A 114,866-nucleotide genomic window follows, 5' to 3' on the forward strand; every position below is an offset into this window, starting at 1 on the left:
GAGTATATGTAGGCTGCATTCAGTGGATGGCAAAACAAAGCTGACAGTAAAGTTAGAGGCACCTGTTGGGTAAATGCTGTGTGCAACACAGGTTGTTTCTGAGAGGACAGTGGAAAGAAAAAAAGGAGGACAAGAGCTGAAGATTATTATAATGCAAGTGAAATTCCTGCTCTTCAAACATACATAAGCTTTGTGTAGCAGGGACCATTGTTTCATTAGATGTCTGAGCAGTGCTTAGAATTTGGGGCTCCAGCTCCTGACTGAGACCTGTAGGTGCTAGAAATATATTATCTACATTGAGATTCTATACTGCAGCCCATCCCTGTACTATGTGAGCACCTTGCACATAAAATCAGTAGCAATAGCCACGTCTCTAGTGGATTCATGGAGTCCCTTGCTAGGGATTAAAAACTAACCTATGCATGAGGGGACAGTGGTTGTTGTTGATGGTTTGATCTACTTGTTTGTATTTATTGTTAGTTTTTAATTTTTACTTTAGTTTTTTTTTTAATTTTCTTGTTTTTAATTTAATTTAATTTAATTTTTTTGCGCAAAAGTGGGGGCCTGTGTAGGTAGATGGAATGTCAATGTTGGGGGTGTCATTCTTGTTACAGAGGAAAGATTCTTACGAAGAGGAAGATTTTGCAGCATTTTGTAAAGATGATCAGACACTGGGTTTGCCTAATCACCTGCAGAAGTTCATTTTATAGTCGGATCCCCTCCACTGAGAATGCTTTGTTCCCGGGAAGTAAATAATAATAGGAATGAATATGCAGGTTTTAAGAATAATGAACAGGATGGTTTAAAGAAGACTACACTGTACAGAAGAGTGTATTGAATGATTTGCCAGCCCCTTTTGAAGCAAAAGTTAAGTAAAAGTAGCTCCAAAGATGCTGTATATGGATGCTTTAACATAAGCCAAAGATAAATTCATTTGGATGAAAGTAAACAGTGAATACATACCAATTGTTTGTAGGCCATTGAGAAAGTAAACAGGGTCATCTTGTCTTATTCCCAGCACTTTCTTCGTCTGTGGCCGGTAGTCAGCTACTGATCAGCATGATAAGACAAAAACACATCAAGACCTGAAAATTATGTCTGGCCTCTGTCTGATACTGGAGATAGCTCAAATCAGTTAAGAAAGTAAAACTTTCAGGTGAGTACTGACTTGACTCCATTAAGCCGGGAGCCGCCCTTTCAACTGGACTTGCCAGCTTCCTGAATCCTACTTCATATTATGCTAGGTTCCTGGAGGAAAAAAACCCATGGCTTGGCATTTATAATAATAAACATCAGGCTAAATTGTCAGCTGATGTAACCCAACTGAAGTCAGTGAAACTTAATCATGTGATTAAAAGTGAAACATATATTTAAATGGGCTACAGAATAGGGATAGTCTTAAATATGTGTTTAAGATTATGCATAGGTTTAAGTACATAGGCTGAATTGGGCCTTATGGTCAAATCGTGAGATCTTTTCATGAGTGAGAGCTTTGTTTGAATAATGACGGCAAGATTTGGCCCACTTATTTAGTTTGGAAAATATATTGTAACATAAATGAGTGAAATAAAAGTTCTATTTTCAAATGGCTTTGGTGAACAGGGATTTAGAAATAATAATTTGTCAACAAATAATCAAAGCCACAGCCTGAAGATGCATTGTGTTTCTGTCTGATGGCTTCTTGGTAGGTTCTTTTTGATGGATCCTGCTATAAATATACCAAGACAATATTCTTTTTAAGTAAGTGGATTTACTTTTAAAAGTTCTACAGAGAAAAAGCTGTTACACAGATGAAATATTAGTCTTGACTTTTGAACTTTCTACTTGAATAGTAGTTTTGGATTCAGATCTTTTTCTAGACTTTCCAAACTTTTGCATTCAGATAAACACAAACAGGTAAATATACATGACCCTTTTGGCTAACTTTCTTATAAGAAATGCCTGTGTCTTAAATCCATCAACTGATACAACATTATAACTAAGCTTGTTTTTAGGAAACTTCATTCTGAGCGCATGAAAAAGAAAATATGTTTGCATTAGGTGTAAAACTATTAGGGCAGGGACTGTCTTTTATTGAGCATCATGTACATCCTAGTGATATATAAATGTGATAATTATTTGTTTCTGATCACTATAAAAACAATTCCCATTGGAATAGTTCTAGTCTATTCCCACTTCCCCCTCCCAGAGGGGCAATGGGCCTCTTCCAAATATCTGCAAAAGGCCTGACTATTCCCTACTTTTCATTTTCCTCCTCCCCATTTGAGACCCCTGTGTTACTGATACTCCCTTTCTGGAAAAGGATGACTGCATGAGACTCCCAGTAGTACAGTATCTGTTACTCTGCCAAAAGCTACTACTTCCCTTTGATCACAAAGAGGTTCAGTGAGAGGCTACAAGTCACATCATTAAGTGTCAGGCTGGGAATAGAACCCAGGAGTCCTGGTACCACATCTGTTGCTTAATTGCTACATCATATCCCTGATATATAAATCAGGGATTCTCAGTGTTTATAACATAAGTTCACAGTCAGACACCCTCATCTAATCCTCCAAAGCTGCACCACATCCACAAATACATTGCTCTAGCATTCCTACTAATTTACAGAGATTATGTTAGATATATTACCTGCTCTTATGAACAGCAGTACAGTTCCCGATTTAAATGTCAGGAGTGGCAATAGGTTTGCAGAACAAGATGCCATTTTTTAAAAGTATAATCAACTTTGATTTTTATCTCCGCAGGGTGTAGGAACTGGGCAATATCCCTTTAAAAAGTTGGAGAGTCTTCTAGTGGCACTCTCTGCGTTCTGTGTTTAGTAACGTACCCGATCAGCAGTGTGTCCATGTAGATTGGCCTCGTATGTTGTATATACTTAGACCTGGTCTACGCTACCAACTTATGTAAGTATAACTACGTCACACCCTAAGTGACGTAGTTATATTGTAGTTCTACCGACCTAACCCTTGGCATTGCTACCGCCTCTCGGGAAGGTGGAGCAGCTGTGCTGATGGGAGACGGTCTCCTGTTGGTGTAGGTAGCATCTTCACTAAACACTGCACTGGTGCAGCTGCAGTGCTGTATGTGTAGAAAAGCTCTTAGTAAACATGGTCACTTGGACCCCAGTGTGCTGCTGTGGTGCCTTCATATTACGTTTGTTGTGTAAAGAACAAAAGATGTAACAATTGCTCCCTGACATTGTTAGTCGGTGTTGTGATTAATATAACCATTTCTGGGGCACATTCTACGGTACAATCAGCCTTAGTTAACAGCGGTTGTTGTATTGCTCCACTTTGCATACCACCCGCAAACCACTCCCTTAATGCAGCATTTAAACACTGGCCAAACTGACAACACTCTGTGAACTTCCTTAATTCAGCCCCACATTCAGAAATTGTTTCATTTGCTTTGTGTTGTGTAAAGAGCAAAAGATACAACAATCTCCAGAGAAAGATGTGCAGGGAAGTAACATTTTTTTCTTCAGCCTCCATGATACCAGCGACACTATCTCAATTCAATAGGAGGTTTATACAACTGCAAAGGCAGGTTCCCTTTACATGGTGGGTTGTGAAACACACATGGCCTATATTGAGATCAAAGACGATTGCTTTCTATTATCATGTCTTGCTGAGAGGTGCACTGATAAAGATGTCTCCACCCTAATGCTTAAACCCTATTCAGACTAAAATAAACGTGTGGAACAAGCTCAGCCTCCAGGCTAGGATTAGAAGGCCATGACTCCAGCACCCATTTGCTAGTCTGGATACAGGACATATTTTGCCTTTGTGTGAAATGTAACATAGCTTGGCTTGCACAGTCATTGCTGTCTCTGGGCCACTTTTCTTCCAACTGTGCTAGCAGGGAACTAACTTACCAGCCTAAATAGCTGAATGACAACAGGAGTTGAACAAATAAATGGGGAAAAAATTACTAGGCAATAATTTATATACTGTTTAAACTTAAATGGTGCCTAAAATTATTTTTAAGAATGCAGTTTGCTTTGACTGGTCTTCTAAGGAGCAGGGAAGGAAAGCTGAGCATGGAATGCATGTAATAGACTGAATATTTATCTGGAGAGGGTGAGTTTAGCGAACAGCAGGGGTTTCATTCTCTAAATAACATTACCGGTTTCACACTGGGTTTTGTGGCCTAAGATTGATGACTGTAATGTTTGCATCACTTGATGCTCTCAAGAGGTAGTTTTCATTATTAAAATAATAGAGGAGTAAATAGATTAGAGGTGAGATTGTTTTAGCTGACAACATTGGAAGGCTTGACTCAGGAACATTAGGGGACAAAAGTAAGGACATCATTCATATATTGATGCAGGAGAGTTTTCCTGAGGCACAAAAAGGAAAAGTGATACTTTACTAAAATAAAGAAAAATAAGGGAGTGTGCTTCCTAAATGGGAATGGTTGGCAGGTCTGGGGCATTGCACTGAAAGTGTTCCACTTCTGAACACAGGAGGCAGTTACATTTTTATTGCCATTTGGCGCCAGACTCAGCCACCTTTACTCATGTTAAGTAGTAGTTGTCTCAGTAAGGTGTCCTACTGAAAGTGGAATGAAGCTACTCTCTGGCAGCCTGATCCTGCCCATTGAAGTTAATGGCAAAGCTTCCAGTGACTTAAATGGTGCAGAATCAAGCCCTGAAAGCCAGGTTCTGCCACCCTTATTCACACTGACTACCATCATATACCATGAACAGTCCTACTGATTTCAGTAGACCACTCATGGCATACAGCACTATTCAACATAGGTACAGGTGACAGCAGCTGGCTGTATATAAATAGACTACCCATACTACTCCTGTTTTTCAACTGACTTTCAGGTAGTTATGTAAGAATGCATATTTACAAAACAGGATGTTTAAAAAGATTTAAGCTGGGCGGGATGCCTCAGTCCAGTACTCTGCACTGGCACATGGGAGAATGGCTAAAATAATCCCCTCAATCCTGGTCTCTCAGAATCCCTGTGCCAGCAAAGGCTAGGAATGCTGCAGATGCACATGCCTAGCTGGAAGGGGAGAAAATGCCTTCTGCCACTTAAAATCCATACACATATCCTTGGGCTGAGCAGATTATTTACACAGAGATTCTGCCCCACCCAGGGATAAAGATACCGCAAGTGAAGAATTGAACTTGGTCCTCCACCTGCGTTTGCTTTATGCCACTAGCCTGACCATGATTTCTTCTGCTGACTGCATATGTAGTAATGTTGGTTTTTATTTGGTAAATGGATTTGGTAGATAACACTAAAGGCTGAAGCATGGGAGAGGGAGATACTTTCTCTGCCTTTTTGACTCCCTCCCACGCCCTAATTTTCCTACTGTTACTTTTTCTCACTTTAACATTTTATTGATTCCCGACTTTCTCTCACTTCTTTTGTGACCTTGCCCCCAGCTTTCTCCAGTAAAATCAGATCGATGTAGGTGTGGAGTGGGCCCTTTGTTAGAATCATCCTCTGTCTCTTTCACTCCATTTTCTGTCTGGAATGCATGCTTAAACTGTAACCTCCTCTTGGGAAGAGTGTGCGTTTTTGTGCCTTATTTAGTACTGAGCATCCTATCCTGCTGGCACTTAAATTATAAACAGATAATATTTCATCTTAATCTTGTATGAGAAATTGTACTTGCTAGGAAAAAAGATACCTCCTCTGTTCGCTTGTTAGGTCCCACAGGCAATTGCTTCTAAAAGCTTTGCAGATACGGTGTCTAAACTCTGGCTGGCAAGTGTAAATGCAATGTAATACTGCTGGCATCACCAGTCTTTTCCTTTCTAATGTGAACCGTTGAAGCTCATAATACACTTACACAACCCCTCTGAAATATGCTTGCACTTTGACATTTCTGTGAGCTTTAAAGCAACAACTTAATCCATGGCCGTTATTACCATTGTAATCCAACTTAATCCAATCAGAATCCACAGAAGGCTGTAGAAGCCACAGTAATTCCACATACCCTAATATTACAGCACAGGAAGGTAGAGTTAAAGTTCCATTTTTAAGACTTATGATGGTATTGCTAATCTATCCATTAATTATAATTTTAGAGAATTAATATTAACTGAGAAAGTCACACTGAGACGCTGAGAATTTCTAAACTCTTGTCTCTTTAAATTTCATTCTTTCACAGCTGTTCTCTAATTTGGCAACCTTAACTTGAAGTTTAACAGGGAGTTTTATTTTGGAATCCATAAGAGGAGTCATATTGAAAGCCTGTTGTGTGTAACCTGGGGTTTGAAGTTTGTTTATATAGTTGGTGCCTCTGTCCTCTCACCCTGCTGCTTGAAGAACTCTGTCTCTGTTTGCAATTTTTTCACTTCAGTGGTTTGACTTATCTGATGAGTGTGAAGGTTTAATTTCAGATGTAGAGAACTTCTTCACTTGTTTGCATTAGGTTTCCTTTCTGTCTAAACACTAATCTTTGTGATGTGGACGGGGAGTGGGGGCTGCACACATAAGCAAGCTAGTCACTGCTAGGGCAAATTACATATTCTCGTATTTTAAATTTTGTACTTGCTATGGGTCTGATCTAAAGCCTGTTGAAATCAGTTGAAAGATTCACATTCACTTCAGTAGGGTTTGGATCATGCCCTGTGACAGGAAAACTTCTAATAATGGTTCCTTCTATTTTTAAGAATTATGAATAAATGTTTTCAGCCATAATTTGATCATGGTGTTACACAGAATGCCTGGTCTAAGAACCAGCTTTGAAATTACTAGATGTTCTCAAACCAACAGGCTCAAATTTCAGCAGGGTTATCTCAACACTTCATCCTCCCAAGACAGATCACAAAATACTGTTATGAAATTTGTGGGTGTTTCACTTAAAAACAGAGGTTCTCTGATTAAAGATCTGATGGCACTTTTCATAAAAAAGTAAGGACAAGGGCTAGCGTCTTTGGCCAAGAGTTTCCTTTGACACCCTGGTATGTGCTGGATGCTTTTACACTTTATCCCAGGTAGCAGCTTTTCAATGATGCTGTATTTATGTAGTGTGTAAAGTTCTTTGAAATCCAATATGCAGGTTTAATGTTAACTGACTATTGAACATAAGCAATAGGACATAGTAGTTATACACACACACACACACAGAATTACATTCAAAGAACATTAGTAAGGTTGTATGCAGTGTTGTTGTAGCTGTGTCAATCTCAGGATAGCACAGCTATGCCATTGTAAGGTGCGCTGTGTGGCTGCTCTTTATCACCTCTCCCAGCGACAAAATAAAACCACCTTCCACTGAGGGGTGGTAGCTTCATCACCAGGAGCGCAGCTCCCCCCCAACAAAGCGGTGTCCACACAGGCGCTTTTCGTCACAAAAATTTTGTCATTCAGGGAGGTGTTTTTTTTCACACTCTGAGCGACAAAAGTTTTAGTGATGAAAGTGACAGTGTAGACATAGCCAAAGAGAGACAAGGTGGGTGAGGTAACATCTTTTATTGGACCAACTTCTGGGCATACACAGAGCTGTTCTTCAGGGCTGGGAAACTTACTAAGGCTATGGCTACACTACAGCTTAAGCTGATATAAGAGAAGGTTGCTCACCTTGCAGTAACTGAGGTTCTTCGAGATATAATGCGACCCAATATAACACAAATTTGGATATAATGTGGTAAAGCAGTGCTCTGTGGGGGGGAGCGGGGCTGCACACTCCAGTGGATCAAAGCAAGTTCGATATAACGTGGTTTCACCTAAAACGCGGTAAGATTTTTGGCTCCCGAGGACAGCGTTATATCGGGGAAGAGGTGTAGCTGCACCCTTCAATCTTTTGGTGGTGGAGACAAATAGCCGAGGGGATTTACAAAATGGTTTAGACCTGTCTAGGTAAAATGCAATTGCCTGTCTGATGTTGAGGGTATGTAATGCCGCTTCTTGTGAAGTCTTACGAGATTTGGAATAGAATGCAGGTAAGTGTATAGGTTAAGGTGGAAGGTAAACACCACCTTGGGGAGAAATTTAGGGTGGGGTGACGGGTCGCAAGGTAACCTTGTCTTTAGAGAAAGTTGTGTAGGGAGGGTAGGCCATCAGTGCACTTATTTCTCCTACTCTTCTTGCTGACGTTATGGCAACTAAGAAAGTTACTTTCATAAACATGTGGAGCAGGGATGAGGTAGCCAAGGGCTCAAAGGGAGGTTTCATAAGACTTTGGAGAACTAGGTTGAGATTCCAGGCAGCTGCTGGTGGATGAATCTCAGGGTAGACATTTTGCAGGCCCATGAGGAAGCATTTTATGGTGGGGTGGGCAAAAAGTGAATATCCGTCCAGCAAATCATTGAAGGTGATGAGGGCTCGAGGTGTACTCTGATGAAGCTGAGTGAGAGCCCATCCTGTTTTAGTTTCAAAAGGTAGTCTAGGATGTCAGGAAAGGTCACGGCATGGAGCGTCAAGTGTCTATGGGAGCAGCATACAGAGAAGCGTTTCCACTTTTGCAGGTAAGTCTTATGAGTGGAGTCTATTCTATTGTGCAGGAGGACATATTGGACCTGCTCAGAACAGGCTAGTTCGTGGGTTTGGAACCATGAAGGAACCATGCCGTCAGATGGTGTTTCTGGAGCTGTGGATGAAGAAGCCAGCTGTTGTTCTGAGAGAGCAGATCTGGTGTATTGGGTAGAGTCCTTGGAGGATGGATGGACATGCACAGCAGGTAAGGATACCATGTCTGTCTGGGCCAAGCCTGGGCAATAAGTATGACCCTGGCCTTGTCCTCTCTGATCTTGCATAGAACCCTGTGTATCAGTGGAATCAGTGGAAAAGCGTACATGAGGGAGTTGTTCCATGGGATGAGGAACACATCTCCTAGGGATGTGGTCCTGAGTCCTGCCCTGGAGCAAAATAGATGGTATTTGCAGTTCTGGGCTGTGGCAAAAAGGTCTATCGACGGGGTGCCCCTGTGGGAGAAGAGCTGTCGTAGTATCATGGGATGCAATTCCCATTCATGTTCCTCGGAGAAGTGTCTGCTGAGTGTGTCGGTGATAGTGTTGTGACAACTGGGCAGGTAGGAAGTGGTGATTTCTATGTGATATTGTATGCACCAGTTCCATAACCGGATGGCCTCCGTGTATAGGGACTGCGATCGTGCTCCCCTCTGCCTGTTGATGTAGAACATACATGCTATATTGTCCGTCAGAACCCGAATGGATTTGTTCTTTATGATGGGGGAAAGTGAAGGCAGGCATATCTGACTGTTCTGAGTGCTAGGAGATTTATATGCAGATGTATCTCTAACAGGGACCAGTGGCCCTGTGCCGTGTCCCCACCCCACATGCGCTCTCCAATTGATCAGGGAAGCGTCCGTGGTGAGCATGAGCACTGGGGAGCATTGATGGAAGGGAACGCCCATGCATAGGTTCTCTGGGTTTGTCCACCATTGTACGGAGGCTAATATGTTCATTGGAGGAGTTAGTGTCATGCAGAAGCTGTGTCTGCTGGGTTTGTAGTTGGAGTTGAGCCAACCCTGAAGACTCTCATGTGCAGCCTGGCGTACTTGACCATGAAGGTGGTGGCTGTCATGTGTAATAGTGATATCTATATCTGACCTATCAGTTCTCATCCTCAAAGGAAACCTGCACAACACTTTCAAACCAGGAGCCTGGGAGCTTAAATTCATACCTTTGCTAGGGACTAAAAATCATGACCTGAATAGAGACACTAGATGTATACCTTATTACTGTAATCCTTATGGAGGGGTGTTAATGGGCCACTTCACCTTGAATGGTCCCTTAAAATACTTATGCTAAACAATCTGTTCCACCTTGTATTTAGCTGTAACACTCTGAGTACTTTCCCAGACCTGAGCAACTCTGTGTAAGCTTGAAAGCTCTCACCGACAGAAGTTGGTCCAATAAAAGATATTACCTCACCTGCCTTGGCTCTCTATTAAGATTGCAAAGTCAAGCACTTAAAAGTAGGAAATACCAGAATTAAGGTTGCCTATGGAACCTTATTTGGTCCCCTTGTGCGTATGCATTATGATACAGTCTTTAGCTATATGATTACATACTATTTTTTCCACAGGACCCGTGCCTCATTCAGTCCACAGGATAGATGAAGCTATTCAATATTTTGTTTTCTCATTGTTCAATATGTGGCCCCATACTATTCAAACTGTGCTCTGAATACAGAATTATCAATTTCTTCATTAGAATGACCAGACAGCAAGTGTGAAAAATCATGACGGGGGGAGGAGGGGTAATAGGAACCTATATAAGAAAAAGACCCTATAAAATCAGGACATCTGGTCACCCTATTCCTCATGGACTTTTCAGTGCCATTTATCACAACAGTATTTGAGTGCTTCACAAACACCAATGAATTTATCTTCACAGTACCCCTGTGAAGTGAAGGGATGGTATTATCCCCATTTTATAGTTGGGGAACTGAAGCCTAGATACTAAGGCTATGTCTACACTACAGACGCTGCAGCTGCACCGCTATAAGATCTCCTGTGTAGACACTATGCCAGCGGGCAAGAACTCTCCCACCGGCATAATTAAACCACCTCTAATGCACGGTGGTAGTTATGTCGGCGGGAGACATATAATTATGTCGGCCTTGCCCCCATAGGCCTAGAGTAGAGGGAGAATGTGCAGTCTGGTCGGCATTACGAGCTGTGAAAAGCTTGAGCATGCTCAGTGAGAACAAAATGTGTATAGACATTTTAGCTGCTAAAATCTGTCTCTACTGAGCAGGTGTAAACTCAGACTTTTCAAGGGCTTATAACTTGGATAAATTTGAAGGGATTTTTCACAGGGATGGCAAAAGACATTGCCCTGACTTAAAGGCCATCCCTCCCCGCCCCCCTTGTTAAATTTCATACCCCTTCTCCAAAGTATGGGATGCTAGAGTTTTTGGGGAAAAAAAGTTACAAGAATTCTTTAATATCAGCAAAACAATGAATTTTCTCCTAGCCTCATTATCAGAAACAGCGGAACTGTTTTGTCTCGGGGAGAGGGGAAGTGGTAGGAAGAATTTCAGTCTCGATGATTACTTTTGCCAAAGACATAAGCAACTGAAAAGAGGGTATTATAATAATAATGGGAAGAAATGGGAAGAAATTTGACAGCATTTCGGCAGATGCTCGACCACTGCCATGGTCCTTTGTCTGGCGCCTGCCAGATGAAAAGGTTGGGGACCACTGATCTAACTGAATATGCCTAAGTGATTCCACTGTTGTTCTGGAGTCTTTTTATTTGAATGGTAGTTTCAGTGCCTTTAACATTGTTTCATGCTGCAATATATTCCAGATCTTAAGAATGCTTTTCAAGAAGCAAACTGCTTGGTTTTGTTTCAAAGTTTTTCTGTGCATACTTCTCCAAATCTCCCTCCTCCCCACCCAGTAACAACTCACTGCATTTAAAAATATCAGCTAAATAATTTAAATGAAAAACAAAAAAGTAGGGAGTTTCCTGAAAACTGTAAGTGGTTGGACACACACCAAATGACACAAAACTAACTGCACTGTCATGTGCACAGAAAGTGAGCCTTTGGGAAAGGGTACAGAAACTTAGTTGCTGCAGCCCCCTGGTGGCCACAGTTGTGATCTCAAAAGTATTACAGTTTGTATTGTATTTTCATTGTCCATTGAGATCAATGGGAGTTTTTCCATTGACTTCACTGGGCACTGCATTAGGCCCCAGTCACTGCCTTTGATTGTTATTTATATTCCAGTAGTGCTCAGAGGTGCCAGTTAGGATCAGAGCCCTACCAAGCTAGGCATTGTCCAAACGCAATAAGACATTCCCTGCCCTGAAAAGGCACACTATTGTTTACAGTACTTTCCACAGCAAAATAGAGAGGATTCTAAAACAGGATCTGAACAGTAATTTGTTTCATTTGATTTCATGCATAGCAGTCAATTTACATTTGCATTATTTCACTTACCCTTCACTTGTGATAAGAGCATTGCAGATACATCAATACAAGCAATGTAGAGCTTATATTGTGAGGGGATTCGTGCACTAGTCAAATCCAATTGGGAGAGTCTCCATATCCTTAAGTAAAACACAAGTGATTGAGGTAGCAGTGCTGAAGGAAACTATACTCCAGAAAGAACTTCAGCAGGACTAAAGCGGGTGTGTGTGTGTGTCTTGTACTGCAGTATTATGTAACACTGCATTCTGAAACCAATTTCTTTGTCCTCAGTTGCCTTCTTCCTGAGGGAGGCTACCACCAGCAGCATAACAAGCTACATACTTCCCATGTCTGAGAGAGGCAAGCGGTTGCTAGGTGGCAATGTAAGTTTTTAAAAAGTGGCACAACAATCACACCATGTGCAAATAGTCTTCTGAGCACTGAGATCACCTAGCAACAGCATGGGGCAGTTGCAAATGTGTGTGTATGGGTGGGGGGCGGGGGGCACATAAAAGAGATCCTTCTTTCCTAAACTACCAGCAACCCAAGGCTTGGTTCTCAAATTGTTTCGAAAAGTCTGCCTGGGGCGCTGGTGGCCCATGCACCGAACTGGACAGAATCACTGGCCATAGTAAGTCAAGTGCTACTTCCTATGTAGGAATGGATGGGGAATCAGGAGATGGAAGGTGGATTGGCAGGGAGAACATATTCAGGAAGGTTTCCAGACATGTCACTAACCCCTCTGTAGCTACAGATAAAACAGCCCCCAGTTCCCCACTGGACTTTCCCCTAAAAACAAATCTAAAGTTACCATCTTCATTCTTGTCCTCGCTAAACCTACAGCATATCTATGTTCTAGATTTGCTGCTCAGTGTTCAAATGGTTAGCATGGAAACTTAAATTTTTAATAGCCTGCTTTCTGGGCTGACCATAGTGCATGTGCCAAGTATGAGCCCTAAGGGAGTATTTTAATCCAAGTTATAATAAAAAAAAATCTCTGATATAAGATCTGACACAACCTTAGCTGGAGCAGGTAGAAAAGGCACTTGATACAGTATTTGAATTTTGCAGAAGGTAAGAGAGCAGAAAGCTCAAAAGAGCAGCTCATAAGCTTTTTTATTCTAAGCAACAGCTTTTTAGGGCAGTGGATAGTGAACATTAATTGAGCAATTGGTATTGTAAAATGGTCAGGATGCATTTAAGTTGTTAGACTTAGGGCCCATCACCACTTCCAGAACGCTGCTAGCTCAAAGTTCTCTTCTATGCTTACGAGGTGTTGACGTCATAACAGGTTTATCAATTGTCAGTGTGGACAAGACAGTGGTTCTTTAATCAGGTTAGGGAAAGGTTTTATGTGTAGGCCTTGAAATCCTGCCCTCCAGAACAAAGTCATGATGTTTCTGTAAAAACTGAGAATGTCTATGAAATAACCAGATGGCAACACTACACTCAGTCACGTTGTGTGGCTAATATACATTGCTGGACATTGGAGTGGGGGAGGCTAGAAACTATGGGCTTATTTCATTTGAAAATAAAGAAAGCCACCATCTCATATGGAAGTGGGATATAGCGATAATATCGGGTTTCATACAATTTCTTGACAGCAAAAATATTTTACCCAGACATCTTTCATCAACAATACAGCTGGGGGGGGGGGGGGGGGCGGTGTCAAGGAGTGGGAAAATGAGACCACTATTATTAAAAAAACAGTTTATTTTTCACAATACATGTTGAGTACATGCAGATCATATTTACATTTCTCCTTAAGGCAAACAGAAATTGGGTTCTTATTGACCTGAGTTGCTTAGCACCAGTAGAAATAGCAAATAAAAACCTATGAAACTTAGCCTCCCCCTTTGAATCAGCACAAAGTACACTTCCCTCCACATTCACATTCCTTTTATAAGCTATTCATACTAATGATCCCTATTGCTCTCCTCAGCAATTTTTCTTAGCGTAAGCTCTTTGAGGATTCAGAATTCTGTACATTTCATTAAGGTCTTCTTTTCAACATTGGTTTTTTTCCCCCAAGAAAGGGTTAAAAAAATAAGACAGTCTTATATTCACTGATGTTTTAGAAAAAATAAAATTCTTTTGCTTATGTCTCATTGTGCCTGTCCACCTCTACAGTTAGAAATCATGGTAAGTTGAGAGGCAAAAGTCCATCTCCAAGCCAATGCAGGAGATGTCGCATGATCCTAATAAGTACTGAGCAGCAGAATGGGTCAACGTTTTCCAAATCTCAATGAAAAAGAAAAAAACAGACAGGAAAAATAGAATTGACATTTTTCACAAAACAGTCATCCTGAGATTTGACCAACTGTAGTGCAGGAAGGAATTTTTAAAATTTCCAAAAGTTTGGTGAAATTTAGAGTTTTGAAATGTATTTTAAAAATATACAGCAACACAAACTTTGAAAAAAGTGTTTGTCTCATTCTTCCTGACTAGCTCTATCGAACAACATTAACTGCCATTACCTTCCATGAGAGTTGAAGGTATTTTGCTCTTAGCAACTTGCCGGATCAGTCTGAGACCGTCTGTATATGGAAACTCTGGGTCTGATCCGGCAAGTTGCTGACAGCAAAATATCTTCAACTCTCATCTATTAAAGGACCTGATCCTGTGCCCATTGAAGTAAATGACAAAGCACTTATTTACTTTTAATAACATAAGACCAAGCTCAAGGTGAGAGCAAATGGTAGTGGCAAAATGGAACATGACTCCCAACACGCGCATTTCTTAGTGTCTTATGTGCTAAAAGGTTTTCCTTTGGGATGCATTTACTGCCGCTTTTTATGCATGTTGTTTGTTTTTTTAAAGGTTTATTTATGCGTGCATAAAATTGCAGGATTTTAGCTACCATTTCCTCTCTCCATGTACCTCTTCTGGCTGCTCAGTGTTCATCACAAATACCTCTCTGCTAGATACTCGTATTTATAGAGCTTTATATTAAACAATCATTAAAAACCGAGTTGATGAAGCCTTTCAGTTTAAAATGTTTGAGTAAAAAAATAAGTCAACTGAGCCATCTCTGGGTTTCTTTCCAGTTATTAGCTGCTAAGATCAAATGTCTCTTTCCACAGATGTTCCACTTGGCACTGACGCAAAACAGCACGTTGTAGTGGGAGTAACCCTTATGCAAGTATTCAGTTTTTAAAGAGATGAGCTTTAATCATAAAAACATGTACAAAGGTTTGTCAATTTCCATTTCCTGCTCCTCTGAGATTATTATGAACTAAACAGCTAGGAAAGTGCAAGAGATGAACACAGCTGAAGAACTCATAGAAGCTTCTAACCAATATCCCAGAGTAACTCATCAGGTAGATGTCTCCTGTGGATATTGTACCTTCTGTCAAGGGATTATTTTTCACAAGAGAATGAGATAATGAGATTTAAAAATGATTAGTTCTGTACACCTAATACTGCCTGTAAAATAAGAACAAAACATCTAACTGCAGGTCAGAAGAAGAATATAAGTATTATTATCCCCATCCCTATTGTCATGAAGTGACACTTTGCATGTAGCTTTATTTCTAACTCATATCCACACACTGATCCCCCCCCCCGCCCCGATCACTATGTACATTTTCAATCACCACATCAAAACTATGAAGAAATTACAGAGCTTATAGAATGTTGTAAATCCTCACAATTTCCCCCTGGAAACCAGGACCCTCTACTCCACTATATAAAGTGAGAGCAAGTTATTCAGAAGAGGAAGAAAATACTGTATTATTTAAAATCAGGACCACTTGTGGCTCTACTCAGTCCCCTGCTAAAACTCTTACAGCCATGGGTGTCCCTGACTGCCACTGCTGCCTCTTGTGCACACCCCTCAGAGTAGGTTTGTTAAGCCTATCCGGCAACATTTTCATTCCCTCACAATCTGCAGATCATCCACAAATTGGCTTCTGCGGGAAGGAAAGAACCAAGAGGGAAGCCAGCACACTCCCCTTGATGCCTTCTGGGCTTGGCTCCAGGGGCTCATACTCCCCTCCATTCATGTAGGAAGTGGGAAACACTTGTCCATTTAGCCTCAGATTGCTTAAGGTGTTAACTATTACTCTATTACTCTGTGACCCAAGTTAGCAATACCTGGTCTAAAAGCACATTCATGAAAACCCTGGTGTTTTGAGGAGTACTTTGATTAAATGAACCTACAAATTTGCACAAAAAGATGAGAAAATTTGGATAGAGGTAAGTTTCCAGACAGTCTTGAAATGCTACTTCCAAAGGCACTAGCTTCCTGGTTAGAGTAAAAACACCACTATTCCTTACAATACACACATAACAGATTACATCCAGTTTGTTTATAAAAAGGTTTTTACAACTGAGTTATCACAAGCATTTACACCCTTCCTGCTGCTTTTGATTTTTGAAGAGATGGTTCATACGGTTACACTGCTGTTTCCTTTGACTCAGGCAGGGGAGATGGCTTGAAGTTTATTACCTCTTTATAGGTAATGCCTGAAAAACAACAGTAAGAGAAAGCATTGCTAGTATGTTTGTAAAAGGAGCCTCACAGACAGTAGGCGGGAGCCAATCCCAAAATGGCGGGACCGTTGTCTTTTTGGGGATGAGACACGGATGAGGGAAAGAAAACATACAAAGAGTTAGGGTTCAAGTTTTCAAAAGTGGATGCCTAAAATTAGGCACCTAAATAAGTGACCTGATTTTCAGCGTTGCATCTACAACTGGCATTATCTTCAATAGCTGCTGTCATGCACAGCAAATCTGAAAATCAGGCCCTCTCGCTTAGGGGCCTAAATGGGCACCAAAAGCTAAGTGTCAAAGTTTGAGAATCAGGACCAAAACTGAACCCCCAAATCTCATCAGAAAGAGATGGTCTCTCAGCCACTGTTAGCAATACGCAGCGTGAGTACCTTAAGACTACAGCTTGTTGTCAGTCACACACCAGGAGAACATGCTGTGAAAGGCTCCTAATAAAAGGGTAAACCAAAGAAGAATTCAGTCATGGACAGGCAGGCAGGAAGCTGTGAGGGAAAAAGGAGCTGAATCCCCACTTTTCTGACTGCTAGCCATCTGGGTGAAGGCAGCCTTAGATTTCCAGAATTGAGCCTGGTATGTGTACTAGCCACTGAGGTCTCTGTCTTGTTTTGTTATGAGACATTCACATACTAAGTATCCAGTTCCCCTGTGGAGAGACATCAGTTGCTTCCTTTGCTTGAAGTTTATTTTTAATTCATCATAGTCTGTAAATCAACTTCCTAGTACCAGTGAGCACAGAAATGCTGCAAGAACATCATCTCTGCTGTCTCTGATGACACTGTAGTATTTCTCATACTGGCCAACGCTAGAAAGTAAGGATGTGAGGAAACGAAAGAAAGGCATAAATCTCAGAAACAGCCTGGTTTGCACGATGGGGTGAGGACTAGTAACTTCCTTTTTAGTTTGTTTTTTACCGGAAAGTTAAATTAACTCAACATTTATATTTATTTACAAGTCAGCAGTCTCAGGTTTTGTAAATTGTAAAGGGTAACCCGGGTCATTTTAGGAAATTTAAGGGAATTTGGTTTTAATTTGAGTGACATCAAACAAAGCAGTTAGAAATGGAACATTAGAAAGAGGACAGCCAGGAGACCCAACAGCAGAGGGGAAAGAGTAGGTGGAAAAATCAGCAACATTAAAAAAATTATTCACAGTAAAAAAATTAAAATATATATATATATAAGTAACCAATAATTTGTACAATCTCTCCTGTGTATGGAGGAATATCACTCAAATGTATTAATTATGCAACCACATAACCTGCTTATATGAAGATGTATCCACTCATGGGACCCCTAAGCACTAGGTTTAGGAGACGTATTCTCCTGCTCCATTGACAGTAAGCAATAATACACAGTGTAAGAATTCAGAAATGCCTCCTTTCGGTACAGTTCAAGGTATCTTTCAGCAGAAAACCAGTAGCTCAAAGTACAAATTGCTGCTTCCTCTTCCCCTCTATTTTCAACATTTGTTATGCTAAGGTAATAACTATGACCTGCACTCAGTCACTGGAGCCAACAGCATGCTGAATACTAGTCTTATGTTCCCTTGCACAGGCTAATAACTGTGGTTTGCTGCCAACCTTTGGGAGGCACATGCAGATGGGAGGGTGTTGATAGCTTTGCTGAAGTCTGTCTTAGGAAAGGCAGATTTGTAACAATCCATCATCACTGCTCCCATCCCTGTTATGTACGAATCAGGGAAATGAAAAAAAGTAAACCCAGAACAAAAAGTGAACCCAAATCCTCAATAACTGACTCCTACTCTTCTTTTTTTCCCTCAGAAAAGAGGAAATAGTCATTTAAGTTTATTCTATACATAGCAATAAAACCTTGTAATAGTGTTCTACAAACAGTATAAATCTAATTATTTTCCACTTTCAAGACACCTCTGGACAGTGAGAATGTTTGATAAAAACCCAGAATAATTCATAAAGATCAGCGGCCACTCCACATCTACCAGCCAGCTTTGCATAATCTCACTGCTAAGCAAGACTGTCTCAAAAAGTAATTTTTATTTCCATTCATAATATAAATAGCTGCACTGTATAAAGAAAATCTCTGGTCCTCTAAAGGCATTTCCCATATGGGTCAGGGAAGGCTTGTTAGAACCTTAGCTAATCTTGGGGGGACCGAGCAGGGCCGACGCTTCCATTTAGGCGACCTAGGCAATTGCCTAGGGCGCCAGGATTATTGGTGGGCGGCATTTTGCAGGAGGGGGCGGCAGGCGGCTCCGGTGGACCTGCCACAGTGGTGCCTGCAGAGGGTCTGCTGGTCCGCGGCTCTGGTGGAGCTGCCGCAGTCGTGTCTGCGGATGGTCGGCTACTCGCGCGGCTCCAGTGGACCACCTGCAGGCACGACTGTGGCAGCTCCACCAGAGTTGCAGACCAGCAGACCCTCCGCAGGTACGATTGCGGCAGCTCCACCGGAGCCGCAGGACCAGTGCGCGGGGCGCTAAAACCCCTAGCGCCAGTCCTGGGACTGAGAAGGGTGAATTGAAAGAGCTCAGGAAGAGGAGATTTGGTGGAGAATGGGGAAGGGGAAGGAGGCAGGAACACAGATAAAGCATGGGGTGTTTGGGAGGAGCGGAGGAGGCAGAGCCGAGGGGGTGCCCTGGAGAGAGATGGAACTAGCAGAGGGGCAACCTTAGGAGGAGGTACAAAGAGAGATGGGGGCACTGACTCATTTTATGTTTCTAGACCTCACTGGTGCCTATTTTCTGCCAAGACCAAAGCAAGTCATTTTTAAGGAGATAAGTGTTTTTACTTCTCAGCTAGCCCTTCTTAATCCCTTTTAACCCCCACCCCATAATGGACTTACGCTTCCACTCATCCAGTAGCAAATCCATATTGTCAAATGTGTCATCATATTTCTCTGCCTCAGTTTCCTCTTCAGGATCGTGAATTGGTTCAAAATAAGGATGTGCTAAAGCTTCTACTGCCGTTATTCTCTTCTCTGCATCTAACACCAGCATCTTCTCCAAAAGGTTTACAGCTGTTCAACACAAGCCAAACAGGACATTCAAATATTGCCACTGAATCCAACTTGGATTTTAAAGCTGTTGTACCATTGTTGTTTTTTAGAATTACAGATGATTACAAAGATGAGTTATTTCATTTCATAGACATCTGCTGTTTGAAGAAGAAAATAAAAATACAAAGTGTTTTGCTGCTGTTAAGTCATATTATTGTGATATTCAATACAAAAACCACTTCAGTATGAGCCAATCCACATGTTCAGTACACTTTCAATCCACTAGTGCAGTCAGACAGCCATGTGTATATCTATAGCACCAATTTTCTCAACTATGCAACCACAGTGAAATCCATGGTAATCTTTACATGCATTTCAGTGGGATTTGGATCAGGCCCTGTGTGAGCATACTGAAAAATTCAAAATGTACTGTACTGTGCTTACGAAGTATGTTATCTTGAGAACTACCAAATCAAAACCAATTTTCTCTGGAATCTGAAATACTTCTCACTGAGTACTATTTTCATGACAAATTTCAGTTTTCAACCCCTATCTGTTTGTCTTGTACAGTCATTCAGAATAAGGCTTTAAGAATCATTTTTTTAAAATATGAAAATTATGTTATCTATGTTTGATTTCTTGCTACTCACAGACCCTGATCCAGCAAAACATTTAAGCATTGGCTGGATCAGGGCCAACAGCATAAATTACTTTTGCTTAAGGTTTTAAGTCCTGCTTATCCAAGGACTAGTCTTGGAAAGTTTCAGTCCTTAAGATGAAAGTTATGAGCCATGGAAAACAAGGGGCTAGAATCCAACCTTAATTACCATAATACAACCTTAATTATAGCAGCAGCTGCTGCACCTGCTGTAGCACACCACCACAAATGGTAGAAATCCAGACATATTTTCTTACCCAAAGGATTTGCATACTTCAAGATGGCTGCAAAATCTTTTTTCTGCACTTTTGGGAGGCTTTTGATATAATTTTTTGCCTTAAAAGAAATATGAACATTGGTTAGAAGAGTTCTTCCTCTTTATGTGATAAGATTTAGCAATATGCTTGCTAGGTGAATTTTCATGATTTTTGTGAGAGCATGCTATGCATATGGACACCATGTTTGCAAGTTTTAAGAAAAAGGAGAGAAACAATACCTAACGGTGATCCTTAGTACTGTTTTTACAGCCTGTATATTACTGTATTTAGTTTGGGAAATGTACATGCATCATTCAACAGAGTTACAATTATTTTTTCCCCACTGTGGGTTGATACAAGTTTTTAGAAAAGCAGGTCTTTCTCTTTAAGATATATTCAATGAGTATTTAAAATTTACAGGTATTTTAAGGAATGTTAATGTGCATTTAACAGAGTTTAAACTCTCTAGAGAAGTGTGCACATGGGACCAGGAAAGGCAATGTTAAAAACACAAGAACAAATGTCAGTCTTCTAAATACACTGTATGTATCATCAGTGTGCTCTCAATAAAAGTAGTAGCCATTCAGCTAGAGCTGTTGATGTGCCACATATGTAAGAAACTTTAAGCATGTAGGTGTACATATTTCCAAGTGACCATTATTTTTTAACACTTCAGTTTTGGGTGACCACCTTCAGATAGGACTCAATTTTCATACATGTTGAGCACCTGCAGCTCTCATTAACCTCAGTTGAAATTGTAGGTGCTCAAGACTTCTAAAAAAGAGAAAAATCAGGCTCCGGAATCTCAGGTTGGGTATTCATAATTAAATGAACACTTTTGAAATGTAGGCCATTAGCTTATTGCAATGTACTTAATTTAAAACTATTTGATAATTGTGTTTATCTAAATAAACTAAACTAATAAGGTTTCCAGAAAGTTCTTGAATATTTTTATGATGAGATTCAGAGAACAGCTTTCCATTAAGTTTTCTTGCATTTGAAACTAGGACAAGCAGAATATTAGCAGAATGCCAAACAGTATACTCACATCTTGACTCTGTAGTTTCTGAACAAAATCTTGAGTTGGTGTGCCTGTTATCTTCATTATTTCTGTGAGCTGGTCCAGATCTGAATACCAGATGTCAGGAATCAAGTCTTTGTACAGTGACAAAATTAAAAGCCCTACCAAAATTATGCAATTTCCTTGCCAATGGAGATCAAAGCAGAACACACAACATAAAGGTGAAATGAGAAACTTCACATTTGTGCAGCTCAAGGTTCTGTGTTTCTTTTGCAAAAGTTGAGGACACTAAAACACCTAAAGTCAAGTATATTCCAACTTTATGGGCCAGATAATGTCCTCTTCCTTGAGTAGTTGAGACTTGTGAAGTTTTTAATGGATCGTGTGATTGGAGCTGGGGTTTAGCCCCATTAGTCAGGGTATTTTGGAGTAAAAAGTATGGGGGGGATAGCTCAGTGGTTTGAGCATTGGCCTGCTAAACCCAGGGTTATGAGTTCAATCCTTGAGGGAGCCACTTAGGGATCTCTGGAAAAAATCAGTACTTGGTCCTGCTAGTGAAGGCAGGGGGCTGGACTCAATGGCTGGACTCAATGACCTTTCAAGGTCCCTTCCAGTTATAGGAGATAGGTATATCTCCTATTATTATCCTGTAGGCCTTCATGACTATGATAGCAGCCTGGAAAGCAAAGCTCACCACCATATTTTGTCTTACAGGGCAATCCCCTACTTTTCCTGTTTCCACCATGCCATGGGGAGGAGAGGTTGGAGTTCCAGGAGACATATACTCCAAAAATAAACCTGCAGTCAGCAAGTCCTTCAGTTGTCTCGGTTTACCTTGCCACTGGAAATGATCTTGTTGGCTAAAAGTGTGTACAAGTTGGTGCGCAACTACTCGTTCACTTTAAACAAATTCTCATGCATCCTTCAACAGTCTAACAAGTCCTGCGGTTATGGGAGAATGGGGAAAGTGACAAGTGATGGACATTGCTGGGACTCATAGTCATGAACCTGAATGCAGGCAGGTCAAGACTTTGGTCACTCTGCATTGACCGGAGGTGATACTGTAGTCTAGCAGCATCTTGATCGACTAGTCTGCTCTATTCAGGGACAGTACCACTGATCTCAATACTAGGAGGGGGACTCAAAAAGGTGCCCTAATAATTGCTCATCTTGAACAGCCCTGACCAGTTTACCACGGCTGGAGGGTGGCCCATCATGTGGTTGAAATTCAAATACGCTTTGAAAAGTTCCTTTTTGTCTCAATGTTTTGACATGGAATGTCTATACACTCCTTGACTGTCCAAACCAAACTGATCATCCTGTCAGGCAGACTGCTCAGGTTGCTCAACAGCCTAGAAGATACATATTGACATTGCAGCACTGGCAAGATGCAACTTGCTGATGAGGGTCAGTTGATTGAGGAGAGTGCTGGGTATACTTCCTTCTGCAAGGGATGCCCACAAAACAAGCCATACAATGCAGGAATAAGCTTTGCAACCAGAAAGGATCTTGTCTCTCGGCTGGAGAACATATCCACTGGTATAAATGATAGATTGATGAAGAGAGGCAGATATTATGCTTCACTGATTATTGCTGATGCACCAACAGTGACTAACTCTGAAGGAGGAATTTTATTTTGAACTAAATTACCTGATCCGATTGGCTCCCTGTGAAGAAAAGTTGATTGTTTTAGGCAACTTTAATGCTCGTGTTGGCCTCGATGACTCTATGTGGCATGGTGTACTTGGCAAACATGGCATCAACAAGATGAACAGCAATGGCCTACTTCTGCTAAGGACAGATGCTGAGCACCATCGAAATATTGAAAACACTATCTTCCGACTCTCCCAACAAATATAACACAATCTGGATGCACCTTTGCTCAAGTCATTGGCATTTGATTGAGCAGGTGTTGGTCCGACAATGGGACCTACAAGATGTGTGCATAACTTGGGTATTACATGGAGCTAATTGTTGTACTGACCACTGTCTTGTTCCATCAAAGCTTTCCCTCACTATTTGGCCAAAAATGTGTAAAAAACCATCAGTCAAGCTTATAAATATAGCTTGACTGAATGATCTATCAATTGCCGAACAATTTTCAACACAGCTAACTACTCTTTTAGAAACTCTTCCAATGATCAGTCATGACATAACTGCTGAATGGGTATCCTTGCGTGACACAATCGCTAACATTGTCGTGAATTGTGTTGGGCGTACGAAATGCCATTATGCGGACTGGTTTGATGAAAATGGTAATAAAATATTGAATCTCCTTGATGTCAGGTGACAAGTCCATGCTGTGCTCTTAGCTGACAAACTCTATGGGCTGAAATAGGCCAGATATAGGGCAGCCTGCAGTACACTCCAGTCCAAACTCTGCCACACGCAAAATATGTGGTTTGACCATAACGCAGAGGAATCACACACTCTTGCTGATAAACATGACTCCAAAGGTTTCTGTGAGGCAGTCAAATCTGTGTATGGCCTACCCTATCTATCTTGACACCACTACCAAGTGCTGATGCTGAATCTCCCACCACAGATCGCACTGCCTTCCACCAATGGTGGCACAAAGATTTTAGTGAACTACTTACTTGTTCATCTACTGTTTCTGATGAGTCACTAAATAATGTCTAGAAACAGCCCACATCTACTGCACTTGCCAAACCACACATGAGCTAAGGTGTTGAAGGCTGTTCAAGTAATGAAAAATAATAAATTCCCCAGCTCCAATGTCATTCCAGTTGAAGTTTTCAAACACAGAGAAAATCTTCTCATTGACAAGCTCTTCGAATTTTTCTTACCTGTCCGGCTTCAAGAAATTACACCATAACAACTGAAAGATGCCAACATTGTCACTATTTATAAGTGTAAAGACTCAAACAGCGACTGTGGTAACTACTGAGGTATCTCTTTGCTCTCTGTGGCCACCAAGATTCTTGCATGGATCCTCTTGAACCACTCCTGACCCAAATCATCGACAACATCCTAGCTGAGTCACAGTGCAGCTTTCGTGCTCAGTGGAGCACTACTGACATGATCTTCATCATGTGACTATTACAGGAAAAATGTCACAAACAGCATCAATCTTTATACATCTTACAAACTGCTTTGTTATGACAGCTTGTAACTTTGGCCTCACCATCAGCTGAATGAAAACCGAGATTATATATTAGCCAGCTCCTCAACAACGCTACCAAGATCCATCCATAAGGCTGGAAAGTTTTATGCTGCAAGCTGTCAAACAGTTTACATATCTTGGCAGCATATTGAACAACAAAGCTATAGTCAACCATGAAGTGAATGTAAGAATTAAGAAAGTCAGCACTACATATGATCGCCTCTATCACCAAATCTGAAAGCAACCTGGAATCTGTCTACAGAAAAAATCAAAGTCTATAATGCTGTTGTCCTCATGACATTGCTCTATGAGTGCGAAACATGGACCTCTGATCGACGACATATTAAAAAGCTTGACAATTTCCATTTGCAACATCTATGGTGATTGCTGCACATGACATGGCAGGACTGAGTTTCCAACACCGAAGTCCTAGTGAAAGCTGGTTCAGTTGGCATCAATGCTCATGTGATCCGCATCCAAATGAGATAGGCTGGCCATGTAATTCAAATGCCTGAGACCCATCTATCAAAACAAATCTTACATTCTGAATTAAGCTTCGGCAATTGTAAGCATGGAGGGCAGATGAAACTCTTCAAAGACACTGAAACAAAAACTGCAAAATGAACATTTCTTACTCGTCCTTTGAGCAACCGGCAATTGATCATACTGCATAGTGCCACATCATAAGGGTGGGTGGCCACGCCTTTGAGAAGAATCATGGGAGCAGCTGGAAGCACAGTGCCAGACACAGAAACAATGTGCAGCTCAATCAACACAATGAGGCAAATGGTTCTGTGGCCAGTGTGGTAAATGTTGTTCTTCCTGAACTGGAGTATGGAGTCACACAAAGACCCATTAGTACAAACTATGATCGTTGACATCATCCTCGAAGCTGAGGTGACCAGCTTATTATCATCATAGGTAGCTTCCTAACTACAGCTGTTTGAACTATTTTGAAAATTTGAAATTTTGACAAATATTCCACGAAATGTTATTGTAGCTTTTTCAAAGTCATTCCCCGCCCCACCCCCAATTCCAAACCCTGAGATTTCCTGAGACAACATGGGTGGGATAAGGCAAGTAGTCCCTGACCTTATGTCTCCTAAGGAAGTATAGCTTACTCAGCACAAGCATTATCTTTTCCAGGGATTCCAGCAGGTTCCCAGGGGCTGATGCCATAGAAAGCAGCTCTTGTCTGGTGTTGCACCTCTTTGCCTATTGATTTTACAGAGCTCCAAATACATGATCACACATTCAAATGCCTATAGAGTCAGAGGGAGATGATGGATGAAACTAAATAGCTTTTACAAATGATGTTAAAAAATGATTTGATATCAAATTTGCAACAGAATTTATTTATAGAACTAAAACAAAAGAACTAAAAATTATATTTCTTGCTTTGCTTACCTGAAAAGGACTAGAATGAGATTGTGTTCTCCTTGCAACAGCTAACATAGGTTCACAGATTTTAAAGTCAGAAGGGATCATTATGATTAACTAGTCTGACTTCCTGCATAACATAAGCTGTAGAACTTCACCCAATACCATCTGCAATATTCATCTCCTAAGATTATTAAAATACTGGTTTTCCCACTCCTGAATTTCTGGTGCAGCTTGAAATTGTGACTCACTTGTTTCCTTGTGTATGCATAAACGTTACATAAGTATCTTCAAGGCCGGCACAGCTCAAGTAATAATACTGGTTAGTTAACTGCTGCCCTTAGGCCAGCAGGAAAAGCTATTTTTGTATTTTGTTGTTAACAAGGGACGCATACTTGAACGTAATTAATTAAAAAAATTGTGTTAAAAATGGTTTCAGATACTGCAGCTGCACTAGTCCACTCATCTCATTTTTGTGGTTTTGCAATCTCCATTCTTCTATTTTGAAGTGTTTTTCTCACATAATAAAGGGAGAATAAGACACAAAGAAGCAAACTAGAAACATATTAAAGCCCCAAAATCTTGTGCTTAACTTTAAGCATGTATGGTAACTGCTGGCAGAACACGGGCCTTAATGAATACATATCCAAGGGAAAGAGTGAAACTGGTTATACATAACCCCTCTCAAATAAACAAAACAGAAAAAAATTAGACAATTTTCCCCTCTAATTCCTGTTCAGCGATATTAATTTTAAGAGTTACTTGTAACAACAGTAGGTCAAAAATGTCGATACTGAAGTGAGATTTTTAATTTTTTTAAGTTGATTTAAGTTTTAAGTTCTCAGTAATGAATGATATGACTCTACTTTAAATATGGAGAACCGTCCTAACCAGATCCTAAGAATTCTGGATAAAATCTTGAGAAATGTGCACCCCAAACCTGAGGCCCATATGTAAACTGGGCTCTGTATGTACCCATAAGGTTGAGTGTTGACACAACACCAGGTCTTGTGCACACTCCTGAACTGGAGTGCCTGTTATTGAAGATTTTGCATAGAACCTCCCACCTGAGAATCTGAGAGTGCTTTGTAACATTAATGATTCAATGCTTATATCTTTCTAATGAAGCAGCTCAGTAATATTAGTCTAATTTACAGATGGGTAAACTAAGGCACAAACATCCAGTAATTTGCCCATGATTTAAAAGAAAGTGAAATTTGGCAGGGGAGAGAATTAATTGACCATTGTTTTAAATCTATATCCATTACGAAACCACCTTATTGTGACACACAAATACCGACACGCTTTTCATATCTTTCTGCCAGGAATTCATCATGAAAGGATACGATCATTTCCTTTGAACAGTGGCCTTCCTGTTACCATTTCTGCCATAATACAGCCCACTGACCAAATGTCAACTGAAATAAAAAAAAAAATAAAAAAAAAATCAGTAACATTAAATTGGTGAATTATATTTTTAAATCCCCTCACAAATGTATGGTTAAAATACAGTTTCAGTTATACTTTTTTAAAGAAGCGTATTAATATAGTTGATCCTTTATACAGAAAATAAATGTCTACCAAAAGCAAGTTGCAATAATGTAACTGGTGTTCATGACCAGGCCACCAGGAGAGGGTAGCTGCTCAATACCAAGCTGATGCATACAGGAAGTAATTCTTCCAGTCATCTAGGAAGGGACTACAGCTACCTTCATGCTTCTTTAGTACCCCTTCTTTGCTGAATGGTTTGCCTTCCAGTTGGAGTTAGGGTACAATCTGCAACATCCTGCAGAAGGATTACAGCATGTAGCAAGGGTAGAGCTCGCTACCACCTATGTCCAAACCCAGACTGCCTTTTTCTCTCTCTACGCTGGAGTTTAATTTCTGAAAATTGACAACAAAGGATTACCCAAATTTTTTAACCGCAGGGAACTTGCTCTTAATTACATTACTGTTCTACATTTTCACTAGGGCTGTCAAGCGATTAAAAAAATTAATCATGATTAATCGCACTATTAAACAATAATAGATACAATTTGTTTAAATATTTTTGATGTCTTCTACATTTTCAAATATATTGATTTCAATTATAACACAAAATACAAAGTGTACAGTGCTCACTTTATATTTATTTTTTATTACACATATTTACACGGTAAAAAACAGAGTATTTTTCAATTCACCTAATACAATTACTGTAGTGCAATCTTTTTATCATGAAAGTTGAACTCAGAAATGTAGAATTATGTACAAAACCCCCTGTATTCAAAAATAAAACAATGTAAAACTTTAGAGCCTACAAGTCCAATCAGTCCTACTTCTTGTGCAGCCAATCATTCAGACAAATTTGTTTACATTTGCAGAAAATAATGCTGCCTGCTTCTTCTTTACAATGTCACCTGAAAGTGAGAACAGACATTTGCATGGTACTGTTGTAGTCGACCTTGCAAGATATTTACATTGCAGATGCGCTAAAGATTCATAATAGACGTTAAGGTCTCAGAATGAACCATTATGATCACTAGTCTGATCTCCTGCACAATGCAGGCCCAAGAATCTCACCCACACTCCTGTACACCAAACCCCGTACCTATGCTGATTACTGAAGGCTCAAATCATATGTCCCTTGATGCTTCATTACATCCATTCGTAGAGACATGTGTCCATGCTATGACTGTTCTGCTCAATAACTACAACAAAGCAGTGCGAGGCGACACATATTTATTTTTCATCTCTGAGTCTGATGCCACCAGCAGAAGGTTGATTTTCTTTTTGGTGTTTTGGTGCTGTAGTTCTGCATCAGAATGTTTGCTCTTTTAAGACTTCTAAAAGCATGCTCCACATCTAGCCTCTCGCAGATTTGGAAGGCATTTCAGATTCTTAAATCTTGGGGTTGAGTGCTGTAGTTATCTTTAGAAATTTCACACTGGTATCTTGTTTACATTTGACAAATTTGCAGTGAAAGTGTTCTTAAAACTAACAACATGTACCGAGTCATCACCCGAGACTGCTATATTACATGAAATAGTATAGCAGAATGCAGAGCAGGGAGACATACAATTCTCCTCAAGGAACACAGTCACAAATTTAATTAATGCATTATTTTTTGAACAAGCATATCATCAGCATGGAAGCATGTCCTCTCGAACAATGACCAAGCAGCTGAATAGGCATATGAAATCTTTAGCATATATGGCACACATAAATATCTTGGGATGCCTGCTACAACAGTGTTATGCGAATGCCTGTTCTCACTTTTAGGTGACACTGTAATTAAGAAGTGGGCAGCATTATCTCCCGTAAATGTAAACAAACTTGTTTCTCTTCGTGATTGGCTGAACAGGAAGTAGGACTGAGTGTGGACTTGTAGGTTCTAAAGTTTTACATTGGTTTGTTTTTGAGTGTAGTTACGTAACAAAAAACCCTACATTTGTAAGTTGCACTTTCATGATAAAGAGATTGCACTACAGTACTTGTATGAGGTGAATTGAAAAATATTGTTTCTTATATCATTTTTACAGTGCAAATATTTGTAATCAAAATAATATAAAGTTAGCACTATACACTTTGTGTTCTGTGTTGTAATAGAAATCGATATATTTGAAAACAGAAAAACATCCAAAAATATTTAATAAATTTCATTTGGTATTCTATTGTTTAACAGTGTGATTAATCACAATTAATTTTTAAAATCACGATTAATTTTTGAGTTAATCGTGTGAGTTAATTGCAATTAATCGACACCCCTAATTTTCACATATTCTCACCATCATTTTTCATTTTTCTCTGAGGAACAAAGATATGGTCATATATTACTTAATTCAGTGCATACGTGGGAACTGCTAAGACTATTCAAAGCAAGGATGTTGATCTTAGCACCCACACATACACATTACCTGTTTGAGTATAATGCATCCAATTAAGTATAACCTCCGGAGCTCTGTACCATCGAGTAACCACGTAGCCTGTCATTTCACTGTCTGTATGCCTTGCCAGCCCAAAATCCAGAATCTAGATTGGAAGAACAAAATGAATGCAGAGATATTCCAACTGGAGACAATAGAAAAAGTGAACATTTCATATAGATGTTTTCTTGCTGCAATGTAAAATTTTGAAAGAAACAGCATATAAGTTACGTTTCAGAATGCTTCTCTCCCACTTATGATACTTTAACAAAAATGGAGCTGCTGAGCTTTATAAATATACTGAAGGAAACAGTAAATTCTTTAATTAATTTTATTAAAATATTGGTCAAATATTTCATTCTACTAACAAAACTCCCTGTCCAAGGAATCACCATCAAACCTTTCCAGAGTTACCTAAGATAGATTACTTCCTTATACTTCTATCACCCTCATTCTTGTCGCAGCCGAGTGCCACACAATCTTTAATGTATTCATTCTAATAGCACCCCTATGAGGTAGGGAAGTACTGTTATCTCCATTCTACAGATGGGGAACAGAGGCAGAGAGACACTTATCCAAGGTCACAGATGAAGTCTGAGGCAAGCCAGGGTAGGGAACTGAACCTGAGTCTCAGGCTACTGCTTTAACCAACCTTCCTCTCTTTTCTTCTTCTGAAGGGCCTTTTAAAGAGTTCAAGGCCCACCGGTGATACATTCAGAATTATAAAGTTATATATGATTAAACTTACTTATTCATTAAACTATTATTGCAGCCTCTTGGATATTTATCTATACAGCTAGCCATTTCCAGTAGCAACCACTTGAAAATACAAGTACAAGCCTGGGTCAACTTCTACAAAATGCTCCAAATCAGAGGACTAGCTGCAGGACCAGTTAAAGCAAGAGGCCAACAGTGAACAGGCTCATAGCCAGTAGTGAGAAATTACTAACCAGAAAAGTGAGCCTCCTGGATGAAGTGAATTAACAGATTTATGGGAAAAATGTACCCATCCACTGGCTTGTTGAAAAATAGAACTGAATGGACAGTCTATGGGAGGGAAGATTTAAAAAACATAATACATGCTTGAATATGTAGATCTACTAATGAAATAACTGCTAAAATTTCCATGCTTACCAGACTGCATGGATGTCTTATGGACAGAGATTTATATTACTAACACTCACTGATGCTGCAAAAGGACACGGTATTTGTAGCACGTGGACTATAATTCAACCATTTAAAATACTTCACTATTCAATAAAATAGTATCATCACTCTCCTGGCACTAATGAAAAAGGAAAGTTATATTAGGTTGTTATTCATGGATGCAGGATGTAAAATGTAAATATTATGGCTTTATTCTCACTGCATCACATTAACATAATTTCCATATTTCATATCAGCTGAGCTGTCAACTGCATTTAAAACAGAAATGGGATGCAAAGTGGAAAGAGAGATCTGCTATGTTTACCAATAATTTCCACCTTGCTCAATGGCACTTAATTCCTATTTTATACTACATCACCCATAAACGTTCTCATTTAAATACTGGACACAAGGCAAATAAATATCTTCCAAAAAAGGATAGCAAGATATACTTTTAAATGAAGCATCCAGACATCTTATAACAATGTTCTCCACTAGGTCTTCACAAGACACCAAAGAAAAGAAATGCAACACTTCTATGGTCTGTATCATTTACATTAAACTTATTATTACTTTATATAGTTTTTTTGATTTGCCAGACTAAGATCTGTGGTTTCACTGAGCGCTAGAAACAATTTCAATATATTGCAAATCTTGGTGTATTTATTTAGTAAAGGTAGCTAACAATTACAAAAATAGTTAGTACATATGTTATGCATAGGGTTGGGCAAAATGTTTAAAAAATTTTTTTTTGAGGGGTAGGCAAAAAATGCAGATACAGTAACACAGAAATATTTCACAAATTTGTGTCAGTTTTGCCAAATTGTTCTGGTAAGAAAAAATAGCTTCCCTCCCCCCACAAAAAACAATTTTGTTTTGACATTTTTAAGTGGAATGTTTCAATTTTTCACTTTGAAAGAACTTTCTGTTTCAGCATTTTTGTTAATTTTATTAAAACATTATAAAAAATTAAAATGGTCAAAATCTAAAAAAACCCCAACCCATTTCGCTTAACCTGAAATATCCCCCTTCTGCTTTTCAATTCACTGAAAATGTTAAAAAAATTGGTTTTGGTTCAATCCAAAATGGAATTTAAAAAAGAAGTTTTGGAATGTCAGCAAACAAAAAAATCCATTATTTGCCCAGCTGTAGTCATGCAGCCTTTTTAGGATTTTCATTTTCTTTTGTACAGAGTAAATGTTTATTCATTCTTATGAACAGATTTCTAATTATAATGGTTAAGATTATCACAGTTAAGGTTGCACTACAATTTCCATATCAAGCTGCTATTTTCATACATTTTTGACCTAAACGTTTAACCTTTTGGCCTGGAATTTACCATAGTGGAAAGTAATAAACAACTTTGGGCACAATTGCTTTAGCTACTTTAAAGTTAAGAATAGGATGGTGGAAAACATATCTCCCCACTGCAAAAATAAATACATAAATAAATATATAAAACTCAGTGGTTTGAGCATTGGCCTGCTAAACCCAGGGTTGTGAGTTCAATCCTTGAGGGGACCATTTAGGGAACTGGGGCAAAAATCTGTCTGGGGATTAGTCCTGCCTTGAGCAGGGGGTTGGACTAGATGAGGTCCCTTCCAACTGTGATAGACAGTCTATAAACAGGCCTTAATGTCTAGTATGCATTTTGTTAAGTAAGTGTAGGGGGAAAAAAATAAATTTGATGACTTTGAAAATGCATGACCAAGCATGTGCTTTAGAAAGTTACGCTAAGCTCTTAGCTGGGGATTTAAAGATGGATGTGGTGCACAGTTAAGAGAACAGCTATACCCCACAGGCCCATTAGCTGTGGAGAAAGAGGCTTTCAAATTATGCTCATAAAAGCAGTGGAGTTTATTAATTCTGTATGTTAGTGAACAATGAACTTGTGCACCTTGCAAGCTCTGCAAAATGTTTCACTCCCAGAGAAGGTGGCAGAGGTTGTTAAGTTTTTAAAGCTGCAGGTATTTTAGTGATGAGATTACAGCCTGTTTGGAACCAAATTTCCCCAATTCTGGACAGAGGCATTATAACTCCACTGAAGTCAATGGAGTTACACTGGCATTAATGAGACAAGAATCAGGCCCTTCGCCTGCATTTCTTACACAGACTAGTCTACGATGCTCCCTGCTGTTTACAGGTACCAGGTGTCTTTTCACAACTGATGCCTGATAATTACCAGCCTTGCTTATTTCTTTCTCCATTTTTATAAAATAAACTTTAGAAATTACTGCAACATTAAGCAAAGTTAAGTACTTGAAAGTCAGGAAATGTCTTTATATGATCTTAATTTATCTCAGGGGTATCCAACCTATGGCACTCGTGCCAAAGGCGGCACGCGAGCTGATTTTCAGTGGCACTCACGCTGCCCAGGTCCTGGCCACTGGTCCGGGGGGGCTCTACATTTTAATTTAATTTTAAATGAAGCTTCTTAAACATTTTAAAAACCTTATTTACTTTACATACAACAATAGTTTAGTTATATATTATAGACTTATAGAAAGAGACCTTCTAAAAACATTACAATATATTTCTGGCATGCAAAACCTTAAATTAGAGTGAATAAATGAAGACTCAGCACAGCACTTCTGAAAGATTGCCGACCCCTGATTTATCTTAATACTCGTTTATCTAAGGTTATAATATCCCTTTAACAAGGGGAATCTGTAAGTGGCTGGATCCACCAGGTTAAATCTGCTTTATTAGCAGACTTAAGGCTCCAGAGAATTGGAGGGAGTCTATATTATATTGAGAGCTGGGCAGGAAATGGTTTCCCATCCTGCACACATTTTCAGTATTTCAAAATCTTTTCCATTTCACATTGGAAGAAAATCGAGATCTTTTGAATTTTTTGTTTTGTAATAAAATGACACCTACCCACGAGTATCCCTCTGGTTTCGGCATTCACCTGGCACGTGGGAGACAAAAGCTCCTACTCTAACTCTCTCCTACAGTTTCTTTGCCCTAACCACTGGGAATTTGCTACTTTAGGATGGGTCTCGCTCTCTCTCTCTCTCACTTTGAGCAGAAATTCTGTCCTGGACCTAAAAAACCTCCTCAATACAAGTTTTGACCCTTTCACATGAAAAAGTTTTGATTTTGCAGAATCAGCATTTTCCAACAAAAATGTTTTTTCGACAGATTCCCAACCAACTCTAATTACAGTGCCTTGGTGCAGGTATGGCGCGTTAAAGTTGTGCACTAAAACTTAACTTTTCAGTGTGCCAACTCTTCCAATTTTATCATGAATCTTGTACTGCTGAATGTTTTTCTTAAAGTCCCAGTCCAGAAGTCATGCAACTAGGGGAGAATTTGAACAACAACTTTTTGTCCCATGTGTAACCAAAAGGCTCAAAAACCGAGGGGGGGGGGAACCTCCCAAATCCCAAATTTATTATTGTTTAAAATTTTCATTATTTATAATCCAATCTCATAATTTTTTGAAGCCTTACTTATGATTTTTGAATGCTTGGTGTTGACAATACTGCTTTTGTACTTCCTGATTTTTGAATGATTGACTATGCACAGTTTTTGAGTTTAATTGTTGAATCACTTACTAGCCTTTTATGAAGGTGATGTTTATAACTTTGGCAACCCCTCCAATAAGATAGCTCCCATAGAAACAAGTTCCACAAAATAAATAAGACTGGAAACCTTGGGGAGAGAATACCTTTTAATTCATTAGAAAGACAAGGTATGTGAGGTAATATCTTTTATTTGACCAACTTCCACTGGTGAGAGAGACAAGCTTTTGAGCTATACAGAGTTCTTCTTTAGGTCTGGGAAACGTACTAAGAGTGTCACAGCCGAATACTAAATAAAAACAGACAGTTTAGCATAAATAGTTAGCACATATTCTAAGGGACCATTCCAGGTGAAGTGGCAGCTGGAAGCAGTCTGAATCTACTGACCTCCTATAAGGGATATAACCAGAAGTCTTATAATAAGCTGATGGAGACATGTATAAATCACATTTAATAAAGATTTCTTATTTGCTTTTTCATTACAAACTCTCCACTACAATTAAACAAATACATATTGTGTATTTTGCATAATTATTTCTGGCGAATAAATATTATGCTGTAACACACTGATGGACTGGAAGATTCCCAAGACGGAGAAGAAGCAGAGTGATAAAATCAGATTCAGTATTTCAGCTTAATGATCTAAAGCAAATCTTGCAGATGCCAGCGCCTACTTGCACAACAGTTCAACAGGAATCTGCTTAGGGCAGACTCATATGCAGGGACAATCGAACAGAAGAAACATCTCATACCTCTTTCCATGTATAAATGTCTTAGAAGCAGAAGTGCTGACTTCCTAATTTCCCTGGGGGTGCCTGACTCCGCTCTGCCCTAGCTCCTACCCCACTCCACCCTTTCCCCCAGACCCCATTCCCGCCCTTTCTTCCCCCTTCTCCACCCTTGCCCTTCTCTTTCTGCCCCTTTCCGCCTCCTCCCCGAGCATGCCCTGCCCTCACTCCTCCCCACCCCCCCACACCTCCTGCATGCCGCTGAACAGCTGATCTGTGGTGGGTAGGAGGCGCTGAGAGGGAGGGGGAGGAGCTGATTAGCAGGGCCCACCAGTGAGTGGGAGGTGCTGGGGGGGAGGGGAAGGAACTGATCAGTGGGGCCACTGGTGGGTGCTGAGCATCCACTATTTTTTTCCCCATGGGAGTTCCAGCCCGGGAGCTCCAGCCCTGGAGCACCCACAGAGCCGACATCTATGCTTAGAAGATCTTAAATACTTCCCCTAATTAACAAAAAAGTTACCAACTGTCCAATTAAAGGACACAAGCTATTCTGGAAACCAACTAGAGCCAGTACTGCTGTTAGGAAACTTTACAGCATGCATTTAACATTGTCACTGGCTCTCCTAGTTTCAGTGTCTTTTTAAAAGAAACAAGAGCCTCATTTCTGATGTGTAAATTTAGGGCCAGATTCTGATATCTCGCTCACGTTGAATAGCACTGTACTGAAGTGGGTGGGACTAGGTCTGGTGTAAAATGGTATTCAACATGAGAAAAGGTATCACAGCAACGCCCTTACACACTAGCTGCCTTTTGGCAACATGGACATTAACTTTTTTGGGAAAAGTCAGTTTTTTAGCTGAGTGACTACATGACAAAATAAGTAGATATTCATCACAGTTTATGTATTACACATACCTAGACCTGAAGTAGAGCTCTTTGTAAGCTCGAAAAGCTTGTCTTTCTCACCAACAGAAGTTGGTCCAATAAAAGATATTACCACACTCACCTTGTCTAATATGGCTACAACACTACTGCATACATACCTACACTGATTATTATAGTTTATACAATTATGAGGGAACATACACCCTTACAGCAATCCACTCTGCAAACCACAGGTCTGTGTATAAACAGTCGTCTTCTTATATCCACTCTAAAGCAGCCAATTTCAATTTTTACAGTAGGTTTTGCCACCCTTTCTCCAACGCTGTAGGGAATTCCTGGCAGTGTTGATCTCAGCAATAACTTGTGGTTGTGCTGTCATTATCATGGACCCATGCCATAGGCTTGCTCACCTAACAGTTATCCTCTGCACATCCAACTGTTATGTGAACTCATTACCAATACTTAGTATCATAGCTGAATTTCCTTATGCGCTGAAGCTTCTGAAGGAAGATGTTAAATAAGACTGCAACTAATATTGATTTTGACTGATATTGAATTTGATACTTTGCTATTTTGTCATGATTTTTTAGAAACAACAATCCTTTGGCCAATTTCAAACCACCTGACATAGCTCATATTCAAGCAAATGTGATGTAATTTAAAAAGCAGGATTTTATATGGCACTACTGAATGACTCACAAAAATCCATACAGATAACATCCACTGAATTCTATTTTTTTTTAAAAAAGCAGCAATTGAGTGTATTTGGCAAAGTTTTTCCTCTAGAAATAGTGCTACTTGCTTGGTTCCATAATCCTCTCAGAGGTCAATCATCCAATCAGCTGCTTGCAATCACTCAGAGTTGCGTAGATACACCCAATGAGATGATTAGGCTTTTGATGTTCAGGCCCGCCCCTCCCCCCAAATATAAGTTCCATTACTTTAGTATGGATTGAAGTCAGACATATGGGACAACAGTATTCAGAACCACTCTTCTTTTGGAAGATTGGTACCACATTTGGTTCCTCCTCCTGCTAACGTCCTGGGACAACATTTGGTCCTCCCTCACCTCATTTATCTGGTAATTCCCATATCTCCATGGCTCTTCAAAAGCCACAGGGTAAAATCCTAGCCCAACTGAAGCCAACAGGAGTTCTGTCATTGACTTGGTTTCACCCATGTTCTCCTATGCAGTGTGTTTGTAACAAATGCAACTGCATACTTCAAGAACTGTTTCCTACCTTCAATTCACAGTCTTCATTTACTGCTAAATTTCCAGGCTTTAGATCCTGTAAATATATCAAGTTTGAGATGGACTTTTACAACAAACAGAAAAATACACTTTATAAATAAAAACACTTGTGTTGTGTGAAGGAAATTGTGAAAGATAGGGCAATTTCTTGCAGTAGCATTGAAAAACCTTATTGAATGTTATGAGCTTCAAAAGTACTATTTTAAACAATGTGCCAGACAAGAAAGAACTTCTGAGACAAACAAAGGTAAGTGGGTTTCCTAGAAAATACCGGTGAGGAGATGAATGCAAATTCCCAACTCTGGCTCCACCCTTTTGAAGCTATATCCTGAGAAGAGAACCATTATCTGCTGATTACCTATTCCCAGAATCTGAAGATCAAAAGGCTCAAGCTATATAAAGGGGAAACAGACATTCCCGGAGTTGCTTGTTCTGAGTAAAAGCTGTTATGAACTTGTAACCATAGAAAAACCCTGGTGGGGTTTGAAAGATGGACCATCTACCAAAGTCTTTGCTGCAGTTGGGGGGATCTCTGGTAAGCTTATTAATAGGGCCCTACCAAATTCCCAGCTGTGAAAAACACCTCACGGACCGTGAAATCTGGTCTTTTGTGTACTTTTACCCTACTCCACAGATTTCATGGGGGAGACCAGCATTTCTCAAACTGGGGGTCCCGACCCAAAAGAGGGTCTCAGTGGGGGATCACAAGGTTATTGTAAGTGGGGGTTGCAGTATTGCCTTACTTCTGCACTGTGTTCAGAGCTGGGTGGCCAGAGAGCAGTGGCTCTGAAAGCAGCGCCCTGCCAGCAGCAGCGCAGAAGGGTGGCAATACCATACCATACCATGCTACCTGTACTTCCGCACTGCTGCCTTCAGAGCTGGGTAGCCAGAGAGTGGCGGCTGCTGGCTGTGGTCCCAGCTCTGAAGGCAGTAGCACAGAGTAAGGGTGGCCATACAATACCATGGCATCCTTACTTCTGTGCTGCAGCTGGTGGCGGCACAGAAGTAAGGGTGACAATACCACAATCCCCCTACAATAACCTTGAGACTCCACCCCCGCAAGTCCTCTTTTGGGTCAGGACCCCTACAGTTACAACACCATGAAATTTCAGATTTAAATGTCTGAAATCATGACATTTAATATTTTTTATATCCTATGACCGTGAAATTGACCAAAATGGACCGTGAATTTGGTAGGGCCCTACTTATTAGCATGCGTGTGGATTCTTTTGTTGTTTCTAATATGTTTTCTCTGTAATGCTTTCAGATAAGACTAAAAAAGCTTGCTAGGAAAAATTGTATAGTGACTTATAATGGTGGAAATTACAACTGTTCACAGCTTCTGAGGAGAAAGCAAAGAGCAGAAGCAGGCTTTTATAGGCAGTCTGGCTTGCTGGGGAACTCAGAGTAGACAGAGAACTGTGCAGCCTGAAAAATCCTGGTCAAGAGAGAGTGAGACGTGGTCTCTACCCAAGAGCGGCGATGAATGGGGAGCTGGAAGCTTAAGAATATGTGCCCTTGGTGGACCATGGAGTGGGAATATAGGTGCAGTTGTCCTGAACTATGACAGAAGTATTCTTTTGATATAATCACTCGAAACAGCAACAGATGTATTCTACATTATAATCAAGACCAGTGCACAAAATAGGGAGCACAACCATGACATTGTAAGAATCTGGAGATATGTGGGGTCTTTCTGCAATTTTTTCTTATGGAATGAAATTCTGTTCTAGTAACACAGTCTTGACGAAAAGTTTATTGCTACTGTTTGACTACAGAAAAAGAGAACTACCCTACATGCCTCATTAAAGTAATTAGTCTGGACATTAAAGCCTAATTGGGACTATTTAAAAACCAACATCGTTAAGTAAGGGATTCACATAAACTCAACTGAAATTAAATAGCTTTCCGTCAGTGCTGTTAAGCCACATATGTGTTCTTGGAAGAAGTCTTCAATGAAAAGGCCATTAATATTAATCGTGTTTATTACGGCAGTGCCCAAGGGCCAACCAAGAACAGAGCCCCATTGTGCTAGGCACTGTACAACCAGAGAAGAGTAGACGGTCTGAAGAAATTACAATCTAAATAGACAAGGTAGACCTAGGGTGAGGGAAGAGCTATAACACATAAGCAAATTGTTAATATATATCAGTATGCACCTAAGCAGATTGTTTACCCACCTGGAATGCTCTTGAGTATTAAAGGAAATAAACAAGATTTTATGATCACACCCTTCTTTAGCCAGAACATGCTCTCTCTCCTGTCTTAGGCAAAGTTTGGATAAAAAGGGATTTCCTGTTAATTTGACTTGCTTGAATGGAGGCTGTTACTTGTTACATTAAAATAATGCCAACAAGAAAGGGGCAGGTCTTGATCTCCCCACTGCCTCATAGCAACATCAGTATCCTTCTCCATTTAACTGCTGCTAGACTTTGAGACTATAGATAAGGGAGGATACTCAAACAATCTGAAAAACTCAGACCCTTAAATTTTATTATACAAGATTAATGATCTGTAGAGATTCCAGATTTAGGGAGAAAATCTGAGCAGAATATCCCCACAACTCTTGCAGATTTATGTCAACTACACCATAAAACAAGATGCTTGTAGAAAATTTCTGCACAACTTTCCAATTGTCCATCCCAAGAATGAATGAAGGAAAAGAAAAAGAGCAAGGGATGTGGACTGTTTACATCATAGGGGCCTTGGAGAGAGAGAAGGGAGACTTCGAGTTGCAGAGACTCTACAATGGAATTGAAAGATGATTAGTCAGCAGGGGAATTTTAGAAAAAGCTGTCTGTCAAGCTTAGACTATGACTACAACAGCTTTGGGAGCTAACATTCACACTTACTGAAGTGTTACATCATGTTGGGTTTGTGATGACTGATATAATTTCCAGCAGTCAAATTGAAGCCACATGGGTGAAGTAAATTTTTTAGGATGCTCCTGGTGTGGTACTATAAAGGACTCTCTTCTTCTCTTAGGCCCCATCTACACGACGCGTGAAAATCAATTTTAGATACGCAATTTCAGCTACGAGAATAGCGTAGCTGAAATCGAATATCTAAAATCGAGTTACTCACCCGTCTTCACCGCGCCGAATCGATGTGCGCGGCTCGCCATGTCGAATCCGGAACTCCGCTTGTTTTGGTGGAGTTCCGGAATCGATGTAAGCGCGCTCTGGGTTCGATATATCCCCGTCTAGACGAGACGCGATATATCGAACTCCGAGCTTTCGATTTTAACGCACCGAAATGGCGCGTCGTATAGATGTGGCCTTAGTTAAGGTACGACAGCCAAGTCTTTGTGGAGGAATGGTGAAGTTTGCAAGTTCAAGGGCAGGCAACCCAAAATGCTGTCATTTCAACATTCTCACACTGATTTTGTGAGTGCTTCGGTGGGATTTTCAAAAGGAATCAGAAAGACCAGTTTTATTTGAGTCCACAAAATTTTGATGAAAAATATTCTTGTCAAAATATTCAGTGGAAATTTCTGACTTTTTGCATTGAGGCTGAAAATTTTTCAGTTTTTATGTGCTGTTTTCCAATTAATTTTTTGAGAAAAACACCCTTTTCATGCAAATTTTTATTTAGTCTAAAACCCAATTTTTTTGAGGGAAAATTTTCAACCAGTTCCAGTTTAGTCACTGGCTGTTCTGAAATCCCCTCTGTGGGGGCTATATCAATTAAAAAAACATCCAGCCAAAATTAATCAAGTCAAGAATGGTGTGATAACTATATCTATGGACATACATGCACACAAACATTGTCTACAGAATACGAATAAAAAAACACAAGTATTTTTAATACTGTTTTCACTTACCCTGTGAATTATGCCTGCTGAATGGATATACTGTGAAAACAAAAAGATCTGTTAATTGACACTTGCTGAACTCTCAATAAATTATTATTTCAGTTCTGCTGAAAAAGTGGCCTTATATGGTGCTCAAGTGATTTGAAATTAATAATACACTTTTTAGAAAACAATGAGTCAATCAAATGTGTTGTCATATAAAAAAACTGAAATATCATTAGATGCCAAGTAGAAAAGTAAAGGGAGATCACAATGTTAGAGGCAGGTGATAATCAGGTTTACACACCCTTACATCAAATATTCAAAGAAAAAAATACAAGTGTATTCATTTTATGACACAATTGCAATTCATTCACTCTATGGATTTCCTGCCAGAGAGATTAGAGAATGATTTCAGAGAAGGTCACACTGGATTCCTAAAACTAAATTTAAGGTATAAGATTATTTTTACTTTCTAAAGGAAGTCTCAAGTATAAAGCTGCTGCTTTTTTCAACCTATAATCATTTCTGTAGCTCTATTTGAATATTGATATTGAATCAGGTCACCATGTTTCCTCACTTTTAATTTCCTCATAAATCATTTTTGTGTCCAGAAACTCTCCGATATTGTTAGAAAAATAAAATCATCTTGAAATTGAGTTGTGAAATATATGGATTAAAATAAATCCTATTCTTTACTTAAATTCCTGAGCTAGCTACAACAGAAACTTAAACTGCACAATCACAGATTAGGTTCAGATGCCTTTGGTAAACCTCAGCTTGAGGAAAGCATGTGCTGTACAACTCCAGTCATCAGATTTAAGCACAGGTTTAACTTTAGGAAAACAGATGCTCAGCTTTAAGCATGTGTGTAAGCACCCTTCCTGAATAGGTATCCTTTCCAGAATAAAGGCCTAAATGCAAACAAACCTGAAAGTAATCTTAAAAAAACATTTTACCTTGTTGGAATATTTTCATCCTCTTTCCAAGGCTCTGTGTGAGGATGCTCAAGTTTTCAAAACACACATAACTCAACATAATGGATGTCCAAGGACTAAGTTTTAGAGAAACTGATGTTTATACCAAACTGAGCAGCACTGGCTATGTTCTGATAGGGACATGCCAATGTGTACATTCCAGTTACTAGGACCTTCTGTAGTTCCATAGACAGTTTGGTAAATAAGAGAGAGAATATTGTTGTTACATTACTATTATATCTAATAACTTTGGTTCCTCAAAGGGGCAACCAGAAAGATGCAAAAGCCAGACCGAGATGTGTGTGATCTTTGCTTTTTTGTTATTAGTAGCCATTTGAATTAGACCAATTTTGACAGTCCACTTGGAATAGTGTGCTATCTGCTATTGTGTCAGAACATGATGATAGACTCTCTAAGATCACTATATAACCATTTGAGAGTTAAATGAAAATCTCTGTGTTGTTTGGATTTGTAGTCTTAGTTTAAATGCTCAGGAGCATAGCAGTTTTACTCAGATAAGGGACTTTTCTAGATTTGTAAACCACTTCAACTTCTAAACAAAACCACCAGAAGGCAAATACTTGCCCTCATCCTAACACTTTAGAAGAAGAATGGTTCTGCCTGGCTCCACCTCTGACTCTCCCAGCTGGGTTAATGGTTCCAACAGTCCACAAAGTCTCCACAGAGAGCAGAGCAGCTACTGATGAATATTCTGCTGGTATAAATTTTAAACACAAAATACCATTTTGTGCAGAGGTTCTGCAACAGACTTATAACGGGTGCATTAGTAGCAGTTATGTCCATATGCAGTGCTTTACGAACACTAAACAATCAATCACGGATGGATCATAATTGGAACCTAAGTGGCAGGAAGGGACAGTAAGGCCCACCTATCAGCTTGGTGTACTAGGAGTGAAGAAGAGCTTCTAACTTGGTACAGAGCTCAGGCAAATGAGCTCCTTGCCTTCTGGGCAGCCTCCACAAATCCTGCCTCTATCCACCCCCAAAAAGAACCATGAAGTTAAGCCATAAGCCCTATAGTTGCAAGAAGAAAGGAGAGTCACAGATGGGTGTTAGGGGTGCCAACCCTCCAGGGTTGTCCTGGAATCTCCAGGAATTAAATATTAATCTTTAATTAATGATTATATCATGTGATGAAACCTCCAGGAATAGGTCCAATCAAAACTGGCAACCCTAATTGGTGTCCTAGCCATCTTCCTCAGCAGACATATTGTGTATTTTAGTTTTAGATCTCTTTTTTTATAGGAAACAGACCAGCACAGGAACTAGTATTTCAAGGTGTACACTGCTTAAAAACTGGAATAATATGACAAGGATGAAATGCCTCCCATGCATGTATTGGTTTTGTGATCTTCTTTCCCTTTGTTGTATTTCAACGGATACATCAGAGCATTTAAGGATCTAGAAATTAAGATCATATAGTTGGCTACTATTATTGCATTTAGTGCAAGGGGAAACAAACCTTCACAGACAAAAAATTATTTATTTTTTCTTTTCCATGTATGAAATATAAGTGTCAGCACTGGAATCCAGTGACCTGTACCCCTACTTGAAGATCAGGCCCAGTGTAGTACAGCAAGAACACAAGTTTCCCATGCAGCTAGACATACAATTTTAAAGCAATGCTGTTCAGAGTCCATTTCATCTCTGCCCATTGCAAAGACTAACTAACTCCTCATCCTTCCACATTACACAGAGGTTCCCTCTCTCTCACCTGACATAACTTGTTTTGAAAGCCAGCCTGCTCTTGAACTGCTTACAGTAGTGAGTTTAAAACCCCCATCTTTGCATTCCTAGTGCTGCTTTCATGTTGGGACATATCTGTCTGCCTTTGGCTTTATGTTCTCCTATACCACCCTCAGCTGATGCGATTATAAAATAGTTTCTTGTTTTGACATAATATGAGCAGAGGGTGCAAGACAAGTCATAACAAGTGCCACAATAAGTGAGTAGGCCTGGGAGAGGGACCCATATACTGGACATTTTCAGCTGGAGGATCAGTTCCATTTGTGAATGGCCTGCAGACCAGACAGTTCCAGCATCATCACTAGGGAGTGAAAAACAACCTCCCATAATCCCTTCCAAAGCACTGACTATTGTAGAGAGAAGATGTTGGTGCCATGGAACATAGAAATAGTACTACAGGCTACCACTGACTGGAGGAGACTGGAAACTATAACGTGCTATTTATTTCATGGATGGAAGGGTGAAGTGTATCAGGATGAGAGAAGACTGCTTAAACAAGGGGAAGTCCTGTCACTTGGATAGAGAGTCTTGAGAGAATTCCTATGGAAAGTATTTGTTAGAAGCCAGACTCCCAGCAAAGACTGGTAACAAGGAAAGGGTAGACATTTCCCACCAATGGCCAGTTTTATTTTTGAGCAACAAGCATGTCACAATGACCAAACATTCCAAATTGTTTCTTAATGTCTTCTCACTGAATCCCCTAATACTTCAGATGCTAAGACAGAGTGCAAAACTGTACATAGTTGGGAAGTAAACAGTAGGCCTAGGGACTTTTGCACAAGAACGAAGGATCTAGAAACAGGAATTGTAAAAGAATTTCAGCCTCGGGAAATTTAGCAAAAATGGGCCTCAGCCACCTTCAGGGAAGAGAATAGTTTTCCTTAAACATCTTACTTTTGCTAATGGTCTCTCCCCCACCATACCTAGGAATGAGTGTTAGAAATGCAAAGGAGGAAAAAACAACTCATTTAAACACACTGGATATAATTTACATGTTTACTGAACACTCTTCTTAATAGAGAGATGGTGAGACCAAATTATTTAGCACTTCATTTCTGATGCCAGGTTTCTTTCATAAATGTTTGTTTTTCTGTAAATCAAGACATTTGAATCTACACTGCAGTGTACCCCAATATTGAGGAAACTACTCCAGCTTAGTTCAGAATATTTTCATTTTGATGGAGACTCTCTCTAAAATGGGATTTTGCACTCTCCTATTATGGATTTTTACCCATTCTCTCATAAAAGTATCTATTAGCAGTGAGATTTAGACCATATCAGTCATTTCCCTCACAACATTGTCACCATTTCATCTTAACAACTGGTCTTATTTCTCTGATTAGGATGAACAAATTGATTTGCAGTATAGGAAACTTGGGAATAGCTAAAATGCAAATTTTGGTACTCTATGCAAATTCAGTTCAATAAGTTCCTGCATCCTGTTGATAAACTCTTCATCATCAGTCACCTGATAATGAGTGTTCTTGGCTGCACATAAAATATAATATGAATCTTCCCATTGTCTTCAACGTTTTTTGGACCAACTCCTTTGAGCATTTTAGAGTATAACCAATACAGGAAGATATGGCAAGGGAGTTTGAAAAGTGAAGTCTAGTGAATATTTTTAAGGGGAAAAAAAGGGAATGACTGAGTTTAGTACTCATGAAAACAAGAGTCTAATAGCACTAAGCTGAGTCTAACGTAACAAGGGCTGGTGCTGTGAGAGCGTCACTCAGACAAACAGCACTGCAATGTTCCTGCTTTTAGTTAAGTTCCTTAGAGTCTTTTCCAGCTAGACACAGTGCTTGCTCAGAGTGAATTATTGCAGGAAAAAGATCCAAAGTATAGTGACATGGATGACAGGTGAAGTAGTAAAGATTATTGTTGAATGTCTGATTCACAATATGAAAGGACTAAAACATCAAAAATTAATGGATGAATAAAGCCGTACATTTTTGCTGATAATGCTGAGGTTATTAGAGATGCACTCCTCCATATGACCAGATGGAAAGCAGTTTTGCAAATAGTCAAGGGAATCATTTCTATTGAAAGATACAGTATGATTAGGGTATCGAGCTATACTGGTTTACTAGGATTATCTCAGCATCTCTGCAAGATTTGCTGGAACTGGAATGCCCCAGTTTCTCCAAACCATGGAATTTCGGGTCACCTACGGAGCTTCCTCCTATTTCCTCTTTACCCAGTGTACTGCTTTGAGTGCTTCATACATCAGCTCTTCACACCTGCTTTTCCAGCTTCCTGTGAATGTAGTGCTTCTGATTAGCAGAGACAGAGACATCCTTTGGGGCTCACAAAGCCTACTTCTGTGGGTGGCTCTATGATTGTAGGGGCCTAAATATGTCAGGGCTAATCTATGTATTTTTTTTCACAGTAGGTTTCTAGCCCTTTTCTTTGTGAAGATATCCTAAGAAGGTAAATCAAGCCCTACAGTTGGAAATTCAGAATTGATTTTTTTTCTCCTGAAGATCCCATCTACCCCACTACTGTCAACTCAGGCTGGTCTTTTAACATTCATGAAACCCTTGAGCACAAAACTTTTTACTTGGAGCCAGGGACAAATGAATAAATGAGGGACAAGATAAAAATATATACACTAAATCTGGAGACAGGAGAAACAATACAGACACAAAGGGGTAAATGTACGAAGTAGTGGAGCGAGGTCAGAGGGGAGGTGAAAAACAGCACTCCTAGGAACCAATCACCAGAGTATCCAGGCACAATGTGTCCTGTTCTTTTGGCTTCAAATGTTTGAAAAGTCCAATGTAAATTAGAAAGAAAAACTGGTTAAAATCTGATCAGGCATGATACGCCTGTCTCATTTAGGGTTTGATTCTGCAGTTTACAAAGCACAGGGGGATCCACTCCACCCATATTAACTTCAGTGAAACTCTGCATGAGTGCAAGGCTCTTCTTGTGTGTCGTAAATTGCAGGATCCAGACCTTAAAGAACAAACATTCACAGAGAAAGGAATCACCAAAAATATACATCTAATTCAAAATTCTGCTATTCCATGGCAAACTGCATAGAGTTTGTCTCCCAGGGTGAAGGGAATTCAATTCTACAGAAATGGCTGTCACTGTGGAAAAGACAAGTTTCAGCCTGCCAAAGTAGGTCAAGGCACTTTTAGCAATTAAATCTCAACTGTATGCTAAAATCGTTGTTGAAGCACAGCATGTTAATAAGGACAGAATACAGCATCTTTTATAAGGAAGCTCTCTCCTTTTGAATGCACAGCTTTCACTAGAAGGAAACAACAAAAAATAAACAACATACTTAAAAACCAAAACAACACAGACTGTAATTTAAAAGTTAGAGTCAACGTTTTCATTTGCATTCCTAATATAGAATGAGACAGATTTTAATCTTCCATTTATAGGAATCATTCAGAAACATGGGGGTTCAAAAATATTTTTCTGGGTTTTTTTTTTATATCATTCATGGTTCAAAAATAGAATGTTAATGATCATTGCCTATTTTGTGATAATAAGACAGAAAATATCATATTGCCTCTATATGAATCCATCGTATGCCCACATCTTGAATACTGCATGCAGATGTGGTCGCCACATCTCAAAAAAGATATATTGGAATTGGAAAAGGTTCAGAAAAGGGCAACAAAAATGATTAGGAGTATGGGACTGCTGCCATATGAGGAGAGATTAATAAGACTGAGACCTCTGGAAAAGAGATACTAAGGGGAATATGATAGAGGTCTATAAAATCATGACTAGTGTGGAGAAGGTAAATAAGGAAGTGTTATTTACTCCTTCTCATAACACAAGAACTAGGGGTCACTCAATGAAATTAATTGGTAGTAGGTTTAAAACAAACAAAAGGAAGTATTTTTTCACACAATGCCCAGTCAATTGTGGAACTCTTTGCCAGAGGATGTTGTGAAGGCCAAGACTATAACAGGGTTCAAAAAGGAACTAGATATCTTCACGGAGGATAGGTCCATCACTGGCTACTAGCCAGGATGGGCGAGAATGGTGTCCCTAGCCTCTGTTTGCCAGAAGCTGGAATGGGCGACAGGGGATGGATCACTTGTTCATTCCCTCTGGGGAACCTGGCATTGGTCACTGTTGGAAAACAGGATACTGGTCTAGATGGAACTTTAGTCTGACCCAGTATGGCCGTTCTTATGAAAGCCAGGTGAAACAAAACAGAGAACAATGAAGATGGAAATCTGTTTATTTAGCTGAAATGAGGGAAAGACAAACATACACACTGTACAGAAGTTTAGTATACAAGACTGGATACTTCAGAGGTGATCCACAGTCATTTATAAACAGTAACATTATTAAAAGACAGTACATATGAGAAGAATATTTCTGATAGCAGAAGGCTCTATAATCTGTCAAACAAAGGTATAACAAGATACAATGACTGGAAGCTGAAGTTAGATAAATTCAGGCTAGAAACAAGATGGAATTTTTTAAACAGTAAGAGTAATTAACCATTGGAACAACTTACCTAGGGATGTGGAGATTTCTTCAACACTTGAGGTCTTTAAATCAAAATTAGATGTCTCTTTTAAAAAAATGCTTTAGCTCAATGTTAAGATATGGGCTCAATATACGAAACAGTGAAATTCTGTATCCTGTATTATGCAGGAGGTCAGACTAGGTGATCACAATGGTCCTTTCTAGTCTTAAAATTTATGAATATGTCTATCATCAAATAAAAATATCAAACCCTGAGATAGTATCAAACTATGCTCCCAAAAATCATTGAAAAGTGATGCTGTTTCAATGGATACTTTTCCAGCATCTTTCATCCCCCATCATTTACAATTTTTTCTTTACAGATGGCTGACATCTTTTGTGTGGTGGAGGGATGAGAGAGGTTTTGAAGATGTTCTAGCTTCTCTCAGCCACACTACACACTAATTTGTCACTAAAAATCCACAGTGTATGTTAGCATGTTTTGTCTCTACACCAAGCCACCCCACCATCTCATGCTAGTAGACTTAAGAGATCCTTCAGATCTATTGGGAAAGGCTACATAAAACGTTACGAGATGGAAGTATATTTTAGAATTTCACAGGTAATGTTAGAACCCTGATTAGTCAAGGTAATTAAGCCAGTGAGCAATCCCATTGACATCAGTAGGATAAGTCATGTGCTTAAAGCAAGGCATGTGCTTTACTGCCTTGCTGAATTGGGGCACAATTCTATAAGATGCTGAGGAATCTCAATTCTCATTAACTCTAGCGGAAGTCAAGGAAGTTCAGCATCTCACAAAGGCAGATATTTACTCTGGGATGCCCATGCCTAAAGGTCTCTGTTCATCTTATCAAAAAGGGGTTAAAACAAATTTACAATAAGCACAGGTAATATGAGCATGAAAGGAAATCCCCAGAGATAGTTAATTAAAATAAACAGAACTAACATGAAAGCAAAAACTGGAAAGGCATCACATCTGATGTCACATCTCCAGTAGACAGAGCAGGGGGAAAGCACTGTTCTCTCAACCACAGCACTTTAAACTGACTTTGAAAAATCTGCAGATTAGCAAATAGGAGACTTGTAAAACTGATCATGTAACCTGGTGCTCTGCACTGTTGTATTTGAAATCCAAGTTTGATTCTTGGCTTGGGATCAAATCCTGGCTCCACTGAAATGAGTGCCATTGTCTTCCGCAGGGCTAGGATTTCAACCCTGGTTTCTAAGTACCTCAGCTAGAAGAGGCTAGGTGTGCCAAAGAAGCAGCACAATCAACTGCTGGAGGAGGATGGACTAAAATCACAGTAGTGACTTTTCTGGCTTGTTAAAATAAAAGTGTTGATGGCCTACAAGAGAGTCTTTGTGGATCAAATATATTTGCAACTAGAAAATCAGACCATCAGGACAAGGGACTCACACTCCAACGCCCACACGTGATTTTTGAAAAAATATAAGCAAATATTCACCATCAAGAAACACATCCATTGTGGGGAATTCCAGAGCTTACAATGTCTATAGAGAGATTAAATTTTGCTCAGCTTTCAAACATTGCAAAATGTATGCAGCTCTCTAAACCAATTTTCTGAGAAAAAAATTAACTTGTGAAAGTAAGAAAGTAATAAAAATGGCAAACCTTTAGGCCCTTTAACATCTGATAGACCAGGAACTGGATTCGATCTTCAGTTAGTTTCTCATGCTTCATTATCTTACTCAAGTCTGTTCCCATAAATGGCATGACTAGGTAGCTAAAGAAAATGGAGTACAAAATAACTCCATCAAGTTTGTCAAAGTGAAACATACCCGTACATTACATCTCAATGATAATTAGAAATTACAGTTCTTACCATTTAGTTAAGCTACTGGTTAATTTGATCTCCCATTTAATTAAATACCTCTAGGACCAAATAATTTCTATTAAAAATAATATAACTTCCATGCTTTATTTTTATCAATTATGATTGCTTGAAGCAGGTACTGAGTAACTCAATCACTGGTTATAGGGAGTTGTCAATTAATAGGAAATGACAAATTCTGAACAAGATAAAAGAGCCCAAGGAAGATCTTTCTGTGCTTAAAAGATAACTAGATAAAAAGCTCTATAATTTACACACTGTTTACCTTAAAAGAACTATCATGAGTTATGCAAACCAGTGGGTACTATCCATAACAAGGTCAACTACATACCTCAGTCAAAGTGACAGGAACAAGATCTGATCAAAGTCAGAAGAGGGTATTACTGTAAGGCATGATTTCTCAACCTGAAGGTCATGAAAAAGTATCAAGGGGTCATGACCACCCTGCACTTCCCAGATTTCTAAATGGGAAGGGAGTCCAAGTATGGAAAAGGCTGAGAACTATTGCTGTATGTCAAGTAGATATTTCAGGCCTAACCTTAAGAATGGGACAGCTTGGGACCTCACGTTTCTGAGGGCCTTCAGTAAGCTCACAATTCAGAATCTAGCCTAATGTCCAGGAGGACCAGCCTATAGCAACTAATATAGCCAAATACACTTCCAGCAGATTAAGGATCAAACCTTAAGGCTGCACCTGCATATAATGAAAACTAGACTCAATTATGATGTGTGGAAATAATTCACCAATTTGTCTTAAAGGGTTTTTCTTTGTTTAAAATCTATGGAGTTTCAATATTTTATGTTCAGTCGTATAATAACTGAGGTTTGCCACACAGCATCAATGTCCTTAAGAGAAAAATAGAAAAAATTATTCTCAAATTAAAGAAAGAGCAACAGACATCGAATGGTAAATCACAGAGAAAAGGGACAATAAGGTAGTTCCAAAGAACTTTGGCTGGAATTATCAAAAGAGCCTAAGAGAATGAGGCTCCCAAATCCCTTTCAATGGGATTAAGCACCTAACTCCCTCAGACTTCCTTTGGTGCAAAGTTTAAGTAATTTAATTCAAGTACAATGTGGAGAAACAGAAGATAAGTGGAGGAGCAGAGAATGAATCCTCTCTGCTCTCTATCAGTATATTTATGGCACGTGAAAAAACATGGCTCACTGATAAAGTGGATGACCTGGACAATAGATTTTAACCTCAAATATATTGGTGTTCCTGAACAACGAAAGCATAGATGGACAAATTATTTTTTCCATGATCTTATCAAAGTCAATTATCGAGAGGCCATGAATATTTGAAGTGAGCTAGAAAGAACTTAGTGAATATTCTATCAAAAATATAGGGTTTAAGGAAAAAATCTAGAGGATTTACCAATGACATTTTTGTTATTAATTACTAATTATTATTAGAGATATTCAAACATGCTGAAGGGATTCAGAAGCACTGATCCAGAGGTTCTCAAACTGGGGGTCGTGACCCCTCAGGGGTTTGCAATGTTATTATGTGAGGGGTCGCGAGCGTCAGCCTCCATCCTCAAGCTCTGTTTTATAAATAATTTTAAAAATATATAAAGAAGTTTTTAATTTATAAGGGTGGTTGCTGTGTGAAAGGGGTAGGGTTGCCAACTTTCTAATAGCACATGTCCCGCCCATGTCCCGCCCCTTCCAGAGGCCACGCCTATGCCCCATCTCTTCTCTGAGGCCTCATCCCCTACTTGTTCCATCCCCCCTCCCTCCGTCGCTCGCTCTCCCCCACTCTCACTCACTTTCACTGGGCTGGAGCAGGGGGTTGGGGTGGGGGGGAGGTGTGAGGGCTCCAGCTGGGGGTGTGGACTCTGGGGTAGAGCCAGGGATGAGGGGTTTGGGGAAGCAGGAAGGGGCTTATGACTAGGGTAGGGGGGTAAAGGGTGCAGGCTCCGGGAGGGAGTTTGGGTGTGGGAGGGGACTCTGGGCTGGGGAAGGGGGTTGGGAGTCCCTGGGACCCCTAGAGTCTAGACACATGGGCGACCAGGGAGGCTTCTCGGCACCAAGAGCTGCCCTTGTGCCCAGAGGCACTGCCCCCGCAGCTCCCATTGGTCACGGTTCCTGGCCAATGGGAGTTGTGGATCTGGCACTTGGGTGGGGGCAGGGCATGGAGCCTCCTTGAGCCTAGGGGCTACAAGGCTCTAGCTGCTGCTTCCAGGAGACACACAGAGCCAAGGCACGTAGGAAGCCTGCCTTAGCCCCAGACCCCTGCTGTGCCACCAACTGGACTTTTAACAGCCTGGTTGGTGGTGCCGACTGAAGCTGCCAGGGTCCACTTTCAGCCAGGCGTTCTGGTCAAAAACCAGACACCGGGGAACCCTAGAAAGTGATCACCAATACAAAAGTTTGAGAACTACTGCACTAATCCAACGTTCAATGGAACTTGTGTGCCTAAATCCTTTAGGTGCTTTTGCACATTCATTATTATATTTTGTCAAGTATCAGAGGGGTAGCCGTGTTAGTCTGGATCTGTGAAAGCAGCAGAGAATCCTGTGGCACCTTATAGACTAACAGAGGGTTTGGAGCGTGAGCTTTTGTGGGTGAATACCCACTTCGTCAGACGCAGGTAGATTATTATATTTTGGTGACACAAAAACACTGGTCGAGACAGGGACCCATTGTGCTGGGTATTGGACAAATGTATGTGAAGATACAGTCCCTGCCCCACATCTCTTACAGTCTAAGGGCCTGGGCCTGTAATCTGATACATTTGGGTGGATACCTCCACCCATGCAGACAACCAAGAATTCCTTTAATGTAGGACAAAATGCAACCAGTGAATGTGATAAACAACACGATGGGAAGGAGGTCATTTGATTACACTAACTAGCTATATGTAGGTATAACTCCCAAGGAGATTACTTAGAGTCCTGGTACTCTGTGTGCTGGTAGCTCAGAGAGAGGCACACAGTCCCTAGTAGAGAGGGGGAGCCAAAGGCAGACTCAGAGTCTGCTTGGCAACCAACAGGGAGAGAGACGCCCTTCTCAGGGAGCTCAGGAGAGAGGAGGAGTCATTTTGGAGCAGTCTGGACTCTGGAGTCAGCCAGGGAAGGGGAAGGACTAGCCTCTGGGGACCTGAAAGCAAGATCCCTCTGCTTGGACCTTTCCCTCTCTAAAGGTGACTTCCAGTTTGTAGAGTTTTGATCTCTATGTGAGATCAGTCACCACATGGCCAGCTCTGCTCTGGCTGCTAGCCGGGGTTGCTGCCTGCTATGAGTGTGTCTGAGCACTAGGGTGAGAGAGTAAAATCCAGAATTTACTATAGTTTTGTAATCTCCACCTTGATCCTTACACCCCTTTGTGGTAAGAGGAAATCCTGGCAACAGAAGCAGCCTGACTCCTGCATGAAGAGGAGGACACCTGTCAGCAGTGGTTGTCAGCCCTCATACTGAGAAGTCCAGAGCCATCTCTGAACCTGAGGATCTGTGGTGGAGTTGTGAGTCACCAGCTTTTAGTTAGCTAGTCAGGGAAATTGTTTGGGAAACTGCTTACCAGGAGCGCCATTTCAGGGGTGTTTAGGGGGTTCAAGCCCCTCCTTCTACCCCCCCCCCAGTTTCATATTTGAGGTTTGCTAACAGCACATGCCCTACCCCCAGATGGAGCTCTTAACTGCAACACAACTTGAGTGTGCTACGTGATGAGTTCTGTGCTGCTCCAAGCTTCCGCCTTTGAGGCAGGGAGTTTGTTTATAAACAGAGGCAGGGTGATTAAGATAACAACAGGCTTTCATTAAATTAAATTAAGGATCGTTAGATGATCCTGAAAGCATTGCCAGGCACTCTAGTTAAAAAATAGGAAACAAAGGGTAGGAATAAATGGTGAAACTAGAGAGAGGTAAACAGTGATGTCTCCCAGGAGTCTGTACAGGGACCTGTGCTGTTCAACATATTCTTAAATGATCTGAAAAAAGGGGTAAACAGTGAGGTGGCAACATTTGCAGATGATACAAAATTACTGAAGATAGTTAAGTCCAAAGCTGACTGCAAAGAGTTACAAGGGGATCTCACAAAACTAGGTGACTTGGCAACACAATGGCAGATGAAATTCAGTGTCGATAAATGCAAAGTAATGCACATGGCAAAATATAGTCCCAACTATACATACAAAATCACGGGATCTAAATTAGCCGTTACCTGTCAAGAAAGAGATCTTGTGGACAGTTCTCTGAAAACATCTGCTCAAAAAAACTAACAGAATACTGGAAATCAGTAGGAAAGGGATAGATAAGAAGACAGAAAATATCATATTACCTCTATATATGGAACACTCACATATTGCATACTGCATGCAGATTTGGTCACCCCATCTCAAATAAGATATATTGGATTTAGAAAAGATACAGAGAAGGGCAACAGAAATGTGTAGGGGTATGAAACACCTTCCATATGAGGAGAGATTAAAAAGACTGCGACTTTTCAGCTTGGAAAAGAGATGACTAAGAGGGGATATGGTAGAGGTCTATAAAATCATGACTGTTGTGGAGAAAGTGAATAAGGAAGTGTTATTTACTCCTTCTCATAACACAAGAACTAGGGGTCAACCAATGAAATTAATAGGCAGCAGGTTTTAAATAAACAAAAGGAAGTATTTCTTCACACAACGCATAGTCAACCTTTGGAACTCCTTGCCAAAGGATGTTGTGAAGGCCAAGACTATAACAGGGTTAAAAAATGAACTAGATAAGTTAATGGAAGATAGGTTCATCAATGGCCATTAGGCCAGGGGGTGGGGACGGCACAGTGATCAAACACCATATTCTGCGTGTCCCTAACCTCTGTTGCTGGGAATGGGAGAAGGGATGAATCATTTTGATGATTGCTATGTTCTGTTCATTCCCTCTAAAGCATCTGATATTGGTCACTGTTGGAAGACAGGATATTGGGCTAGATGGACCACTGGTCTTCCCCCCTATGGCCATTCTGATATTCTTATATAGATTCCAGATGGATGTGCCTCCCGCTGTAACCCACTAGACCCCACTCCTCTCCCAGAGCTAAGACAGAGCCCAGGAATGCTGATAGGAGCTCTCTCTCAACAGAGTTAGTAACAAAGTAAGAATACACATTCAAATTTGAAACCTAACCAGTCCCTTAAGTGACTTGCCACAAGATGTCAGAACACATTAGTATTATTGCTGAGTGGGTCCAATATTTATTTCATTTTGTTTCTTTTATTTAGGAATTAAATACAGTGCTTCTGCCAGCTAACTGTTAAGTTATCTGCCAAAAAACTAGAGTTTTCAAGTGTCTAAGTAAGCCCCTAGAATCATAGTTAAAAGTTGTGCCACCCTACCAAAATCTGAAATGGTGCCACTGTCATTTCCTGAAATGTGTCTTCAAGCCAGGGAGTAAGGGATTGGGAATTTTGTTACCTGCTGCCTATTAAATCCGCAGAGGGACTTACCGCATGATCCCACATGTTAGTCTCTTCGACTGTACTGAACCCAGTCAGCCACAGACTGCTAACTGCTGCACAGACGATATTGTGGTCACAGATCATCAAAAGCCCCCACAAAGTATGCACACAAACAGGACATTAATTTTACATTTGCTATATCAGGTCACATGACTGGGGAAATTCACGGGTATTGCAGGGGCCCTCGTGATCCTGAGAATAGTATTTTACCCTAATATATTTATCTTCTGTTTAATATAATTACTGTATTAAATATATTGAATATATTTGTGTTATTTCATGGAAGTCTCCAACTATCTGGCAACTAAGTGATGGTTACCCAGTGATTAGAATGTTCCTCCCAAGCTGCCCTGGTGACCCTGCCAGGAAGGAGCAAGGGAGTGGAGGCACCACCAAATAAATTCATATGGGAAGAAAAAGAAGTTACACCCTGCTGAATGTATGGCAGGATCCAAAAGAACCCTGGCCTGTCTATCAAAACCCATAAGGAGATTGGCGCTAAAGGCGGTAACCAGGTGGATAGGGGACACTACATACAATTTGATGTTTCTGAATTTTTAAGAATCAGGATAAAGAACAATCTTTCAGGAGAAACACACAGGTGTGGTACAATAAAACAGAAAGTTTGAATATCCAGTGTTTCTGGATATTATTGGAGCAGGAAACAAATTACAATGCAGTCTCAAGTTATAGCCAGTAAGGAATTAGCTGCAGTGTAAGATTCCAGAACAAAACCTCAACATTGTTTTAAACATGCCTCTAGAATATGAAGAACACTAAAATCTACATAAATAAATAGGCTTCATTCTTCCAAGGCCCTGCACAAGCAGCATGTTTCAGGATTGGGTCAGTCAAGAGAAGACAAGACATAGCTGGTTATCTGGACATAGCTAAACTGAGACACTCGGTCCAGCCCATTTTTGGCAGAAATCCAGCCCAACTAAGGCTGTGTGATCTATCTCTATGTTATCCTAGAGATTCCTGTATGTTCTCAAAATTCACCACTTGGTTATAAATCCAAGGTCCCAGGAGCTTGTTGGAATAACATTCATCAAGGAAGAAAGGGAAATTAATCAAGGAAAGTATTTTACTTCAGTTGCATAGTTATCTGCTAAATGTTTTTACTTCCAAAAGTGTAGCTGAATATTAGGAGATAAGTTCTGATCTAGACATACCAGTTCAAATTCACTGAGTAGCAGAGAACTTTATTTTACTGACAGCAATTTTATAAACACAGCTATTATTTGAGTACTAATACGCACAAAGGTTGATTTTAATATTAATTCACCATTGATACAATTCAGACTGAGTTTTCATTTTACTTTCTATTTCTTTAAAGGCATGCTGGGCTTATTTGGATTAGATACAAAGCTCATAGTTAATTCCAAAACTGGAGTTCTTAAAGGAGTCTGATGGCATTAGGTGCAAAACCCTCAATTAATTTCAAGGAGAGTTGGGCACCTAACTTCCTTAAGTTCCTTTAAGAATTCCAGCCTAATCCCTACAAATAGAAGGCTATAAAGAAGCACTTGACAGCATGAAAAATAGTGACCCCACAGACTACATTACAGTTCCCACTGTGCAGATAAAAGAGCTATTCCTAGGGGAATTCCACACCAGTGCACGTGTGCAGAATTCATATCCGTCACACATTTCTTTGCTTCCCCACAGAAAAATTACTTTCTGACAGGGAAGCAGCAAGGGTAGTTATGTGCCCCTTCCCAGCAGCGCAGGTGTGTCATTTCAGGTGCCAAGAGCAGTCATTGGAGAGAGAAATCACTGGGGGGATGGGGTGTCTGGGGACACCCCAGCTGGTGCCAGATGAGACCCACCAGGAGCCAGGGCCAGGTCAGACCCATCCCTCACACACCCAACCCCAGTGTATCTGGACCCCTATACTCAGACACCCCCATCGATGAGCCTCACTTTCTGCACCCAAACCCTATCACCAAGCCCTCTGGATCCCCTGCTGAACCCCACCCCCTGCATCCAGACCCCCACCCCTGCACCCCGACCACCTCCTACCAAGCTTCACCCCCCAGTACCCAGAACCCCTCCACACCCCTACGGAGCCCCTGTGCATCCAGATTTCCCACACACACACCCAGACCGTCACTGAGCCACCCACTCGCAAACTGCCCAATACAGAACCCTCTCACTCTGTACCTGGATTCCCCCACACTAAGCCCCTCCACACTTAGATCCTGACAGGCTGAGCCTGCATGCCCACATCTGGTGTGCCTGGTTTGGAGGGGCAGGGGCCCAGGGCATTTCTGGGGCAGGCCTGGCCCTTTCACTGTGTGAGGGTCAGGTGCAGCCTCACCGCTGAGTCTATGTCCTGGGGAGAAGCGGGGAAAGCAGAGTAATCTCCCACCTCTGTGCAGTCAGCGGCCTGTGCTCCCCACTGCCATGCTGGAGCCTCCACATTTATTTTTTGACAAATAAAATGAGCAGAATTTTAAAATATTGTGCACAGAACTTTTTTTATTTTTTTTTGATGCAGAATTCCCTCAGGGGTAAAGAGCAGGCAAGAGACAGTGCAAAGTCCCTCATTCTCGCCCTCCCCTCCATACTTGTTCCAGGAAGCAACTACAGACCTAGGCTCTGATCCTGCAAAGACTTATGGAAGAAGAGGTGGATGAGGCTTTTTTTTAAACAACTAACAAAATCATCCAAAGCATAGGACTTGGTAGTGATGGGGTACTTCAACTTACAGACATCTGTTCAGAAAATACAGTGGGTCACAGATTATCCAACAAGTTCTTGGAATGTATTGGAGACAATATTTTAGTTCAGAAGGTGGAGAAAGCTACTAGGAGAGAGGCTGTTCTAGATTTGATTTTGACAAATAGGGAGGAACTAGTTGAAAATTTTAAAGTGGAAGACAGCTTAGGTAAAAGTGGCCATGAAATGGTAGAGCTCATGATTGGAAGGAATGGTAGGAAGGAAAACAGCACAATAAAGATAAAGGATTTCAAGAAGGCAGACTTTAGCAAACTCAGGGAGTTGGTAGGTAAGATCCCATGGGAAGTAAGTCTAAGGGGAAGAACAGTTCAAAAGAGTTGGCAGTTTTTCAGAGACATTATTAAGGGCAGAAGAGCAAACCATCCCACTGTATAGGAAAGATAGGAAGTATGGCAATAGGTCAGGGATCGGCAACCTTTGGCACGCAGCTTGCCAGGGACAGGGTAAGCACCCTCGCAGGCCGGGCTAGTTTGTTTACTTGCCGTGTCTGCAGGTTGGGCCGATTGCGGCTCCCACTGGCCGTTCCAGGCCAATGGGGGCGAGGGGAAGCGGCAGCCAGCACATCCCTCGGCCTGCACCACTTCCTGCAGCCCCCATTGGCCTGGGACGGCGAACCGTGGCCAGTGGGAGCCGTGATCAGCCGAACCTGCGGACACAGCAGGTAAACAACCAGCCCAGGCCCGCCAGGGTGCTTACCCTGGCGAGCCGCGTACCAAAGTTTGCTGATCCCTGCAATAGACCACCCTGGCTTAATCAAGAGATCTTCAATGATCTTAAACTCAAAGAAGTCCTACAAAAAGTGAAAACGAGATCAAATTACAAAGGATGAATATAAACAAATAACACAGATATGTATGGACAAAATTAGAAAGGCCAAGGCATGAAATGAGATTAAACTAGCTAAAGACATAGAGGGTAACAAGAAAACATTCTATAAATACCTTAGAAGCAAGAGGAAGGCCAAGGACAGGGTAGGCCCATGACTCAATGAGGGGGAAAAAATAATAACAGCAAATGTGGAAATGGCAGAAGTATGAAATGACTTTTTTGTTTCAGTTTTCACCAAAAAAATTAGTAATAATTGACTGTCTAATGTAGTGAATGCCAGTGAAAATGAGGTAGGATTAGAGGCTAAAATAGGGAAAGAACAAGTTAAAAGTTACTTAGACAAGTTAGATGTCTTCAGGTCACTGGGGCCTGATGAAATACATCCTAGAATACTCAGTTTGCTGACTGAGGAAATATCTGAGCCATTAGCGATTATCTTCAAAAAGTCATGGAAGACGGGAGAGATTCCAGAGAAATGGACAAGGGCAATATAGTGCCCATCTATAAAAAGGGAAATAAATTGACTGATCTGTAATTCCCCTTAACTTCAGTACCTGGAAAGATAATGGAGCAAATAATTAAGCAATCAATTTGCAGACACCTAGAAGATAATGAGGTGATAAGTTACAATCAACATGGATTTGTCAAGAACAAAACATGTCAAACCAGCTTTCTCTGACAGGGTAACAAGCTTTGTAGATAGGGGAGTGTCAAGGTTTTTTCCCCACTCTGAACTTTAGGATACAGATGTGGGGGACCTGCATGGACCCTTCTAAGCTTAATTACTAGCTTAGATCTGGTAACACTGCCACCGGCCAGAATTTAGTGTCTGGCACACTTTCTGTTCCCCCAAAACCTTCCCTGGGGAACATAGATCCAAACCCCTTGGATTTTAAAACAAGGAGAAATTAACCATCCCCCCTCCTTTCCCCTCAGACTTTCCTCTCCCTGGGTTCCCTTGAGAGGTTTCACACCGATCCAAACTCCTTGGATCTTAAAACAAGCAGGAATTACACCCCCTCTCCTTCCCCCACACTGGTGAGTTCAGACCCATTCCCCTTGATCTTAAAACAAGGAAATCAATCAGATTCTTAAAGAAAGGCTTATTAAAGAAAGAAAAAAGTAAAAAAATATCTCTGTAAAAATCAGATGGAAAATACGCTTTACAGGGTACTCAGATTCATATAGATCAGAGGACCCCACCCCCGAGCCTTAGATCAAAGTTCAGCAAACAGAGGTAAAATCCTTCCAGCAAAAGAACATTCACAAGTTGAGAAAACAAACATACGACTAATCCGCCTTGCCTGCTATTACTTAATTTTGAAACATGAAGGACTGATTCAGAAAGATTGAGAGCATGGATTACATCTGTCCATCTCGATCTGGTCCTCTTAGTCCCAAGAGCGAACATCGAACAATCAAAAAGCACAACGAAGCACTTCCTCCACCAGATTTGAAAGTATCTTTGTCCCCTATTGGTCTCTTGTAGATGTAGCCAGGGTTAACTGAGCTTCTTTAACCCTTTACAGGAAATAGAACATAACCTAACTATCATGTTATGAGGGGGGAAGTGGTAGATGTGGTATATCTTGACTTTAGTAAAGGTTTTGATCTCTCAATGACATCTGCTAATAACAAAACCTAGGGAAATACAATTTAGTGGAGCTACTGTAAGGTGAGTGCATAACTGGTTGGAAAACCATTCCCAGAGAAAGCAGCAAAGAGTCCTGTGGCACCTTATAGACTAACAGAAGTTTTGGAGCATGAGCTTTCGTGGGTGAATACCCACTTCGTCGGATGCATGCCATTCCCAAAGAGTAGTTATCAGTGGTTCACAGTCAAGCTGGAAGGGCGTAACGAGTGGGGTCTAGTCTGTCCAATATCTTCATCAATGATTTAGATAATGGCAGAGAGTGTACATTTATAAAGTTTGTAGCTATACCAAGTTGGGAGGGGTTGAAAGTGCTTTGGAGGACAGAATTAAAATTCCAAATGATCGGGACAAACTGAAGAAATGGTCTGAAGAAAATAGGATGAATTTCAATAATGACAAATGCAAAGTACTCCACTGAGGAAGGAACAATCAGTTGCACACATACTAGATGGGAGATGACTGCCTGAGAAGGAGTACTGCAGAGAGGGATCTGGGAGTCATAGTGAATCACAAACGAAATGTGAGTGAACAGTGCAACACTGTTGCAAAAAAAGCGATTATCATTCTGGGATATATTAGCAGGAGTGTTGTAAGCAAGATACAAGAAGCAATTCTTCTGCTCTTCTCCACCCTGATTAGGCTTCAACTGGATTAGTGTGTCCAATTCTGGACACCACATTTCAGGAAAGATGTGGACAAATTGGAGAAAGTTCAGAGAAGAGTGACAAAAATTATTAAAGGTTTAGAAAATATGACCTCTGAGGGAAGATTGAAAAAAGTGGGTTTGTTTAGTTTGGAGAAGAGAAGATTGAGAGGGGGCATGATAACAGTTTTCAAGTACATCAAAGGTGTTATAAGGAGCAGGGGGGAAATTATTCTCCTTAACCTCTGAGGAGAAGACAAGAAACAGCGGGCTTAAACTGCAGCAAGAGTGGTTTAGGTTGGATATTAGGAAAAACGTCCTAACTGTCAGGGTGGTTAAACACTGGAATAAATTGCCCAGGGAGATTGTGGAATCTCCATCAGTGGAGATTTTTTAAGAGCAGGTTAGACAAACACCTGTCAGGGATGGTCTAGAGATAATACTTAGTCCTGCCATGTGTGCAGGGGACTGGACTAGATGACCTCTCAAGGTTCTTTCCAGTCCTACGATTCTATGATAAAGTTAACTGTATGTTCCATGGGTAGCCCTAATAAAGCAACACAACTACTCACAGTGCAGAAAGTTCAACTTAAGCATGAATCTTTGTAGGATCAGGGTCCTATATTCACACTTCTTGAAGTAAAGGGCTGGGAGGTGTGGGTATGTGGGGGAAATGGTCAGGTGCCACCTGGGAGAGCACATGGGATCTCAGAAGGGGTGGGCTTTAGCTCCAATACCTTTTCCACATTGTCTGGCAGATTGATGCTGATGGTAGACCTAAGTGTATGCTTCCCTCTAAAAAATAGAGGTAGAAGCCACATCAGCATATGCTCCTTCCAATTCCTAAAGGATTCACACAGAAATAACGCCCCAGGGGACTGGCAGTGGTGGAACTGTCTGACCCAGCACTGCTGTTTCTAGCCACGAGGCAGCTGCATTATAGTAAGATCAAATTCATATCACAGACCAAACAAGCTCCCACATGACTAGTTAGCAAAATGTAAACAATCAAATCTCCCCTTGAATGACTCATCTGACCTTTAATGCACAAAAGCTTCCCCTCATTTCTGTTTTAACTGTAAACACATTTGTACTTGCTTACAACACATTTGCAGCAGACTGCTGCACTTCTAGTCATGAAAAGAAGCCTTTATCTGCCTCATGCACCCTCAAAACTCCTGGGTGATGTTTTACCCAGCCTGCTAGGCATATTAGACTGTAAGGTCTCTGCCTCAAAGGAACCCTTGAGTAGTCCACATGTTTGGGCTTAATCCAATTTTTGTGTTTCGTTTTCTACTTTATTTTTAACTTTGTATTTTTAAACAACATGGGATAGATTTGTATTACCAGACGAGTGATTTCAAGACATTCTGGATCCGATTCTGATCCCAGGTTTAATAGAGGAAACATACTACAATCTACTGAAGGTAATAGGTTTACTCTAGATGTACAACAATTTAAATGAGATCAGAATTTGGTCCTTTGTTTCACGGATATGAAATCAATACATTAAGCCTAGGATTTTCAAAGGTGCCTACGGGAGGGATGTACCAATTCCCATGGAGTTTCAATGGCAAGTAGGCAGGCACCTAACTCTCTTACAAGCCTTTGAAATTTTATAGGCATGCACATAATACTATATTAAAGTGAAATTCAGAAATAACCATAATCTAATGCCTACAATTTCCCATAGAATCAAAAACTTACAAATCATTAAATTTTTCCAGTGTTACATCTGGTGTGAACACATCCAATATTCCAATAACCTAAAACAGGAGAGAGAAAAAACAGAAATATATGGATTAAGACTTCATCAACACAAAATCATCAAGCCACATAATAAATGAAGAAATATAGTGGAGAACATTACCAAAATGAGACATTAGTGACAAACATAAAGATGAGAAGTAGCTTGCCTATAGCAAAACACACAATTGCTAGTGTAAAGAAAGTCTGTCACCCATTATCCATCAGTTTTCACCTCCATCACTAGGTCTGCTTGACCTAAGGATAAACAAGCTTTAAACGTACAGTTTTTTATAAATAAGCAAGGTTGAGTGATAATTATATAAAACAGCCGATAAAACCTCTCATCCTGAAGGATTCCAAAGTGTTTTACAAACAAACAAAAACTTTACCACACTGTACACACAGGAATAGTCCATCATTGTTATTCAACCATCCTAGGGAAAAGTGAGCCAACTGTGGGTCAATGCATAGTAACACTAAACAATTTAGGATAGCAAATAAAATGAATTTTCCAAATTCATCTGCAGTGGAATTTTGGTAGGCAGAATATAATTCCCAGAATGGAATTTGGTCAGGACCCTGGGACTAAACTTGTTTATTCCTATGAAAAGGGCTAATTGGCCTTAAGTGACCATAAGTCATCAAGAATGCAACTGAGAATTTAACAGCTAGCTCTATATCTTGGATTCTCCTTAACAATACTCTGTGTGTCTCAACAAAACTGTAATAAAATGTATAAAATAAACATGTCTTTCCCTGATTTTCCACTAGTAAATCCATCAATGGAATGAGACCAGTTGGCTGGATATACTTACAGTCACTGCCAATACTCCACCCAAGTAAATTAACCATCAATAAATTAAATATTGGAAAAATACAATAATCAGGTCTAACAGCTTATCATGCTTTGTAGCATTACCATGAAATTAACAATCAACATTAGAAACTATTTTAAAACCTGCTTTGAGAAATGCCAAATTGCCTCTTTCCTTCCAGTACTTAAGAGGTATTACCAAAGATCTTTAAAAAACAAAACAAAACAGGAAGTGAAGCAAAAAAGGGATGAAATAAATAAAGATAAAGAATAGGATTTGTTTCACTTAAATCTTTAAAGATAAAAAGTCTTATCACCCCTTCAAAAATCCCTTACACACAAACTTTCGCCTTTTCCATTATTTCAAAAGTTTACAGGAGGAGTTCTTAAAGTTAGCCTAGATATAATCAAAATACTGTGGTGATGAGTGCAGTATAAACGCCTACATAAACCTCTGCCATGATATAACGTGACCTGATATAACACGAATTCGGATATAACACAGTAAAGCAGTGCTCTGGGGAGTGTGTGTGTGTGGGGCAGGGGGACTGCACACTCCGGCGGATCAAAATAAGTTTGATATAACGTGGTTTCACCTATAATGCGGTACGATTTTTTGGCTCCCGAGGACAGCGTTATATCAGGGTAGAGGAGTATAAAATACCCAGATACAAAAGCTTTATCTCTGCATCCAGGCTGAATCTTTGGAAGCTCTACTAAGCAAATCATTTTCCTGGAGTTTGTAATATAGTCTTTTTGAAGCCATTCAAAGAACAATACAAAAATGAAAGAATCACCCCACTAAGTAAGACCCATTACTAGACCATCAAAAATAAAGTAAAAGAGGATGTATGTATTCAAAACCATGCTTTAAATATTTTATTTTTCAGATTTCTATAGCAGAATTTTATAACTATCCACCATAGAAACTTTTCAATCGTGACACAGAAAGTGACACCAAAGCTGAATCATGGAATTCTAATGGCTAGTTAAAACTGTGCATGTACACTTTTCTAAAGCTGCACCTTGCTGAATCTACATTTCAAAAACTTTTAAAATATATATAGATAGCATTTGAAGAGTGTGTCATTAGAAATGGAAAGTTAGTATTTGAACTTCAACCTGGTCCATCAAGTGCCTTCTCTTCCCATTAAAACCCACTACTTCCTGTGAAGAGTTCCTTGTCCTCTAATCAAAAAGTTTTGTGTGTCCTTATTTACCTGAACTGTTGCTCTATGTCTTGTCTATCTTAGATAGTAAGCTACATGATCGTGACAGCAGGCTTCAGCAGGAAAAGTAATTGATATCACAGAAGATGAGGCAATGTATGGATGCTGCACCACATGGATTTGCAACCAGTATTATTAAGGCAAACAAAGCATGGGAACCTGTATTATGCTCCTGTTCTTGTGAAACATGAGAAGCTGGAAAAGGTGCTTCAACAGAAAATACCAGCCAAAAATCAAAGAAATTAGTAAAGCTCATTAAAATTCCCCTTTATCTCCCATTAAAGTCAGTGGGAGTATATTAGCTACTTGGACTATCCTGTTAGTTAACAGCATGATTTGTCCTGAGAGGCAAAGAACTGAGCTCATACTTTTCAGGTAAACTGGCAAACTCATTGAGACAAGCTTGTCATCTGTCTTTGTTGTTGCAAATCCTCTGACTTGAAGAAAGACCAGGGAAAGAGCAGCAACTCCATTCTAAACATCTTGAAGGAAATTTCAAAAGACCAATGTAGAGAGCAAAATAGGAACTGAACACAGAATATTTTTTATAAACATGCAGTGGATGGTAATCCCTCTTAGTCATACCCATTTGATTTGATAAACTAGTTTCTTTTTTTTCATAATGGATTTTCTAAAGCAACATCATTGAAACTGACATGGACAAGTCAGACTAAAAATAATTAATCATTTATAAATATCAAAGAGAGAACTCTGTTTCCTTCTCATCAGTGACCTTTATTTAATAGCTACGTTTCAGAGTGTTTTTCCCAAACTAGAATATAGTTATTAATATTTCATTTATGCCACAGCTTACTACAGATACATTACAAATAAGAGGATACAAAATAAAATAAATACTCTAAGGAAGATGTAATTTCAGTGATTAATGCAAATGTAAAAAAAATGACTGGATAGTAGGTTGGAAATATTCTTCTCCATGATACCCTGCAAAAACATTTGCTACCATGGAATGCCATCCCTCTGTTAAATATAAGGTACTTAAACATAACAGCTGACATAAAGACCAGTTTGGATAGTAAAGCACAAATGATACATGTGTAGGGATATTAAAGAAGGTTTATATTAAACATGATTTATATAAAAATGATTTATTGTTAATTATACTCTATAACTAAAAGTTTATATTAGAAATAAACGTGATTCCTGAGATTTAGCCTCTAACCTGAAAGCCACCAGCTGTGTCTGGGTGAAGCCTGCTCAAAGAAATACTTTGTATAAAACTTTTTAAACGTTAATTGACTCTAAGTGCCCCTTCTCTAAGTGACACTTTGTAGTCGCTACTTTATTTTGTAACGGCCGCTGTGAGCCAAAACAGTAGCTATTATAGTACATAGATAGAGAACCCCACCCTCTATAAGTTTTCATCTCACTTTATTTTTGAATGATAAAAGACAGGGAGTCTCACATAAATTGGTAATACCCGAAAGTTAAAGAGACAGTGAAATAGATGGGATTAAGATAAAGAGTGTATGTGAATGAGTGCCTAGTTTAAACGATGAATGAATGGTTAGGGAGTTACCAGCCTGAAAAATTCAGTGTCGGCTGAAGAAGGTGTCAAGTGGAATCAACAAGAATGACCCACCACAGGAAGGCGAACCTGGACATCCACCCCAGAGCACCTAACAAAACAATCTGAACAGAATGGAGGCCAGCCAACCTGCTGATTGATCTAGCAAACAGCAGAATGAAACAACTCCCATGAACTAACATAGGGAAAACCCTATAAAACTGGACTCTGAGAGACTAAGGACTTTGAGTCTATGGTTCTGCTGCCACCTCCAGGAGCATAGGTGCACCTGACCCGGACTCGGCTCCACTCTTGTGTACAGGTACCTGCCAGTCATTCTGTCAACAGCAACTTTAGGCTGGTAACTATAATATCTATACAGAACTTGTATGAATGATTGTGTGAATGGACATATATATAAGTATCATAGGAATAAGTAGCCAAATGACATTGTTTGCTGTTCTTTTATTTTATTATGGTATTTACAATAAATGTGACAAATGTCTTGTCCCCTTTAATAAGATCCTGTTAGTTTTTATTGGTGTAACACATGGGCTTATTTCTTTTATAACTTGGTATGTATAAAATAAAACAGAAAATATCTTGAAGTTATCAACAATGATATAAAAGCTAGGTCACTGATACAGAGTGATCTGCAAGACTCAATAAGCTGGGCAGAAGCAAATAACGTGTTTTAATACAGCTACATGTAATGTATACATCTAGGAGAGAAGAATGTAGGCCACGCTTAGAAGATGGAGGACTCTGTTCTGGAAAGCAATGGCACTGGAACCGGGAAACGGAGCAGTGGGCAACGCGCCCCCACACTTTTAAAAGTGGAAGGCCACACACCCCACTTTTTAACAAAAAAAAACCCCACATGAGTTTGGTCTCCCAGAGGCGACCCATGCCTGCCCAGTGAGGGCAGTGGTTTCAGCAGATATTACTGAGCATGCTCAGTCCATCTGAGCCTGCTTAGTACAAGCCAAGCACCAAATCTTTGCGGGTATGTGACCCTGCATCCCGCCTGCACTTCTACAAAGGTTCCAGTGCCCTTACTGGGAAGCAGTGACTGAAAAAGATTTGGGATCATGGTGGATAATCAGCTGAACATGAGTTCCTAGTACAAAGCTGTAGCCAAAAGGGCTAATGCTATCTTTGGATGAATAAACAGGAGAATCTCAAGTAGGAGCACAGAGGTTATTTTACCTCTTTCTTTGGCACTGGTGCAACCCTGCTGAAATACTGTGTCCAGTTCTGGTATTCTCAATTCAAGAAGGATGTTAATAAACTGAAGAGGGCTCAGAGAAGAGCCAAAAGAATGATTACAGGATTAGAACATATGCCTTATAATGACAGACTTGGGGGGCTCAATATATTTAACTTAAGAAAGAGACGGTTAAAGGGTGACTTGATCACAATCTTTAAGTACTTACATGGGGAACAAATATTTCATAATGGGCTCTTCAATCTAGCAGACAAGGTATAACAAAATCCAATGGCTGGAAGTTGAAGCTAGACAAATTTAGACTGGAAATCAGGAGTAACTGTTTAACCACTGGAACAATTTACCAAGGGTTATGGTGGAGTCTCCATCACTGAGAATTTTTAAAATCGAGATTGTTTTTAAATATATGCTCTAGTTCAAAAGAAGTAGTTCTATAGCCTGTGTTAAACAGGTCAGACTAGATGATCACAATGGTCCCTTCTGCTCTTTGAATCTATGAAAAAACATTCTTCAATTCTATTTTGATTGCTTCCAATAAAGTGGGTTCTAGCCCACGAAAGCTTATGCCCAAATAAATTTGTTAGTCTCTAATGTGCCACAAGGACTCCTCGTTGTCTTCACCAGTGTGTTACCCAAAATTGGGCCAGTGAGTAAGCTTAGGGAGGACTAATGTCCCACCAGAGTTTGGCAGAAAGCAACATGTTTATTATACTGATAGCAAAGCTCAAAAGAAAGGGGGTGGGGCTACACTCACTCTCGCATACTCACGCTCCCAGGACAGGCATGGCACTGGAGATGTTGGGATCCTTCAGGGTAAGTATCCTACAGCGCAGTGATGGATGGTGTGATGAAGGTAAGTGTCGATGAAATGCAACATGACAAACCACTAGTCAGGTGGTGAAGGGCCTTCACGGGAGGTACAATCTTGTGAGAGCACTCTCGAACACATGGCCTCTTCCCCTTTTATGGACCTGCTCCTCATAGCCTGCGACTAGAGATGACTTGGCCGCATCTGGTTGGTCACACTCCACCTCGGGCAGTGTCCATGCATTGGGTGTGTGATCACTGCCTAATCAGAGTCCCAGACACCTTGTCTACCTGGGTGCTCTTCTGATTTTCCAGCTGCTCAAGCAGCTCATTCATCCCACAAGCATTCCTGGAGGGAGCAGGAGGGGGAAAGTCACTTCACAGGTATTCAAAGTGGGAGAGGAGACAAAAAAGCGGGGGGAGAGGTGTAACAGACCTTTTGAACATACAGGTTATACAGAGCATACAGATCACTGTTGCTCCTACAACACAGTACACTTGCTATTATTAGAGATGCAAGTTCTGTGGACAAGGAATGCTACTGTGAGACACCACTGGCAAAGGTCTATGTCTATGGGAGACGCTAGCGGTGATGCTCTTCTCCAGTGTCTCACTTTTATTAATCAGTTTTTAAAATGAGATTTCTGGCATGGAATAGCACAATGAGGTGTGTACGCCATCAACCCATGGTCATCTCAGTGATTATTTTATCCTGTGTTCATTGGTTCCTTGTAAACTCAGTCCAAGTCCCTCCACCGTCCCTTTATAGACAAATCCAAAGTGGAGTGAATGGTATGGGGAAAAAAAATCAAACTCAGATTTTCTTGTTCAATGTTAGTGTCTTGTGTAGCCTTCCCTAACCCCTTTCTCCTTCTCCAGTAGAGTAGGAGGAGCTACTTTGAGGATAAAGTAGTAGTGTAACTGCTCTTGAAAATCTGGAGTGCAAGGTAACAAAGATAATAGCAATAAAATTCAATTGCTGTCAGGAATTGTTATTAGCAGCTTGCGACACCATGTTTAAGAATATTTCCAGAAGAACACATTCTGAAAGAAGGTCTAGGGATAGAGAAGACAAAACAGTCAACGCTAAGTTGTTAAAAGAATTGATTCCTGGCAAACAAAAAGATGGATTTCTTTACATACCACTGTGACACAGAGACCCCTTGGCAAAGGGTTCCCTATTCTTTGCAAACAACTCTCACCACACACCTGACAAACTGACCACACTAAACATCATACAGGATGTATATCCTTAAAGAGTAACACGTAAGGTATCTACAGAAAGCCTATAACTGGTCAAGATTCATAATCATTGTATGTATGGGTAATATTTAAGGACGAATATATTTATATTGAAAGTATGCTCTATGAACTTGAAGTAAAAGTTAGGGCTTGTTTACACTGCAGCTTTGACAACGAAACAGTAGAAGTGAACACACTGCAAGGCCACTTTTGGCAACTAAACTCAGTTTCAGTGACAAAATAAAAACTCCATGAGTCATAGAGCTTTTTATGAAAAAGTTTTGTTGCCAAAGTGCCAATGTAAACACTGCACTTGATTTTATCGCTTTAATTGAGGGTGTTCCACAACGCCCCTCCTGACCGCTCTCGTCAGGAGTTCCAACTCCGCTGCCCTGCAGCCAAGTAAGCAACCATCCGCCCCTCCTCCTTTAAAGCCCTGGGAATTTTTGAAATTCTACTTCCTGTTTGCACGACATGGAGAGCTCACATCGAGTCTTCCCAGCTGAGCATGGTGGCTCCAAGCAGCAAATGCTATCCTGCTTGAACCAATGCAGAGCTGCTGGATCTGCTCAGTATTTGGGGAGAGGAAGGTGTGCAGTCCCAGCTGCACTCCAGCCATAGGAATTTCTGTACCTACAGGCAGACTTCTTGAGGCTTGTGCGAAAAGGGCTATGATCAGGACATAAGGTATGCATACTACAAGGCAAGGGAGGAAAACCATTGCTCCGGTGCTGAGCCTCAGACCTGCCATTTTTACAGGGAGCTGGATGCTATCCTTGGTGGCGATCCCACCTCCACTGCCAAGAGCCCTTTGGACACTTCATCGGGGATGGAATCAGCAGAAAGTGGACCTAACCCAGAGGATGAAATCATTGACGAAGAGGTGGAGGCAGACAACCATGTGGAGCCAAGGCTGGATTAACCCATAGGCTAATAAGGCTATAACCTTAGGCCCTTCTATTTTTAGGCCCTAATGTAGGCCCTCCATTCCATACTGAAGTAATAGCTGAGCGATGGTAGCGGGACCCTCGGAATTTTTTTGTCTCGTTAGATATTGCGTTGTACAAATTAACCCATAAAGATTGGGAATTCAATTTATAGTGGTTGTGATTTTGTCTTTATGGGCTAAGGAAGTGGTTATGAGCCCAAGAAATATTGAACTTTGTACACAGTAGGCCTACGCTAGACAATAGAAACCATGTCGAAGAAAGGAGGATGCCAGAAATTGAAGGAGGCCTGTAGCGGGTTGGTTATCCACTCCTGCCCTGAGGGGCTTAAAAAGCAGCCTGGTTGGGCTTGAAAGCTGCAGCTCTAAAAGCTGGGCTGATTGGGGAAGTGGCCACAGCTGGGCCACACCCCAATCAGGCCACAGCTGGCCCCTATAAAAGGCTGTGAGCCAGGAGCCCAGTCACTCTCCCTCTGCCTGTAGAGGAAGAAGGCCCTGGCTGCAGGGAGTAGACAAGGTACCTAGAGTGGAGCAGGGCTGTAGAAAGGCAGAAGAGCTGGAGAGCTCCTGCATGGAAAGCCCCAGGCTGCGGCCTAGCATTAGGCCAAGAGGCACTGGGGGTTGCAGGGGGCAGCCCAGGGGTAGGCAAGGGCAGCAGGTCCAAACCCCTTTGCTGATGATGAGTGGCTGATACTGCAGTCTGCTCCAGTGAACAGGGGCTAGATGGAGACTGGGCAGTAGCTAATACTGAGGCAAAGTGGGGATAGTCGGGTGGGGGTTCCCTGAGAGGGGGAGACCCAGAAAAAGGGCACTGGGGTCCTGGGAGGGACATGGGGTTCAGTAGCTGAAAGGTGGATCACCAGCCTGCAGAGGACGTGCCAGGCTGGATTGAGCTAATTCCCAAGAACGACCAGCAGGAGGTGCCACAGGGGTGAGTCTGGCCTGTCTACAAGGCCAAAGAAAGATGGCAAAGACAAGATGTAGTGCTGAAAGGTACTCCTTCTCTAACTATTTTTCCTCCTAAGTTTGGTGGTAAAGAAGTCCAGGTGAATACCACCTCAAGTGAACCTGCTGCACCTGTGCCTGATGAAAATGAGCAGCCTCCTGTGACGTCTCTACCTGCAGTCTCACCCCACTCCTCTGAAGACTTTCCCAGTGATAGTAATATACAAATATTGTTCTCCAGTGATCCAGGTGAGTGGGACATGACTTCTGAAGATCTCATTGCACACTGGACTCAGAAGGGCCAAACAGAAAAGCCAGAATCTAGATGCTGACTTTTCATTGATAAAGTGAGAGTACACCAATCAGAATAGTTATCTGACCAAATCAGTGTTTGAATATGAAGCCTAGTAAACAGATTGGCAAGCGAGAATGGCTCATCCATTCACCTTCTAAGAAAAAAGTGTACTGTTTTTATTGCCACCTGTTTTGTGATACCAGAAAGTGGGGAATGGTCTGTGAAGGCTTCAGTGGTTGGAAGAATACTGCGTACATTACCAAACATGCAATGAGTGAGCAGCATACATTGTTAGTTAACAGCTACCAAGCCCAAAAGAAAGTTAGTGGCAGAATTGATACCCAAATGGAAAACCTGTTTTTGGAAGCTCGTGCTTATTGGAAGGACATTCTCAGATTTGTAGTTGAAACCATAGTTTTTCTTGCTGACCATGGTCTGCCATTCTGTGGCTCAGATGAGACTGTTGGATCAAAACACAATGGCAATTACCTTGGCATTCTAGGGCTAATTGCTAAGTTTGACCCTTTCTTAGCTCAGCACATCAATCAACACACAAATCGTGGAAAAGGCCATACATTTATCAAAGACTATTTGTGATGAATTCATTACACCGCTGGCAAAGAATATGCTATCAGTCATTGTAGATGAGATCAAAGATATGGGATATTTTTGTGGGATATTTTTCAGTGTCCATTGACTCAACACCGGATGTGTCACATGTAGATCAGCTGTCATCTTGCGTTATGTGCTACCCAGTAGACCAGCTGAGTGTTTCATGACCTTCATAAACATCACTAGCCACATAAGGGAGAAACTTGCCCTGTACCTACTTGATTTCCTCACTGAAAATGAGATTGACATCAGGCTTTGTTTTGGCCAAAGCGATGACAATGCAAGTAATATGACTGGCAAATATTCAGGGATGCAGGCAAGTATAAAAGAGTGCAATGCTTTGGTTGATTACATATCATGTGCTGCACACTCACTCAACCTTGCTGGCCAGTCTGCCATGGATTCTTGTGTTGAAGCAGTTTTTTTTTGGATTTGTCCAAGAATTGTACAATTTTTTCTCTGCATAAACCAGTCGTTGGATGATTCTCAGAGATTCACTACCAAAGGGATGCCCAGTGCCCAAATCACTCTCAGGGACGTGGTAAAGTGCCATTGCTGAAGCTGTGAATGCAGTTTCTCTGGGATACTCCAACATCCTCGAAGTGCTAGAGAGCAAAAATCAGCAACAGAAAAGATGCAAAGATCCTTAGTGAGGCAATGCACACTTTGGAAACTGATATTTTGTGTCAGGTCTGGAATGATATACTTCAGCCATTCAGCAGGTGCAGTCTAAGCTTGCAAAGTGTTGAAATTAACCTTTCACTGATGTAAACCAAATGTGGAGTCTTGGAACTGTTCTTCAACAAATGCAGGATAGTTCTGCTGAGTATGAAATTCAGGGGCTGGAAGGACTGCTAACCATGAGTATAAGTCAGCCAAACGCCGCAAAAGACAGAAGACATGCAATGATGCAACTGCCCACTCATTCAGTGACAAGGAGGCCTTCACCATCATCACGATCATTGACAAACTGAAGAGTTTATTAGAACATCGGATCAAGGCTTACAAAAATATTGACAAAACCTTTAGTGTACTGACAAATTTTTCACCTAACATTTCAAGTTCAGAAGTCAGTGAAGGTGTCAGAAGTACCCAGACTATCTCCCAGTAGATTTTACTAAAGAATTTCTTCAATTTGTTTAATTCACATCACTCTCAGATATAGAGAGAAAAGATGATGAAAGCAAATCTATTTGGATGTAGCAAGTTATCACTGAATCCAATGTGATAGACTGTTTCCCAGTTGTTGAAACTACATTACAGCTGTATTTGTCACTAATTATCACTAACTGTAGTGGAGAACGTTCCTTCTCTCTTCTAACAAGGATCAAACCACCATGACTCGAGAGCATCTCAGTGCTTTGTCCCTCTTGAGCATTGAGAATGAAATTGTCAAGTCTTTGAATTATGATGACAACATTCATGTCTTTGCCACAGCTAAAGCTAGGGGAAAAAATTATTTGTTTGAAGAATTGAGTGTAGTGAGAATAAATGTATTAACTTTACATAAACAAACAATATGTAAATATTGTGACAAAGATCCTCCTCTACCTTGGTGGGTCCTGTGCTTATTGGCAGATTTGCTCTCCTCACAGATTCACCCTGTGGGTTGGGAAACAGCCCAGAGACCTTCCCCTCTGGTAGAAGCTACAGTCCAGGTCAATTCCTCCTGTGTTTGATCAGGAGTTGGGAGGTTTGGGGGGAACCTGGGCCTGTCCTCTACTCTGGGTTCCAGCCCAGGGCCCTGTGGATTACAGCTGTTTAGAGTGCCTCCTGGTACAGTTGTGTGACAGCTACAACTCCTTAGGCTACTTCCCCATGGCCTCCTCCCAACACCTTCTTTGTCCTCCACCACCAGACCTTCCTCCTGATGTCTGATAACGCTTGCACTTCTCAGTCCTCCAGCAGTATGCCTACTCACTCTCAGCTTCTTGCACGCCTCTTGCTCCCAGTTCCTCACATTCGCGAGCTCTCCTTTCCTCTGGCTCCCTTTGGCCTGTCTGGAGTGAGCCTTTTATAGCATCAGAGGGCCTTAATTAGAGTCAGGTGCTTAACAGCCTCACCTGACTCTTGGCAGGTTAATTGGAGTCAGGTGTTCTCATTAGCCTGGAGAGCCCCTGCTCTGGTCACTCAGGGAACAGAAAACTGTTTATCCAGTGGCCAGTATATCTCCCTTCTACTACTCTCCTGTTCCCAACTGTCCTGGGTCTATCACAATACGTATGTAGATAAATGTTTGATGACTTCATATTTTTTTGCAATATGTAATTCCACTTAGGCCCTTCCCTCCCATTAGCCTTAGGCCCCTCATAACTTTAATCAGCCCTTCGTGGACCTACAGTAGGGTCACCAGTGGTGTGTCTGGTCAGGAGCTGTTTCTCTGCTCCAGGGGTGTTCTAGCCAGTCTCAGCAGTTGCGCTCTGGCAAGCCACACAGGAGAGAAACCCCGGTGTTACATGCCTGATGCTCTGCAAGGACGAGCCCACACACACAGTGAGTTATCTGGCTTTAATGAAGGTAAAGTGACACATCCGCAACGGGGACCTGGGTGTTGCTGTCACTTAGGCCGGGAACCAGCACCGAAGCTCAGCTCGGCCTGGGTTGGAGTCCAAAGGCGGACCGGGAGCATACAGCTATATATACACAATACAAAAGCAACTCATACATATGCAAAAAGGGACTTCCCACAGGCTATGTCCGCCCTTTGGCCTAAGGCCATACAAACTGGTTTCAACCAGTTAAAAGCAAGTTATAACTGGCATGCTGTGTCCTACAATGACCGGCCACTTAGCAAGCAGGGGCTTTTCACGAGGCCACCGAGAAAACGGAGACACCCTAGCTAGGCCGTGACACAGTCTTACGCAGTCCCCTATACCCAGTAAGTGTTTTTGCTTTGTGAAGTGCGGAGGTGTATTGAGGGCATAGAAATGTACAAAGGCTGGCCATGTTACTATGTGTTCAACATTTCCCCATGCAGCTACGCAGTATGGAGAAAGAGGGTGTTGATGCACATGGAGATTTCACGGGAATCCTCCTGAAAAATCTCCAGGAAACTTTCCTGGAGGGACTCGGCAATCCTCTGCTGAAGGTTCCTTGGCAGAGCTGCTTTGTCCCTTTCCTGCGCCATTCCGCAATTACTTGCACCGGGACCAAAGCAGCACACAGAAGAGCAACACAGGGACCAGGGCATGTAGTAGATACACTCTTGCTTCCCTATTTGCCCTCAGGAGTGAGATATCTGGTACAGTAACCCCCACCTGTGGAAAAGGATGGAAAAATTTAAAATATTGTCCCTGGTCGACTGCACTGAATCCCTTTTATACTGCTTTTCTCCCCATGTAAAATGCACCTCGCCCCTAGGTAAAGTCACCATGCATGTGCTCGTCAAGGGTGAGTGAGAAAGTAATTGGTATGTTATTAGAGGTGTATTTTACTATTCTTGAACCACTCCTTACTGCTATCTAAGTTTCCCGTGTAAGGTTTCATGAGCCATGGCATTAAGGGGTACACTGGGTCTCCAGGATCACTATAGGCATTTCAACATCCCCTACTGTAATCTTCTGGTATGGAAAGAAAGCCCCCGCTTGCAGCTTTCAGTATAGGTTGGTGTTCCTGAAGATACATGTATCATGCACCTTTCTGGACCACCCTGCACTGATGTCAGTAAAACGCCTGCAGTGATCCACAAGCACCTGCAACATCATGGAGAAGTACCCCTTCCTATTGATGTACTCTGTCGCAAGGTGGTCCAGTGCCAAAATTGGAATTTGTGTGCCATCTATTGCCCCTCAACAGTTAGGGAAACCCATTTCTGCAAAGCCATCCACTATTTCATGCACATTGCCAAGAGTCTTGGTCCTTCACAACAGGATGTGATTAATGGCCCTGCACACTTGCATTAACACAGCCCCAACAGTCGACTTCCCGACTCCAAACTGATTTGCAACCAACCAGTAGTAGTCTGGTGTTATCCAGCTTCCACACTGCGAGTGCCATGCGTTTCTCCACCAAGAGGACAGCTCTCATTTCGGGGTCCCTGCACCGCAGGACTGGGGTGAGCTCAGCACACAGTTCCAGGAAGGTGGCTTTCCTCATCCAAAAGTTATGCTAGTCATCCCAGACCTGCACAGTGATGCGATTCCACCACTCAGTGCTAGCTTTCCAAGTCCAAAAATGATGTTCCACCATGTTCAGCTGTTCTGTGAATGCCAAAAGTAATCAAAGGTTGCTCCTATCAATGTCAGACAGCACTTCATGTAACTATGAATCCCACTGAGTTCAGAACTTCACAATTAACTGTACTGCCATTCACGATGTGCTACTGCCTGCTAGCAGAGCATCAGAGAGCAGTGTGGGATCCATTCTTTCAAGGTGTCGTGGTGCACAACTCACTGCTGTGGTGCCTCCTGCTGGTCTCTCAGGGAATTAGCTCATCCAGCCTCCGGAGCGCCCTCTTCAAGCCAATGTCGCGCTGCTGCTGGCCCCCGTGTCCCTCCCAGGACCTGGTGCCCCTTGTCTTTGGGGCAATACCTCCCCAGTCTCAAGGTCTCCCCACTGAGGGGAACCCCCAACCCTCTATCCCCACCTTGTCTCAGTCACAAGCTACTGCTAGTCACCATCTAGCCCCCACTCACTGGGGCAGACTGCTGTGTAAAAGCTACTCATTATAGGCAAGTGGGGTTTGGACCTGTTGCCTCTGCCTACCCGTGGGCTGTCCCCCTGAAACCTCAGTACCTAATTGGCCTTCTACTAGACTGCAGCCTGGAGGGTTTCCAGGCTGGAGCTCCTCAGCTCCCTTGGCCTTCCCCCAGCCCTGCTCCACACCAGGTACCTGCTCTCAGGTTCCTTCAGCCAGGTCCCTCTCTCTCAAAGCTAGAGAGAGTCTGTCTCTGGCTTCTGGCCCCAGCCCTCTTATAGTGCCAGCTGTGGCCTGACTGGGCCATGGCCCAGCTGCGGCTGCTTCCCCAATCAGCTTAGTAGCTGCTTTCTCCCAGCCACAGCCCTTCCCAGGGCTGCTTTAAGCCCTTCAGGGCAGGAGTGGGGTAACCACCCCTCTACACAAGGGATGTTGAAAAGTTCCACAAACCAAAGACAGAAGCACATGGAATGCTGGGATGGAAAGCAATGCATCATGGGACACTGAACCCAGACCCATGATGCGCTGCAATCCATTCTGCCTTCCCACAAGACCTCGTGCCAGGTGGAGATCTGAACTGTGGGATAGCTACCCACAGTAGATTGCTCCTACTGTCGATGCTATTGCCCTGAGAGTGGACGCACTTCGTTGACCGAAGATAGCGTGCACATGCAACAACAATTTTCTGTTAGCGCTTTTTGATTGTTGACAAAACTTGCGGCAAAAAAACCTCTGCCAGCGTAGACATGGCCTTAGTCACTAGGAGATAATGTGTCTGAGTGATGGCCCATTTGGATGGGGGGAGTTGTCACCCCACCCTGTTTAGCTGGTGATGCAATGCAAAGCTCAATTATTTAGCTTTGCGCAATACTAGGATTTTCAATGGAAAACCATCAGAGGCAAATGCAAACAATCAAAACCACTTAGAAGTAAGGAACGAACAAGACAGTGGTTTGCCCTGTCTGTGAGTAGAAGGTTGTTTTCAGTGTGACACAGAGGAGGGAGAAGCACTATGGATCTATTCACTGAGGGAACCCCTTTATGGAGAGGGGATGTTTCCACAAACATTTAGATCCAGGTTCTTGGGAAACTGGTCAGATTTGCAACATTTTGAACTTTGGGGGGGAAACCTACTTAGAGTGAAAAGGTAACTATTAATAAGAATAGACCCAAGTTTGCATTTTGGATTGAAACCATTTGTTTCCATCGCTGTCTCTCATTTCTAGCAAAAACAACGAGAAGTCCTTGTGGCACCTTAGAGACTAACAAATTTATGCCCAAATAAATTTGTTAGTCTCTAAGGTGCCACAAGGACTCCTCGTTGTTTTTGCTGACGTAGACTAACATGACTACCACTCTGTAACCTCTCATTTCTAGTTAAATTGTTACCCTTTCTTAAATAAACTTATTTTTGTTTTATTGTAAGTGCTCACAAGTGCTGTGTGGCTTACAGGAGCAATGGTTTAAGGCACATTGCTCCTTTGGGGGCAGCGGATCTGGGATTTCTTCAAGTAGCCAGTGTCAAGGGCTGATTATCACAGAGGAATGATTCAAAGGGATTCTGAGACTAGGGTACATCTGTAGTTAACTTGGAAAGCGAAGGCAGGGCTGGCATAGCACAGAGGAGAGTGCCTACGTGGATGACAGACTGGTGGTATTAGAGGAGCTGACATCCAACCAAGCACAGGCAAATCTCCCTCACACTGGAGGCAGGGGATAACAAGGTGACTCACAATTTTTGGTGCCCCAAGAACCATCACAGCCACTCTCTTTAATATACAATGTTTGCTAGTTTGGGAATCCAGAGGCATCAGAGTCCATTTGACAGACCTAATTGGGCAGCACATCCATTAGCATGAGCCAACAGAGAGTTTAATTTACATTTTTGTATTTATTTTTATGTTGTACCATCAAGCTGCCTGCAATTATTTATTTAATTATTTTTAAAGCTAAAGCTAAAATTAATGTAAATTACATCAAGATTAAAAAATGGAGTCGATTCTCTCTCCTGAATTTTACCATTTGTGGCTACATAGTTTCAACAAGTTCCTTAGCTTAAGTAACTCTTACAAAAAACGTTGGAACCTACCTTTAATTATTATTGTTCATCTATTAGTATCCATCAGCGTTTATGTACTGAACATTTGTATACAGTATTACAGATGTACATGGTGCTTTATGTAGTAAAAATATGGGGGTAAAATTCTGGCTTCACTGAAGTCAATGGAAAAACTCCCACTGACTTCAGTGGACCCAGGCTTCCACCCATGGACCCTGCGCTAGCTTACAATTTAGGGGGCTGATTCTGCAAATGCTTACTATTGAGCAGCATAGTACCATGAACAGTCTCACTGGATGCTCTAGTCAAGAGAATGTTTTCAAGTTCAGATCATAGATTAGAGAAAACATTATATGACACAGGAAGATTCCAGGAGAGTGAGAAGAGAGAAACATGCAGAATAAAAGTTACTTATTTTCATGAGACACATTCTGTTAATTCTCTTTTAAATGGTTATAGTATTCATTTAGAAGACATGAGAGAGAAAAATCACAGCCTATTTAAAGAATGTAGAAAGCTGAAATGTTGGGAGGTTGGGTGGGTTTCAGAATCTGAGGCCCCATCTACACGACGCGTGAAATTCGATTTTAGATACGCAATTTCAGCTACGGGAATAGCGTAGCTGAAATCGAATATCTAAAATCGAGTTACTCACCCGTCTTCACCGCGCCGAATCGATGTGCGCGGCTCGCAAAGTCGAATCCGGAACTCCGTTTGTTTTGGTGGAGTTCCGGAATCGATGTAAGCGCGCTCTGGGTTCGATATATCCCCGTCTAGACGAGACGCAATATATCGAACCCAGAGCTTTCGATTTTAACGCGCCGAAATGGCGCGTCGTATAGACGTGGCCTAGAGGTCACAACTTCAAGATGTTCTCTATACCAAGCCTCACTTGCCCAAGTCTGTCAGCCCTGGCTGGGAGACTTGCTCCAAAATACTGTTGTAGACATACCTGGTGAGGTCCTTGTTCAGGAAAACATCCCTAATTGAGGAAAGCACTTAGCATATGTTTAACTATAAGTATGTGCTTAGGTCCCATTGTTAACATGATTAAGTACCTCCCTGTATCAGGGCACATCAGGAAGCAAGGGATACCTGCGGCCAAAGACAGACTAACATTTAAATGTGGTGCAACTGATGAAAAAATAGCCTCAGATCTGCAGATATGTTTCCATGGCAATTGTGGGACAGATCAGTTGAATTCTTCCGTGCTCTCATAATCCATTACTGCCTGTAGTGAAGGAGGGTGAGGGAACCAGGACTGCTCTCTGAAACTGCAAATTCATTTTTCCTGAAGAGATTTGTGCTTCAGCATGCCTCTCTTGTTTTATAGGTAGGAATCCTTCTGAGCATACCAAGGCTGTGATGTTATTACAATATGAGTATATATTCCACTTATCAGAAATATTTGAAAACTTCACTGAGGGTGCAGACATCTTTGGGCCCAATTCTTTATAATCCCTAAAAATGACCACACAGTAGGGAAAACTTTAAAAGTTCGTGCAGTTTCTAGCAGTATTTACTATTACATCTCTCACAAATGGCTACTATCTGTCTGAGAACATTTCTAAAATATTTGTAGCCATACAGACATATTTCTGATCAAATACAATTTTCAAACAGTTGATGAAATATAGTGTACCACAAAAACTCACACGCTTTTTTTTTTTTTTTTTGCATGCAAAAGTGACAATATGAATAGCACAAGATTGGAGGGATTGGGAACTTGTCAGCTAAATTCTGCTTTCCCTGCAGTCTACATCTACAAAGAGGGCTGTTCATTAAGTTTAACTACCTCTTTGGGTGCTTAATGAAACCCTGTTTTGAAACAGTTTTATTTCTACTACTATTCAAAGAAGAGAGAATTAAGCCCTAAGGACAGGTCTACACTTAAAATGCTGCTGCTGCAGCACAGTCGCACCACTACAGTGCTTCAGCAAAGATGCTACTACACTGACAGAAGAGCTGCTCCAGTCGGTTTAGTTAATCCACCTCCTCGGGAGGCAGTAGCTATGTCAACAGGAGAAGGTCTCCCGTCAACATAACGCTGTTTACACCAGGGATTAGTTGATAAAACTGTATCCCTCAGGGACGTAGATTTTTCACACCCCTGAGTGATATAGTTATACTGATGTAAATGTATAGCGTAGACTTGCCCTAAGTCTACTCTGGATAAAAGTATCTAATCGTATGCCAAGTGTTAGCTATTAACACTGACACCTTGGTTCCAATGTTCGACCTCACTGGCGTGTCAGAACCAATCTAAGAGCTACAAACCCTTAGCTCTTGGAGTGCTGTTGCCTTACGACTTCACAAAGCAGGCTGGGGAGCAGATCTATCTTGGCTGCCTCTCCAAACTCTCCTCCTCCTCCTTTCTTGCACTCTCCTACCGAGCAGCTAAAAAAATATTCAATATCAAGCTGACAGTATGTTACAACTGAAGACCATTCATAACTTTTATTCTTTTCAGCTGCAGAGGGTGCAACTGACTGGGAGTGGCCACAAAGGTATTTGTAACTCTGGCTAGTAATCTTCCTCAGGCCAGTGTGCACTGGGGATGTTTTCCCAAGTGCTGGCTAGAATGAATGCTTTTTCATCAGCTGTTAACAAACAAAATACTGAATTTGTGGAAATCAAATTTAAAAGCAAACACAGACCATTGGAAATGAGTGTTAACTATTTAAAATGAGTGAATAAGACACAGACAGTATGGGAGCAGCATAATAAATTCCATGAGACATGGTTCCTCTACATGGAACACTTGCACTTTGAAGACTAGAATTGTATGACAATAGGAACAGAGATAAAGGAACAGATATTTTACAAAACAGCTGTTGCTCTATTGATCCTATCAACACTTTCTGAAGCATGCTATTATTCGTAACTGGACACATCCTAGCTACCAGGAATAGTGGGTTATGAATGAAGCAGGACATGTGTGTCCCAATACGGATATCACCCTTTATTGGTATAAAAGATTCCTGTTATTCAAAATGTTTGCGTGACTGATATACTGTCTCCGCCTTGCATTATAGCCTGATGAATAGTGAACACTGTTTGTTATATTTTATTTAATATGAACTAATAAAATTATAATCAAATGAAAAAAAGTTATGTCACCATAATTTCAGCACTGTGGAATTACTATAGGATTTCTGATGTAGGTTTTGTCATATCCTCTGTTATTTTTGTCTGATAGGGAGTTTTTATTTCCAAGATTGTCCATACTTCTGTTTCTAGTGAACTTTGTGTTTTACATATATATTTGAAGATGGTCTGGATAAATTTCAAGCCAGATTTGTTCATCAAACTTCATTGTTTGCCAACCATGTTATCAGTATGGCCCGATGTTGCAGTATGATCTGCGTGGGTGGACCCTTGCACCCTGCAGAGCCTCAGTGACTCTAACAGTTACAGGACTCAACACACACAAGAATCCACCCAGATCAGACTGCAGGACTCAATGATGTATATTAATTTCTTTAAAGTATCTGACTAGATATAACAACATAACTGGATAAAGACTTCAGTGGCTTCTTTGAGCAGATATATAATCTCTTTTTTGAATATCAAATTATGCTTTTCTGCAAAATGCAGATTGTCTTCTGTATACTAGATTTTAACTGTAAGAGCAAACCCACTTTTCTTTATTCTCCACTATTTATTCTTTATTAAAGCAGCAGCGCTTTAATGTTGGCTGTGTACAAATGCCTCTAGACTAATAAATACGTTATTACAAGCACTGATTCTGTTTTAATTATACTGATGTATTTTAGAACTGAAATATATATGCTATGTTTTAATATGGTTTCATTTACTGAAGTGGTCTTATCTGAGGAATGATTCCACAAGGTGTATATCAGGGGTTCTCAAACTGGTGGTCCGGATCCCTCAGGGGGTCACAAGGTTATTAAATGGGGGTTGTGAGCTGTCAGCCTCCACCCCAAACCCTGCTTTGCCTCCAGCATTTATAATGGTGTTAAATATATAAAAAGTATTTCTAATTTATATGGGGGAGGGGGGTCACACTCAGAGGCTTGCTATGTGAAAGAGGTTACCGGTACAAAAGTTTGAGAACCACTGGTGTATATAAAGAAAAGTTTTCTGAAGTTAGATACAGCATGTCACCTGCAGTCTCAGATTTTGCATAAGTTAATACATAATGTAGGGCACGTTCCGTGTTGTAAGTGCCTCACATTGTAGGTGTTATGCATGGAAAAACAGTGACGCTGAGTGACTGGCACTCATACTGCAAATGTAAGGACATTTTTATACTATAGGAGTTACCTCTGCTGTGGATATTGCTTGCAGATCACACAGTTTATTTCCTGCAGGGTTAGCTTCATTTTGTGCATATTTATATCTCACATCACATCCTTTATCCCTCACATCACAGGGTCTCTGCATTCATATAGCATTCTAAGGACACACTTTTTCCTCTTTCAACTACCTTGCCACCAGGCCTGTCCTGCAGTCACCTTTCTTCCTGAATGGGTCTCTCTTCAGTGGCTGTCCATTCCACTCCACCAAAGAAAAGGATCACTGCTGATGGATAGAGAACTCTCTTCTCTCTCCTCCACATAATCCAGACAGGCTGAGCACTCTGCCCTTCTAAGAGTCCCCACGTAATTCCATCCCCCATTTAATGAAAGAATGAATAACTAACACCCCTCCGGTTCAGTCCTTCTCCCCCTCTTCTCAGAGACTCAGGGACACTTCAGGTTGTTGCCCTTTATTTATATACAAGTCCCCACCACCAGTTTCCAACTATATACAGGCTTTTTACAACAGCTTGGGCTACCACAGGCCTGGCCAGCAACAGACTAGGCAAATCCCACCTCCCTCTGAGCCTGACCTTCCCCTCCTGCCCTCACTTCTTCCCAGCCTTAGAGCTCCTGCTAACAAGGCTGGCAGGTGTGGCCAGTTACCGGGCAAGCATCAGGCTATCTACCCAGCCCCAATCCAGTCCCCCTGATTGGGGCTGGAGTAGCAGGAACTGATTAAGGCCTCTCTAGCAGCACCCTGCCACAATAACCCAGAAGAAAAAGTAGCAGAACAATCAGGAGAAAACGTCCTACCCAGTCATAGATTCACTACTGTCCTGAGAGAGGAAGGAGATGATGCTCTTTGTAAAATAAAACAGCATCAGGACTCATGTGACTACTGGATGCTGACTTGTGTGGTGAGGAAGTAACACTCCAGCAACATGACCAAGGGGTGATGTCAACATGCCTAAAGACTCTCAAGTCAGGCTGGAGTAGCTCCAGTCTTTTCTCTGAGAGGTCTCATAGTAATATTTGCTTTCTCATCTGCCCTGAGGGCTCTTTTCTGTGATGTACTGCAGGGTTCTATTCTGTCACTCATTCTGTTCAGTTGTGTACATAGGGCCTGTAGGGCAGATAGAAAGAAGGTGTGGGTTGCAGTGACATCAGTATGCTGATGACCTTCAGCTCTACATCTCTGTCTGATTGGTTCAAGTTTGTGCAATTGATTTGCTTTCCTAATGTCTAGCCAAGCTTGGGGCTTGGATGACAGTTAGTTAGCTGAAGCTTTGTCCAGAAAGGAAAATTGGTAGGTTGTCAAAAACTAACAAAGGAAGTGACAGAAGTGATATGTCACTGCACTGAAGATTTTCCAGACTTTTGTTACTGAAGTTCATGACTTGGGGATTCTGTTAGATCCTTGGCTATTCTGAATACACAGACAGCAGAGGTGGCCAAGAATGGTTTTTTCCATCTGTTCTTGAAAAAAAAGTTACGAATGTGTCTTTTGAATGTGATCTCTCAACTCGTATGTCTTTGTCACTTCCAGCCTACATTACTGCATTGCACTCTACTGGAGTCTACACCTGATGTAGGTGAAATTTTAGCTAGTGCCAAAAGTGGCTGCCCAATTACATAGCAGTATTCCTTGCAGGGAGCCTATGCTCCAAAAACTGCAGACTTTCATTACACTTCCTGTTGCAATCCAAGATGCATGTTTGGATCTATAACTTCCTTCCTGCTTTGGGTTTTATGTATCTTAGAAACTGCCACTCTTCCCATGTTTTAACTGGAAGTTGAGCTCAACCAAGATGGTTAAGCTGGCAGTCCCAAGATTTGTTCAGCTGGGGACAGGGAGTTTCTCAGCAAAGGGCACTTTACTCCCTTGATCTGACATAACCTGAAATTATTTGCATTCAGGACATGTTGGAAAGTCTACCTATTACTCAGGCACTTTGTAGGTGGATGAATGGGTGGACAGGGGAACATCAGTTTAGGTGGGATGCGGGCTATTTTAGCTTTGCCACTGCCTCAGGATGAATTATTTGACAAAATGCATTTTAAATTGTTCATGGATTTAGAGTTTCCTGATAGGTGCACTGTATAAGTCTAAACAAATAGCCCTACAATATGAGCATTTTGCAACACAGAATTCAGTTTGTTTAATATTATCTATCTAAAAACTGGAGGGCTGTAGCTTACTCAGAAAAATATATGGCGATTGTGAGCTGATTTGGTATCTAATACACACCTGAATTCTCTCCAAAAGTCAGGAAAAAGTAACATATTTCTTATATTATAAAACATACATTGCTTTTTGGACTTGGGAATACACTAGAGAATGATCAGTAAATCAAACAGTGAATAGGAGAACAGTATAGAGTTTCTTCTAAATAAATAATATTGAATCTGAATCTCTAAACGCAGTGTTCCAAGGAAGAGAAAACATCTGTAGTACATGAACCAATTCAAAACTTTGAAATATTATAGGTCACTTATCAAGGGATTCAGACCAAAAATATGTTCTGAATTTATATTTGGAAGGGTTGGATCAAGGATGTCTTCTAGGTTTTATCAATAGGATATTTTAAAACATTTCACTCCACTGCTGAGAAATTAAAATAAATTATTTTAACAACAGATACTGTTTTTGAGCATCATAAAATCCCCCCTCAATATTCTGCACTCCTACTGGTGGCTTTGCAACAGCCATTAACTAACAAATATCCCCAGAAGGACACCAAGATGGATTTAATATTGGTTGCTATACAAATTGTTGTTGAATGAAAACAGGCATGTTAATGCCAGCTCCATTCAGTGTGCAAAACAAAAACCAAAATCATTTGTCAAATGGAAGTAACAAAGAACCTGATCTTGCAAGTACCTGCACATATTTAACTTTATGCTCCATTGATCTCAGTGGGATGATTCATAGGTGGAGAGGTAAGCAAACACATGTGTTGCAGGATCAGGTCCAAAGTTGGTACATTAAAATATTTGTATCCTTCTGGGTATCACAAACAACTTTTTCTTTTCTGTTCAGATTTAAACCTATAATGTAGAGAGTTGTAAAGGTAACAATTATAGATTTAATGTCAAGTTCAAAAGAAAAAAAAATGCTAAAAAATCCTCCCATTGGTAAACAGCCTGTTTTTCTGTATGGGTTGATGCCTTGACCTCCACGATATCCTCCATCAGCTTATACCCAGAATTTTTCAAATTAAAGGTAAGCTCTAAAGACTAAAAAAAAAGATGGACACTACTGCTACTAGCTTAAGTGGTTCATTTTGTAATTTGGATACAAATGGAACAATCTCCCAAATTCTCAATTCTCTGCTCCACAAACAACCCTCACACACAAAACCTCTATAGTCTCACATCACTTCTCCACATGGGTTCAGCAGCAGAGGGCTGAAGTGAAGTCTCACATCACCAAGACTTTGTTGCCTTCATAAAATCTTCTATAGCAGTGGTTCTCAAACCTTTTTTTCGTGGACCACTTGAAAATTGCTGAGACTCTTGGCAGATCACTTAATGATCTTTTCAAATGCTGTTTTGTACCGTTAGCTAACTATTGTAAAGCACTTTGGATAAAAGCACTATATAAAAAAACCTTAAAAATAAATAATGTTTTTTTGTTCTACAAATAAAAGCACACAATTCATATTTTAATATAAGTAGTCTTACCTTTCTAATGCAATGGATGTGCCCTCTCTCCCCTGTGGCAGCAGCCCCCGAGCTGCAGCTAGGAAGGATGGCCGTCTCTTCCCAGCAATCGCAGCCCTGGAGCTGGGGAAAGTTGCCTCTTTCTCTGGCCACTGCAGCTCTGCACATCCCAAATCCCCCCCACCCCTGCTTCTCACCCCACTGTCCCCTCCTACCAACGCCCACTTTCCCCCAAGGTTACCACTTCATCTTACATGTGTGTCTTCCCCACAATCCAAGCACCTAATTTGTGGAGCCAAGCCTGCACGGTTCCACTACTTAGGAAGGTGGCCTTTAATTCTCTTGTGTGCGGCCACCCAGGCGTGCACCCTAGAGGGAACTATCAGCAGACCACCTGAATGGAGCTCACAGACCACAATTTGAGAACCTCTCTTCTATAGTACATTTAATAGTGTACTGTTGTTTCAAAGCCACCAACATGAACAAAGATCTGGAGTATATAAAAGAAGACAGTATCCCAGCATCCAGAGATTTATGATCTGGGGCTGTGTCTTGAAAATGCTTAAACATCTACTGATATGAGTAGCTCCACCTGTGATGACATACCAGTTAAATTCAGTAAGACAACTCACATATTTGCAGGATTGTTCCCAAGGTGACTGATCCTACACCCCTTACTCATGTGAGCAGTCCCACTGAAGTCAATAGGAATGCTCCAATAAGGATTACTCATGTAAGTAAGGCATTCTAGAATATTGATAGTAGTTACTTCCAAATGTGTTGATGCACTGTTGTGGTACAGTAGTGGATAGAGTAAGCATACCATGACGAAAGTTCAAAGAATTATTGCAAGGATTTTTGACATAATATATCATACCAAGACACATTCTTCTATCATTCTGAATATGCCATCAAGTGAAATGATTACAGCTGAACACAGCCACATATATTCAACATAATGTATGATCTTTCATTTTACTAGCTACTTGACACATGGCTTCACAAATGAATAAAATCATTGCAATAGTTCTATTGTCAATAATAGACAAATACTTTTCATAAGAATTCCATATTAAATGCTTAACTACTGCAGAAAATACTTTCTAAGAAAAACATTATACACAGAAAATTGGATATAATTTTAACTCTGATGGCATTCCAGAATCTATAAATCATTTACATCTTGAGGGTGAAAAAAGCAAACTGAAGAAGACTGAGTACTAGCAGATTAATCCAATATTGCAGCAGTGTCCCAAGCATAAAATGCAGCAGGAGCACTGTTAATGTTGGCATGAGGTGCTGATAGATTACCTGGTATATACTGCCTGCTCTAGATGTCAGTGGCTAGGTGCTATTAAAACCTAAGATAGATAAGACAAATATTAGTAATATTCACCTCTGTCCTGTTCCAACATCATCTTATTTTGGAAACCAGCACTGCAACTCTATTCATATTTTATAACAATTGTATTTATAGTAGAACCAGGAAAGAACTACCCACTATATCTTTCCCATTAATGTCTTTTGGAACTTTTTCTTAAATAACTGCAGCTATGGTACTCTGAGCCCCCTTACTTTATACCTATTCCACTGACTAACTGCTGTTACCAGAAGTCCATTCAAATGCAGAAAGGCCCCTCAAGGTACTCAGTGTCACTTCAGCTCTGTGGCAGGGTTGTCCAAAGAAGAGGGAGTTGCTGGGGCACAGTGGTGGTGGGTCCAGTGCATGTTTCTGCAGAGGAACCACCGGGGTGGCTTGGAGTCAGGGGCCTCTGGATCCATACATGTCTATATTCAGTGGCTGAGAAACCTCAGAGGGGCTGTGTTGCAGGTCCAGCTACCCCTGGCTGTGCAGAGTAGTTGCTTTCTACCCCCCTCAATCCCCACTAATTCCCAGCACAGATACCACTTACTCAGGCTTTGTTCTAGGAGCCTTGTGATGAACTCTTCCTTAATATCTAGCCTAAACTTTTCCTCCAATAGCTGCAAGTTATCACTCCTTGATTTCCCTTCTGAGACCTTAAATTGCTCATTTCCTTCATATATAGTGATTCTTAAGTCTTTTATGGATTGAGATCACATCCCCAGAGTCCGTTCTCTTTAGAGTCTTTAATTATCAAGTGAGCACATGGAAGAGTTCAAGATTACTATCCCAAAGGGCATATACAACACAAAGGGCATATACAACTGAAGAATGCTAGCCAAGTGAAGGACAGATTACTCTGAGAAACTGAGGGGAAAAAATCACCCAGCTTGATGGACACTTGGTAACTGCATGAGCCCATCATCTCCTAAGTGTTCAGTCAGAATGCTTTGTGAATGGTCCAAATGTAGTAAAAAAGCCTACCTGATGTATAAACATTAATTGAACAGCACTTTGAACATATAAAATGATAGCTACTAATGGCAGAACACAATTACTTTAGGGGTACAGTGAGTGAAATGAATTGACCATAAATTATAAAAGAAGGCTTAAGGCTAAAATGCCTGAGGGACAGAGGCTAGTGGGTTTGTAAGTATAAAATACAGTCTGCTTCATCTAGACAGGGAACCAAGGTGTTTCATAGATTAGTTTTAAAACTGAACTCAGATAGTGTTGGTGCTGTGTTCTAAGTGTCAATGCCATCATTTTCAATGACAAGGATTGGCTATTTCAAGCCGTTAGCCTCCCTTGCCCCCATGCTCCCTCCTGGACAAGCTCTTGCTCTTTTCAAGCAACCTGCTCCTCTCAGTTTAAAAGCATGGTCTGATCTCCCATATCCTCAAATGTTGTGCCACTTGCCCCACTCTCCCTCTCTTTCTAATATGTCTCCATCTCCTCCCTTCCTTCCCCTCTAAACCTTTGGAACATGCCATTTGTAGCCATTACATTGGTCCTCCATCTTGGGCCCTTTCCAGTCTGGCTTCAACCCCTTCACTCTATCAACCTTTCTCTCACCCAAGTCTCTACAAACTTCTTCCTGGCTACACTTAAGGCCCCAGCCTCCACCTGTTCTCCTTGACCTTTCTTCCACTTTAGGTACTGTTGATCATGCTCTCCTTGAACCTTGGCCACTGTCCTTTCCTGGTTCTCCTATTACCTCTCCAATCACTCTTTCAACATCTCTTTTGTGGTTCCTCCCCTCCCAGCAGGAGCCCCACAGAGCTCTGTCCCTGACTGTATACACCCTCTCTTTAGGGGATATCTTCAATTTACATCTGTATCTCAGTGACTCACAAATTAACCTCTCCACTAATGAACTGTCTTCCCTTCCTACATCTAATCTCACAATTTAGCCTCTCTCTCTGTGAGATCTTTTCCTAGCAATCCAGCCATCAACGTGAATTTAACATAGTTAAAACTGAATCTGAGATTTCATTTGAACCCCTTTCCACTGCTTACTGTTCTCTCCCACTGTTGACAATATTATTATCCTTCCTGTCCATCTAGCATGTACTCTGGGAGTCATCTTTGACTCCTCCCTCACCTCCCGTCTTGATTACTACAGCCTCATCCTCTTCCACTTCCCTGACACATCATCTTCCTCCAATCCAAAGCAAACACAGCTGTTACAATCACTTTCCTCTTCCACTACATTGACGGTATCACCTCCTACCTTCTCATTTTCTCTGAATCACCCTCTGGTCTCCCTTTTCCACTGACTATATCCAATTCAAGCTTTTCCTTTTAGGTAAAATTTTCAAGAAGCACCTAAATGACATTTTCAAAAGTGACTTAGGGCTTGTTTACAGTTGAAACCCTACAGTGGTGCCAGTGTGCATGGCAGCTGCGCCACTGTAGTGCTTCAGTGTAGACATACTACAGCAACGGGAAGGGTTCTCCCAGTAGCTAGGTAGACATAATGCTACACAGGCACCAACTTTCCTTGGCATTGGTGGGTGCTCGCGCCCTAGCCCTGACTCCGCCTCCTCCCTGCCCCTATTGGATCCCTCCCCAAATCCCCACCCCGGCCCCGCCTCTTCCCTGAGTGCGCTGTGTTCCACCTCCTCCCCCTTCCCTCCCAGCAGTTGCCATGCAAAACAGCTGTTTTGAGGCTCAAGTACTGGGGGGGGACGGATGCAGGACTCTTCAGCATGCTCAGGCGAAGAGGCGGAGGTGAGCTGGGGCCTAGGGGGCAGGTCGGGGAGCTGCCAGTGGGTGCAGAGCACCCACCAATTTCTTCCCGTGGATCCTCCAGCCCTGGGAAGAAGGTTAGGTCAGCTTAACCACATCAATCAGGCATGTAGATTTTTCACACTCCTGAGAGACGTAGCTAGGACAAATTAACTTTTGAGCGTAGACCTGACCTCAGGCATTTAGGAGCCTAAATCTCATTGAAAATCAGTAGGACTAAGGCTCTTAAGTTTTTTTTAGGCATTTTTGAAAATGTTACCCTAAAGGCTTGGCTACATTTACATTTTATACTGCTCTAAATTGCTGGCTCAGGGGTGTCACTCCCCTGAGCGCAGCAAGTTTGAACACTTTAAAGTGCTAGTGTGGACAGGCTCCAAGCACTGGGAGCTGTTTTCTTCGTGGAGGTGGATTATCAGGAGCGCTGGGAGAGTTCGCGCGTGACCACACTCGCACTTCAAAGTGCTCCCTCAGCAGCACTTGGAAGTTTCTAGTGTAGACATAACCTTAATCTTCATGGCTCTTTACAATTCTACTTCTACCTATTCACTCATCTCTTATCGCTTTCCCCCATCCCATATGTCCACCAATAATGCCAGCCTTGACTGCTGCTCCTCACAAAACCATTTTACTCTCTTCTAAATCACCCCGAGTTAATCCTCAAAGCTACTCACATATCCCTCCACTCCAATAAGCCTTCCATTGCTGGAGACAGGCATATTCACAGCATAGGTTACAATGCTTATATCTGTATATTTATTGATTTGTTTGTATTACAGTAGTGCCCCAAATGTGCTAGGCTTCGCATAGACACCCAGAAAAATCATATCCCTCATAGCTTACAATCTTCAGGATAGCCACAAACAATGGAGTAGCCACAAAGGAGGCAAAGACAAGTGTTACAAATGTATGATCATGCAGACAGAAGAAGCTATAGTCACTTTTTGATGCCTCCTCCCTGATGGCACATACACACACTCCCTTCATCAGATTTTGCATGCTGACCCACTGATGGCTTTGCTCTTTATCAGGACTTTTGGTAATACATGGCTAAAAATCTCTGTTACAGCTAAATTACTGATGATATGCAAGGACATATCTACCTTGGCAGATTATGGGCATAGTGGAGGCAGAGGGGCAGTGGATCAGGCAGTGTACATGATGGTGTGTACGCATTTTGTTGTGCAAGCTACAGACTTGAGGGGATATGCTAATGACTAAACTCACATTTTCATGCTTCATGTGTTTCAGGAGGCGCAGTTCCCGGTAGGCTCGTTTGGCAAAGAGTTCGGACTGAAATGGGCGGTACAGTTTCTTGATAGCCACTTTGGTGCCATTTCTTCCATCGATAGCTGAGCTTTAACAGAACAAGAAAGTGAGGATTGGAGTGATGCTGCAAGTCCTGCCACCCAAGATGCACTGAACAAGAGGTTAGAGGACTCCTAGCGTGTGGCTGTGCTCTGCCATGCGACTAAGGCAAAGTCACATAACGTCTCTGTGCCTTTGTTTATCCTACTGTAAAGTGTGGATAAAAACTCCCTAAGTATCTCACCAGGGTATTGAGAATCTAGCATGCTCCCAGACCCTTTGATGAAAAGAAGCTAGTATTAGAAAACTGTAAATGGGAATAGGAAGGGAAAAAGAGAGATGTCTTAATTCCACTATATTTTATCAGACTAAGAAAGGATTTTTGGTAAAGGTAGAAAGAAGGGAAATTAAGAATTGGCTAGGAAATAGACCATTGCCCTTAGCCAAGTCAGATGAGCCACAGCAGAGGTCTATAAAGTAATGGATGGCACAGAGGTCAAAAAGCTCTCATACTGTAATAAACAGTGGAACATTTTTATGAAGTAGAAATGCAAAAGGATAATAGGGATATGCAGTTTTACAGGATGCTGTAACTGTGGAACTCACTGCCACAGGAGACCACAGAGGACAAGACTTTAGGGTGGGTGGGAAAGTCCTTGGGCATTTCTATGTATGGGAACATGCAAAGTTTCTGTAGACATAGGGTGACCAGATGTCCCGATTTTTGGATTTTTTTCTTACGTAAGGTCCTATTACCCCCTATCCCAGTCCTGATTTTTCACATTTGCTATCTGGTCACCCTACCTAGACAGGAGAAGAAAAACAGAAGGGACATAAACCCTCATGCTTCAGGGCATAAACTCGCTGCCCCTAGCACTTGAGGAAGAGATTCCCCCTAGGGGCAGATTACTGTAGAACTGTCCGCTCTGGGCTTTTCTTGCAACTTCGTAGCAGCAAGCGCCCCGGCTAGCAGGGCAAATGGGAGGGGAGTCCCGAGCAGAGCAGGAAACGGGGCGGGCCGCACCTGGGCTGGGAAGAGCCAGCACCTTTCCCCCGCACAGGAGCGGGCCGGGGCGCTGTCACAAACTGCTGCCCGTCCGAACTGGCTGTGATTACACCGGCACCGAGGGGAGCGGGGGCCGGACCGGGCCGGGGCAGCCAAAACAAAAAGTTGGAAGGAATTAAAACGAAAGTGGCCGCGGAACCGGGGGGTGTCCCCGCGAGCCAGGGAGCCGAGCCGAGCCGCCTCCGCTGGGACCCGCCTGCCGCGCCAGGGCGGGCAAAGTCTCTGCCGGTGAAGGGGGCCGCCAGCCCGGCTCCCGCGGCCGGGGCGCGCAGGCAGTGGGCAGCCCGATTCCAGCCGGGGCGCCCCGCCCGGCCAGGGGTGTCTTGGGGAGGGGAGACCCGCCCCCGGGCCCCCCACCTCACTCACCAGACAGCGCCGTAGGCTCCGGAGCCCACCGGCTGCAGGTCCCGGTAGCGCTCCCGCACCTCCCATAAGGTTTTCGTGATTTCCTGCCGGTAAAAGCCTTTCTTGGTGGAGGACATGGTGACTCAGCCCCCTGTCGGCGCCTTCCAACAAAGAGCCCTGAGGAGCAGAGAGGGAAGCTGCGGCGGCTGGGCTGCTGCGAGGGGCTGGGCTTGGAAGCGCTCCCGGTGTGTGTGTGTGTGTGGGTCCCTCTCTTAGCGGAGATTGAACGTGGCTCCTGCTTTCTCTTTCTCCCCCCTGTGCCCCCCCCGCAGCATGCCCTCTCAAAGGAGGAGGAGGTCCTGCTGGAGCCACTGTGAATGAATCCCCTTCCCTCCCCCCCCCGCATCTGGGGGCTGCCTGCTTTGTGACAGATAAATAACCCTCCTGTGTGTGGCTGCTGCCTGGTGGCAAGGCTGGGCCCAGGGGCTAGGGAGGAGCTGCTCGCCGTTCTCAAACCAACTAGAAACTGGCCTTTTTGTTTGAGATCACGTGGTGAGTTATCCCTCCACACACACCCCTCCCCTTCCAAAAAGCCACTTCTAGCCTGTTTCTGTGAATCTGCTGTATTTGAAGGCAACCTTCTAGATAGGTGAGATTCCCTCCCTGAAAAGTTCTTATAAAAAAAAAAAGTGTGTGTGGAGAAGAGATATCTGAATCTCACGCTCTTGTTTAAATAGAGTGTGCTTGGACATGCAAGCGACAAGGAAGAAGGCAAGGTTTGCACTCTGCATTACAGACAAGGTCCCTGCCAAGAGGGGCTTATGAGGCACCAGCCAATCCTGCAAACTGGTACCTACCTGCTAATCCATTTAGTTTCCTGTATGGAGCCCACAGGTTTGTCCCAGTGAGCAGTTTGATCCTAGATAAACATTGCACAGACATAAGTAGAGGAAAGTAACCAAAAGCAAGGTGGGTTTGCAGTTAAAATTGGTATATATTTTAGTTCTATAACTTTTGTAAATTCCATAACTTGGCTGATGACAATTGCTAACAAAAAGAGACTGGAAGCTGCCCACCACCATCTTCTGCCAGTTCTTCCTTTACTTTTCTCACTTTCTCTTTCTTCCCGCAGGTAACCAATTCAATGCTTTCTTAGCGTGTCTCCCATCTTCCATACGGTATCATGTCTCAACCACCAGTGTCTTCTTTCTTTGCTGATATTTTCTAGCATGTCCTGCTCTGTCAGCTCCCTTACTCTCTCATTTGTTATTTTGTCTTCCCATGAAATGTGTAGTGTCTTCCTTCACCATCTATGTGGGCAGCTTCCAGTCTCTTTGTTAGGCAATTGTCATTAGCCTAGTCTCTGCTCCATACAGTAGCATGCTTAGTATAATTGTATGGTATAATCTCACCCTTAGTTTGGTGCAGAGATCTGTCAGGGCAGATGTTGTTCATCCTTCCAAAAGTGGTGTTTGCTTTTCTTAATCTCATGAATATCACAACTGCCTTCAAATGTCATGACACTCATCAGATAGCAGAACTCTTCTACCTCTTCAATTTCTTTTCCAGCAGTGTACATCTTTGTATCTGTTGTACAGTTTCCTACCTTCATCATCTTGGTTTTGTATGCATTTACTTTCAATCCAATTTTTGCTGCTTCTTGTTCTATCTCTAATGTAAGGGTAATCCTTCAGTTCCACGTCATATTTAGTAAAGCAATGTCATCGGCAAAGTCAAGGTCATATAACGCCTCCCTGCTGACCCATTTTACACTGTCCATGATGCCTTTTGTTGCTCACTTCATCACCCAGGTTATTGCTAATGCAAAAAAGTCTGGTGATAACATGCACCCTTGTCTGACTCCACTCACAATATTGAACCACTCACTTAGGCCTGTATCTCATCTTAATTTATATCTCCTTCCATCATATTATGTTGATAAGCTTGTCTGGTATTCCATAACTTCTAGCAATGTTCCACAGGGTCTCTCTGTGGACACTGCTTTCTTTAAAGTAGATCAAATTAATTAAGAGGGGGTGTTGCTGCCAACCAGTAGCTTTTTCGATGATCTGTCAAAAAGTGAATATCTGTTCATAGCATGACCTACCTGGAGGAAACCCAGACTTTTCTTGTAATCTTTCATCTACTGTCTCCTTCATTCTATTCAGCATAAAGGTAACCAATTCTTTGCCTTGGATTGATAGCCGTAAAATACCTCTCCAGCCTGTGCACTAAGATTAGTCTTTTTTTGGCAATGCCATGATGACACCATCTTTCCAGTCTTGTGGCACTTGTTACTTCACCCGTATTTCGTTACAGAGTTTTGTTAACTGCTCAATCAGAATTTTGCATCCAGCCTTTATTAGCTCTGCTTGAATTCTGTCAACCCCAGGATCTTTCCCCTGTTTAAGACCTTTGATGGTTGCTTTAATGTAATTGGATGTTATTGGTCCCTCTTCTAACTTAGCATTGGCATTTCTCTCCAAGCTGTGTGTGATCATCAGCTTTGGATAGTTTAGTATAGAATGGAAATGTTCTTTCCATTGGCTAGCTTGTTCTTCATGCATTTTCAACACATGTCCATGAGAGTCCCTGCTGGGCACCACGTATGACTGTCTGGTTCTTCCTTAAATGTCTTCCGGTATTCTGTGGAGCTGCTTGAAATCTCCCCTCTGTGCTGTTTCTTCTGCCTCTGCAGCCTTCTCCTGAACCCGGGCATTTCTATCTTGCCTGCATCTCTTCTTTATTTCTCTGTCCTTATCTCTGTATCTCGTAAGCTCCTGTACGAGTTCTGCCTGTATCTTGCACTGTTCCATTTTTGCCTTCAGAGCTTTCAGCTCATCAGCCACTGACCATGTTCCAGTTGTAATCCATACATCTTTCTTTGACCCTCTCTCATGGCCTACTACTTCCTCTGCTTTCTTAAGTACCATCTTCTTCCAGTTTGACCATCTGTCTTCCAGGCTTTCATCAGCCTGGTACCTGGGGTGCTGGAACAATTTGTATAGTGGGGGTGCTTAGAGCCAGTGAACCAAACTGTAAATCTTGTTTATGATGGAAACCACTGCACCCCCAGAACCCCTAGTTCCAGTACCAATGCCTGGTACTTTAAACATTGGAATGGTTGATAAATGCAATCTGGAATCTGATCTGCATTTCTTTGTCCTTGAACTTCTCTGTTGCTGTAACATTCTTTTGACCACCTTCATGATCTTTTTGAGTTTAAGATGTAACATGGCTACTAAAAGATAATAATCTGAACTAATATCTCGACTTCTCCCAACTCTGACATGCCTCAAAGAAGATGCCCATCTCTTAGATATACACGCATGGTCTGTCTGGTTGACAGTTACGTTGTCTGGTGATCTCCATGTGAGCTTGTGAATCCTCTTGTGTTGGAAGAGAATACCTTCTATCTTTAAGGTGTTTGTGCCACAGACATTCAAGAGCCATTTGCCATTATCGGTTCAGATGCCTTCCACTACTGTGCTTATGATTCGTTCCCAGCCAGTAAAGTTGTTGCCGATTTGTGCATTGAATTTGCCTATCATCAGCATGATGTCATGATTAGGCATGTCATCTGATACTTGCTGTACCTGCTCCTTGAACGTATTATTGTCACTGTCACTTGCTGTGTTTGTTCATGCATATACTTGAATTATTGTATACTTGACTTGTCTTGTTTGCTGCCCTGACTATTACTAGTCTGTCCTTCACCGTCTCCCAAGCCAGCGGGGTCTTTACTGTGATGTTATCCAGTGTAATTCCTACATCACATTTGTGTGTTCCTCTTCTTGAGTATAAGACTGTAGCACCATCAGACTCCATCTTGCCACTCCCTACCCATCTTGTGTCACTGACACCAGGAATGTTCAGATAGTATTTTTTCATTTCTAATGTAACCTGTACAATTTTCCCGTGCGATACAAAATATGCACATTCCAAGTGCCGACTCTTGTTATAAATGTGGTTGTCAGGATTCGATGTCTCAAGCACTTTCTTTTCTGCTTTCACTGAGACCTGTCCTACTTAGTGCATGCAGATGGTGCTCAAAATCCATTGTCCTCAAGTTTTGGTTTGACTGAATTGTTTCTGTTGCAGTAAGGTTTTACCTGCGTGGGTCGCAAACCCTGTAAGTGCAAAGCTAAGGGAAAATTCCCAAGTCTGATCATTTTCACTGGGAAGTCCATTGCTGTGATGGTTCTGCAGCACTACAGGGTCTCTGCTGTGGCAGCTGAGCCTGGAACCGGAGAGTGGGGAGCAAAAACTGGCTGGAGAAAATTGGAGGCTTTTGGGGGAATGGGTTTGTAGTATGGGGTAATACCACTTTAGGTGAGAGGCTTGGTAGGTCTGTACTACGGTACACCTTGACACAGTGGTGTAAGTTAAAGACAAATGAAGAACCTTAACTATGGATTTCTACATCGTAGCCTTCTCTTTAATTTATGCACAAAGGGCTTACACTGCACCATCTCCAATCCAGCTTTATTTTATATAATATGTGTTATCTAACCTGTAACTGGGTTTGACTCTTTGAAGTGTTTTGGGATAAAAAGTAAAAATAGCAATAGAGCAGGGAAGAAATTCAAAGTTATAGGCAAGGGAGAAAAGGTTTATTTTCAATTTTGGTTTAAAATGAGACACAAACCTTAATTCTGCACCTAGTTACCTCAGTGTAAATCATGAATCCACTGCACATATTGGCATTATGTTGGAGTCAGAGGATGTAAATTGAAAGAGAGTTGTCTCTGTGGAGTCAATGAAACAGAAACCCACATGATAGCAGTATTAGGTGGCAGAAGCTTAAAAGGCACTTGCGTCAGCAGTGGCAAGACTGTGGATGGATAAGAAGCCTTACCTGGGGCAGCAGACACCACTGCTGTGTGAGGATAATTTTTCAGTGCCATATGGAGGGGTTGTGATGCCACTTCCCCTTCCTGCTGCACTAGCTGCTTTTTGTGCTCTGTCAGTGCTTGGTTGTTTTTTGGCCTTCTATTTGCCGTTGCCTCCTGGTGTAAGTTAGAGCAGTGAGCGCAAAAGTGAGCTTTAAGTCCCTTTGCATATCTACACCAGTGGATTGTGCTCACTGCTGTTCAGTCTTATCCCAGGAGCACACTGCAACTTACAACATTTTAAAATAATAATAAACAAGCCTCAAACTACACTTGACTTATACAGTCTTTCAGTGCAAGCAGCCTGGTGCACATTTGCAGGAAAACGTGCCTACAGCAGCTTAGAACAATTTCAGTGGAACTGTATGAAGTTTAAGCCCCTTGACAGTACTTCTTTAGTACGGCCATGATGCCCAAACTTTGTCTATTGCATCCCTCTCTTACCAGTAATGGAATCTGTCTGCGCCCTACTCCGTTCATCACTGTACCATTGGCTCAGCAGAGGAGCTTGAGCTGAAGGCAGAGCTGGGCTGGGAGCGGAGCAGAGTGGAGCTGCATCTGCTGGCAGAGGTTGGCTGGGGCAGAGTGAAACTGCGCCTGGGGAAGGAGGTGTGCTGGGGATGGCATGGAGCTGTGATTGGGGCTGGAGCTGGGCTGGGCAGAGTGGGGCTGGCCTGGGCCCTGCCCCTGTGGGGGCTGGCCTTAGCCCCCCCACGTGTCCCCCTGAATATTCCTCCTCACCCCCCTAAGGGGGAACGCGCCACAGTTGGGACTACTGCGTTAAGGTATGCGTAGAAGCAAACACCTGCTTTTAAAAATGTTCTACATTTTCTCTGTGTGAATATAATTAAAATTCTTTTCCTTTGGGGAGCTGGTAAACCCTTTGTTTTGTCTGACTTCACCCCTAAGCAATGTTGCAGAGGTTAGATAATTCAGGCTTGCTGTCACTGGAGTTCTATTTGTGGCATAGCTCAAAATGGGCTCCCAAACTCCACCTGTGGACAAGTTGATTGTTCCGTTCACCTTTTTGGTAGTTGCCATGGGTCCATTCCTCTTCATGTGTAAACAGCATGTTTGAAAAAACAGCCCCACCTCTCTTCATCTGATGATTTAGATGTCACATGCAGGAGAAAAATAGGCTTTCCAAATTGTTTGTGGAGACACATTGTATATTCATTCGCAGCCACACCAGAACAACTCTGACATCCTTTCACTACATAGATATTTTTCCATGGCCATTCCCTACTGATAGCTGACCTGCCTGACTCACTGTTTCAATGAACATGGAAACTATAGACTTTCTGACATTTGGCAGTCTTTATAGGAACAGACTCCTGAAACTCTGACCAGTTCACAAAAGTGGTCCATAGTCATGCAAATAGTCCCTTTATCTTTAATGCGATTGATCAAATGATTAAGGGTTTACAGGATTAGGTTCCAACTTTGTAAATTGTTCTGGATGAAACTGCCAGTGCCTGAGCTGTCAGTTCAGAAGGAGCTTTATTCGAATAAAGGTGGGCAGATGTGTGATAAGTCTTAGCTCCGTTGCTAAGATGAGGAGCATATTTTTCAGCAAAGTTCTAGGCAGATTCCTGAGGCAGATGGTTTAAAGCCATCAGTGTCCAGCATCATAATCTTCACTTATATTTCTCTCACCCACAAAGTTGGAAAATGAGGCATTTGTTTTGCTGCTCCAGTTCCAGTTAACAAAATGCATGTTAGACTAGTTTGGCTGCAAAGAAGAATTCTATGTACACTGGGGACAACAGGTGATTCCTGTAAGGCTACAGAACTGGGCTGACATCAAAATCCAAACATCCTCTGGTCAGTGCAAGCAGAGGTATTTCTCTAATGATTTGGACTTGACGTGATGCAGTATGGATGTCATGGATAATTCAGACCAATGGGGAGAAATAGAATTAAAAACATTGTTTAAATACCTTCTGTCCTCCCCCGCTCAACCCCTCTTGAGAATTCCTGATCAAGGTAACAGCACAATACATATGCTAACAAACTTAAACAAAACCTTTGTTTAAGTTTGTTAGCATATGTATTGTGCTGTTAAAACCATTTAAAGAATGAATGCCCTCCCTAGCCCCATTCTGCTCCTTTAAGGAGCAGAGTGCAGCCTCACCCCTCTTTCCGGTACCCCATACCCGCTCTAAATCTCTTGCTGGTACAGCATACTGAAGTGTACCACCCTACTTGCACTCCTGTTTGGCAGACACTGTAGTACAATGTGTGTCTGTATACTGTTAGATTAACAATATAGATTTTTTTTTTTTTAAAAAGCCAGGACTCTGGTAGAATTGCTTTACTAAAATTAATATACTAACAGAAGATGGTAACTTTTAGGGGATAAGCTGGCTACAATGAAACCTGGTACGGTTAGAAGTAGGCTGGGGCTGTCATTGAGTGGCTGAAGTAAGTTTGCTTCCTAATCAATGGTCAGTCAATCTACTATATACATCAAGCATACCTAGAACAAATATATGCTTGTGTCTGATTTTATAGTGAGTGTGAGCCCCTCCACAATACATCCCAGCACCTGATTGCCCTTTTTCCCATTCCAGGCTCTAGCAAAATAATGCCATTAGAAACTTGCTTTTTTTTAATTTTGGTCATTCGGGGAGAGAGAGATGTGGTTGATTTGACAGTGTGGGATGAACTGAACCAGCATCAGGACAAAACTTTCACTTGCCAGAAGCTCAGAAGAGTATAGAGCAAAGGCTGACTCTAGTAGAGACCTTCTCAAACACCTAAGGCTAATTCTTTCTCTTTTCCCCTTTTGTCTAAGTTACTATTGCAAATAATGATAATATGCCCAATATTGTTGCATCTGGGTGCAATGACAGCATAGATCAAATGCAAAACAGGCTTTTCCCAGTAAGAAGGGGGACATACAGAACAAGCTCATCACAAGAGCAAATAGCCTTCCCTGAAAGGACTAGGAATTACTACTGTGAGACTTGGTGAGTGAGAGTATTTGCCTGATAAGCACTGCTGTGATATCTGAGAAAGGAATGAGCAGAGACACTAACTAGGGTGACCAGACAGCAAGTGTGAACAATCGGGACAGGGTGGGGAGTAATAGGAGCCTATATAAGAAAAAGACTCAAAAATCGGAACTGTCCCTATAAAATTGGGACATCTGGTCACCCCAACACTAACATATATTATGTCTACCTCTGCCAGGTCCTACAGTCAAGTCTCAGCACTTGCGATCAACAGTATGCAGCTGCTGGCACATCTTATGGTATCAACATGGATGTCTGACATTGTCTTCTGCTTAAAGGAAATCTATCACTGGGACTATTGCTACTGATATATCCTAGCCCAGTCCTAAACTAGATTGATTGAGGCTTAAAAACAAAAAAAAAAGTGATCTTAGCTGTGGCTGGCATGGCACATTATTTAATTATTTGCATTATAGCAGTTGTAGCTGTCAGGTCCCCATGACCCTACGTATTGAATAAACGTGAAGCAAAAAAACAGCCCCTACCCCTAAAATTTATAATCTTGGGGCATATCTACACTCTAACTGGAGGTGTGATTGCAGCATGTGTAGACATACCCAAGCTAGCTTTGATTTAGCTAGTGTGATGACCATAGCAACAAAGCCATGGTAACATGGGTGTCAGCGCAGATTGTAGAAGTTTGCCCAGAGCCCTGGGTACTTATTCAGCAGGTGGTGTGTGCTGAAGCCTATGCTGCTGTGGTTTCATTGCTGCTGTTGCGCAAGCTAGGCTCTGTCTACACGTGCGGCAATCACACCACCACTTGCGGTGTAGACATACTTGTGATTGTATAATGACAAGCCACAATAAGTAGATAAAACAAACATCTATGCTGAAGGCAGAGAAGGATGTAACCATGAAATAAGGTTTGTATGGTAAGTACGAGTCACCTGTGCTGTTGAAAGGCTCTAAATACAGTCCAAAAACAAGGCCTGTCAACAGTAAGATGGGGGCATTTCCAATTCTAAAAAGTAATATATTAACTATGTGAACATCATCACGTTCTCAATGCCCTTCTCCAGAAAGGAAAGGTTTGCAAATGGGCAATAGGTGGCAAGGTGGTTATTGTCAAAAAATGTATTTATTTTTAAAAGGCCCAGACCACAGCAGTGCTGAGGTACAAGAGAAGATTGGGACATGGGGTAAGTACAGGAGCTCTTATACACTGTCCCTTACCCCAGGTGCTGATAATGTAATTTGCACCCTATTGTACCCATAGAGACAAGCAGTGCCAGAGGAAGGCTCATCCCAGGCCCTACGGGATTGCAGCGGGGAGATTAACTCCACTTTCCCTGTGGGGTTCTGCTGGGGAAGATAGCTATAAATTCTGGCAAGGACTCAGTAGTAGCCCCACCAACACAGGCAGCCTTAGAGAGGTGCTGAATCAGTACATGTCCCAGCCACACCCATTCCTGAGACATCCTTACCCACTTTGTATGCTAACCTGTCAACTCTGGACCCTGAGGGGGAGGGGAAGGGGGGGAACAAGGAGAAAGAGCATGTGTGTGAGAGTGAGAGAGAGAGGAGAGGGGGTGTTAGCAGGTATTTTACCGTACTGCACCCTCAATTGAGGCAACCGGCAGCATGAGTTCTGCCAGTGGAAGTGAGGTGATTCAAACTCAGTAGGAAAAGCAAACCCCTCCCAGCCCAGCTGCTTAAATAATAGATTATGTATATTTCCAGTCAGAACAAATTAAAGGTGCACATGATTCTGTCTGTTTACTTGGTTACATGCTTTTAATGATGAGATTTATTAACTCTGCCTTTGCAGGCTATAGTGCTGTTGCCCATATTCTTATGTTTTGCGATAAAAACAGTTCAATAAATATAAAATAAGGCTCTGTCTTGCTGCATCATTAAAGGATATTTCCTAGGTGTAAATTGATTTGTTAAAACAGCTTCCTCTCCCCCCTTTAATTAGGCACATTCATAATTATCCTTCTAGTCTACTTTTTAAAAAAAGGCATAGTTTTTTTTTAATAAGTAGACCTTAGTTTGTCTGAAGAAAATAGAATTATTTCATTCACTATTTCTCTTTATTTAAAAAACAACAAAAATCATTTTTTTCTGCTGAAAAACCCATTTCATACTGTTCTCTTCACTGTTCTCTTCACACCCTTCCATGCCTGATCTGCTGCCCAGTGTTTTGTTTTTGTTATTATTGTGACTTCTTAGCTAGGTCCTTGCATTCAGATTTGTTCTGAGTGCTGAGTTCAGTTTTTGTCATTAAATAAATAACAATTTAAACACGAAGTGAAATGGAATAAACACCAGCTAGCTGAATTCTTCTTATGAATTTGCATTTTACAGATCAGTCACTTTGGATGTTACAGTGAGAGCTTACGGCTGACCTACAGCTGTTTATCTACTGTTTTGTTGGAGGGAAGAGCAGAGGAAATAAAGCCAGTAGGGCGGGGTGGTATGTTAACTGCCATGACTGATAAACACACTTGTCTGTAAACTTTCTCACTTGTCTGTAAACGTATCCACTCTCCTCTCTTCTTTCAAATCCAGCTTAGGACCCTGATGCACAGCAATGCCTAAAATGAAACTGCCAACTGATAAATGGATGGGTAGAAGCCTGAGGTGTTATTTACGTAATTTATTTGGCATTATGTAGTTACGCACATAGCTGGCTTATGCAACCAACCATGCTGCTTAGTGTGCCACTCATCCTCTCTTCCCTAGTCCCCTTATGTTGTTATTTCACTCATTTATCATGTTTGTTTTAACTAGACTGGAAGCTGGACCAGGCAGGCCTGTCATATTATGTGTACAGTGCCTAGCACAATGGGGGCTCAATCCTGACTGGACAACTGTAAAATAAATGGTAATAGTAGCTCAGTACTAATCTACTGCATGCCACTAGAAAGCACTGTAGAGAATGAGGTACTGCTGATCACAGGCTGCCAACTACACCATGTTATGTGGCAGTGTTCAAATAGTCATAGAGACTAGGTAGAGACCACTAAGTTCATTTCACTTTTGCTTTAGTTCAGATCTGTAATTAAAAGGGCTAGGAATTCTAACCGATTAAAGCCCCAATTCTGCCAACAAGTTCTTTTGACAATAATTGAAGCCAGTGCGTCTACATGAACGTAAAATTAAGCGTGTGCATGTTTGTGGGATTGAGGCCTAATTTAACAGTTCTGCTTGTTATAGAGATTTACAGTACAACAGATTGGACATCAGGTGGGTTAGAAATTCAGATACCTCCCAGTGTATCCTCTCTCTTCAGTGGAAACAGTATAAACAGTTTTATGAATATCACTTGGATATTTTACATTACAGAAGAAAACAAGATCACTGGCAGCTGCACTCCTTCATCCTTCTTGATGCTAGTCACATAAAAATCCTTATGTTTTCATCTTCACTACTTACAGGGAACCCATTTCGTAATGCACATTGCACACTGTGTTGAAAACCAACATTACAGCCTCATAAATGAATTACACTTGGTTTGATCACTCTGTTAGGAAGTGCTGCTTTTTCAAGAGAAAGAAGTCAGGTTTAATGAGTTGCAATGTGCTTATGAGTGCTAGCTGCTCAGTTCACATGGAGCACCTTGCAGCAACAAACACTTCTGTTGCTCCCACCCGTGCTGAGAAAAATAGAGGTGCTGTAATTAGCACTTAGATTCCTAATAAGACTGACACTGTGATGGCTAGGTTGAAAGATTTGCTGCTACTAAAAAAATGATAGAATTTATCCAAGGACCAGCCATCAGGTTTTGTGCTACAAACCTAGATTTAAAAAACTTTTCCAGAATGAAATGAAATAAAAAAATACAAACAAAAACCAAGTATACAGTAGAACCTCAGAGTTATGAACACCTTGGAAATGGAGGTTGTTCAGAACTCTGAACAAAACTTTAGGGTTGTTTTTTCAAAAATTTACAGCTGAACGTTGACTTAATACAGCTTTGAAACTTTACCATGCAGAAGAAAAATACCGGTTAACCATCTTAATGTAAATGAAACAAGCACATAAACAGTTTCCTTACCTTGTCAAATCTTTTTTTTTTAAAACTTTCCCCTTTTTTTTAGTAGTTTATGTTTAACACTGTACAATATTTGCTTTTTTTTTTTTTTTTGTCTCTGTTGCGTGATTGCATACTTCCTGTTCCAATGAGATGTGGGGTTGACCGGTCAGTCCATAACTCTAGTGTTCATAACTCTGAGGTTCTACAGTATATGTATCACCAGCAAATTTTTCAGAGATTCATGAGTGGAGCCTGTGATTACTAATATTGCAAAGGATATTAAGATAATCTTTGAGTGATATTAAACATGCCACAAGTGAAGGTACTTTCTTCATAGTCATCTTTGGCAGCTTCTGAGAATTAGAGGAGTGTGTGTGTTCTTTTGATCTAGAAATATATAGGAAGGAAGTGGTTTTTACACTGAATGCTCTTCAACAACTTCAAGGAGAGGGTGGAAACTGATTACTGAACTCAACAAATTGAAGATAACTTTTTTCAAAAGTGTGACTAAGCCTGATCCTGTGAGTGCTAAGCCCCCATATCATCTCCTTAATCCCATGCAGTAAGAGAGGCCACTTACATTATGAGGGACTCTATACTGGGAAGCACTGACTTTGAAAAAGATTTGGAGGTTGTGGTGGATAATCAGCTCCCATTGCGACGCTGTGACCACAAGGGCTAATGTGATCCTTGGATGCATAAATAGGAATCTTGAGTAGGGGTAGAGAGGTTACTTCACCACATACTTTACCACTGGTACAACCGGTGCTAGAGTATCCTGTCCAGTTCTGGTGTCCACAATTCAAAAAGAGTGTTGATAAATTGGAAAGGACTCAGAAAAGCTACTAGAATGATTAAAGGATTAGCAAACATACCTTAGAGTGATAAAGTCAAAGAGCTCAATCTATTTAGTTTAACAAAGAGAAGGTTAAGAGGTGACTTGACTGCAGTCTATAAGTACGTATATAGGGGAAAAACATTTGATAATGGGCTCTTCAATCGCGCAGAGAATGGTATAAAACCATCCAATGGCTGGAAGTTAAAACTAGACAAATTCAAACTGGAAATAAGATGTAAACTTTTAACAGCGAGAGACATTAACCAGTGGAACAACTTACCAAAGGTCATGTTGGATCCTCCACCACTGACCATTTTAAAATCAAGATTGGATGTTTGTCTAACAGACATGCTTTAGGAATTATTTGGGTAATATGGCAGCTTCTGGCCTTGGAATCTATGAATCCATATGACGATTTTAAAAACTATTTTATCAAGTAATAGGACCGCTGACCCACAGCTGCATAATGCACTTTTCATATTTTACAGTTTTGTGAAATGTAGTTTCCCCACTTCAATTTCTGTTCTGCTACCAATTCTAAAATGCATCAGAAGCCAAGTACATTTCTTCTGATATTTAACTTTTTTCTACATTCTCCTGTGAGGAGAGCACTCTGAGGATTATGGTACTAAATACAATACAATGATATGCTTTCCTTATCAGTCCCCACAACTTTACTTCCTACTAATATGACTGTAATTTAGCGTTTCTCTAGTTAATGTGTACTTTTGCTTTGGGTATGGTACATGAATTTCAGATTTATTTACAACTCTTGGAGCTTGGGGAGTTATGCTCTACTATGGTCCTTCTAGGGCCAGTCAGGTGGCTAGCTCCAAAGTATCAAAATATTAGAAGAAATGTATACTGGGCTGCTAATGCATATGGCACAATAGTCAAGTGCTATGTACAAGACTTTCAAGAAAAGCTTTATTAATTGGCATTGCATTTAAAATGGATTAGATTTAGAAATTTGATAATGGAGAGCTCTTCAGTCTAGCAGGCATAGGTATAGCAAGATCCATTCACTGAAAATTGAAGATATTCAAATTCACATTGGAAATAAGGTGCAAATTTTTAACAGTGAAGGTAACTAACCTTTTTTTTTTTTTTGGTTAAATACAATCATCTATCTGCCTTAGAATCATAGAATACCAGTGTTGGAAGGGACCTCAGGAGATCATCTAGTCCAACCCCCTGCTCAAAGCAGGACCAATCCCCAGACAGATTTTTGCCCCAGATCTCTAAATGGCCCCCTCAAGGACTGAACTCAACCCTGGGTTTAGCAGGCCAACGCTCAAACCACTGAGCCTTGTAAGTCTATTAGGCATGAAGAGACTTGCTCCTAAAATTAAAAGTCTATTTTGGCTAAGCTGACAAATGATTTCTTCCCCTGCTTTCAAATGATAAGCATTGCTAGCAATACATTTTTCACATATTCACTTCAAGGTGGTAACTCCCTTTCAATTATACTGTCCTGCCAGTATAAATTGATAAACCTATCACATTACCATAGCATAGAAGAATCTCTGACCTAAAACTGGAAAATATTTTGATTATTGGGATTTAAGTGAATCCATAAAAAAGGCCCTTAGGCATTCAGGTGAGATAATGACATTTTATGGCTTGTGATTGTATTTCAGTAGAAATAACTGAACGCATATTACCCTATACTTAGGGTATGCATACACAACAGCTTGGAGATGCAATTCCTAGAGTAGCTAGACAGACATGCATTAGCTCTGCTTGAGCTAGCATGCTAATGTCACAGATCTAGATTGGTGCGATAGCCTGAACTTTGGAACAGTCTCTAGAAGGAACTCCTTCAGTGTGCCAGACCCTCTGGGGGCCTCACTCTTCCTCCAGGTTAAGCCACGTGGCTGCATCGCCTCCTTAGACTGGACCTCTGGGCCTTCAGCACTCCCGCTTCACGCCGTGAGCTCTGCTTACTGAGTACTGCTGAAAAAGAGCTGGGGTTATAATGGATCACAAAGTGAATGAATCAACAATGTAACAGTTGCAAAAAAGGCTAATATCATCCCTGGGTACATTAACATGAGTGTCATAGGTCAGATCTGGGAGGCAACTGCCCTGCTCTCCATAGCATGGGTGAGGCCTCAGCTGGAGTACTGTGTCCAATTCTGGGCATCATGCTTTCGGAAAGATGTGGACAAACTAGAGAAAGTTCAGAGAAGCAATGAAAGGTTTTGAAAACCTGACCTATGAGGAAAGATTAAAAACACTGAGGCCACGTCTACACTACGGGATAATATCGTATTAGCTAAAATTGGTTTCTTAAAACTGATATTATAAAGTCGAGTGTGTGCGTCCACACTAGGCACGTTAATTCGATGGTGTGCGTCCATGGTCCAAGGCTAGCGTCGATTTCTGGAGCGGTGCACTGTGGGTAGCTGTTCCGTAGCTATCCCATAGTTCCCTCAGTCTCCCCCGCCCCTTGGAATTCTGGGTTGAGAGCCCAGTGCCTGATGGGGCAGAAATCATTGTCCGCGGGTGGTTCTGGGTACACCTCACCCCTCCCTTTGTGAAAGCAGCAGACAACTGTTTCGCGCCTTTTTCCCTGGGTGAACTGAGCAAACGCCATAGCACAGCAAGCATGGACCCTGCTGAGATCAGTAACGCTATCGTGAACGTTGTCAACACCTCGCGCACTCTCGTGCTGTCTATGCTGAACCATGAACTGCAAAGGCAGGAGGAGAGGAGGAGGCAGCTACGGCAGCGCGGCGAGAGAGCGATGAGGACATGGACACTGAATTCTCCCTAACCGCGGGCCCCTGCGTTTTGGAGCTACTGCTGTAATGGGGCAGGTTCTACCCATTGAACGCCGATTTTGGGCGCGGGAAACAAGCACAGACTGGTGGGACCGCATAGTTTTGCAGGTGTGGGATGATTCCCAGTGGCTGCAAAACTTTCGCATGCGTAAGAGCACTTTCTTTGAACTTTGTGACATGCTTTTCCCCTGCCTGAAACGCCATAATACTAAGATGAGAGCAGCCCTCACAGTGGAGAAGCGAGTGGCAATAGCCCTCTGGAAGCTTGCAACGCCAGACAGCTACCGGTCAGTCGGGAATCAATTTGGAGTGGGCAAATCTACTGTGGGGGCTGCTGTGATGCAAGTAGCCAAAGCAATGTTAAGCTGCTGCTACAAAGGTTGTGACTCTTGGAAACGTGCAGGTGATAGTGGATGGCTTTGCTGCAATGGGATTCCCTAACTGTGGGGGCCATAGATGGAACCCATATCCCTATCTTGGCCCAGAGCGCCAGGGCACCCAGTACGTAAACCGCAAGGGGTACTTTCAATGGTGCTGCAAGCACTGGTGGATCACAAGGGACGTTTCACCAACATCCACGTGGGGATGGCCAGGAAGGGTTCATGACGCTCGCGTCTTCAGAAGCACTACTCTGTTTAAACGGCTGCAGCAAGGGAATTACTTCCCAGACCAGAAAATAACCGTTGGGGATGTTTGAAATGCCTGTCGTTATCCTGGGTGACCCAGCCTATCCCTTGATGCCATGGCTCATGAAGCCATACACAGGCAGCCTGGACAGTGGTCAGGAGCTGTTCAACTACAGGCTGAGCAAGTGCAGGATGGTGGTAGAATGTGCATTTGGCCGTTTAAAAGGGCGCTGGCGAACATTACTTACTCGCTCAGACCTCAGCCAAACCAATGTCCCGTTTGTTATTGCTGCTTGCTGTGTGCTCCACAATCTCTGTGAGAGTAAGGGGAGACATTTATGGCGGGTGGGAGGCTGAGGCAAATCACCTGGCCGCTGAGTACGAGCAGCCAGAGACCAGGGCGATTAGAAGAGCACACCAGGAGGCGGTGCACATCAGAGAAGCCTTGAAAACGAGTTTCAGCACGGGCCAGGGTACGGTGTGACTGCTGTGTTTGTTTCCCCTTGATGAACCCTCCCCCCTTGATTGACTCATTCCCTGTAAGCAACCCACCCTTCCCCTTTACTTACAGCTTGCTGAAGGAAATAAAGTCAGTATCGTTTAAAAATCATGTATTCTTTATTAAAAGTCATTCAGTATTGTTTTAAAAATCATGTATTCTTTCTTAGAAAAAGTCATTCCCTGTAAGCAACCCACCCTCCCCTTTGGATGTATTCTTTAATTAAAAAGTAATTATAAAAAAGAGGCAGAGAATTATCAAGGTATCCCTGCCTGCTGTGCTTTGGGAGAGGATAGGAGGGAAGGAAAAGGCCATTAAGCTCATTTCAACGTAATGACAGCCTTTTGCTTGGACTGTCCAGGGGGGTGGAGTTGGGCGGGTGCAGAAAGCCTTCCCCCACGCGTTCTTACACGTCTGGGTGAGGGAGATATGGGACGTGGGAGCTTTGAGGGTGTGTTAAACATGGGCTGCAGCGGCACTCTGTAAGCCCGCTGCTCTTCCTGAAGATCCACCATGCGTTGGAGGATATCAGTTTTGAGCACGCAGCAGCTGCAGCGTAGCATCCCGCCACCGCTGATCTTCCTGCCTACACCCTCATCTCGAGCGTCTCTCCTATCTCCTCCCTTCACTGGCATCTTTCCTGTACTTTGCTAGCACATCTTCCACTCATTCTGATGAGCTCTGTCATTGCGTGTTACTTCCATGATTTCTGAGAACATTTCATCTCGTGTTCTCTTCCTCCTCGCCTTATCTGAGCTAGCCTTCGGGATGGCGTAGGGAGGCCGGACAACTGTGCAGCTGCATGGGGGGGGGAAAACAGGGAGAGAAGTATGTAAAAAGATACATTTACAGAACAATGCTTGTACTCTTTCACAGTGAATAACACTATCCACCTTACATAGCACATGTGATTCACTACAAGGTCGCTTTTGCATCATTTAATATTGAGTGCCTGTGGCTCTGGTGTTGCAGATCTCACAGACGCAGGTCCAGGCATCCAAATTAAGCTTCCATGCGGCCATGGTAAGGCTTTCTGTTTGACTTCTCCAGCGTTCATATACACAGTGATCTATGATGCCTTGTTCCTGTTAAGAGGAACAGCAAACCCCAAACCCCCTCTTCCCCTCCTCCCCACCGCATGGCTGCTATCATGTAAGATCACTGGTAATGATCGTGGCTGGTACCTGGGAAGATTCCTGCTCGCCAACGCTGAGAAACTCAGCGCTATCATTCCTCCCCCCCCGCTTTGCTACGAGCAAGGAAGGATTAAGCGGCTGCCCAGTAGGAAAATCGCCATGTCTGCCCCCTAATTAAAGTCCTGAATTTCAACCAGGTTACAATGAATGATATAACTCTCCTGAGAATACCACTGCAGGATGCAGAAACGTATGTTTCTGGAATGCCAGCTGGTCACCTGGGCCATACGCGGCTGTGCTTTGTGAAGCTATGATTCCGAATTACTTGCTACATGCATGGCGTGGAAAAGTGTCATACAATGGGGGACCAAATAGGGCTGCCTTGCCCAGAAATGTTCTGCAAAAGCTTTTTGGTACAGTAACTCAGAGATTTATTTGGAGGATTTTTCTAGATACATGAATCTTCGTTGTAAAGGTACACTCACCAGAGGTCGCTTAAACCATGGCTTCACTGTCTGGGCTTTGTGGCTTGGGAGGGCTGGGACGGTAATTCTGGGTCACAAAAAAGCTCCTGGCTGTTGCCCCAGGTCTACGGGTCGCTTCCTGGTTTTACTGTTTGGGTTGTGGCTTGGGGGGCTGGGGACGGTATTCTGGGTCCGCTCGTGGCTGTTGGGGGTACGTAGTGCTGTCGCTCTCGAGCAGCTCTTCTCTCTTTCCTCGCGATCGCCACGGTTGTTTACAACCCTCTGTCCCGGCCGGGTGGTAATGGTTGCGAGCTCCGCTACTTGCATGCAGCGTGCTCGGCTGCATGTTTTTTCGGGCCGTGCCGCCTTCGTTTGCTTCTCTGGTTTTCTGGTTTGCCTGTTGGCTCCTTACTTTTTCTGCACTGCACTGGTCCTGGTGGGCTTTTCCCGTCATTGACTTTGAATTCTTTTCCATTTTTTTTCATTTTCTCTTTTAGACGGAGTTCTGTTAGCATGATCCTTCTCCCATATGCGATCAGCTCCGTACCTCTTGTTGGCGGTCCGTGTGTCTTTTTCATTCTCAGGGGACTGCTTGTTACTTGTGCTGATGAGCTACTGCTGTGGTACTGTTTGCTGATCGAGTCCGATGGGCAAGAGGAATGTTCAAAAGTTCGCGGGGCTTTTCTTTACCTGGCCGTGCTCGGTTTGATGCTGTCGGACGTCGGGGTGCATGTGGGATACCTCCGAGGCCCATACGTCGATTTCGTCCACCTACTGTTCGGTAGCCATTTTAGCGCTACTCCTCTCGTCGGGGAGGAGTACAGAAATCGATTTAAAGAGCCCTTTATATCGATATAAAGGGCGTTGTAGTGTGGACGGCTACAGCGTTAAATCGATTTAACTCTCTTTAAATCGATTTAAACGCGTAGTGTAGACCAGGCCTGAGAATGAGAACTTGAGAAAAGAAATCTGAGAGGCAATCAAATAATCTTCTAATACATTAAAAGCTGTTATAAAGAAGAATGTGATCAATTGTTCTCTGTATCCACTGAAGGTAAGACAAGAAGTAACGTGTTTAATCTGCAGCAAGGGAGATTTAAGTTAGATATTAGGAAAAACTTTCTAATGACAAGGTTAGTTAAATTCTAGAATAGGCATTCAAGGGAGGTTGTGGAATCCCTATTAGCGGAGGTTTTAAAGAACAAATGAACAAACACTCATCAGGGATGGTCTAGGTTTACTTGGTCCTGCCTCAATAAGAGGAGCTGGACTTGATGACTTCTCAAGGTTCCTTCCAACCCTACATTTCTATGATTCTGTGATGTGTGTGTGTTAACGTAGTTTTGTAGCATTAAACACATCCTATGGAAGACTGGCAACTTTTTTGAATGCAAAACAGAGTTAATCAATCCATCTCTCTTGGATTGGATATTTATATGGCTATCAAGAAGATTCAGAATTTTCTTAATTAATAATAAAATTTGGGAAGGGATATTAAACCTTGTGCTTCAAGGTTTAAGCCAATCTCTAAGTATTAGAGATCAGGATGAAACCTATGTTGAGCTCTACTGTATCTACTACTTACTGCTGGGTTCTTAACCTTCCTTGGAAACATCTTGTATTGGCCACTGGGCCTCGGGTCTGATCCAGCATGACATTTCTATGTTTTAGCCATGTTGGTCCCAGGATATGAAAAAGAAAAGGTGGGTGAGGTGATAACTTTCACTAAACCAACTTCTCTTGGTGGAAGGGACAAGCTTTTAGAAGAAGAGCTCTATGAACAACATTACGTCACCCACCTTGTCTCTCAGTTCCCACATTGAAATCTTTAGTATTACATGGAAAACATTAAATAATGTGGAATGGCAGATGAAATTCAATGTTGATGAATGCAAAACAACACACATTGGAAAACGTAATCCCAACTATACATATAAAATGATGGGATCTACAGTAGCTGTTACCACTCAAGAGAGAGCGCTTGGAATCATTGTGGATAGTTGTTTGAAAACAGCCACTCAACGTGCAGCGGCAGTTAAAAAAAATCTAACAATGTTGGGAATCATTAAGAAAGGGATAGATAATAAGACAGAAAATATCATATTGCCTCTATATAAATCCATGGTACACCCACATCGTGAATATTATGTGCAGATATAGTCACCCCATCTCAAAAAAAGATATATTGTAATTGGAAAAAGGTTCAGAAAAAGGGCAACAAAAATGATTAGGGGTATGGAACAGCTTCCATATGAGGAGAAATTAATAAGATTGGAAAAGAGATGACTAAGGGGGGATATGATAGAGGTCTATAAAATCATGACTGTTGTGGAGAAAGTGAATACGGAAGTGTTATTTACTCCTTCTCATAACACAAGAACTAGGGGTC

General features: G+C 41.6%; 1 protein-coding gene across 3 annotated transcripts; it reads right to left on the minus strand.

The window, feature by feature from the left end:
* Positions 1-13,548: 13,548 nt before the first annotated feature.
* On the minus strand, positions 13,549-94,536 carry MAPK12 (mitogen-activated protein kinase 12). Of its 3 annotated transcripts, none has more exons than XM_032769370.2 (12): positions 94,259-94,536; positions 92,746-92,875; positions 63,097-63,155; positions 49,855-49,966; positions 41,041-41,070; positions 37,207-37,254; positions 29,671-29,785; positions 27,121-27,192; positions 21,298-21,377; positions 20,250-20,328; positions 19,182-19,355; positions 13,549-16,320 (listed from the first exon to the last, which is right to left on the minus strand). In XM_032769370.2, exons 1-12 carry the CDS (start codon positions 94,372-94,374, stop codon positions 16,250-16,252), a joined length of 1,086 nt encoding a protein of 361 aa, XP_032625261.1. In that variant the 5' UTR covers positions 94,375-94,536; the 3' UTR covers positions 13,549-16,249. The 3 variants fall into 3 exon arrangements, with proteins under 3 accessions (XP_032625261.1, XP_032625260.1, XP_074921329.1); XM_032769369.2 differs by lacking the exon at positions 13,549-16,320 and adding an exon at positions 16,327-17,167; XM_075065228.1 differs by lacking the exons at positions 13,549-16,320; positions 19,182-19,355 and adding an exon at positions 19,377-19,492.
* Between the last annotated feature and the right edge of the window lie 20,330 nt (positions 94,537-114,866).

This window comes from Chelonoidis abingdonii, chromosome 1, assembly GCF_003597395.2.
Source record: "Chelonoidis abingdonii isolate Lonesome George chromosome 1, CheloAbing_2.0, whole genome shotgun sequence".
NCBI classification, from domain to species: domain Eukaryota; kingdom Metazoa; phylum Chordata; order Testudines; family Testudinidae; genus Chelonoidis; species Chelonoidis abingdonii.

What these genes read in the sequence shown, in the direction of transcription:
- MAPK12 (XM_032769369.2), bottom strand. Translation starts at nt 94,374, where the DNA reads ATGTCCTCCACCAAGAAAGGCTTTTACCGGCAGGAAATCACGAAAACC. An exon ending in GGAGCCTACGGCGCTGTCTG is followed by an intron (nt 92,876 to 94,258) that starts GTGAGTGAGGTG and finishes GTTCTGTTAAAG; the next exon opens with CTCAGCTATCGATGGAAGAA. An exon ending in GAAGTATGCAAATCCTTTGG is followed by an intron (nt 19,356 to 20,249) that starts GTAAGAAAATAT and finishes TGTGTTGAACAG; the next exon opens with CTGTAAACCTTTTGGAGAAG.